This window comes from Carcharodon carcharias, chromosome 10 (genome assembly GCF_017639515.1).
Source record: "Carcharodon carcharias isolate sCarCar2 chromosome 10, sCarCar2.pri, whole genome shotgun sequence".
NCBI lineage: Eukaryota > Metazoa > Chordata > Chondrichthyes > Lamniformes > Lamnidae > Carcharodon > Carcharodon carcharias.
The window spans coordinates 169,438,045-169,582,223 of record NC_054476.1 but is presented as its reverse complement, the minus strand read 5'-3'; the positions used below and the strand labels follow the sequence as shown (position 1 = coordinate 169,582,223).

The window sequence follows — 144,179 nt, the reverse complement described above, 5'->3', positions numbered from 1 at the left end:
CACCAGCATCTGCAGCCTGTGGTAATGGGAGCAATGGTTATAGAGTCTGAAATTGGTGAACTCAATTTTGAGTTCAGAAGGTTGTAAAGTTACAGTTGTAAAATGATTATTCGTATTCTTTTGTTTTTCTGATATCTTCCAATACTCTCAGTGAGGTGACGTTTTACATCAGAACATTATTTATAATTGTTTATTGCCTCCCAAATAAAAACATTGCATGTCATTCAACTTCCTCTCATTAATGGAAATATCTTAGTTTCTTTCCTTCCGTATCTTTTTTCTTTGTAACTTTGCAAAGGGTCGTTCTTATCTCTCAGTTTTGAAGGAAAAATATTAGCCTGCTTTAAAGTTATTACCTGGATTCCTCAGTATTTCCAGTATTTATAGTTAGATTATTACCTCCACCACTGAGAGTGGGTGGAGGGGATGTTTTCATCCCTATTAGTCTGTTTGTAAACAATATATCTCAAAAACTAATGGACGGATTTGAACAAAACTTGGTACACATATACAGTATGGCCCAAGGAAGAGCTGATTAGTTTTTGGCTCTGGATCCTGGAATTTTTTAAAGGATTCATTAACATTGGAGTTAGGATAAATTGACTTTTTCTTAGAATGTTGTAGGATGTTATGTTTAGAACATTGTTATTTGTTTTAGGATATGGTGGATTATCGTTGCCATTGTGGTGGAATTTGTCACAGCTGTCAAAATGTCAGCAGAGTTTTCAGAGCAGTTTGTTGGATACGGATTGGCTTGCAGCCTCCTCAGTGAGATGGAAGCTCTTTTTAAGATGATTTCTTTTTTCAGCTTTGTAGTTACAGGCAGGAAAAAGCCTCAAGGAAGAACTGCACAATTGTAATAACATTGAGGTCAGAGAGGTGGTCAAACTGCAACTTAGGAGCTTAGGAGGCAGAAAGGGAATGGGTGACCACCAGGCAGTCCAAGAGAACTAGGTAAGAAGTGCAGGAGTTCCCTGGGGCCCCGCTCACCAATCGTTATCCGTTTTGGATACTGGTGAAGGTGTTGGGCCCTCGAAGGAATGCAGTCAGAGCCAGGTTTGTGGCACCACAAGTGACTCTGCTGTACAGGAGGGAAGAAGATGAGTGGAAGAGCAGTGGTGATAGGGGATTCCTTAGTTAGGGGAACAGTCAGGCATTTCTGTAGCTGTAGACGTGACTCCAAGATGGTGTGTTGCCTCCCTGGTGCCAGGGTCAAGGATGTCATAGAGCGGCTGCAGGACATTCTTCTGTGGGAGGGTGATCAGCAGAGATCGTGGTCATGTTGGTACCAATGACTTAGGTAGCAAAGGGAATGAGATCCTGAAAGCAGATTTCAAGGAGCTAGAAAGGAGATTGAAAAACAGGACTGCAAAAGCAGCAATCTTGAGATTACTCCCAGTCCCACATGCAAGTGAGTATAGAAGTAGGAGAATAGAGTGATTGAACACGTTATCTGCGAAGCTGGTATAGAAGGAAGGGCATCCGTTTTCTGAGACATTGGGACCGGTCCTGGGGAAGGTGGAACCTGTACAAGCTGGATGGTCTATACCCCAACAGGACTGAGACAAACATCCTCACAGGGAGATTTGCTAGTGCTGTTTGGGGTGGTGAGAGAGGTTTAAACTAGATTGGCAAGGTCTGAGCAGGGAAAGGGAAATGGAGAATTAGTGGGTGACTCTGAAGGGCAGAAGAAGCACAAGTTAAAAAGTGTACAACACAGGAATTTGGCAGTGTTAAAGGTGTATATGTAAATACAAGGAGTGTGGATGAAGATGAGGGCACAGATGGATACATGGCTGCATGATATCATCGCTATATCAGAAACTTGGTTTAAAGAGGGGCAAAAATGCCAGCTCAACATCCCTGGATATAGAGTTTTCAGGCAGGGAGGTGGATAAAAAAGATGGGGATGTAGCATTATTGGTTAAAGAATCTGTGAGGAGGGACGATATACTAAATGAAGCATCAAATGAGGCATCAGTTGAGCTCAAAAATAAAAAAGGGGCAGCCACATTGCTAGGAATGTGCTATAGTCCCCCAAACAGTGGAAGGAGTTTAGGAGAGCAAATATATAGGCAAATTTACTAGTGCAAGAACAATAGGGCAGTAATCTTTGGAGACTTAACTATCTAATATCAATCGGGAAATGAACAGTGTGTAGGGAACAGAGGGCACAACATTTTTGAACTGCATTCAAGAGAACTTTTTCAGCCAGCAAGTAACAAGCCCAAGGGAAGAGAGCACAATTCTAGATTTAGTCTTGGGAAATGAAGCTGGGCCAGTGGATGGAGTAGCAGTGGGGGACCATTTTGGAGACAGTGACCATAATACAGTTAGATTTAGCATCATTATAGAAAAGGACAAAGATAGAACAGGAGTAAAAGTTCTAAACTGGGGGAGACAAATTTTGCTAAGCTGAGAGGTGAACTGGCAAAAGTGGACTGGATACGGCTACTAGAATGGGAAATAGTGTCAAATCTATGGGAGGTATTCAAGAACGAGATTCTACGGCCACAGTGTAGACATGTGCCCATAAAGAGAAAGGATGGTACTGCCAAGCCTAGAGCCCCCTGGTTATCCAGAAGCATACAGGGTAAGATAAAGCAGAAAAAGAAAACTTACGACACTCACAAAAAGCCTAACACGGTGAAAAGCCTGGAGGAGCTTAGAAAGTACAGGGGCGAAGTAAAAAAGGAAATTAGGAAAGCAAAGAGTGGGATACAAAAAAAGTACTGGCAGGTAACATCAAAGGAAACCAAGGATGATTTACTAGTACATTAAGAGCAAGAGAATAACGAAGGAAAAGGTAGGGCCTATCAGAGATGTACACGATAACTTGTGTGTTGATGCTGAGGTTGGGGGCAGGGTTCTCAATGGGCAGAAATATCCCCCCCGCCCCCCATCGGGGGGGGTTGTGCAGGGGCGGACCCGATCGGTGCCCCCAACCAGGGCTGCGCCGCCATTTTTACGTGGATGGGCCAATTAAGGCCCGGCCAGTGTGACATGTGCCCGGAAGCACTGAGCGCTCCCTGTGTGGGTGAAGGGCGAGCTCCCCAAGTCAGGGCCGGCTGTCTTTGGTGCACGCGCGTGAACGAGCGCAGAAATCTGCCTGAGGCACTGAGCTGCCTCAGGGAGATTAGTTTAAGGTTTAACAATTTTAATGAAGAAAAGAAAATATTTTAAGGAATGTCCCTTCATGTGACAGTGTCACATGAGCTGGGACATGTCAATGAATTTTTTCAAAAGTTTTCATTTACTTAAGGTTGGACAGGCAACATTCTAAATAACTTTAATTACTTCCTTAATGGCCTTAATGGGCCTTTGACATTTTGGCAGTCGCACAGCTAACTCAGCTGTGCGTCCACCGAACTGACAATCTAACTGACGTTGAGTGATGTCGGAACGCCTGCCCGACATCACCGCGTGTCATTTCATGCACTGGCAAGCAGGCCCCACCCCCTCTCACTGGCCCGGAAATTCTTCCCAATGAATACTTTGTCTTCGCGAAGGAGAGGGATGATGCGGACATTCTAGTTCAGGAGGAGGAGTGTGAAATATTAGATACAATAAGCATCGTGAGAGAGGAATTACTGGAGGGACTGACATCCTTGAAGGTTCAGAAATCACCAGGGCTGGATAGGTTGTATTCCAGGCTATTAAAGAAACCATGGAGGAAATAGTGGATGCTCTGATGATCATTTTCCAATCCTCACTGGATACGGTGAGGTACCAGACGACTGGAAGTCTGTGAATGTTATACCAATATTTAAAAGGGGTACAAAGGATGGGCCAGAAAATTATTGGCCAGTCTGTCTGACTTCAGGATGGGAAAATTATTGGAATCAATTCTGAGAGACAGGATAAACTGTCACTGAGAAAGGCACAGACTGATCAGGAATAGTCAGCATGGCTTTGTTAGGGGAAGATCATGTCTTATTAATTTAACAGAACTTTTTCAGGAAGTAACGAGGAGGATTGATGAGGGTAATGCAGTGGATGTTGTCTACATGGACCTTAGTAAGGCATTTGACAAGGTCCCACATGTCAGACTGGTCAGAAAAGTGAGATCCCATGGGATACAGGGGAAGGTGGCAAGTTGGATCCAAAATTAGCTCAGCAATAGGAAACAAAGGTCAATGGATGTTTTTGAGGGTGGAAAGTGGTTTCCAGTGGCATTCCAAAGGGCTCAGTGTTGGGGCCCTTGCTGTTTGTTGTATATATTCATGATTTGGACTTAAATGCAGGAGGCATAATTGGGTAATTTGCAGATGACACAAAAATTGGCCATGTAGTTGCATGGAGGAGGAGTGTGAAATATTAGATACAATAAGCATCGTGAGAGAGGAATTACTGGAGGGACTGACATCCTTGAAGGTTCAGAAATCACCAGGGCTGGATAGGTTGTATTCCAGGCTATTAAAGAAACCATGGAGGAAATAGTGGATGCTCTGATGATCATTTTCCAATCCTCACTGGATACGGTGAGGTACCAGACGACTGGAAGTCTGTGAATGTTATACCAATATTTAAAAGGGGTACAAAGGATGGGCCAGAAAAGTGGTGGGCGTCTGGAATTCACTGTCTGAATTGGTGGTTCAGGCTGAAATGCTTAACTCATTTAAAAGGTACCTGGATTGGCACCTGAACCTCCATGGCTATGGGCCAGGTGCTGGAGAGTGGGATTAAATATAAGCTATTAGTTTATTTTTTTCTCTTTTTAAGTGCAGACACAATGGGCTGAATGGCCTCTTTCTGCACCGTAATTTCTCTGTGGTTTCTATGGTGTGAGTGAACATAGTGTGCCAGAGGTATACACTCCACCAAGTGCCCTCTTCAATGGCTTTTATTTATGAAAACATTTTTTCCTGATCTTAAACTGATTTACCCCAAATAATAACCTTTGTTGAACGTTAACACAGCAAGTTTTATACTGATACTAAAAAATCTTATGTAGACTGTCGTATAACAGAAATACTACATTATTATAAATGGTAAAATATTGCAATTATCAGCATAGTTTTGCTGTTTTGGATGTTATTCTGAGGACAATCCAGTCATATGGTCATTTATATAATTCATTGTACACGGTTGCCATAAATGTCTATTCTATATGAAATATGGTTAGCACAGAGTAAAATGCATTTGTAATTTTGCTTTGTCCTCTTGTGCCTGCATTCAACAAACTGAAAAGGGAAATGAAGTTCAAATCTTAATGCAGATCGGGCTTCTAAATACCGATTGTCACTATCAGGCTGATAGTTTCCACATTGTTACATTCATCAATGATTCATATATCTCCTAAGTAACAGAAGGTTTTGTTTAGCATAGAACCTGTTTTGATGTTTGAGAAAGATGAGGAGAAAGACTAAGGTAATTCAAATGATTGTCATAAAGAGGGATAGAACTTAATAGCCCTGTAGATCCAACAGGCTTGGTACAGTCATGACAGTTATGAAAAAAACTACAGTAACATTATAAGTCGCACTCAATGTAAAAGCTACACTTTCATGCACACACCCTGAACCTTTAATTGATAAACCTTTGAACGTAGCAAAGATATTGTTTCTACTTGCTAACAAGATGTCATCAAACCTGGCAAGTTGCATTTATAGGTATTTCCCATTTGATACTTGCCCTGAGAAGATGCTGATGGTCTTTCTTTTGAAGGCAATTGCTCCAAAGTTAACTACCATGTTTTCTTCAGTTATAGGCTGTACTCATTTGCATGCCTGCAAGGAATTTCTCTGCACCTGAGAGAGAGAAACAAAGACAAACTGAGTCTTCGGTTTGTGACTGAGTCACAACTTTGGGCTGCCAGGCTGTGAGTCAAATTACCTCATAGAATCACAAAATTGTACAGCACAGAAGAAGGCCATTTGGCCCATCACCCCTGTATTGGCTCCTAGAAGGAGCTGTTTGATTAATCTCACATCCCAGCATTTTCCCCATAACCCTAAAAATTAATCCTCTTCAAGTACCTGTCCAATTGTCTTGAATGAAACATCTTTCTTTTGACATGGGGTCTTGTATATGTTTGTTCGGCAAAGTGACCTGCCCAGCAAATTAAATAAAAACCATTCTAGCACCATGCCAGAAAGTTTAATAACCTGACCAGGGCAGGCAAAATAATACACCAGCTACTATCCCTTTTCTTCCTTGGCGCCGGCACACTCATCACATTAAAAGTAACAGCAATATCTTAACTCTTTGCAGTACACTCTGGTTAAGGAGGGCACTAATTTGAGATCTTACAGGATGCTACCCATCTGCTTGGACAGCGACTCCGACATTTAATTTCATTCAGGTGTTTACAGCCATCCCAATGCTGACAATGTGTTCCAGGCACAAGCTATGCAGCAATCCATTCTCTTTTAAGTCTAACACCACACTACCTCTTCGCTTGCAGGAAGTGAGGTAAGGCACAGTTTCATGATGACAAAGGACAGCGTGTGGACAGCGTAAGTTGTCCTATGGACATTGCCTGCCACATTCATTTCCTTCTTTACACTGGGAGGATGTGTTAGGTATGAAGGTGAATCATGCGTCTAGCAGTTTTTTCAGGCATAATTTAATTTAATCTTGGGCAGCACCGCCCAAGCGGGTTAGTACAAATTGCCTGAGCCACTTCCTTCCATAATGTGTGCATCTTACAGAGCATCCTGCTGGTGTTAAAAATGTGGTCTCTTTCTGCCCTTATCTCTGTCAACAGATTATCCACAGAAGTACCTGAGAATCTGTGGCAGACATTTAAAGAGATATTTCAGCATACACAGAATAGGTACATTCCAATGAGAAAGAAAGATTCCAAGGAGAGGACCCACCATCCGTGGTTAACTAAAAAAGTTAAAAACAGTACCAAATTTAAAGAAAAGGCGTATAATTGCCCAAAGGGGGTGGCAGGTCAGGAGATTGGACAGAATATAAAAAAAGCAGCAAAGAAAGGCAAAAAGATTAGTAAGGAGGGGAAAAAATTAAGGTATGAGAGAAAGCTAGCTAGAAATATAACAATGGATAATAAGAGTTTCAATAGATACTTAAATAAGAAAAGAGTTAACAAAGCGAGCATTGGTCCTATAGAAAGAGAGTCTGGGGAATTAATAATGGAAAATAAGGAGATGCCAGATGAGCTGAAAGGGATTTTGTGGTCTTCACTATAGAGGGTATAAGTAACATCCCAGAAATAGCTGTAAATCAGGAAATGGAAGGTAATCAGGCATATTAGCATTGTTTTGTGAAAGGTAAATCATGCTTAACCAATTTATTGGAGTTCTTTGAAAGAGTCACATGTGTTGTGGATGAAGGGGAACTGGTGGATGTCTTGTACTTGGATTTTCAGAGGGCATTTGATAAGGTGTCACGTCAAAGGTTATTAACGAAAATGAAAGCTAATGCTGTAAGGGGTAACGTATTGGCATGGATAGAAGATTGGCTAGCTAACAGGAAACAGTTGGCATAAATGGCTCTTTTTTTGGTTGGCAGGATGTCACGAGTTGTGTACCACAGGGATCCATGCAGGGGCCTCAACTCTCTACAATTTATACAAATTACTTAGATGAAGGGGCCGAAAGTATGGTTGCTAAATTTGCTAATGACACAAAGATAAATAAGTTGTGAAGGGGACATAAGGAGGCTGCAAAGGGTCATAGATAAAGTGAGTGGGCAAAGACCTGGCAAATAGAATATAATGTGGGAAAATGTGAAAATGTCCATTTTGACAAGAATAATAAAAAAGAAGCATATTAAGTAAATTGTGAGAGATTGCAGAGCTCTGGGATCTAGGAGAACCTGGGTGTCCTAGTGCATGAATGACAAAAGGTTAATATGCAGCTACAGCAAATAATTAGAAAAGCAAATAGAATGTTATTATTTATTGCAAAGGGAATTTAATACAGAAGCAGGGAGGTTATGCTTCAGTTCTACAGGGCACTGGTGAGACCACATCTGGAGCAGTGTGTACAGTACTGGTCTCTTTATTTAAAGAAAGATGTAAATGCATTAGAAGCAGTTCAGAGAAGGGTTACTAGACTAATATCAGGAATGGGCAGGTTGTCTTATGAGGAAAGGCTGGACAGGCTGGGCTGTCTAAACTGGAGTTTAGAAGAATAAGAGGTGATTTGATTGAAACCTTTAAGATCCTGAGGGATCTTAACAAGATGGATGTGGAAAGGATGTTTCCTCTTGTGGGAGAATCTAGGGCTTGGGATCACTGTTTAAAAATAAGGGGGGTAGTAGAGAATGTGGAGTTGGGATTACAATCATATCAGCCATAATCTTATTGAATGGCAGAGCAGGCTTGAGGGGCCGAGTTGCCTACTCCTGCTCCTAATCCGTATGTTTGTATGCTAATATGTTTGCATAGCAGGGGCCCTTTAAGTTGCTCTTGCTTAACCCAGTTCAGACCTCTCTTGGCACTCTGTCTGTCGTTTGAATTTCAAGATTCTTGTGTACCTATAAGCAGCTGAAACTTTTCAAATGCATTACTGAAACTACAATTGCCTTCCTCCCAATGGTGATACGCCACTCAGGAATGGGAATACCACTGTAAACCCATCCTGTGTATCATATGAGGCTATGTCCTGGAAAATGCCATTGCTTTCCAGTGTTGTCAAATGAGTAGGCTGAAGACCTATCCAGCCTTGGATCAATTCCATCAGGCAAAGGAAAGTAACTAGAGAAAGAATCTCTGCTCAGTTGTATTGACTGCAGCCTGTGAAGGGATAAACATGTGAAGGCTCTGAGAGGGGTTCAACATCACATATAAACATCAACACAGGTCTTCTGGTCTCCAGATTGTCGGACCCCAGAGGTAAGCGAGAAGATGCCCTGGGAACCCCTCGGTAGCCCCCACACTCTGACCGCATGGGTATTGTCCGGGAAGTTTCAACATCCAGTTCTGCATCTGGAACCCTCTGAAACTCTGAGTTAAAGTTGGAGAATTTGGATGATTCCGTTTCACTTGCCAGAATAGTTACCCAGAAAAAGGAGCAAAACCAGTTATAACTCTTGGGTAACTATGTTACTCATCCTCCATGACTCCCCACTGGACCCCCAATTACATCCCCCGACTATCCGACTATCCCCCCATCCCACCCTCAATTACCCCCACAGCCTCTGACTGCTTCTTGACCACCCGACTACCCCTGACCATCCAACAACCCCCTCACCCCCCAAACTACCATCCTAACCTCTGATTGCCCCCCACATCCCCAAACTACTCACCTGAATCCCCTGACCACCCAACTACCCCCACTACTATGCTCCCAACCCACCCTACCCCTCACCTACCCACCTGCCATCCTACCCCCTAACCCACTTATCTGCCACCCTACATCCTCACCCACTTATCTCCAACCATACCCTCTCAGGAATTGAGAGTTTTTAAGCTGTAGGTTAATAATTGTCACAACTTCTTTCTCCTGTTTAAGTTTCACCTTTCAATAAATCTAATTTTTAAACTATTGCCTAGATTACACAGTATAATGGAATACTTATTCTACCAACACTCACTACTGTATCATTTCGAGTGAGCAAGAAGCAATAACATGTGTGTTCTGTTCACCATGACTTTCCCAGATATTGAGCATATAAATTGCTATGTCAGCTTGTTGGGGAGTGAAAACTCATTTACAGGCCAATTAATGGCCAGTCAGCATGAACCGCGTGCTACAGTGCTCAGTGTTGCTGGGCAAGGGCCTGAGGACCGTGAGTGCTGAAGTCCGCAAATGCACGTGGGTGCGCGCAGTAAAAGCTGAAGAGTTTTATCAATAAAAATAAAGATTTTTAAAATAATGAAAACATGTCCCCTCATGTGACTCCGCCACATGACCAGGGGCATGTTAAATATGAGTGGAAAAAGTTTTTTTTTAAATCACTGGTCGAAACCTCATCCTGCCCGTGGATGAGGTTTTGCCAAAAATGCAAAGGCCGCTTGTCCTTTTCACCCACCCACCAACCGACCAGTTGGACGGGCAGCGAAAAGTTACAATCAATTAGTTGATTAAGGGCCTTAATAGGCCAGTTAATTGTCAATGGGCCCGCTGCTGACTCCCGCTTGCGCCCGCTGACTGAAATATCGTGCGAGTGTGTGATGACATCGGGACGCTCACCCAGCGTCATCGCAAGTCATTTTACACTCGAGCATGTTGAGCACATGCATGCACTAAAATTCTAGCCTATGTTTCCTATATCGATACCAAAGGAAATAAACCTACAAAGAAATACAACCTATGAAAGCTTTATAATTACAAACCAACAGATAGTTATCTACCAGATAAGAACATTTAAACCACCCATTAAGAGGTAAATGCTGCCTGTTTGAGTGCAGCTTGTTTTATCAAAGTTTGTCCTTAGAAAATAATACTATTGAATAGTTTGTGAGCTTATCAGAGAATGCTTTTTGTTTGCACACTTTAAACTTTGTAATTCATGTCTAATTCCCAATTACAATACGATGGAGCCCATTTCCCCTAACACCATGTGCAAACATGACCTCACTGCCAATTGTATCACAGATTTTAGTCCCTGTGAGTCTACTATTAGAGCTGCTAAACAGAATTTTATTGCAAAGTATCATCTGCTGTCCCGATGGGTGTCATTTTTATCTTCACCACCTGGATAATAACCTGGCAGAATGAATTGATACCCTGTGGGAGAAATCAACAGGTGGAAAATTGGACAGGTTCTATGATGAGCAGGCAATCCACTCCAGCATCTTACCATCCAGGTAGTGAAGATAAAAGTTACCCGTGTCCCTCTAGCAGCAGTCTTTTTGTCACTAAAGTTATCAAAGGTAACTTAATTATTCTGTTCATCCAGATAGTACAGTTGCTAATTATATGAAACATAAAAAAAACATCCATAATAAACATTACCTAAATAAAGCTTTGGAAACTTGTCTTTTAGCCTTACCTAAAATAGTATTGAAAAACAAAAAAAGCAAATATGACCCGATTAAATGCGTTCAATGCATTTTGGAAATGGTGCACTATAGATCAGCCCATATGAGCTACCTTCAGCTAATGGACCCACAGCTCTTCATCAAAATATCAGACCCAAATAACAGGTTAAAACAAGCTAAAAGACATGAAATGCTGAGCCCTGCAAGTAAGAACATCAATTAGGGTACACAAGACTATTTCATGCTGCAATTTATCATGGTATTGTGGAGTATGTCATTTTTAACTTTTTTATATGGCAAACTTTATTCTGGGCAATATAAATTTCAGTTACTGAGAAAAAATATGGCAGATAATTATTCTGAGGATTTGATTGGTTCAGTTCTTTTTGTTATTGGTGAGTCCTGACTACTCATTCAGGATTGCCTGTTTCCATAAATCTTTAGTAATTTCTCACTGGTAATATTCTAGTCATATTTTTCAATTTAAATGATGTATTCTCTACATCCTCAGTCTGATTTTCTGTTATTTTACTTTGAAAAAGTTAATGAATTGGGATGAAAAAGGTGTGATGGTGAAAATGTGATAGGAAAGTCTGACATTGTAGGAAGTAAATGTTACATAATAGTGCACACAGACCTTAGTCTTTTTATTTATAATGGAAAAATAAATGTGAACTGTAAATTTGGACTAATCGTGTGATATTAGCAGGATTCAAAATTGGATCGAGACACAGTGGGTATCTTATATATTCCCTGACAAGTAATCTACTGTGGTCAAGATTAATTGTTAGACTTTGACCATGTAAACTCAGCATATTTAAGAACAAAATACAGATATCAGTTCATAAAAGACTCTATCATTTTTCTGAGAAAAAGAAAAACACCAACTATGAGACTTATACCTAGTCAAACTGTAAGAATCTTCCTATTTATACGCCATTATAGGACCTCCTTAAAAAAATGCTAAAATGAACCAGACATAGAGATGTAGCTTCTTTGGATTTGAGCACTGTCTGTGTTCTAAAGAGATTGCCACCCCTGAAGTACTGAAGGGAAAATATGACTCCAAGTAGTGCTAATCATCTTAAAATAATCTGATTACCAAAGCTAGGTCAAAGGTAATTCAGACAAATCCAAATCCATTTCAAGACTATGTAAACTATGAGTCAAATGTTGACAATCCTGATACACTTGAAAGGTAAACAAAACAATGAACTTTCTACCCCACTGGAGCATAAAAGCATTATCTTCAATTAGGCTTTACACCTGCAATTGATAAAGTATTCCATTGCACAGAAGAAATGTGAGAAAGCAAATACAAGAAGCAAAGAGGAATTATGATAAAAGACTGGCAGCTAACCTAAAAGGAAATCCCTAAATATTCTATAAGCACATCAGTAGTAAAAGGGTGGTAAAAGTAGGGCCGATTAGGGACCAAAAAGGGGATTTACACATCGAGGCAAGAGGCATGGCTGAGGTGTTAGATGAACACTTTGCATCAGTCTTTACCCATGAGGCAGATGCTGTCCAGGCCGTGGTGACAGAGAAGGAAACTCAGGGCACAATTTTTGGGTTGGTGAGTGGGGGAGGGGCCCCCTCACCGACGTGTAAAATGACGCGTGGTGATGCTGGGTATGTGTCCCGATGTCACCGCGCGTCATTTAGATTGTCAGTTCAGCGGTGCGCGCAGCCGACTCGGCTGTGTACCTGCCAAACTGTCAAAGGCCTATCAAGGCCTTTAAGAAAGTAATTAAAGTTGTTTGGAAAGCTGCCTGTCCAACCTTAATGTCGTCGACAGCGGCCTTCGCATTTTCCATGAAACCTCATCCACGGGTGGGATGAGGTTTCATGAAGGGTTTATTAATTAAATAAAAACTTTTGAGGAAATTAATGGACACGTCCCAGCTCCTGTGACAGTTTCACATGAGGGGACATGTCCTTAAAATTATTTTTAAATTAAATTTTTCAGAACTTAAACTAATCTCCCTGAGGCACGGAGGAGATCTCTGGGCTCTTACACGTGTATACACTAAAGAGCGCAGGCCCTGACTCAGGGAATCCCCCCACCCGCGTAGGGAGCGCACAGCGTTTCCGGGTGTGCGTCACACTGGGTGGGCCTTAATTGGCCCGCCCACGTAAAATGGCGGCGCGCAGCCGATCGGGGGCACCGAATGGGTTATCACTCGCTCCCACCCACCCCCACACAACCCCCCTGACGGGGGGAAAATTCAGCCCTAAGTCATTACAAGAGTTTAAAATTCACAAGGAGGAGGTATTGGATAAGCTGTTGATACTTAAAGTTGATAAGGCACAGGGACCAGATGAGATGCATCCAAGAATATTGAAGGAAGTGAGAGCGGAAATTGCTGAGGTACTGGCAATAATCTTTCAATGTTCCCTGGATTCGGGGGAGTTTCTGGAGGATAGGAGAATTGCAAACATTACGCCCTTGTTCAAAACAGGTTGTAAAGATCTGCCCTGCTATTACAGACCAGTCAGTTTAACTTCTGTGGTGGAGAAGCTTCTAGAAACAAGTATTCGGGACAGAATTAATAGCCACATAGAAAAATGTATCTAACTAACTTGGTGGAGCTATTTAAAGAAGTAGTGGAGATTGTTGATAAGGTCAAGGCCGTTGTTGTGCTATATATGGACTTCCGAAAGGTGTTCAATGCAGTGCCACACAACAGACTTACAAGGAAAGTTATAGGTCATGGAATAAAAGGGACAGTAGCAGTGTGGATACAAAATTGGCTGAGGGATAGGAAACACAGAGTAATGATGAATGGATATTTTTCAGGCTAGAAGAAAGTTTGTAGTGGAGTTCCCCAGGGGTCAGTATTGGGGCCTTGCTATTCCTGATATATATAAATGATCTAGATCTTGATATGCAGGGGATAATTTCAAAGTTTGCAGATGACACAAAACTTGGGAGAATTGTAAACTGTGAGGGGGACAGTGTAGAACTTCAAAAGGACATTGACACATTGGTGGAGTGGACAGGTAGGTGGCAGATGAAGTTCAATGCGGAGAAGTGTGGGGTGATACACTTCAGTACAAAGAACATGGAGAGGCAGTATAAAATAAAGGATACTGTTCTAAAAGGTGTGCAGGAGCAGAGAGACCTGGGTGTATATGTACATAAGTCATTAAAGGCACCAGGACAGGTAGAGACAGCTGTTACTAAAGCATACAGTATTCTAGGCTTCATTAATAGGGGCATAGAGTAGGGAGGTTATGATGAATTTACATAAGACACTGGTTAGAACTCAGCTGGAGTATTGTGTACAGTTCTGGGTGAAGGGTTCTCAAATTTCCCACATTTTTCATATCATCAACAAGGATATGACTTTTGGACTTTTATGGCAGAGGACCCAACTGCTGAGTTAAGTGTAGAACCCTGCAGACAGGAGGCTAGGCCCAAAAAAGGCCTGGGACTGGACATGCCGGGGCTTGTTGAGTGCAGTGTGGATTGTTGCCTGATGCCAGACAACGAGAGGAGACAGAATACGCATTCTTCCCTTTAAAACAATCAACCCAGAGAAAGACTTCATCTTACACGAAACTAAAGCCCATCAAAATCTTGCATAAATAATCACTACTAACTACTAAGGCAGGAAGGCAGCAATCAATGTAATTATGCAAACCCATCAGTACTCCACATATACAATGGCTTTCAGTTCAAGACTAGTTACAGGGACAGGAAGACAATGCTAAACATTATTCGAGCCTATTAAAACCAACGAGACAACAATCACCTGCAGAAGCCCACCAAAATCAGACAAAGAGCTAACCTTGATTTGGATTCCGAGCAGAAATTCGAAAAACAGTATAACTGGGCCACCAGTTACGAAGGTGAAGCTGACACAGGAGGGTGAGCAGCTTTGGGTGGCTGAAGCGGAGTTTAAACAGGGAGAGGTAGCTGAGCCAAGTGGAGGGAGGAGATCTGGAGGTTTGCAGGCCCGCAGGCAACATCATGGCGAGGGACACGGGGTGGCAGGCTCAACCAAAGACAACAAGGCCACAACCGCAGCCCTCCACGAAGATCGACCACCCACAACCGCACCCTCCACCCAACTGAAGAACCTTCACACATTCCACAGACCAGGACCACGTGGGGACGGCAGGTCCCAGAGGACACAAAGAGCGTACCCCAAAACTGCAACTGGCTTTCTTGGCTGGATTTCAAACTGTCAGGGAACCCTAGTTTGTAATCATGATCTCTGACCTCTCCTAGTTCAAGTTAGTTAGGTTTTGGAGGTGGGACAAGGGTAAGGGGATTAGTCATGTGATTTTCCCTCATTATACCATGTGTTCCCCATTCTTAACTAAGTGTACTTTGTAGGTCTATATAATCTCGGTGTAATCCTAATGTTATAAGTTCATTTGTGACTTCAATAAACCCAGTTTTTTTTTCTTGCACCAAAACCAGTTGTCTGCTGCACTTTGTCACAACCCCCAAATAAGTCCAAGTCTAGAACCCAGGGAGTGGGAGCAATTCGGACCGCTCAGAAGTCAGAGATGAAGCTGACACACAGCACCCCCTACATGGGCACCACACTATAGGAAGGATGTGAACGCATTTAAGAAAGCGCAGAAGAGGTTTATGAGAATGGTTCCAGAGATGAGACATTTCAGTTATAAGGAAAGATTGGAGAAGTTGGGACTGTTTTCCTTGGAGAGGAGAAAGCTAAAAGGAGACTTGATAGAAGTTTTCAAAATCATGAGGGGTCTGGACAAAGTAGATAGGGAGAAACTGTTCCTGCTCAAGAACCAGAGGGCACAGTTTTGAAGTGTTTTGCAGAAGAAGCAAATAAGAGATGAGAAAACACTTTTTCACACAGTGAGTAGCTAGGGTTTGGAATGCACAGCCTGGAAGTGTGGTGGAGACAGGTTCAACCGAGGCATTCAAGAGGGCATTGGATGATTATTTAAATAGGAAAACATGCAGTGTTACGGGGAAAGGCAGGAGATTGGCACTAAGTTAAAATACTCAGAGAGACAGTGCAGTACGATGGGCCGAATGGCCTCCTTCTACACCATAACAATGCTGTGATTCGGTGAAATGTAAAACTTATGTAATACCATATGGAAATAACAAGTTACGTTTCCTAATGCAAATCTCTATTGACCAATTCTTTGGTAGGATACATCCCAGAAAGAAAGAAATACATTGAGAAACTACACAGCTACAGGAGAGAAACAAAGATGAAGCACATGTATTTATCACAGATGTATGGGTACAGTATATGTCGTCTCGTGTATGTCACTACAAATTAATGTAGGATGTAAAGTAGTGGTGAGAAATTGACAAACCTGCCTTGCTTTCATTGGGAAAAAGGAATGAAAGGAGACATAAAGAACACAGTTCTGTCGAAGGGTCATGAGGACTCGAAACGTCAACTCTTTTCTTCTCCGCCGATGCTGCCAGACCTGCTGAGTTTTTCCAGGTAATTCTGTATATATAATGTTGTTGTCCTGGGACAGAGTGTGACATGAAAGACAGGATGGTGCCGAGGAAGAGTCCAGTCTCATGGGGAACTGCTAATTTCCATCTCTTTAACCTAAACTCTACCCCTTCTTAAATCCCTATACACACACTTACAAGACACACAAAAACATGGATTTTAAGGGTGGGATAAAACAATTCAATAGCACCAATTCCGGAGTACAGTATTCAATGTGTTGATTTTGATTGATGTCTCCCAAATTTCTTTCAGTTTTTTGTTGATGACATGAGGTGGTCTTCCTGCATTTTCAGTCTTTAGTTCACTGGTTGAGCATTTTAATTGGCTCCTGACCTGGTGACTAGGGTTTGTGTGAGAGCAGTGCAGATGAATAGCTCCTAGCCTGAAAAGAGAAAAGACCTAAAAACCTCTTTCTCATGTGTGTGTAAGATACCATTAATTCTACAATAATATTTTGCTGTTTTTTTCCCCATTTCTCCATAACCTGCTCTCTCTCTGAAAACCCCTGTCAAGAGGAAAGGGAAAAATCACCATTCAAGGCATTGAAAAGCAAGTGCTCAACCAGTGAACTAAAGACTGAAAATGCTGGAAAACCACCTCATGTCATCAACAAAAAACTGAAAGGAATTTGGGAGACATCAATCAAAATCAACCCATTGAATCCTGTACTCCGGAATTGGTGCTATTGAACTGTTTTATCCACCCTTAAAATCATGTTTTTGTGTGTCTTCTAAGTGTGTGTATAAGGATTTAAGAAGGGGTAGAGTTTAGGTTATAGAGATGGAAATTAGCAGTTCATATTTCTTTCTTTTGCCACTGGTTAATGACAATTTGTTCAATAAACAGTTATTTACTAATTAATTCTACAAACCTGGTGCTTTTATCCTGTTAACCTAAATCAAACAATTAGGTGGGTTGATCAAACTTTTCACATTTGTGGCGGCTCAGGGAGCAGTGGGGATTGATATTGCAGCGCACTATCCCCAGTGAGTCGTGACAAAGTTTGGGGGTTTGACCGAGATATTTTGGAAGAAAAGGCAATGACAACTTGGGTGTAGATTTAGGAAGTAATAAAAGCTAAAAGGAAACATTAGGTTTGTACTGACAAAAATAAGATGGCACTGGAAACTGCTAAAGCTTTCCTGCAAGTGGAAGAGATGTCCTTGATGATTTTACAAGGGATCCCAAAAGCCAGGTTAGTTGAACTGGTAAGTAAATTAAGAGTAGGATTGCCTGCCAAAGCTAGGAAGGCAGAGATAATCAAAGAGATAGCACAGCATTTAAAACTGGAAGGAATACCTGAAAGATCAAGTTCTCCAAGGGACGATTCATTGGAATGGGCTCAAATTCAAATTCAAATAAAAAAATTGGAACTAGGGGCAGCAGAAGGGGAATGGGAAATGGGACTGCGAAAACTTGATCTCCAGAGGGAATTAGAAATGGCGAGTTTAGAAATGGAGAAACATAAACTTGAACAGGAAAGAACAGAAAGAGAAAAGGAGAGAGAGACAGAGAATTCCAACTTACAATGCTGGCAGTTAAACAAAAGAGACACCAGAAGGTGAGGCAGAACTTATTTCCAGATCAGAATCCAGTGGGGAGATGTTTAAATTTGTACAAGCTCTTTCAAAGTTTGAAGAAAGGGATGTTGAAGTGTTCTTTATTTCATTGAGAAAATAGTTAAACAGAAGAACGAGCCAAAGGAAAACTGGACATTGCCCATGCAGAATAAATTAACAGGTAGAGCACAGGAAATTTATGCTTCACTGTCAGAGGAGGTTTCTCGGGCTTATGATGTGGTGAAAAGGGCCATTTTGAGTACATATGAGTTGGTCCCTGAAGCATACAGACAAAAGTTTTGAAATTTAAGGAAACAGCCCGACAAACTTACGTTGAATATGAAAGGATTAAGCAAGGTAGTTTTGACAGGAGGATACAAGCATTAGGAGTTGAAACAACCTTTGAAGATCTCAGAGAGACCATTCTCTTGGAAGAATTTAAAAACTGCCCACGTTCTATAATAAAAACCTATGTAAAAGACCAAAGGGTTGCAACTGCTGGACAGGCAGCAGTAATGGCTGCTGATTATAAGCTGATCCATAAAACTAAACCGTTTTTCCATCACCCCCATAAATTAGAAAAAGATAGAAAGTGGGGGAGTGAAAGGAAGGCAAGTAGCCAGGGTAAAAAATGGATAGCTGGGAATACCTTGAGATCTCGTCCCCAGATTAGGAAGGAAGGTACCGAGGGTGGAAGTGAAACTCGAAGGACTAAATGTTTCCATTGTAATAAAATAGGACACATTTGTTCAGAATGCTGGAATTTGTGAGGGAAGCCCATAGGGCATACTGGAGTTCATAAGAGTGAGTCCGAAAAGGGAACTTAAAAAGAAAATGCTCCAGATCAAATTGTAGCTTTAACTACAAATAAGGGACTGGAGGTAACTCACTGCTGTGAATGCAGGTGAAACAAATAAGGTAGATGAGAGATATAAAGGGTTTTTGTCCAAAGGGAAGATAACCCCTTTTTCATCAAATGATGCAGCTAAACCCATAACTATATTAAGGGACACAGGAGCTACTCAAACTCTTTTGCTGGAGAAGGACCTAGTTTTCCCTCCAGCAATTTCCTGGAGCTGTTTTAAACACTGCGCCCCACCCAACCCCACAATTTAACCGTTATTGGGATACGTTTTTACCTCATTTGTGTACCTGAGTTAACTTACACTTGTTTCAGCAGCTGTGAGGATCAGGTACAGGAAATTAGAAGCTCTTGACATTAAATAACCTGCAGATCTTTTATTAAAGGTCTCTAAGGTAGGCATTTTTTAAGGAGAATGTTTGTATTCTGTATCTAGACATGTGCACATGCTTTTAACTGTATCTCAAGGTCAGCACACCAGCAGATCTTTGGAACCCCACGCTCAACATGCCCCCAAGCAAAATTGGGATACTCTGGAGCAAGTGTACCATTCCCAATAGGTGCTTATTCTGGTATTGAGCCTGGCTGCCTCTCTGGAGGATGCTCCCCTGGACAGCCTGATTTTGTGTCCGACATTCCATTGACATGGTGTTCAGAGGGTGCAACTGAACGCTTGTCAGAGACAACAGTACCTTGTGGATGAAACTCATTAGTAGCTTAGTCCTCATTCTCCTCGTTACCATTATCTTCCTCTTGCGTTAGTTTCTTCAACTTAAAGACACACAAGGGTTGGAATCTTTTGGCTCTGTGGCACTTTACAGGGATGTCAGGGTGACGGCACAAGCACTCAGCTAATAACCTAGTGCCAGCAAGATGCTGCTGACCTCAGCATCTTCTATGGCATGAGCTGACTGCTTCCCACAAGCTGCCTGGCCTTGACCTCAAAAGGATGAAGAGTTCAAAGTTGGGGAAGCCTCCTCAGTTCGCCTGTTTTTGGCAGGCATCATGCATCAATGTCTACCGCAAAGCAAAAAGTAAATGAGCGTAAGACTGACAGTTAAGGAGTTTATAAAAAGCAGATTGGGACAGATGAAGTAATATGTACGGAGTTGTGAATGTGTGGAGATAGGGGTTTGGGCATCATTATGGGAGCAAGGTAGCTACAGTACAGACTAGCGAGTTAGATGCTCCCAGAGAGTGTTGTGAAGGGTAAATTGCTTTAAGAGGGTGATGAGTGCTCAGGGTGCCTGCCATGCGGAGGATTCAACTTTTTGCAGGACTCCTTTACATCTAAGGGATGAGAGAGTGAGCAGTCAACTCTGATGCCACTTCTCTCCAAGTGCGGTAATTCTTGGTGACTTGGGGCATCCACACCCATGAATTTTTGGCAGGCATCGTGCATCAATGTCTACCGCAAAGCAAAAAGTAAATGAGCATAAGACTGACAGTTAAGGAGTTTATAAAAAGCAGATTGGGACAGATGAATCTGTGTGTCCTGGCTTCAATTCTCCCAAAAGGGCTTGGAGGTTTGAACGAATGAAGTTGTGCCATTCTTCATCTCTAGCTTGGCGCCATCCCCTGCTGCCTTCTGAACATGGATAGCGTTTGAATATTCATAAATACATCCATGTGTGATACAAATATTGTTAACACATGTGATAAAGTCATTTGTGAGAGAATTGAAAGAGTTAAGCAGTGTTCCAGTGTTACCTTTTTGTCTCTGTGCTCTGCTGAATATCACCGACTGAACAATGCAATTACAGGATTGCACAGAAGTTTCCTGCTGTATCAGCTGCTTGTGGTTTTACAGTACTGCTTGCACAATGGATATACCCAGAAAACCTCTACACATCTCCCTCTAGAGACCAGTGGCAGATGTGTTACTTCCTTAAAATTAATATGCAACTGCAACCTGATGTGCATCTAGGAAATTCTGCAGCCTGAGATTAGAAGGAACTTACTTCCTACTACTAGATTGTTAAATATGCAGAATAAATTTCCAGATAAGAGCAGTTAAGGCTTCACTGACTGGTATCATTGACTGGCACATAAGTGCAGCAAACAGTTAGGAAGACAGTAGTAGACTTCAAGAGGGCACATAGGCAGGTGAGTAGAATGGACAGACGCATGGCAGATAAAATTCAATGCAGAAAAGTGTGAGGCAATATATTTTAGTGGGAAGGATGAGGAGAATCAGTATATGCTGAATGGTACAATTTTCAAGGGGATGATAGAGAGACGTGGGATGTTTGGCATTAGTCTTTGAAGGTGATAGGTTAACAAAGCAGTTATTAAAGCATATGGGATCCTATATACAAGAGCAATGCAACAATCTTGCAGAATGGATATGTAAATAGCAAATGAGTTTCAATATAACAAAAAACATGTTGCATTTTGTAATTTGCTGGCATTCTGAAAGCTGTAATGATATGGCAGATGATGTGTGCCAGGTGGATTAAATCCATGAGAGAAACTTGATCACACAGTTATTTCAAGATGTGTGTCCTCAATTCAGAAGTAATAAGACTGCCATGACTTCAGAGGTTTTTAGAAAACTGAATTAAACATTTATTAACAAAAGAAAAGATTTCAAGCTCATAATTAGGTATATAAATTATTACTATAAGAACTACTAAAACCACTAATTTACCTGGCTTCCAGTTACACCCCTGTTAAGGCAACAGTAAAAAAACAAATGGATTTAAACAGACCCAGGCAAAACAACACAATACCCTGAACAGTGGAATTGAAAATGAGCACTCTCAGCTTTGGTTCCTGTAAACAGCAACTTGATGCCCGGAAGCTGGAGGCTTTTCACTCTTGTGTTAGATCTTAGAATTCCTTCCCCTCTTACACATAGCCTCAACTCCTTTATACATGCTTCTCCCTTTTTAACGCAAATTCCATTGTTCCGGTATGACTTAGGAACTTTATCTTTCTCATAATATAAATCTTTTCATAGTGCTAATTTTATCAGTAACCTTTGTGAAAAACAAACACACTGTTTGGCTTAGCTTCTTCTGGCTAGGTGTAACATCTTACCATCTCTTTGAAATTTAAAATAACCTAATTTATCTATTAATGTTAATTTTCCTTACACTTCACATTCTAAAACTTCAGCCATGTTTACATATTTAGCCTTTCAAACCTAGCTTCTTGTTGATGACTCCTAGGGCAGAATCTTCAGCTCGACAAGTGGGAGTGTGGCCTGCTCACTGAGGTGTAAAATGATGTGTAGTGATATCGGGTGTGCATCCCGATGTCACCGCGCGTCATTTAGATATTGCATTCAGCGGGCCCGCACCAGAGTTGGCTGCGCACCTGCCGAACTGTCAAAGGCCTATTAAAGCCATTAAAAAAACAATTAAACTTGTTAGCAATGGTGTCCGTCCAACCTTAAGGTTGTTGGGCAGGCGAAGAGCCCAGGTGGCCTTTGCATTTTTCATGGAACCTCACCCACAGGCGGGATGAGATTTCATGAACGTTTTTAAAGTGTTTTAAAAGTTTCTAATAAAATTAATGGACATGTCCCAGCTCATGTGACAGTTTCACGAGGAGACACGTCCTTAAATCTTTTTTTACCTTTAATCAATGATTTATAAGCGAAAGTAATCTCCCTAAGGCACCTCTGTGACTCAGGGAAATTTCTACGCTCTTTCATGTGCATGCGTTCAGCGCTTCCGGGTGCATAAAATGGCGGTGCCCAGCCAATTGGGGGCGCTGATCGGCTGCATGCCCACCCGTGCCCACCCCCACACAACCGCCCCCCCACCCCCCGCCCCCGACGAGGAGAAAATTCTCCCCATGGCCCGCAGACCAGCTATCTCCAATTCAATTAAATCCCACACACACAAAATTATCCAAACCCCACTATAAACCTACCTTTACAATAAAGCACAATAATATGACAATTATTATATTTTCAGAACAAAAGCTGTGATGAATTCCACCACAGTAGCTGAGACAATCCACAACATTCTAAATCAATCAACAAAAGCTTAAATAAAACAACGCAGAGCATCCTAAAAGAAAAGTAAATTCTTCCCAACTCCCAATTTTAACGGATCCTTTAAAAAATTCTAGGATCCCAATCTAGAACTAGATCTTTTCCAAAAGCTAATCAGTTCTTCCTTAGGCCACACCCTATCTGCGTACCAAGGCCTGTTGAAATCCATCCATTAGTTTTTGAGATATGTAGACAAACAGGCCAACAGAGGTAAAAAGGTGGGTGTAGGTAATAATGGTATCTCGTATGTAATCCTCCTCACATCCTACATCCCCTTCATCCCACAATCTCTTCTGATTTATAAATTGCAGATGGTGTAAAATGCACCTCTTGCGTTACACCACCCCTCACCGTAACCCCGCCTCTGTGGCTTTCTCCTTTCAGATACCGAAGAACTGCCACTTGACCAGGGAGTGGGGGAAGAGTAAGAGGTGGAAGAGCAGGAAGACAGGGATAAAGAAGGAACACCGTCACTCACTCTCACAGTCAAAGGCACCAGTTCAGATTAGAACATTTCAGTCCAGCTTCTCACCGTGATGCAGAGCCTCTACATTCTGGCAAAAATAGCAGAAGTGTCCAAAAATTGTAAGTTTCACCCCTCACATGGCAGTTCCCATTTTTATGAAGGGTGGAAATGGAGGTGTTTCACAGAGGCAGCCAGCCATTTAAATCATTAGCTGCCTTCACTCTAGTCTGATTTTGATGTCCAAGGAGCATGGATCCTGAAGAGTGCAGAGTAGACTTGGTAAGAGCAGGTCTGAACTTCACCTATTTCTTTGGATGTCCAGAGAGCCATTTGGAGAGTTAGGGTACCCTTGTGGAATTTGCCTTTATACTTTATTCACTGCCCAGGACTGGCACAAAACAAATCCCAACTGTCTTCCCTTAACCCAAGGGAGTAGGAGAGTGGGGCAATTATTTTTGCCCCTACTGACTCATGCACCCAAGTGCAATAAAGATCTTTGTTCTGGAGAAGGGCACGTAGCACTTTGCGTGAAGGAGCTTAGAAGATGGGCATGGAAACCTCACACAGAGAGGCCATAGAAGCCAGTCACCATGAGCAGCCAGAGGCCAGATGGAGAGCAGAAAGGCAGGAGGAAGAGGCTGCAGCATGTGCACCAGGAAGGACGTGCAGACCTAGAGCATCCTACCTCAACATGATGGAGAACCAGTGTCGAAGGCAACGGATGCTAAGCCATGAAGTGGTGACAGACCTATGTTACATGGTCCAGCAGCAACTCAAACCACTATCCATCAACCCCCTTGCCCTTCCAGTGAAGGTAACCATCGGTCTCAACTTCTATGCCTCAGGATCTTTCCAGGGATCATCAGTGACCCGTCTGGTATATTCCAATCAAACTGCATTAAGGCTGTAGCTCATGCCCTGTTTGCTCATGTGAGGTTCATATGAACTTGGCTATGGAGTTGGCATCTTGGATACAGATAGCCACAGCCTTTGCCCAATTAGCAGGCTTCCCTCAGGTGCCGGGTGTTATTGATTGCCCCCATGTTGCCATAAAGGCCTCAACTCAATATGTGGGCATCTTTGTCAACCACAAGTCTTTCCACTCAATCAATGTACAGGTGGTTTGTGATCACCACAAGGTCTTCCTTCATGTCTGTGCAAGGTTCCCAAGCAGCTGACAGCCTCATTCATACTAAGGAGTTCCTAACTTCCTCAGCTATTTCAATGCAGATCTGTGGTTGGCTCCTCGGAGACAAGGGCTACGCCTTAAGAACTTGGATATTGACATTCTTTAGGAGCCTACAAAGGTAGAGCGCAACTACAACAGCAGCCATGTTGTCATCAAGAGTACCATCAAGTAGGCAATTGCAGTTTAAAGATGCACTTCAGGTGCATCAATCGCTCAGGTGGAGCTCTGCAATATGCCCCAACAGAGGTATCAAGAACATTAGTGGGTGTGCTGCATGTTGCACAACAGTGCACAGTGGAGGGGCAAACAGATTGATGACGATGCCACCATGGGCAGAGCTCCAACCTCTGAGGAGGAGGAAGCTGAGGAGGAAGAGGAAGTCGCTATCCTTTCGGAAGATCTCAAGATGGATGAGGATGAGGAGGCCGTCAATGGCAGAGCAGCTGGGAGACATTGGCATGTAACCAGGGTTGACTGTGCTGGAGGGGATCATCACCAGAAACGTCCTTGTGCAAAACAGATTCTCATAATGTTCTCTGATATCACCATTGCAATCAACCAGTCCCTGGTGACATACTTTCACCTAAAGTACTTTGTACTTTGAGTCCACAATTACTCAAGCGGCTGCCCATCCCCCACAAGGGAGACAATAAACATCAATGAGTTGGACTCAGTCACATTCATGTGGCTGAAAACCTCGCCATCATAATCTAGTCTCTCATCATATCGCAAATACACATGGTAATAAGTCATTCACAATCTGGCCCCCTCACATGAACACCGATAACTATAAGTGAGGGGCGCATGCTGCCAAATTGTCCATAATTAAATTGTGCCCACAATGCTGAGAGTGACACAATATCCAAATTCGAACCCTATACATGCTGGTACATTATAGCATACATGCAGTTAAGGCATTTTGCACATGTTGTGCCAATACCTGTGTAACAACAGCTTTGTGAAAGAACATGCGCAGCGTCCATCTGTCCAATGGTCCAGTTTCAGACATGGGCACCACATGCAACATTGCTGACTTCCATATACCTCTGCTTAATACACAAGCAAATCCTGTGACATCTGGAATGTAAATACAGCCAAAGCAGTGAGCACAGCAGACATATTAGCTGCACGATACATGGCCTCTCAAGCTGCAATGCCTACGCCTAGGCCAATATGTAACACTGCCCTGCGAGTGAATGCCTTGCACCCAGCGCTCATGCTTGAGATACACCTGCTGCCCAGCATCTGCTCATGGAGTCTGATCATTGAGCCTCCCTTAAGATCAAACTTGGATGGACAATGAAATATACAAGGGGGGTATCTCAGTGCTTGAGCCTTTGAACATTGGAATCTTCTCAGCAGAGAAGGGAGAAGACCTCCAAAGCATCACAAATCAGCCAACAACCTTGATCCTCTTGACAGCACGTTGAGATGGATCTCAGTGTGCTGCCTTCATTATCACTGGTAAAAACCATTTTCATTATGTTACCATTCTCTAGTCTACAAACCCACATTGAGTCATGTACACGTGTAAGTAAATATCTGAAAGAAATGCTCAAATGTGCTATATACAACGTCAAAAGAGTAGCCACAGTGAACCCATTAGTGCTCTAGGTGAGATGGCACCCTTTCTCTCTCACACTCCTACAAAATGCCCCCAACTTTTGCCTCCGACAACGTGGATGCAGGCTGCTCACTTCTCTGTCTAATTGGTGGATGCAGGCTGCTCACTTCTCTGTCTAATTGGTGGATGCAGGCTGCTCACTTCTCTGTCTAATTGAAAGTGAAGAGGATGGAGGCCCTGCCTTGTCATAAGGCACACTTTGGGGTTCTTCTTCAGACTGCGACCTCTGCATCTCTGCATGGGCAGCTGTGGTCACTGGCATATGTGCAGCAGATGAGGAATCTGGAGGGAGGCGCTGGAGAGGTGATGAAAGATGAGAGTACTGAGAAGCTGTCAGTGCCTTTACCCTCCTCAGTGACCTGCACAGCCCAGTTGGCCTATAGGTGAGGTTGAAGGGTCTGTCTGCTGGTGAGCAGCAACCACTGTGCCAACCTGCTGTAATATGCTTTTAAGGGATAGCAGCATGCCATCAATTTAAGGGAAATGTGTCATGTGATCCAGCCTCAGTTCCACTTTGGCCTGGAGCAGAGCACACACATGGATATACACACACACACACACACCTCTACAGCTCTGATGCTTCAGTTTTCTATCCATGTGTATTTATTCACATGTGCCTGTTTTTAATAAATGAACCCACAACGTATTTGCACAATCCCTTATGAGCAATTGGTGCCTTTATATCATTATAACACATACAACATGGTGTGCAGCAGTGGTACCTTCTAAACGACATAGTGCTCAACCTGGCAGCAAGATTCAGTACAGGTATGACATGGTGAACTGTTTTAGATTGTGCTACATGGCATGAGACCACCCTCGATGTTCTGATCAGACCTCAAACGAATTGCAGCATCAGAGAGTGTTCCAATTGCAACGTGGTGACTGCGCAGAAAAGCTTTGAAGACACTGTGCTGGGATGGTATTCAAATGTAGAGCTGGTAGGCAGACGGATCCCTTATGGTAAGATTGCAGCACATAGCCTGTCAGTTCAGTGTGTGGGACAATGCACTGAGAGGAGCAGCACTGGGTCAGCTCAGTCAGGAATGCTGAGAGACCAGGATGTGGGCCAGATCGGTAACAAGCAAGAAAGAGTCAAACAAAAAAATGTCCTAAAAATTGGGCCAGAGCAGGTTGTGATTATAAATAAAAACAGAAAATGCTGGAAGACTCAGCAAGTTTGCCAGCATCTGTGGAGAGAGAAACGTTGTTAATGTTTCAAGTCCATTTGACTTCTTCAGAGTGGTTGCAATTATAATGGATGGAGTTTTGGAAAAGCGCATGAAAGCAGCTACAGTGACACTCATCCCAGGTACTATAGGAGAAGGAAGGTCAAAGGGGTATCATCAGAATATCTACAAAATTCCCCTGTCTAAATTCAGATGCAAATGACCTACTATCCAAATTCAGAATGTTCAAACAACATACAGAGCTATGGTTCCTTGATTCAGCTGTATCTGAATCAGAAAAGCAAGCCATAAAAACTTAGCTAGCAATTGGGAATGAAGGTCTACACAGGCTGAATACATTAGAATTAACAGCAGAAGAGTTCAAGGATCCCCAAAAGATAGGGGCTACATTGGAAAACCGGTTCAGTATCAGGTTAAACATCCGTATTCATCGATTGGAGTTCATGTCATTTCACAAGAGCACAACAAATAGAAACAGAAGTAGACCATATGGCCCGTCGAACCTGCTCTGTCATTCAATATGATCATGGTTGATCTTGGGTTTGAGCTCAATCCATTTTCCTGTTCACTCCCTACATCCGTTAATTCCCTGAGAGACCAAAAATCTGTCAATCCCAGCACTAAATTTATTCAACAATTGAGCGTCCGCAACCCTCTGGGGTAGAGAATTCCAATTATTCACAATCCTTGAAGTGAAATAATTTCTCCCTATCTCAGTCCTAATCCTGAAATAATACGAGACGAGAAATTCTAAGGGCTGGGCTATATGCTAGATGCTTAGAGTCCACTTCAACCCTGCTAATGTAACCTAAAAATATGACTTGCACTGCTATAGCACATTTCACAACCACAGGACGTTACAGCCAATGAAATACTTTTGAAGTGTAGTCACTGTAGCAATCATTGTGGTAATTCACACTGCCACAACATACATTTGTGCCTAATGAGTCAGTATGTTCTCTTTTGTGAAGCCAGGATTATTTTGTCTTTGTAGACACACTTTTTGGAACAAACAACATATTTCACATGAATTCCTGGGGACGTACAGTACATCAAGGAGCTGCTGCACTAACTGTTTGTACCAAGCCTATGCTACAGCCGACAGAATCCATAGACCACATTGTCAGCAGATGCAGGGAAAAGGGTATGCATTGTGATTTTTCAAACGCAGAACTAGCAGACAGAATTATTGAGTTGGTGATCGCATCACTTCATTCCAGCAAAATCTGCTAGACAAGCCCAAAATGTACAGCATTGAAGAGCTACTCAGGGATCAATGTAAATATGAAGCAATCCTCGCAGGTCGGTGAAGCTTGCAAGTCCTAAGCAGAACCCCAATTGTTGTCACGCTTACTAGAACACCTAAACCTAGCAAAACATGAGGAAGGTGTGGCCTTCTGCATGCACCAAGGAAATGCCCAGCTTTCCAGTAATTCTGCAAAAAATGTAGCAGAAAGGGCCACTGGCAGCAGCAGTGCACTAGAGCAAAGGCTGATGCAGCTACAATGAGCCGTGCACTGATCCAAACAGATCATACACAATGGGTGCCTTCAAACATTAAGAATGACCATCCAGTATCTCATCAGAAACATGTACATGTAATGATTGAAATACCAGGAAATGATGATGATGTGCACAATGAGACAAAGAGCAATGAACACAGGTTTCACACCATCATGGGAAATAAAGATGTCATCTTGCCATTCGAGATGGTTGCCAAGATTCAAATTATCTGTCACAACAAAGTTGGTAACTACTTGTTATTGGCCAAGACAGGGGCAAGTGCTAACATACTACCCCTGCGAATTGTAAAAGACATGGGGCAGAATTTTACATCCTGTGGGTGGGCACACACCCGACCTGATTGGACGTAAAATAGCGATGACATTGGGGGAACGTCCTGACATCATCGTGCACTCATGTGATATTTCGATCGGCAGGAATGTGCGAGAGTCGACAGTGCGGCCGCCGACAGTTAAGAGGCCTGTTATGGCCATTAAAGTTTCAGTTAGTGGTGATTTATCGCTGTCCGTCCAACGTTGTGGTTGGCGGGTGGGCAAATCGGCCAGGTCACCTTTGCATTTTTGAGGAAACCTCATCCAAGGGTGGGATGAGGTTTCCGATATTAATTTTAAAAAGACATGTTTGGACAGAACTTTTTTCACCAATATGTTTAGGTGAGTGGTTCTTATGGGTGGAAATTTTTGGGGGGATTTCATGCTGTTTATTTTTGTATTTAAAATTCTTCAGCTCCCTGAGGCAGCTCTCTGCCTTCAGGGTGCTTTCATTGCACGTTCCCCCTGCACCCATGCAGACGTCAGCCCTCGCCCTCTCCCCACTCCTGTCCTGGCAGCACTGAGCTTTCCAGTGCACCTTTCACGCACAGTCCAGGCAGCATGAAGTTGCGATCAGGTGCCGATCATGAGCGGGGCCCATTTCCCAGAAGCTCCTGGGCCCACCTACTGCACCTGCCCACTGTGCCTGCCCAATGACCCGAAAATCCTGCCCATGTATCCACAAGCATGAAAGAGCATGGTGAAACCTACTGCTGTGAAACTTTCAATGTACAACAAATCACTAATTCCACGTGCCGGAGCCATAGTCCTGGAATGCAAGTATAATCAAGCCTCTTGGATGTCACAGATGCTCTACATCATGGAGACTAAAGGCCCAATGATTGTAGGTCTACTAGAATGCCGTGACTTCACATTAGTGACAAACCAATGAATTAGTCAGACATCACAAGACAGATCAACCTCAGGATCTAGTCCTGTCACCTCAGTTCATGAAGTAACCTCGAAATATCCAGAATGTTCTAACAAAATTGTCAGTTCCAAGGGAGCTGCAATGTTACACTTGCAGGAGAATGCAAGTCCGTCGATTGATCAGGTGCATTTTGCGCAATGCAAATGCCAGCATCTACAAGAAGAAACAGGGAAAGATTCTACATTACAGAAACTGTAGAAAACCATCATTGAAGAATGGCCTGATTCAGTTTAACATGTCCATGAACACGTGAGACTATTTTGGCCTTACCAGGATGAGCTAAGCATCCCCTAGGGAGCCATTTTTAAAGGCAGGCAGGTCATCATACCGGAATCTTTGCAACCTGATATTCTTCAACAACTTTATCACTCACATATGGGCATAGATCAGATGAGAAGATTTGCAAAAGAGGCAGTCTATTGGCCGATATAAGCAATGGCATTAAAGTCATCATCAAGAAATGCAAGGCATGTCAAGAGCATATGCCAAGACAGCACAAAGAACCATTGATTCCACATGACATTTCTACCCATCCATGGACCCAAATTGCATCTGACCTCTTTCATGTCCATGGCACTGATTTCATTGTCATCATCGATTACCTTACCACATACCTCAATTGCCAATTGTACATTACATCAAGCTCAAATGGCACACACACTCTAAGTGCTACCTTCAGTTTACTTTGTGTGCCTAGAGAGATCATCATGGATAACGGTCCACAATTTATTGGTAAGCCATTTCAGGATATGTGTGAGAAGTGGAATATGAATCACACTACTTTTTCTCCTCATTACCCTGGATCTAACAGCCTAGCTGAATGAATGATTCGAATGGTGAATTATCTAATTTTCAAATTTAGACAGGCCAAGCAAGATCTATACATTGTAATGTTGCATCTGAAGACAACAGCTTTAAGTGCAACTATTCCATCACCAGCAAAGTTCATGTTTGGAAGACCAGTGCGTGTCAATTTATCTACTCTTACCCATTCTGCTCCTTCAGAACCTAGAAAGCAACTTGTAAAACCGCAAGGGAAGATGACCAACGTAGGCGATAAAAATGCAGAATTGCCAGGGTTACAGTTGGGATAACAATCCCACTTCCAGGATCCCGCAAAAGGTATGTGGCAACTAGCAGAGGTGACAAGGATTTGTTCAGAAAAAGGTCCTATGAAGTCATTACACACAAAGGCACAACAGTGAGGGGTAATTGAGGTCAAATCTGCTCCATTCCAGCTCTTCAACCACCATACAGTCCTATTGCAACTAGGACAAGATCCCAAATGCAACCAGGAACAACATCCAAGAATGACAATCCCACAGATCACTGTGAGCAATGAAAGAAACCTCTAGACCAGGTTACCATTACAAGATCTGGGTGCACCAACGAATTAACTCTACGTTTTAGACTCATAGGCTCACCATCCTATATACCAATGAAATAGTTAGTAAACATGAACATGTATTGTAAATAGTTATACTTTGTTGGCGGGGGTGGGGGTGGTGAAGTATCTTTAAAAAGAAAGGGGGCTATTGTAATGTGTCTTTAAGGGGTAGCAGCATGCCATCATTTTAAGGGAAGTGTGTCATGTGATCCAGCTTCAGTTTCACTTCGGTCCAGAGCAGAGCAGACACAGCTCTGCAGCTCTGATGTCCTCAAGTTTTCTATCCATGTACATATATTCACATGTGCCTACAACGTGTTTGCTCAGCGTCTTATGAGTGATTGGTGCCTTTATTTCATTATAACACACATGACATCACCATTCTGTTCAGAACGCACGGCTTCTCTGAGCAGACTGATCCAGGCACCCTTTCCTGGCCAAGATGCTGCTTTTGCATCCACTCTGAGTGCTGCTCCCTCTTTCTCTCCACGTGATTGGCCAATCTCTCATGGTCAGAACTCATGCGGTTGAGCCCCCAGGACAATGTGGAGCTCATGATGGCGATAGACTCCTCCATTCGTAATCCTAGAGCTCCCACTGCATCAGGGAACTCTGCTAGATGTCCAAACATTTGCTGCAGATTATCTAATATAGTGCCCCAAAAGGTGATTCCTGAGGCTCCATGTTCCTGTCCACTGGAGCATCATCTTGACTTTCCTCCCTCCTCTGAGGGAGACTGTGCATAGATGCCTCTGACACTTCCTCCTACACTCTGGTGTGGTGATTTTCATTGTGCACCGACTCTACGCGTGCTACATCCTTCCAATGTGCTTGTATCTGAGTTGGAGTGTGAGCTAGTCAGATATGATGCTGCCTCCTTGGGCATCTCTTCCTCCTCTTGATGGCTGAGGGATGATCAGGTCCGTGGAAGTTTGGGGGAGACGGGATGGTGGTGGTGGTGAGGGAGCAGAGTTGGGACCTGTGTGAGACACAAAAGGAGTTATTTAGAAACAGCCCTTCTCACTATGAAAGCATGCTCTGATGCATGCCATTGCCTTAACCTTGCTTGCACTGCCCTTATGATGCAGCCCCTTCCTTGCACTCCCTCTCACGCTAACATCCCATTGTGCTCAGTGAAGGACAGCATGACCTCCAACATTACCACCATGTGTCAAGGTGAGTTCAACTCTGTCTTTATCACCTGCTAACAATGATTCACCATCACCAACAGACAGCTGTACAAGCACCCTGGTAATCTCCATGGTCATCTGTTCCATGGGCTGGATGCATCTTAGCCAGGCTGACCCACCCCAGACCGGGCCATCTCCGTGGCATTCTGCACCCTTTTCAACGACAATAACAACACGAGTTTATGTTAGGCTGATATATAGTGCATGGAGGTTATTGCTCTTCACTGTGTCTGTACATCACAGTGCTCACTCACATGTGTTCTCTGCACACCTACATGAGCTGCTTACATATACAAGCCTCAATGCTGAAGCAGGGCTATGTACCAGGTCTTACACATTAGCTGCAGCATGCAGACATGGCGCTTCCCTTTGAGCCCTGGGTGGATGAGCCAAGCTGCTCATCTTGCTGAAATGCAGCAGATCATTGAACCTTTCCCTACACTGAATCCATGAACACTGATGGTCTCCTGCTGCGCTCACTGCAGCCGCTATTTGAATCCAGCCCTTCTTTGTTGCTATAGGGGCATTACAGTGGCCAGCAGGGTAGAGGACTAGTGCCCCCTTCTGGACCTCTTCCATCAAAGCACGAAGGTTCTAGTCAGAAAAGCATAGGGCAGTTGGACCCCTCTCTTCCCTCACATCTCCTCTGTCTGACATTCAATGAATAAAATGTAAGGCAAAAAGGGTCATGAGCCATTCAGATTATAATGCTTTCATTTACTTTTATGTGCTTATATGCACTAACCATTTTCAGTATGATTACAGGTAAGGTGAGGTGGAGAAATTGGCTCTACACAAATGCTTGGTGCATTTATGTTGCAGCTGTGACTCCAAGGTAGAATGCTGTGATCCACAACGTCTGACAACCCTACTGATTTCCTCCCTCTTAGTCATGTTTTTATGCCATGACAATGTGCAGTTGCGAGGGACCTGGTCAAGAGTCAACAGTGTGGGTGTATCCTGATTGATGGGGGGCACGAGGGCAAGTGGATGGGATAATGAACATGGTTCATCATTCATCCACCCACTGAGTTTTGGCAGATAACTACATAATGGCTGCATAATGACTGTACCAGGTCGTGGATGGCAGGACAATGCCATCTTCATGGCTGTGTCTTGAGAATCCATTGCATGCTTTCAGTGGTTTGGTAGAGTACACTTTCATTAGACAGCAACGATGACAATTCTCCCACAGAGAAAGCCCATCATGGGCCATCCGTTCCTGGATCAGCTAACAGTTGGACACTTGGAGCTTGGACACTCACCTGACAAGGCAATGGTATCTCCCCTGAGGCACAGGGACTTCATCATTGACAACCTATCTCTCAATAGGCCTTTCTGAAGGCCCACTTTTAATCTGCACCCAAGTCACCCAATCTGTGCCAGGCCCACCTCTGACTCTCCACTACTTCCAGGGTCACCAGCTCTGACTCCTATTATAGCCTACCAACCCCAGACCGAGAATTGGAAGTTCAGGCAGACATTCTTAGAGGTCAGATTCACGGAACCGGGAATTTTCCCATCTTTGCATAGCTGACCCAGGAGCAAAAATCTGGGCCTTTATGAATTTCAGAGAAAAGCTTAGAGTTGATATGTGCACATGGTGAGACATCTGGCAAGAGTGGGCTGCACTCAGGGCAGGGGACAAGAGTAGCGTAAGTGTCAGCTCACTCAAATTCTACTGTAGAAGACTCAGATGAGGACATCAATGCGATAACCTACAGAAGGCTGATGGCTATGCACAGTGAATTGCTTTATACGTTGACAAGAAACCTACGGGTAATGTCAAGGATCGTCGAGAAACTGTGGGAACATAGGAAATAAAAGCAGGAGGAGGCCATTTAGCCCCTTGAGACTGCTCCACCATTCAACTAAATCATGGCTGATCTTCAATCTCTACACCATTTTCCCACACTATCCCCATATCCCTTGCTGCTTTTAATACCTAGAAATCTATCAATCTCTGTCTTGATAATACTCAATGACCGGGCTACCACAGCCCTCTGGGGTAGAGAATTCCAAATATTCACCACCCTATAAGTGAATAAATTCCTCCTCATCTCAGTCCTAAATGGCCTACCCCTTATTCTGAGACTCAGACCCCTGGTTCTGGCCCCCCCCCAGCCAGAGGAAACATCCTTCCTGCATCTATTCTGTCAAGCCCTTTAAGAAATTCATATGTTTCAATGGGAACATCTCTCATTCTTCAAAATCCTAGGGAATACAGACGCAATCTCCTTAATCTCACCTCATAGGACAATCCTGTCACCCCAGGTATCAGTCTGGTGAACCTTTGTTGCACTCCCTTTGTGGAAAGTATATCCTTACTTAGGTAAGGAGACCAAAACTGTGCACAATACTCCAAGTGTGGTCTCACCAAGGTTCAATACATTGTAGCAAGACCTCTTTACTCCTGAACTCAAATCCTCTTGCAATGAAGGCCAATGTACCATTTGCCTTCCTAATTGTTTGCTGCACCTGCGTGTTAGCTTTCAATGACTCATGAACAAGGACACCCAGGTCCCTTTGAACATCAACACTTCCCAAAATCTCACCATTTAAAAAATACTCTGCATTTCTGTTTCTCCTACCAACATGGATAACTTTACATTTTTCCACATTCTATTCCATCTGCATGTTCTTGCCCACTCACTCAGCCCGTCCGAATCCCCTTGAAGCCTCTTTGCATCCTCCTCACAACTCACATTCCCACCTAGTTTCATATCATCAGCAAACTTGGAAATATTACATTTAGTCACCACATCCAAATCATTGATATAGATTATGAATAGCTGGGGCCCAAGCTATTGGGGTAATGCACCTTGTGGTACTCCACTAGTCACAGACTGCCATTCTGAGATTGTTCCTACTCTTTGTTTTCTGTCTGTTAACAAATTCTCAATTCACTCCAGTATATTATCCCCAATCCCATGTGCTCTAATTTTGTTTACTAACCTCTTGTGTGGGACCTTATTGAAAGTTTTCTCAAAATCCATATTCACCACTTTCATTGGTTGCCCCTTATCTATTCTGCTAATTACATCCTCATAAAACTCCAACAGGTTTGTCAAACATATTTCCCTTACATAAATCCATGTTGACTCTGCCTAATCCTACCAATCTTTTCTAAATGCCCAGTTATCACATCCTTTATAATAAATTCTAGCAATTTCCTTACAACTGATGCCAGGCTAACAGGTCTGTCATTCCCCATTTTCTCTCTCCCTCTGTTCTTAAATTATGGGATTACAGTAGCTATCGTCCGATCTGCAGGAACTAATTCAGAATCTGTAGAATTTTGGAAGATGGCCACCAATGCATCCACTATCTCCACAGCCATTTCTTTCAACACCCTGGAATGTAGATCATCAGATTTGGGGGATTTATCAACTCTCAATCCTCTTAATTTCTCCAGTAATATCTTTTTTTACTAATACTAATTTCTGTCTGACATCAGCTTGGTACAGGGTTTTGTGCAGAGTTTAGAGCTCACCTTTCCAGTATAGAAGCAGAGTCCAACAGCATTAGCACACTTGCAGGCCTAACTGTGTTGTAGGGTTTGATGGCCAATCTCAATTTCCATTACAGACAAGCAGAAGACATCTGACACCTGGGAGCTGCAGTGGGAGATCAGACTGGAGTCATGCAAAGTCACCTCGCTGCCATCATAGCTGCAGATACCAGTGTTCAAAGGGGTTTGCAGCGTATCACAGCAGTCCAGTAATCTGTCCTCCAACACTTTACTAGGATTGCTGAGGTGCCGCTCTGGGGGTGTGGCACTAGCTCTGTATAGCACAAACCTGCTGTCCTCTCTCAGGATGACAGCAATGGTGCCATTGCCCCTCTACTGGTGTTTTACATCTTCCTGTTTACTGTCAGCCAGACTTCTGCTGCCAATGCTGATGTTTCTAGTCTGAATCTGGGCCTTCTAGGGCCAGGGCTCCTCAATGTTATCCTGCAAGGCCATCTGCAGTCACCCCAGTGAAAGCCATCAGCCCTGCTGCAACCATCAGGTAGCACTGCAAAGGAGCAGTAGATAAGGCATTAAGGGAATGCGCAGGATTGATTTGTTGATTTGTTTGCAATATGGAATGTTTGATTCATAAATTTCATTTATTTTGTGGTGTCTTTTATTTTTGCTCTGTGACCAAGCAGACACTGTGTTAGAGAGAAGCTAAGGTGCAGGACTGTTGGTGAGTGGAGAATTGGGGGCTGTGTTAACTGGGATCACAATGGAATATGTCAATCACACAAAGCCCAGCCAGAATGGGGCTCTGTTGATTGCCTCCCTCCCTCTTCATCCTCAGCTGGTCACCTTGGACCTGGTGGCAAAGACTCTGCCCTCACAATGTCCAGGTTGTGCAGCATATGATTCGATCAAACTTCTAGGGATGCAAACCACTGGAGTTTGGTTTCCCAAAAATGACAATGCTTTAAATGGAAATGGATGCAGGAAGGTGTAAAGCGTAGCTACTGAATGAGCTGCAGCACGAACCTAGTTTCAGGGACGTACTGAAGGTGTGTGGAGCCTGTATGGTCTGTGAGGAACCGTACGCACCATTCATTCGATCCTTGGGAAGCCAGTCTAAGCCTAGCCTCTGCTTGGTGTGTTTTCACGGTGCCGCCGGGAATTCAGCGAGTTGCAGGATCGAGTCTTCTATTCCATAGTTCTGCATGTTTATTTCCCCAACCCACCTCCCACCCGTATCTTTCAAACTCTAAAAGATTGCGAAATAAAATTCGGAGCGACGAGCAGTTTGGGTCGGTGGAACCAAAGAATTGACTGACTGGCTGCTGTCAGCAGATGTCAGTGTAACACTCGAGGAAAGCAACAAGTTGGCTCATCCGGAAATGGGTTAAATTTATGGTTAACGGCGAATTCAGAGCCTTGGGACACCGGGAGACTATTATTTGGCTCACACACTTGAGGATCCTCTTCGCCAAGGACAGGATTTAGCTCTGAGTGCCGGAGGGTGCAAACATTGGGTTACAATGTTGGGGGTAGAAAATTTCTTAAAACTGCTTTAAAATGGGAGCGGTGCAGCCGGGTGTAAAACCCCCAGCAGCGCCCCTGGTGCGGATTGTAAGCCTCCCCCTGGTGCGGATTGTAAGCCTCCCCTCTCAAAGGAAGAGGTTTCCAGCTGCCTCACAGGATACACAGTGTCCAATGTGGCAAAAGTGATCCAAACCACTTTGGTTTCTGTTCAGTCCTTGTTGTGAGCAGGATTATTACGCACAGCCCATGGGTGGGGGGAACAGATAATGATCTTCTCGCAAGCGCTCCTGCAAGGAGCGGGACTCCCGCCCACTCTGCGCATCCGCACCAGTCTGCGCGGGCGGAGCGAGCGACGCTTTTCTGCTGGATCTTCCCCCTGAGGGCTGGGTTTACGGTGAGATAGAGCCTTCACAAAAGCCCCCTTTTCAAGCCCGGGGAAAGGACCCGCAAACACTTTGACGCCGCCACATTCGCTGCAACTTCAAGCCGAGCGGGAGAAACACGTTGTTGGCTGAGTTTTGTGGTTAGAGGCAGCTGTGTCTTCACTTGGTGTTGCTCTTGAGTTTGAGGTGCCCATGGAGTGGAATCCTGGACTTTTAATTGTAGGGGTCTCGTTCGGGGGTTTCAAACTGATCAGTCGAGGTCTGGACTATCTTCCAACCCCAGAATCTGCCCAGAGGAACACCTGGAAATGGAGAAACATCTGTACCTCCATGGTGCACAGTGTGGTGACAGGCATCTGGGCTGTCTTGTGGTGAGTGTCAAACTAAATGTGCTTCGGATAAAAACACACCGGGCAGGCGTTTCCTTGATTTGACGGTGATTTGACTTTGTTTTGGAAGTCGGTATCTATAGGCGATCACACTGAAATCGTCTTTGGTAAAAGTCATCGCACTGCAATTTTCAGGCGGTTGTTGTGTAACTTTTTCGCAAAGTGCAAAGCCCAAGTCTGCCAGTAGATACGGCGACTTTCATCTCGTTTTCCTGTTTTCCAGTTTTTATTTGCACCCGCGGATGGCTGAGGATTTGATCGATACCCATTCTCCCTCCTCACACGCTCTGGTTGCAGTTTCCGTAGGTAAGTCTGTATACACGTGGGGTCTGAAGGAGCAGAAACTATGGCTAGGTTTCCTCTTGTTTGTTTATTGATGTAATCCAAGTGTTTATTCTTAAACAACGCCGAGATTGTCATCAGATCACACCATTATCCATCTACTTACGTCGCTGGGATATTAACCGGGAGGCAGCAAGTGGTTTTTGCTGTGTGGTTTCATGTACGTGCACTGATAAAATGTTGATTTTTGTTTGAATAAAGCTCTCGGTTCTCGGCTGGGATTTTCAAAATCGTTGTCCTAGTGCTGAATCCTATCACAACGTTCTGTTCATTTTTTTTTTAAATTGAGTAATTCCCAGAATGTAGCTAGGATTGGCCACCCATTGCCACTCAACAAGTCATGAGTGTTGGTGTCTGATCCCCTTATTGCATGCTGATTTCCCACTTGTGGACATGGAATTTCCTGTGCATTTTGCACCCAGAGACACACTTGCGACCTGGGCTCAAATCAAACTCGCAACTAAAAGATCAGGGCCCAGACCTTTCAATCTCCGGATAGTTGGAGATTGGACATATTCCCCAAGATGCATTACACTTGGAAGTCCCAATGTGCTGACTCTGTGGGAATTGCCTGGGAAGTTTGACCTTCCAATGAACAATTTCCCTGAACCCTCTGGAAAAAGTCTTCAACTTTGAGTTAGCTTCAGAGGCTTTCAACAGTTCCGACTTACCAGAATAGTTACCTAGGAAATGTTAGACAGAGGAACTCCTGGGTGACCATACAACTGACACTCCCAACTCCCCATCCGATGCCCCAACCTGACTCCCCCCGACTTCCCCAACCCCACCTCATCACCCTATCCCCTAACCAACCCTGTCCCCTTACCCATGTACCTACTCTGCCCCCTTACCTCACACACCATTACCCTGTTACCTCTCTCCGTAGCTTTGGGACATTCAAACTCTTTACTTATTAGAGCAAGGCAGCTGGTGTCATAAAAAGATTGCATGCATTGTCTTGTCGCAACAATCCAATGCTGTGAAAAAGCAGTTCCATTTCAGGTAGGCTCCGCATTTCTGGAGTGATGTGACAGTCCGATGGTGATTGTCACTTTTGAGAAGATTCAGGCCCAAATATTTGGCATAAGTGCAATGCACCCATGTCTCCACAATCTTTTATGACTGTCTTTTGATCCTTTCACTTGAATACATCTCTGCCCATATTAACTCCAACCCTAAGTTAGCAGCTTTAGACCCAGTACACTGATGATTTACATATGTAAATGAGGTATCTGAAGCCTGTTTTATGTGCCTTCCAGAAAATTGGCCTGTGTCGAAGAGGGCAAAAGCTGCGCCTGCCCCAGTCAGGCTGTAAGCTGATGGCACCCTGCTCTACCTCACCACCACTACCCCTCTCAACAGAAGCCCCCCTTCGCACTGCCTCTGATTTGTCATGTCATGCTGCTTGTCCAACATGCAGTATTGGATGAGCCAAAATTTCCTCCAGTTAAATGTTGGAAAGATCAAACCCATTATCTTCAGTCCCCACCACAAACTGCTTTCTGCAGTAACTCTCCATCCCTTCCCTGACCACTGTATGAGGCTGAACCAAACTGTTTGCAACCTTGATGTCATTATTGACCACAAAATGAGATACAATCGCATATTCTCACCCTTATCAAGAACTCCTACTTCTACCTCTGTAACATCTCCAGACTCTACCCCACCTGAGGTCATCTGTTGCAGAAACCCTCCATTTATATCTATCTTACCTCTAGGCTTGACTATCCATTGCTCTCTTGGCTGTCCTCCCACCTTGTACCCCCTGTGAACTTGAATGAATATAAACTTTTGCTGCCCATGTCCTAAATTGCACCAAGTCCTGTTCACACATCATTACTGTGCTCACTGACCTACACAGGCTTCAGCACTGGTAATACTTCAATTTTAAAATTCTCATCCTTGTTTTCAAATTTCTCTGTGCCCTCCACCCTCCTGTGTAACCTCATCTGCCCCTACAATCCCCAGATCCCTGGACTCCACCAATTTTGGCCTTTGATGCATACCTGGTTTTCTTTGCTCCACTATTGTTGCGTCTAGCTATCTAGACACTAAGCTTGGGAATTCCATCCCTGTGCCTCTCCACCTTTCCAATTCTTTCTCCTTTAAGATGCTGCTTAAAACCTATCACTTTGACCAAGCTTTTTGATGTCAAATTATGTTCATAATGCACTTTAGTTGTTTTACTGCATTAAAGTAATTGTATAAATGTAAGTTGTTGTAATGTAGGGAACAGTAGGCAATTGTACACAGCGAGGCCCCTCAAACAAAATGAGATTATGACCAAATAATTTGTCTTAGTGATATTGGTTAAAGGACAATTATTGGCCAGGATACTGGGCAGAACTCCCTTGCTATTACTCCATCTGAGTAGGCAGACAGGTGTGTCTATTTAGCATCTTACCCAAAAAGTAGGGCATTCACAGATATTCAGAGGAGATAGCTTCAAATTCCAAACCCATGTGGTCTGTTGTTTAGTTACACCCATCATCTTCTATCCATGGTAGCGTTGCTTGTACTCAGAAGTAATTGCTCTTCCTGGCAGAAATCAGTGAAGGATAGAGTACATGACTCCTAATGGATAAATTTAGCCACAACATTTGTGGTACCCTAACCTACAGGGCTACAAAACATGAGCTGGAAGGTGAGATTAGACTGGATAGCTCTTTTTTGACTGGCACAGACACGATGGGCTGAATGGCCTCCTGCTATAAATCTTTATGTTTCCAACATTAAGTCTGACACTGTTTAGGGAATATGTTCTAACCAATGTTTTTTTTATTCACTAATGTGATGTGGACGTCACTGGCTAGACCAGCATTTATTGCCCATCCCCAATTGTCCTTGAGAAGGTGGTGGTGAGCTGCCTTCTTGAACCGCTGCAGTCCATGTGGTGTAGGTACACCCACAGTGCTGTTACGAAGGGAGTTCCAGGAATTTGACCCAGTGACATTGAAGGAACGGTGATATATTTCTAAGTCAGGATGGTGAGTGGCTTGGAGGGGAATTTCCAGGGGGTGGTGTTCCCATGTATCTGCTGCCCTTGTCCTTCTAGATGGTAGTGGTTGTGGGTTTGGAAGATGCTGTCTAAGGAGCCTTGGTGAGTTCCTGCAGTGCCTCTTCTAGATATGGTAGATATTGGTCTTGGGTAATAACCTGAAACAGGCAGTATCAAATTGGCACCAGTCCATGTCAATCAAATAATTGAATGGAAGTTAAATTATTACAGAAACACATTGGCACAAATTCATCTTTCGCGGAAGCCATTGTGTTTTCAAGTAACAGTTACAGTGCTTCTCCCTGCCCCATTTTTCTTTCATGATTCCCCATCCATTAAAATAAATGGCCTCTTGCTATAAATTTTTATGTTTCTAGCATTAAGTCTGACCCTGTTTAGGGAATATGTTCTAATCAATGTTTTTTTTTATTCACTAATGTGATGTGGATTGGAAAAACTGGAAAGTCAGCCCGCAATCATCCAAATCTGCTCTCCAGTGGGTGTTGCTCCGCACTGGGAGTGTGCATTCAGAAAGTCAATGCTGCAGTGTTGACAATGTCACAGCTTGAGGGTCTAGTCGATGGAACTCAAAATATTGGTACACTATTATCCCAATGATAGAGGCTAGGTAAAGGAGTCAACAGCAGCATCATCTTGCATTTATATAGTTACATAGCAACACACGTCAAGGTGCTTCACTGAAGTTTAATTGGACAAATATTAGATGCAAGGAAGAGGGGTGACCAGAATCTTGGTAAGCAAGCTGGGTACTAAGGAGGAGAGGGAGGCGGAGAAGAGAGGCTTTTAGAGACTGTATTTCTGTGCATAAGATGGTGTAGCTGTAAATCATGGTACGAAGGAAGCTGGGATTACATAAGACGTTGGAGGAGCAGAGAATTTATTCACCCTTTTGAATGAATAAAGGGTGGGTGTAGGGGACAGGAAAGAACCATAATTAGAGAACATTAATTTTCCAACCAAAATGTTTCCATGAAGTGGAAACTTAACAACAGATGATTGCCAGATAAAAATCTTGTGACTACTTATGAAATTTCCAAGTAATGAGTGAGTAAATGTCAGCTCTTCATGGCCACTTTAAAGTTGTGTTAATCCTTACTTATATAACTCTGTGGCAGTAAGAGAAAAGGGGTAAGAAACAGTTCAAATCTTTCCTTATGATAAACGTTTCAGGAGATGAGGAATTTCACTGGAAAACTATTCTTTACAAAATTCATTTACATGGAATTGGCAACTAGAGCTTGGCCACACACTGTAATAAATGCCTGCAGCTTGTTTTGCCTATCTGGTTAAATTATACTTCTAAAGTAGAGTACCCCTGACATTAATCATTGATGTGAAACAGACAGCGGGATTTTCCACATCTGCCCGCTGCCGTGATCTTACCGTCCCACCACATGTCAGTGGACTCGTCCAAGGCAAGTCCCTCCCGCGACAGAGCTGGAAAATTCCAGCCATAGTCTATCCTTGATTCCCCTCCCTCCATTATTTGGACTGCCATTAGACATGTTTTCACTATTTGAAGTAGTAAGCTGTCTGTTGTTATAGACAGACAGGGGAGAGATGACAGGGATGGTTCCCCCTTTTCCCACCTCTCAACTGACGAAGGACAGACGTATTTTGAAAGGAAAAAGTGTTTTAACCCGCGGAGCGCTGTAACTGTCAAGAACAGACAAATGACAGGTTTTCTGGTAAATTTTAAAAAAGAAAGATAAATGTTTATTATTCGACATCTGAATGCATTCGCAACTACACACGCTTACACACTCACACGCACACTCTGTCACACACACACACACACACACACATTCAAGAAAAGATTGTGATTAAAAAAGGTAGCATGTACTAAGGCCTTGAAAGTTCTCTGTCACACTAGCTTTTCCCTGAGATGAAGCCTCGAAACGTTAAAGATCTGTAGTTCCTTTATTAATTCACTGACAAATAGAGTCTAAAGGTTTAGGAAGCCAAATTCATTGTGATTTATTGATTGCAAGAGCAGATTCCTCTTGTTCCACTCCAGTCGAGGTGCAATCAAAGCCCTGGAGCAAAATCCTGGTTTGGTTCCTCAGATGGAATAGTCAACACCAACCCAAAAATGTGCCTTATTAAATGTCCTTATTTAAAAACCTAGGGCAGAATTTTCTGCCTGTTAGGCAGGCGGGCCCAACCCAATCTCCGGCGGGTGGGGAGCCAATCCCCACTGGAGAAGCGGGCCCCGCCGCCATTTTGAGTGGGCGGGTCAATTAAGGCCCTCCCAGCGTGAAGTCCACCGGGAAGCGCTATGTGCTCCCTGTGCAGGCGGGGGAGGAGTCCCCAAAAGCGAGAGCGCACATCTCACTGAGGCTAAGTGCTGCCTCAGGGAGATCGCTGACAGTTTGAAAAACGTTAAAAATAGAGAAGGAAAATCCTTAACATGTCCCCCTCATGTTACATGTTCATAATTTACACTAAAACTTTATTAAACTTTTTACACGCCTACGTGAAACCTCATCCCGCCGGTGGATGTGGTTTCATGTTTTCTCTATTTGCCGCCAGAGCTCCTGGCCGACCTACCAACCTTAAAGTTGTTTAATTTAATTGTTTCAATGATCCTGTCAATGGTCTCAATTGGCCATTGACAGGTCGGCGGGCCCACAGCTGCTTTTGCTGTGTCCCCACCTTCCTGAAAATTTAAATGGGGCGCGGTGACATCAGGGGTTCCGCCTGACATCATCCTGCGTCATTTTACGCATCAGCAATTCGGCCCCGCCCCCCGCTCGCCGACAGCAAAATTCAGTCCCTAGTTTCTGTTATGTGATGTGCCCGGAGTGTTTCTGTCCATTTTCCTCACAAATGACTTCTGACGGCTAGACCATTGTCAAACGATCAGGCCTGGGTTCTACTACCCATTCATAAACTATGGTGATAGAACGGGGTTTTTCAAACCCACTCTCTGAATTTCAACTTTGAAGCCTAAAAGTTTACGTGCAGCATTGTGAAAAATTAATTATTTGGAGAAATTTAATTTAAAATGTAAGTGTTCGGAGAAGGGCAGCCATTAACCATAGGAAAGGTGTGTTGCATTTAAATGACTTCTCAAATATATGTTCCAAAAGTTGGTTTGCATTTTAACAACTCGTCCAGATCTGAAGGTTAGCTCAAGGGTCTTGTGTAGTTACATGTGTATTGACAGGAAAGAAAAGGTCACCTTACCTCTCAAATCCATTCTGCTTTAAAGTGTCCATTCTCCATCTTGTTTTGAGTAAAGTGTCCATTTGGAATTTATACTCCATAAGCCCATATTGCGTAAGCATGACATTGTGCAAGTGATTATTTAAATGAGTAAGGCTATTTTTTATTTATTTTGTTGCTGAATGCTCAGCATTGGTAATAATGTGGTCATTCTGTCTCTGATGTGTCAATTCTCTGGGAGCAAGGGTTTCTTATTGAACTGTTAAAATCGTTGAATGGGTGTCCAAGTAGTGAAGTAGAAAAGAACCTTCAGTACTTATGTGTAGAATACAATTTTAATCTCCACATTTAATTTGCCATGACCTCTGATTTTAAATGGCTTTATTGTTTGTAGACCATTCTTGTAAATCACCTTTTATTTTCCTCTTCTCTTTTTCCTGTGTAGTTACCTCTCTCTGAGTAGGCATATAATTTGCGCACAGATTTCTACTAGAGTCACTGTTCACCCAGATATTGGGATGGTGCTGCAAGACTCTTTTATTGGTTTGCCTGTTGTTTGAACATGCCCCACTGTCTTTGCCATATTAAATTAGATGCAGTAAATTGTGCGTGTTGCAACATCTACTTTAGCTGTTCTTGCCCTAACTAGTATGTCTTCTATCAATGTAGAAGAGATTGCATTTTTTGAACTAATGTTAACTTTAAATAGATTTGCGAGTTCACAAAGGATATTGCCAGAAATGAGAATACAGCCACATAGCCAGTTATCAGTCTCAATATTACTTCATAGTTTACAAAAAGCCAATGATTAATTGTTAGTCAACGAATGAACTGTATGGATAATTTGGTTACACACCAAGTTAAATCAATATTGTGATATAAGTGATTTGTATTCACTTTTTTCATCCAAACTAATAGAATAACTGCTTCTCCATCTGTAGTATTTTTTTCGTATTTTAAAATGCATTTGTCAGATGACAAAGATTTGTTTTTTACAAGCCTTGAGGCAGAAGAACCTGAAACATAATCCAGCATCAAATCCTGTGCATCCAGCAAACCTGTGCTTGTTCAGCTACATTTGTTTTCTGTCCTTAACACCTCATATTTTAAAATCAAGGAAAATTCAAAGATGTTTTATTAATACTTAAAGAGCAACAGAAAAACTAAGAAAAGAGTAGGCTGATTAGAGACCAATAACGTAACTTGTGTGTGGAGGCAGAAGGCATTAGCACAGTTCTGCGTGATTATTTTCTGTCACAAAAGAGAGGGACAAAGCAAATATTGTAGCTGAGGAGGATGTAAAATGTTGGAGTGTATAAACACAGCAAAAAAGTAAGTATTAAGTGCGTCGGCATCTTTGAAAGTGGATAAATCACCAGACCTGGATTAAATGTATTGTTAAGGAAAGCCAGGCAGGAAATAGTGGAGGCGTTGATTATCATTTTTCAATTTTCTCTGGCCACAGGCTTGGTGCCTAAGGAGTGGTGGACTGTTAACATTGTCTCATTGTTTATGAAGGAAGAAGAGACCAAGTAATTACAGTTCAGGCAGCCTAACTTCATTGGGCAAATCATTGGAAAAAAGTTCCAAGGGACAGTATTAATTGTAATTTAGAAAGGCAAGGATTAATCAAGGACAATCAGCATAGATCTGTTAAGGGAAGGTACCGTTTGACTAACTTGATTGAATCATTTCAGTAGGTAATAAGGAGGATCGATGAAGGTAGCATGTTTGATGTAGACTATGTGAATTTTAGCAAAGCTTTTGAGAAGATCCCACATGGCAGATTGATCAGAAAAATGAAAGCCCATACAATCCAGGGACAAGTGGTAAATGGGCCCAAAAATAATTCAGTGGGAAGAAGCAAAGGGTATTTGTTGACAGATATTTTTGTGACTGAAAGTTTGTTTCTATTGGGATTCCACAGGACTCGATGCTAGTTATCTTGCTTTTTGTGGTATACATCAATGATTTAGACTTGAATGAAGGAAAGGGGGACCGAGGGATGAGAGGGTGGTGCAATATTGATTGAGGTGTATATTACAATGCTGGAGAGAGAGGATGCCCTAGATGGGCCAAGGCCAGAATCAGTTTGGTTTGTGTTAAGAAGCAATTGAGGTACCATTACACTACTGGGTGTATTATATAGGCCACAAACAGTAGAAAATCTACAGAGGAGCCAAATTTCAGGGAAGTTATAGCAAGGTACAACAACTGTTGAAGACTAATAATGGGGAACTTCAATTATCCTAATACAGGCTGACGTATTAATTGTGTAAAGGACCGAGAGGGGGAATAGTTTTTGAAGTGTGTTCTGGAGAATTTTATTGGTCAGTTTGTTTCTTGCCGAATGAGGAAGGAGACATTACTGGTTCTGATTCTGGCAAATGAGATGGAGCAAGAGGCAGCAGAATCCCTCTCTTCAGTAGGGGAACATTTAAGGAACAATGATCATAGTATCATAAGCTTTAGACTAGCTGTAGACAAGGAACGATCTAGCGTGAAATATTTGATTAAAGGAGGGCCCATTTCAATGGGATGAGAATAGATCTGGCCTGGGTAAGTTGGAATCAAAGATTTACAGTCAAAACTGTAACAGAACAATGGGTTGCCTTTATAGAGGAGATAGCTGAGGTACAGTGGAGGTACATTCCATTGAGAGGAAAAGATAGGAGAAGCAAGTCAGAGCTCCCTCAATGATGAGTAAGATAGTAAGGTGAAGCAGAAAAAGTGTGTGTATGACAGATGTCAGGCTGATAACACCAGTGGGAACCAAGCTGAATTTAGAACGTTCAGAGGGAAGTGAAAAAGCAGATAAGGGAAGCAAAGAGAGAATATGAGAACAGATTGGCACCTAACATAAAAGGGGATACAAAGGCCTTCTATTGGCATTTAAATAGTAAAAGTGATATGAGGAGTGGGGCCAATTTGGAACCAAAAAGGAGCATTTGCTTGGAGGCAAAGAGCATGGCTAAAACACTGAGTACCTTGCATCTGCCCTGTACCAAGGAAGAAGATGCTGCCAAAGTCATAGTTAAAAGGAGGTTGAGCTAAAATTTGATGAAGAGGAGATACTAAAAAGGCTGGATGTACTTAAAAGCTGATAAGTCACCAGGACAGTTGGCAGACGGGTCAAAAACAGAGGATGCTGATTGAAGCTGTTTGGCAAACGAAGCAACAGCAACATGAACTTTATTATGCAGCGAGTAGCAAGGATCTGGAATGCAATGCCTGAAAACGTGATGGTGGAAGGTTCAATTGTGATTTTCAAAAGGGAGCTGGATAAGTACCCGAAGAGAAAAGGGTTCCAGGGCTGCAGGGTAAACGTGAAGTAGGTGAGTTGCTCTTCCAGAAAACTGGCCTGGACATGATGAGCCAATTGGCCTCCTGTGCTGTAACAATTCAATGACTGGATAGTTTGGATACAAGGATAATGAAGGAAGTAAGGGAGGAAATGATAGAAGCACTGTGCATAATCTTCCAATCCTCCTTAGATACATTGAGAATTGTTCTAAAAAGGGTGTAAGGATAAACCCAGAAACTACAGCCAGTCTGCTCAACCTCTGTGGTAGAAAAGCTTTTAGAAATGATAAATCAGAGGCAAAATTAACAGACACTTGTATAAGTGTAGATTAGCTAAGGAAACCCAATGTGGATTTGTTAAAGGCAAATCGTGTCTCACTAACCTGACTGAGTTTTTTGATGAGGTAACGGAGAAGGTTGATGAGGGTAATGTGGTTCATGTGCTATACATGGACTTCCAAAAGGTGTTTTATAAATTGCCACATAATAGGCCTGCCAGCAAAGCTGAAGCCCATGAAATAAAAGGGACAGTGGCAGCATGGATACAAAGTTGGCTCAGTGTAAGGAAACAGAGAGTAGTGGTGGACGGGTTGTTTCTCGGGCTGGAGGAAGATATATTGTGGCGTTGCACAGTATTCGGTATTAGGACGACTGCTTTTCTTCATATAAATTAAGGACCTAGACCTTGGTGTACAGGGCACAATTTCAAAATATGCAAATGGCATAAAACCTGGAAGTATTTGGAACCATGAGGAGGAACGAGGTAGGCCTCAAATAAACATAGACAGGCTAGTAAAGTGGGCAAACCACGGCAGATTAAATTTAATGCAGAGAAGTGTGAAGTGATACGTTTTGGTAGGAAGAACAGTGAAAATCAGTGAAGGTGGCTGAGGAGGTTGAGAAAGTGGTTAGAAAGGCATTTGGGATTCAAGATCTAATAAATAGAGACATAGAGGGCAAAAAGCAAGGGTGTTGTGATGAACCTTTCATAAAACACTGCTTCGGCCTCAAGTGGAGTATTGTCCAATTCTGGGCACTACACTTCAGGAAGGATATGAAGGCTTTAGAGAGGGCGCCAAAGAGATGTGGAGTCAGGCGAATTGGTAGGCTTTTAAAGATGGCTGGCAAAACCCAATTCTGGGATTCCCAGCCACATTCCCATATCCAGCAGTTTTGGCCAATGCAGGATAAGGGTGCAGGTAGCCAGTGCACATACATCACCTAACCTTGCCGGCTCCATGTTGGGGCTGGGTGTTTCAGACCCTCCCCCCGACTCTCCACAATTTTATTGGAGTCAGGCTCATTCTGTTAGTAGATGTGGTTCACAGCGCCTCAGAGGAGCCGTGAACCATGGGGGAACCCCAGTATCAAGTTAGCAACCAAAACAAAACAGCCATTCAGCATTTCCTTTGAAAATACATTGCCCCATTTTCCTTCTCATTCATAATGTGGCCATCTGGCAATGTATCACCAGAAGCAAACATTTGTTTCTCCAGATGACCTCATTTTGAATTCTTGACTGAACTCCAATAATGTCTAATCCATTTAACTCAGTAGGCAGGGTTGATGCAGAGGAGCTGCAGAGGGGAGGGCAACTTTGTATAATTTGTCTTTATTACCTTGTAATAAGTTATTCTTACTTTGTGCTTTTTCAACTCCTGTGTGTGTTTATTTACTCTGAAATGGATAAAAGCTTCTGACATTGATTCTATGAATGGCTGTGATTGATTTGGGGGGAAAAAACTGTTCAGTTAACAACCTCTTAAAAGTGTCAAAGTATCTTTCCAAAGCTTCTGCTCATGTTGTCAGTTTCATGAGCAATTTAAAACTTGCAAAACTTGCCAATGGCTCGGTACATAGTGCCTGCTGGGATAATGCGAATGGAAGTAATGGAAGGGGCATGGTGAGGGAATGAGAGATATGGGGAGCATGAGAGGTGGGTGAGGAGTGAAAGCTTGAGGGCCTGACAGTCATGATTACAGCTGGGCCAAGGACCCAGTAAATGGAGGTGGATCTTCTAGCCTGCTGGCCTTGCCATCTGCCTACCCCTGCTGCCAGCTTAGGCCTGCCTCTGGAGGTGGGCAAATGCCACTCCATCCTGCCCCTGACTCCCCAGAACAAAAATGTGATCAGTGGGACCTTCTTAATGGGGACAGGTTTGCAGGATTGGGAACTTTCCTGACTCGTGTTCCCTGCCCCCTCCACAAAAGTCTGACCTGAGGACTTCAGTTATGTGGATAGATTGGAAAGGCTGGGACTATTCTCTTTGAAGAAAGTTAAGAGGAGATTTGTTGGAGCTACTCAAAATCATGATGGGTCTGGAGAAAGTAGATAGAGAGAAACTGTTGGAAGGGTTGAGAACCAGGGGACACCAATATAAGGTGAAAGGCAAAAGAACCAACAGCATAATGAGGAAAGTCTTTTCGAGGCAGCGAGTGGTTAGGATCTGGAGAGTGTAGTGATGGCAAATTCAATCATGGCTTTCAAGAGGGAATTAATAAGGACCTGAAGAGAAAAAAAATTTCAGGGCTACTAGAAAAGAGCAAGAGAATGGGACCAGCTGAGTTCCTCTTGCAGAGAGTCAGCACGGACATGATAAGCCAAATGGCATCCTGTGCTGCAACTGTTCTATGATTCTATAAAAGTAGTGAGTATGATTCAGAACTTTTCAGATGAAACATAAACTGGCTGTGTAGTTGATAGTGAGGAAGAAAATTGTAGACTACAGGAAGATACCAATAGATTGGCTAGGTGGACAGAAAAATGACAAATGGAATCTAATCTGGAGAAATGTGTCATAGTGCACTTGGGGAAGATAAACAAGGCAAAGATATGCATAATAAATAGGATTCTTGGAACTGTAGAGGAATTGAAGGACGTTGGTGCATGTTCACAGACCCCTGAAGGTAGTAGGACAAGTAAATGAAGAGATTAAGATATAGGGGATACTTTCCCTTATTAGCCGAGGCAAGGAATAAAAGAACAGGGAGGCTGTGCTAGATCTAGATAAAACACTAACTAGGCCACACCTAGAGTACTGTACACACTTCTGATCGTGGCTTTACAGGATGGATGTGATCACACTAGAGAGGCAGAGGTGATTTACAAGGCTGTTGCCAGGATTGGAGATTTTAGCAATGAGGAAAGATTGGGTAGATTGGGGTTGCTTTCTTTTGAACAGTGGGGGCTGAGGGGAGATTTAATTGGGGTGCTTGAAATGATGAGGGGTCTCGACATGGTTGGGAAGATCCTATTTCCCCTAGCAGAGAGGTCACTAAAGTAACTGTTCGAAAGATTAGGAATGAGCTGAGGCTAAACTGTTTCCCCCAGAGGATAGTGGGTTCTGGAACTGCCTGAAAGGGTGGTAGAGGCAGAAAACGTCATCACATTTGAGAAGTACTTAGATATGCCCTTGAAGTGCCACAATGCTGTTGGGAAGGGAGTTCCAGGATTTGATAACTTACAAGGCTGCAGAAAGGCTGGAAAGTGGGATTTGACTAGATAGATATTTTTTGGCCAGCATTGACACAATAGGCTGAATGTCTTCCTCCTGTGCCACCAATTTCTACGTTACACTTCTGCCCTGCCATTGGTGGCCGTACCTTCAACTGTTTAGATCCCTTGCTCTGAAACTCCCTCCCTAAACCATACCACCTCTCTGTCTCTATAATTTCAGATATTACATAAAACCTACCTCGCTGACCAAGTTTTTAGTCGCTCCTCCTCATACCTCCACCTTTGACTTGGTGTCAGCTTTTGAATGACTATATTTCTACGAAGCACTGTGGGACATTGTTTTTAACCTCCTTCAGGCTCTGAAAGATGTAGATTGTTGGCAGGACAATGACTTCTATTCACTCAATGCCTTCTCTGAATAGCTAGCATGTGCCATTTTGAAATTTGTGTCAAATCACATTAAATCCAGAAGTGTGAGCCAATGATTTGTACTTGCTTTTCCATCTATGTGAATGGAAAAGCTGCTACTTTGTCTATTGTGCTGTTGTTTCATTGATATCTGAATCATCAGAGCTAAAAGCACGACCACCTACCTGACTCCCTTCCCCCTCCATATTTTGCTGTTTATGGTTTTGTGAGCAGCAAGACATCAGCATGGCTACACAAATATCAAATGTTTGTTTTGTTCCAAAATTCTTTTATTCATCTGTTGTATAAGAATTCATTGCATTTCAATTTTTTTATTCTTTCCTGGGCTTGAGCGACACTGGCAAAGCCAGAATTCGTTGCCTAACCTGTAACTGCCTTTGAAACGATGGTGGTGAACCACCCTGTTGAACTGCTCCAGTCCATCTCGCGCAAGTACAGCTACAATGCTGCTGGGAAGGGACTTCCAGGATTTGATCCAGCAACAGTGATATAGTCCAAGTCAGGATGGTGAGTGGCTTGGAGGGGGATCTTGCAGATGGTGGTAATTCCCATGTATCTGCTGTTGTTGTCCTTCCAGGTGGTAGAGATTGCAGATTTGGAAGATGCTTTTGAAGGCTTGTTGAGTAACTGCAGTGCATCTTGTATATAGTCACACTGTTGCCATAGCATTTTGGTGTCGGAGGGAGTGAATATTTAAGTTGGTGGATGCGGTGGCAATCAAATGTGCTGCCTTCTCCTGGATGGTGTCCAGCTTCTTGAGTGTTGGTGGAGCCGCACACATCCAGACAAGTCACATTCCTGACTGGCGCCTTGTGGACAGACTTTGGGGAGTTAGGAGATGAGTTACTTGCCACAGGACTCCCAGTCTCTGACTTACTCTTGTAGCCACAGTATTTATATGACTGGTCCAGTTCAGTTTCTGGTCAATGGTAACCCCCCCCCCACCCCCCCCAGGATACTGATAGTGGGAGATTCAGTGATGGTAATGCCATTGAATGTCAAGGGGTGATAGTTAGATTCTCTCTTGTTGGAGATGGTCATTGCCTGGCACTTGTGTGGCACGAAAATTACTTACCACTAATCAACCCAAACCTGAATGTTTTCCAGGTCTTGCTGCATATTGACATGGACTGCTTCAATGTCTGAGGAATTGTGAATGATACTGAACATTATGCAATCAGTGAACTCCACACTTCTTCCCTTATGATGGAGGCAAGGTCATTGATATGCAGCTGGAGATGGTTGGGCCTAGGACACTACCCTGAGGAACTCCTGCAGTGCTGTCCTGGGACTGAGATGTTTGACTCCAGCAACCAAAATTACCTTCTTTTGGGCTAGGTATGACTTGAACTAATGGGGAGTTTTCCCTCTGATTTCCATTGACTTAAATTTTACCAGGGCTTCTTGATGCCACAGTTGGTTAAATGCTGCCTTGAAGTCAAGGGCACCCTCACCTCACCTCTTGAATCCACCACTTTTGTCAATATTTGGATCAAGACTGTAATGAGGTCAGGAATTTTGTGGCCCTAGCAGAACCCAAACTGAGCATCAGTAAGCAGGCTATTGCTATCTAAGTGCCGCTTGATAGCACTGTTGACGATGCTTTCCAACACTCTGCTGTTGATCGAGAGGAGGCTGAGGGGATAGTAATTGGCCAGATTGAAATTGTCCTGCTTTTTGTGGACGGGACATACCTGGACAATTTTCCACGTTGGTGGGTAGATGCCAGTGTTGTAGCTGCACTGGAACAGCTTGTCTAGAGGTGTGGCTAGTTCTGGAGCACAAGTCTTCAGTACAATTGCCGGAATGTTGCCAGGGCCCATAGCCTTTGCAGTGTCCAATCCCTTCAGCCATTTCTTGATACCACATGGGGTGAATCAAATTGGCTGAAGGTTGGCATCTGTGTTGCTGGGCACCTCAGGAGGAGGCCGAGATGGATCACCCATTCGGCACTTCTGGCTGAAGATGGTTGCTTAAAAATTTCAGTTAAAAAATAAAATGTTTCATTGCCCAGTCCAAAGGTGTTTGAACTCATCAGTTTAAGAAGTTAGCAAAGTTGGCTCTCATCTGATATGCAAAAATGATTCAATTGCTGGCTGAGACTTCCAACAGCAGAAAGTGGGCTGGAATCTTGGATGCCACTGAAACTTGTAATATTTAAAACTTCTGTATGTGCCACTGAATTGTTCCCAGATGTTTCAGTTGAAATTGGCTCAATCATTTAACTCTTTCAGGACTATTAATTTTTTTTAAATCACTCATTTTATACTGCATACTTATCCAAAGTAATAACTTGTAAAAGTTCTAATGCCACATGTTACTGAGTTGGCTGTTGTACAGTATGAAGAAAGTGGAAGTGGGACCAAACTGGATTTGCTGTTTCACTCTGCGGAACCGGAGCTTCTGAATGCGGTGATACTGGTTCTGGCCTTGATGAAGCCTGTGGCAGAGACAGTTGACACCACCCTCTGTTGTGCAAAAGGAAGTGGGGATGATTTCATCCTAGTTTTGAATAAAAATGGTTTGTGGCTCATTGACAATGTTCTGATTCAGCAGCACCAACAGGAACTGATGTGGTTGTACTTTAAGAACCTTTTCTCAAACAGTCCTTGCATACTCCAGGACTCAGGATAGTCAAACCTGTCAATACTGTGAATACTGTTCTGCCCTTGGGCCTCGGTTCCCTTTTTACCAAACTGAGATGTGACTGGTAAACTTGCAGTCTTTCCATTTCTGTCTGACTCTTTTCAGGGATCCCCATCTATCTCTGGCTATTTTCCTAGAACTGCCCCAAAGGTGCTGATCCTACCCATTGAGGCAGGCCTTTCTGTCAGTCATTAGGATACACATGCATACCTTTAGGGAATCTGAAATTATAGTTTCTGTTTAACAGCAAGCACTGTTCCTAATTACATGGAAACAGTTTTCAACTTTGGAGGGCATGGGGGTTTGGGGAAACAGGTGGCATCACATCAACAGCCTCTAATGCACCCCATGAGGGGCAGTGACGTAGTGGTATTGTCACTGGACTGGTAATTCAGAGACCCAGGGTAATGCTCTGGGGACCCAGGTTCACATCCCACCAAGGCAGATTGTGGAATTTGAATTCAATAGAAATCTGCAGTTAAAAATCTAATGATAACCATGAAACCATCGCCAATTGTTGTAAAAACCCATCTGGTTCATTAATGTCCTTTAGGGAAGGAAATCTGCTCTCCTCACCTGGTCTGGCCTACATGTGACTCCAGACCCACAACAATGTGGTTGACTCTTAAAAGTGCCCTCTGAACAAGGGCAATTAGGGACGGGCAATAAATGCCAGTCACTCCCACATCACACAAAAGAATAATTAAGGCCCGCCCAGCATGACAGGCACCCAGAAGCACTCAGTGCTCCCTGTGTGGGCGGGGGGAGTAGGCTGAGTTGGGGCCTACACCAAATCTCCGAGGCACAGAGCTGCCTCAGGGAGATTGATTTGATTATCAAAAATTTTAGTAAAGAAAAAGAAAAATTTTTAAGACATGTCCCCTCATGTGATAGTGTCACATAAGCTGGGACATGTCAATGAACTTTAGTAAAAAAATTTATTTGAATTATAAATCCCTCATGAAATTTCATCCTGCCCGTGGATAAATGTGAAGGCCGCCTGGGCTCTTCACCTGTCCTCCAACCTTAAGGTTGGACGGGCAGCTCAGTTAATAACTTTAATTAGTTTTTAAATGGCCTTAATAGGCCTTTGATAGTTTGGCGGGAGCACAGCCGACTCCGGTGCGGACCCGCCGAACTGAATATCTAAATGACGTGTGATGACGTCGGGACGCGTGCATGATGTCACCGCGCGTGCATGCTGTCACCGCGTGTGCATGATGTCACTGCGCAATCATTTTACTCGTCAGTGAATGGGGCCCAACCCAATCACCAGCCCGAAGATTCTGGCCCATAGGTCGGTTGAGTGAATGTAAGAGATCTTATGGCTCTATTTCAAAGAGCAGAGGAGTTTTTCCTGGTGTCCTAGATAATATAAAAACAAAAAAACTGCAGATGCTGGAAATCCAAAACAAAATCAGAATTACCTGGAAAAACTCAGCAGGTCTGGCAGCATCGGCGGAGAAGAAAAGAGTTGACGTTTCGAGTCCTCATGACCCTTCAACAGTTCTGCTGAAGGGTCATGAGGACTCGAAACGTCAACTCTTTTCTTCTCCGCCGATGCTGCCAGACCTGCTGAGTTTTTCCAGGTAATTCTGTTTTTGTCCTAGATAATATATATGCTTCAAGCAACATAAATTAAAATGATCTATTCATAATCCCATTGCTGTTCCTAGTACCTGGTTGTGCAAACTGCCTACTGCATTTTCTATATTATAACAGCAATTTTTCAAAAGTACTTTGTTGGTTGTAAATGACATCCTGAGATTGTGATAAGTGCAATTTAACTACAAGCTCTTTCTTTTCTTTTTCTCGCTTTCCTCCCCCTCATCCTCCTTCATGAATCTTTTTGCCACTGTTATCTCAGAACAGGTTGTTATTTCCCATAATCCAATGACTGAGTGGCCCCCACAGCGGCTGGGATCAATGGCAAAGCACCTCAGAAACCTTCCCCCTTTCAGCCCACCAAAACCAAAATTACCCCCTCACCCCAGAACACAAGCAATTACATCAAATTATAATTAATTAAAATGTTTTAGAGTATAATCAATAAACCAAGAATTATGTACGTACCTAGTTTCTACCATGCCTCTGACAACAAACTAAATCTGGTGGCAGAACCTTTGTAAATAGCATATAACTGTCCTATCATTATTGATACATTGTTATGACCACAACTAATGTTATTCGCTGAGTAATTAAATCCCAAAGGGAAACTTGTCTGACTGATCATAATGTTTTATTGTATTTTGAAAACTAGGGGAAAACTACTGACCCCAAAAGCATTGAGTCCCAGTAACACTTTTAGCATTTTAAAATTAAAATATTTATTAACAAAAAGAAAAATAACTTAAATACAAGATTAAAATTACACAGTTGAAACAGTCTTACGAAACATTCCCCCAAAAAAACCCACGTGGTCAGAACACACAAGTTAACTACTTGACAAAAACTCCCTTATAGATTTTAACTAAAAAACCAGTAAAATTACCCAAGGCAAAAACTACTGCTACTTTAATAAAGTATATCACACAACTTCTCACTCTCTTTCACTCTGCTGCGGAACCAAAGGAAGTTCAGAAACAGACTGTTTACTGAAAACAAAGACTTCTCTGGCTTGAAACTGGATGGATGCTTCAAATTCACAACCTTTCTCAGCACAGAGCAAGTATCAGGATATCCCCCCACTCCACACAGCCACACAACTCAATTAAACATCTCTGTTATACATCTTTATTTCTCCTTTCAGCCTAGACTCCATTGTCCTAAGCATCTCTTTGAACTCAACTTTTCCAAAATATAAAAATCTTTCATGTCTCCCTATCGCCTCCACTTATAGGTCAAATAAAATTTAATAACCTCCCTTGTTTCCTTACGAAACCTTTGTAAGTTGTAAAAGTCCCTTGTATTTCTAACCTACCCTTTGAAATTTAACAGCTGAAAAGTCAAGTCCCTACTTGCTTATCATGCAAATTTAAAACCCAACCTATTTACTTGAAATCCAACTTTACCACAGTCTCTTATTACAAATGCATGCATCTTGCACCTTTACCTTTCATCTCTCTGTTCCTACAGACAAGTTGTTTTTACTAACCTTCCCCCAATTTAGTTACCCCAGGAGACACACAAACACACACACACACACACACACACACACACACACACACACACACACACACACACACACACATACACTTTACAGAATGCTACCATATTCCCAAAAATATTCAGAAAGATAACTTGCATCTTCACAACATGTATACTTTGAATTGGATTTGGAGATCTCCTTTAGCCATTCAATAATGTTTCTGTCCCATTCATCAATTTCAGCATTTTGCTCATTTTGGTTGTGTCAAATCTGAAAATTATGTCACAGAATCACAGAATGTAACAGCACAGAAGGAGGCCATTTGGCCCATCATGTTGATGTTTCCAATAGATTTGTTATATATATATATATATAAATGTACTTCCAAAATTTCCATTCCTTGAATTTTTAGTTTTGCAATTATTTTGCAGAAAACCTCAGGCATGTTGTTGGGGAGAATTGAGGAAATTGCAGTGCAGGGCAGCACCTATTCAGGGATTGTTTGGTGAGATCAGGAGCCTGAAATTTTCAATTCATCAAGCACAAACATTCCTTATTTCAATGAGAAAATTCACTTTGTGCCAAGGGGAGCAACAGGCTAAAGAGTTAAACCTTTCAAAAACAAAAAAAAGCCTTTTCATCCTTGTCTTGCAGGTTATTTCATCCATGATTTTACAGACATGCTGTGGAACCAGAAGTTTCAGAATTCCTGGGAACTGCTTTTCCACCATGCTGTGGTAAGTAGTTTCTCAACATCTGTAAAGTTCCTTTCGACAAGTTCAATCCTCCTTTGCCTCAGATCTTGTACACAACCCAATCTGCCTCATGCAGCAGCCCCTTTCATCACTGCGACATGAGTGATATTATCCCTAAGTAAATCACGATCCACATCAGCAGGCACCTTTTCATCCATTTTGTATTTACTAATAGTCAGTTGTTTGCTTATGATGTGTTCTTCTTAAGTAGCTCTGTATAATAGAGCTAATTATTCCAAATTTGCTGCAAATAGCTGTCTGGGTAGTTGTTCTTCGAGTATGGGATGGCTGTTCAACATGTGTTGCATGCATGACTGTTAAGGAAGGCAAGAAAGAGAAACCAGGAAATTACTGTGTTAGTCTAACATCTGTGATGGAGAAGTTATTGAATCTATAATTAAGGATAGAATGACTGAGCACTTGAAGAAATGTGAGCTGATTATAGAGAGACATCGTGGATTTTTGAAGGGAAGGGCATGTCTGATGAATCTAGTTGAATGTATTGAGGAAGCAACCAAGTAGTAGGCAGGGAAATATCTAGGAGTATAATGGCCAGGATTTCCCAGTCGGCGAGTGGGGGGGCGTGTAAAATGACGCGGGATGACATCAGGTGGAACTCCCGGCATCGCTCCGCCATTGACAAAATAATTAATGTAATTAATGGAACTGCTTGTCCAACCAGGTCAGTGAGCAGGCCTGGCAGGAATTGGAGAAAACATGAAACCTCATCCACGGGCGGGATGAGTTTTCATGTAGGTTTTTAAAAATTTAATAAAAGTGTAACTAAAAGTGATGGATATGTCCCAACTCATGTGACAGTGTTACATGAGGGGACATTTCAGGGAATTTTTTTTCTATTTTTAATATTGTTGACAGTAGAGCCGATTTCCCTGAGACAGTGCTTAGTCTCGGGGAGATGAGTGTGCTCCTTCGTGCGCGTGCGTTAAGAGCACACTCTCGGCTCAGGGAACCCCCCCACCGGCTCGCACAGGGAGCGCATAGCGCTTCCTTGCAGACGTCACACTGGGCGGGCCTTAATTGGCCCGCCCATGGAAAATGGCGGCGCGGCCCGATCGGAGGCACCGATCGGAGGCGCACCTCCATGTGCCCGCTCCTGAACTTCCCCATCCCCCCTGATAGGGGGAAAATTCTGCCCAATATATAAGGATTTCCAGAAGGTATTCAATCTGGCTCCATATTAGACTGTTTGCTAAAATTAAAGATCATGAAATTGAAGGTAAATTATTGACCTGGTTAGGAGATTGGTTAGGGAATAGTAGAAAGTCAGAATAATAAGTATGTACTCTTAATTGGTTTGAAGTGACTGCTGGTGTCTCAGAAAGATCTGTGACAGGGTGTCAACAATTCACTATCATTATTAATGCCTCAGATAACATTGTGGAGTGCCATATATCCAAGTTTGCTGGTGACATAAAGATTGGTAGTGTATTAAGTAGCATGAACAGGAGCATAAAGTTTCAAGATGAGATAGATTAAATGGAGGTGAACATATGGCTCATGGATTTCGGCACAGCGTGAGGTCAATCATTTGGATAAAAAAAAGATTGAATATTGTCTAAATGGCAAACAATGAAGGTCCAAAGAAACTTAGGGCCCTTGTACACAAATCACTAAAATATAATCATCAGGTACAAAAAAAGTCAAAAACATCAATGGAATGTTAGGCATTCTAGAGGACTAGAATGTAAATGATTGAAGTTTTCCTGCAATTATAAACTTAGCTCTTGTCAGATCACAAATAGAGTATTGTGTACAGTCCTAGGAGCTGCACCTTAGAAAAGATATATTGGCCTTGGAAGAAGCTTAGCACAGGATCATGAGATTGTTATCATAATTCCACAAATTCAAATATGATGAGCCATTACACAAATCAAGCTTGCATTCTTTTGAATATAAAAATTTAAGGGGTGATTTGATTGAGGTTTTTTAATAATTTTGAAAGGAATTTACATGGTATTTAGAAAGAAGCTTCTTCTGCCGGTTGGGGGAGTCTTGGACAAGGGGTCATAACCTTAAAATCAGAATCAGGTCACTGAGGAGAGTAGTTGGGAAACATTTCTTCACACGAAGTGTGGTAAAAGTGTTTATTCTACCTCCTACAAAAAGCAGTCGATGCTAGCTCAATTAATAATTTTAAATGGTGAGATCAGTAGATTCTTACTAGACAAAGATTTAAAAGGAAGTGGAACCAGGGCAGGTGGATGGAGTTAAGATATAGATCAACCATGAACTCATTGAATGGCAGAACAGACTCAAGGGGTTGGAGGGCCTAGTCCTTTATGTATGTGTATGTATGTTTCCGACGTTGTAACGTAGCTTGCATATGTCCATACCCCAGTTCCGAAGAGTCATTTTGGATTCAAAACATTAGCCCTGTTTCTTTCTCCACAGGTGTTGCCAGACTTGCTGAGGTTTTTGCAGCACTTTGTTTTTATTTCCCATTTCTAGCATCCACAGTATTTTGCTTTTCCATGTCCCTTTCAGTTTTCATTGTCTAAAATTTCATATTCATGGCTTACACACGATGCAAAGCTAGAAAAAATCCTTCTGCCCGATTTCATTTTTGTTTTTTGTTCTCCTGTTCTGTTTCTATTGTGTTCGCTTCCTTGCCTTCTGCTTTACGATCAACCAAAGTGCAAGACTTCAAACAAGCATGTGAACAAGATCTTGGGAACTATTATTTTTGAGCTACAAAATCAATAAAGTATAAAAAAATAACTAAAGTTGGCCCGCAGAAGCTACCATTGAATGAGAGGAGAAGCTGAACTAATAACATTATTCCATTTAAACGTTTCAAGTTGATCTGAACCGCTGTGTTGGACTTATTGGCAATGCCACATTGAAAAAGAAATTCATTTAAACAAAACAAGTGTGCATAAAATATTAATTCTTTGGATTTGCTTCTAAGCTGCTGTATATCCCTGGTAAAGGCTTTCAAAGAGAGGGATGAAACTTAATTGAAGCACTTGATTGGAATTTCAAATATTGGAATTATTTTTCCAACTTGGTTCTTCCTGATTGAGTGTCTTACAGGGGCCATAATGACAAACCCCTCCTCACTTCACCTTGGCTGTTGAAAATGTAGTTTTAAATTCTCCTCAGCTAGAGAAGCCTAGAAGCCTCTTAGGTAATTGAAATCTGCCTTGATCCAAATTTAAAATCTCAAAACAATGTTAACCATGAGTATGTAGATTTTGTGATAAATATATTTGAGACATAGACTGCAGAATTTTCTATTATGGCAACAATTAACATTCAAAGAAAATATCCGAACTTTCTATTTGCAAACCTCATTGACCCCCCCCACCCCGATCTGACTTTACATGTGATAGAAAAGTACAAGTGACACTGAATATAATAGGATTTCATTCTTGGGTTTCAATGTAGTTGGTTGTACTTAGAACATCAAAGCCACATAAATTCCTTTGAATTTGAGATTTTTCTCAGGAATAAGAGTGTGACCTGATGAAACATACATTCCAAAAACGACAGAACCTACCTTTTATTTTTACACTTGCTCTCAGCTTTATTGCTTACCCTTGCCTCACTCCCATCCTCTCGAATACCTCTGCCTCACTCGCCTACTGATTTAGTAAGGCTTTATTGTCATCAAATGATATGAAATCAATGTGATTGCTTTTTATGTTATGGTTTGCCTTGCTATGTATTTTCAGCATTTTTTTTGCATTCTGTCAGAGTTCCAAATGTTTTGTTTTATTTGCTGAGGTGGAGGTTGGAAGAGACTACCTGAGATGTGCTCCAGTGTGAGTGAGAAAGAAGTTGGGTCTCAGCAAGTGCAGGTTTTGTGTAACTAAGGAGAAAGTGAAGGTTGTGAGTAGGCATATTAGATGGTAGGGTGTAGTCTGGGGGGGGCTGAATCTAGAAGGGATGTGGAAATACTTGGATTTTGGAACTCTTAATAACATTGAGGTGCTGAAAACACACACTTGGCTATCCATCCTCTCTCCCAACTGCTCATGTTTTGTTACTAGTTGAAGAAGGTCAGGGAGTTGGGAAAATATGGCAGCACTTGTTCAAGATGCAGGCTGTAGATTGGAGGTTTAGAAATGTACCTGTGACCATAGGAAGAGGAGTCATCCATTCAGTCCCTGGAACCCGTTCTGCTGCTATTAAATCATGGCTGATCTGTGCCACTGATCTATTTACCAGGCCTTTCTCGATATCCCTTGATATCCTTGCCAAAAAGAAAACTTTGAAAGTTTCAATTGACCCAGCATTCTCAGCATTTTCAAGGTGAGTTCCAGATTTCCATCATTCTTTTTGTGAAAAAATGCTTCCAGATTTCAGTTTTAAAGACCATAGGGAGACCATGAGTACAGAGCACTGGACGGGAGCTGGGTTCAGGGAGCGCTGAGGAGGAGATGGGAACCAGAAGCTAAGTGAGATGCCCAAGTGTATTTAATGGGGAAACCTAGCATGGAGTGGAAACATTGGGAGTTTGTTTTATCCTTTCACAGGATGAGGGCATCACTGGCTAGGCCAGATTTATTGCCCATCCCTAATTGCCCTTGAGGTGGTGGTGGTGAGCTGCCTCCTTGAACCGCTGCAGTCCATGTGGTGCAGGTACTCTTACAGTGTGGTTAGGAAGTGAGTTCTAGGATTTTGATCCAGCGACTGTGAAGCAATGGAGATATAGTTCCAAGTCAGGATGATGTGTGGTTTGGAGGGGAATTTACAGGTGGCGATGTTCCAGATTATAATCATGGTGCCAGACCTTGAGGATAGTGCAGCTGGCCATTGAGAGTGGCTGTTTAGGTCAATACCTAAGGAACGTTTCAATCAGGTTAACTTTTGAGTCAACATCACAAATAAAGTGTTCCATTCAACAGGTCAACCTGTCTCCTTTTTCATATGTTGACTAATTTTCATTGCTACTGATTTAACACATGTAGCTTTACAAAATATTAAAAATTTTACTTCAGTGTGCATGAAATTTTAAAAAGATCTCATATCTTCTACCAGGAACATATACACACAATATTGTATCAAACCTTATGGTTGTTTGTAGATGTCATTTGCAGGAGAGCTCAGATACAGAAGGAGCACAGTTGATTTAAACAAGGTCCGCTGGGATTCCATCTAAACAAAGCCTGATCATGTGTTTTGATAATTAATATGCACATGAGTGCAGTGCTTATCATAAGCACAAAGTAGAGCAGGTAATTGGAATGGTGTCATTGGTAATTTGTAGAAGTTATTGCAGCTGAGACCTGTGGTGCTAGGAATATGTTATCTAGACAACATCCTGGTCTTATAGCACAAATGTAAATAGATACTTTTTTTAAATGAGCGCAATTTCTCTGTAAGGTTATAAAGTCTATTTTAAAAAGAATTATATTGATATTATTTAATGTTATAGAATGATACAATACAGGAGGTGGCCGTTTGGCCTATTGTATCTGTGCCAGGTCTTTGGTAGAGCTATCCAATTAATCCTATTCGCTTGTTTTTTCTATCAAAACATTTTCCCTTAAGGTTTTTGTCCAATATATTTTTGAATCTACATCCACCACCCGATCAGACCATGCATTCCTGAACACAGCGTGCTGGTTTTTTTCCAAAAAGGAAAATTTCCTCAAGCTGCCTCTGTTTGTTTTGCTAATCGCCTTAAACCTGTGTTTTCTGGTTACCAACCATTCTCCCACAGGACAATATCACTTTATTTACTCTAACCAAACCTTCACACCTTTGAACACCTCTATCCAATCTCCCCTGAACTTTATCTGCTCTAACGAGAATGATCCTCTCTATCCAATGTATGTAACTGCAATCCCACATCCCTGGAATCGTTCTAGTGAATCTTTTCTATACCCTCACCTAAGGGCTTGACATGTTTCATAAAATGTGGTACACAAAATCGAATACTTTTTGCTGCTAAAATTGGCAAAGGACGAAACTTCAGCCCATTGTTGAGACAAAGAATGAACTTCTGACCTATATCTGACTTGAAACTCAGTGCTGACACTGTGTAACAAAAATGGGGAAAGGATTTTATGCATTCATTTAATGAGTAAAAAAATATAATTTAGAAAAGGGGAGAGGAGAAATAATGAAATAATATTGCTGGAAATGGAGAAGCATATGCCAGTACAATGATGGGGTTCTGAGCGGAAATATGGCAACACGGGCTGGGTAGGGGAAGGATTGGCACAGATGCTGGTACACAAAAGTTAAGCAATTGTTCGGTCCTGTCTGTTGTGCTTAGCTCCACAGGGGTCAGTGGATCCAGGATTTGGGAAGTGATGGGAACATGTGATTTTCTATTGCTGAAGTCATATGGGATTGAATCACAGGCCTGAGGCAAGCAGATTGATGGGTCCATAATGGAGAGGAAGTGGTCAATATGTCTGTTGTAAGTCCTGGAAAAATAAATCCATAGCTACAATATGGCAAAGAAACTACAGCAATGCATTGGGCAGTGAGTGCAAACAGATTGGCAAAGCTAAGATAAAAGACAATAATAGGGTGTGCCCTGCACAAATTCTGGGATTGACCAGGAAAGCTAGAATTGGGTCAAATTAGTACAGAAGTCAGGATCTGGGCAACAATAGAAGTAAGTGGACATGGCCAAATAAATAGCAGGAGACCCCAGAGTGCCCAAGGCAAGAAGGAATGAGGCTGGTTAGAAAAAAGGGTAGGGCCACAATGGTGTTTGAGAAGCAAGGTCATTGTGGCTCAGGGTGAATTCAGATTCTGGATCAGCCAGAGAGAGTAGATATGGGTGTAGCGAAACTGGACAGAAGCCAGATGCTGGCTTGTTAAATACTAAGCCATGATTGTATTAACAGCCTCGGGTCTTTGATAGTACTTTTGCTTCTGAGTCACAAGATGGTGTGTTCAAGCCCCACTCCAGAAACTAGGTTGATATTCTGGTGCAGTATTGAGGATGTGGTGTTGCAATGTTTGTGTTGTCCTTCTGATGAAACTTTAAACTGAGGCCCCATCTGGCCTCTCAGGTATATTTAAAAGTCCCATGATCCTATTCAAGGAAGAATTGGAGAACTCTTGCCAGTGTTCTGACCAAAATCCATCCATCAATCAACATCACTAAAAAAGATTTTTGTATCATATTAAGCACATTTCTATTTGTGGGTCCTTGCTGTGTACAATTTGGCTGCTCTGTTTCTTACCTTACAACAGTGACCACATTCCAAAAGTATCTCATTAGCTGTAAAGTGCTTTGGGATGTCCTGAGGTTGTGAAAGGTGCTTGTTAAGAACCCTGTAGAGCCCAATAACTTTTAAAAATAGTGATGAATGCAAAGGAATTGCACAATAAGATTTTACGTTTTAAGACTGTTATTGTAACAAACAAACTAAAATCAACTTCAACTAAACATTATTCAGTAGGAACATAAAACACTAAACTACAGAAAAGTTATTCCAAATTAACTTCTTAACATGACAGAAAACCCCACACCATGTTTATATGTTACACTGCACTTTCAGCAAAATTGTAGTCTTGTGTTAAAAGTCCCAAGCTTCACCTGGCTTAACAGGATTTAATCTCCCTGCCCGACTAGGGTGAATCTTCCAGTGTCCTTTTAAAAAAGTCTCCTTCCCTCAGTCTTCTGAGCATAATCGAATGGACTTCCAGTGGCGTGCATTTTAGACAGGTTTTGCGGATGGGACAAAAAGGCAACAGAGAAATACTTTAGTTCAGCAGTTCAGGAGAATTTATTAAGTATTAACATTCAACAAAACTTAGAAAACCAGTTAGTAGTTTACAGGTTGCTACAGGCTTTGCTTCCCATTTTGACCTTGAAGAGCAGAGCATGTTAGGACTCATCATGAGGTCTTCTTGTGATGCTGTGAAGCTGCCCTTTGTGATGGTCTCCATCTCTGCTGTGACAAGAGCTTTTGGCTCGCATCTTTCATACAGTTTCCAGTGCCTGGGTCTCCTTCGTGTGGCCTGATTTGCACTTGGTATGATTAAGTTGACCCTGGCCCCTTCCAGGGGTGATGTGATTCATATCAGTTATGGATCAGTTCAAACCAGTTCAATCTGTCCTTGCAGTTACATGAGTCATTCCTTTAAGCCAGCATGAGCAATTTCAGGTAAATATACAGTTTGCAGTCAGGAGGTTAAAATCTAACATTTAGGGCAGAATTCTGCCTTTGGTGGGGGTGCTGGGTGGGGGTGGTAGGGAAGCTGAACACCGCCCGCGATCGGGACTGGGCCGTGATTTCATGCTGGTGGGCTCTGCCTGTTTGGGGGTGGTAGGAGGGGGAACAGGGCGAGCAGGCTAAGCATGAACTTCACTCATGCTCACTTCATAACCTCCCTGAGGTACAGAGCTGTGTCCGAGAGATGGAACGTTTTTAAAAAAGAAAATGAAGGAAATACAAATGTCATAAAAGATCCCTCCATGTGACTCTGTCACATGAGCAGGGACATGTTATTAATTACATTTTAAGACTTCTATTTTTATTTGCTTTTGAAAACCTTATCCTGTCCGTAGATGAGGTTTTCCAAAAAAATGCAAAGGCTGCTTGGCCTTTGCACCTGCCCACCAACTTTTAGGTTGGAGAGGCAGTGAAAACTTTACGTTAATTGATTATTTAATGGGCTTAACAGGCCTTTTAATTGTCAGCGGGCACACTCCCAACTCTGGCACACACCTGCCAATGTTGGCACGCTCAGTCATTTCACACTCGATTGGCTCAGGATCGCGCCCACCCGCTGAGCGATAATTTCTGCCCTTGAAATTGAACGTTGACATGATTTTCCCCCAGAGTTAAGGTACCCTGGGCTTTAAGCTATTTAATTTAAGCCCTTCTCCAGTGACAGCGGTCCTGGGTATCCAAAGATCATGTTTCAAGCAAAGTCCACACAGCTTCTTGATAATATAATGTGAGGGGCTGAACCTTCGGCTGGGTGAGCAGAGGTGGGGCCCGCTCGCTGAGGTGTAAAATGATGCAGGGTGACATCAGGCCTGGGTCCCAACATCACCGCGTGTCATTTAGATTTTCAGACTCAGCTGCTCGCCCCCCGAGCTGTCAAAGGCGTTAAGGCCAGTAATAACTAACTAAGCCGATTGAGAAAGCTGCCCATCCGACATTAAGATTGGCAGCGGGTAGGTGACCAGCCCAGGCAGCCTTCGCATTTTTCCAGGATGAGGTTTCATGAAGGGTTTATAAATTTAATAAATTTTTTCATTAAAGCTCACTGACATGTTCCAGCTCATGTGACACTGTCACATGAGGGGACATCTTTAACTTTATTTTTTTTTGATTAAAAATTTTAAAACTTATTGATTGAATTGATTTCTGTGCTTTTTCACACACATGCACAAAAGGGTGACTCAGGAAACCCCTCCCCTTCCCCCTCCCCCCGCCAGCACAGGGAACGCTCAGCGCTTCCAGGTTCACGTCACGCTGGGCGGGCCTTAATTGGCCCAGCCACATAAAATGACATGGACCCAATCGGGAGCAGCAATCAGGTCCGCCCCCACCCCCACACAACCCCCCCAAACGGGGGGAAAATTCTACCCCGGGTTTTAATTATGTTTCCCATCATTGTTTATTCTGTCGAAGGGTCATGAGGACTCGAAACGTCAACTCTTTTCTTCTCCGCCGATGCTGCCAGACCTGCTGAGTTTTCCCAGGTAATTCTGTTTTTGTTTTGGATTTCCAGCATCCGCAGTTTTTTTGTTTTTATCTCTGTGTTTAATTGACTGCCACTGCTCTTCAAGAAATGCCTACCTCCTTGAAGAAGTTCTGTTCCTCTCTGCGACAAGATTTCCGGATTTCTCTGTTGCCTTGTTCACCTTCATTGCTTTCCATTTCTCTCCTAGTGTTTGACAAGGTGTTTACTAAAACCCGCTTTCACAGCCATATCTCCTTTCTCAGTGACTGTCTCCGTCTCCGACTTACCCCACATGGATTTCAACTGAAATTCCACCCCTCATGTTTCGAACCCACCCAGGATTACAGGTATCTCCGGGACATAAAACGTTTCTCGGACTGCTGTTCCCGTCACATTCTGAAATCCACCCTCAGTGCCATGCGCCGCCATATGAACACACTCGACCTCTCCCTCCAGCAGCACCGCCGTACCCTTTTTCAAAGCTGCGCGTGCCCCCAGTTTCATTTTATCCTTCGGCTCATCCGACGCCTCAACAAGAAACTTTTTCTCTTTCTCTCAAGTGCTAAGGAACGCAAGCTCCAACAACTCATCGACACCAACACCCATCTAGGACCCTCCACCCCTGCCTGTCCCTCCGTCCCCACCCCATCTTCCAATCCCAACCCCAGCCGTGTATTCACTATACCCCCTGACCTTCCCCTCTCCGATGCTGAACGTTCAGTGCTCAGCAAAGGACTTAGTTTCATACCCTTACGCCCTCACCTCAATGAATTTCGGGCTCGGCATGATACTGAACTCTTCTTCCGCCGTCTTCGTCTCCGGGCTCACTTCTTTGGGCAGGAGTCCTCTCCCAGTTCAACGGATCCTTTTACCCATCTTCAATATTCTCCCTCCACCTGGACCCCTCCCTCTGGATTCTTACCTTCTCTCGATCTTTTCATTGAGAACTGTCGGCGCGACATTAGTCGTCTCAATTTCTCTGCTCCTCTCACCCATTCTAACCTGTCTCTCTCTGAACTTACTGCACTCCATTCTCTCAGGTCCAACCCTGACATTGTCATCAAACCCGCTGACAAGGGTGGTGCTGTTGTTGTCTGGCGCACTGACCTCTACCACGCGGAGGCTGAGCGTCAACTCGCAGACACTTCCTCCTACCTCTCCCTGGACCATGACCCCACCACTGAACATCAAGCCATTGTTTCCAGGACTGTCACTGACCTCATCTCCTCTGGGGATCTCCCTCCCACAGCTTCCAACCTGATAGTTGCCCAACCTCGGACGGCCCGCTTCTATCTCCTACCCAAAATCCACAAACAGAACTGCCCCGGTAGACCGATCGTCTCAGCTTGCTCCTGCCCCACAGAACTCATTTCTCGTTATCTTGACTCCCTTCTCTCTCCCCTTGTCCAGTCCCTTCCCACCTACATCCGTGATTCCTCTGACACCTTACGTCACATCAACAATTTCCAGTTCCCTGGCCCCTACCGCTTCCTCTTCACCATGGACGTCCAATCCCTCTACACCTCCATCCCCCACCAGGATGGTCTGAGGGCCCTTAGCTTCTTCCTCGAACAGAGGCCCGAACAATCCCCATCCACCACTACTCTCCTCCGTCTGGCTGAACTTGTTCTCACGCTGAACAATTTCTCCTTCAACTCCTCTCACTTCCTCCAAATAAAAGGTGTGGCTATGGGTACCCGCATGGGCCCCAGCTATGCCTGTCTCTTTATGGGGTATGTGGAACATTCCTTGTTGCAGTCCTACTCCGGCCCCCTTCCACAACTCTTTCTCCGGTACATCGATGATTATTTCGGTGCTGCTTCATGCTCTCGTCAGGACTTGGAAAAATTTATTAATTTTGCTTCCAATCTCCACCCCTCCATCATTTTCACGTGGTCCATCTCTGACACTTCCCTTCCCTTCCTTGACCTCTCTGTCTCAATCTCTGGTGATAGACTGTCCACCAATATCCATTACAAACCCACCGACACCCACAGCTATCTCGACTACAGCTCCTCACACCCCACTTCCTGTAAGGACTCCATCCCATTCTCTCAGTTCCTTCGCCTCCGTCGCATCTGTTCCGATGATGCTACATTCAAAAACAGTTCCTCTGACATGTCCTCCTTCTTCCTTAACCGAGGTTTTCCACCCACGGTCGTTGACAGGGCCCTCAACCGTGTCCGGCCCATCTCCCGCGCATCCGCCCTCACTCCTTCTCCTCCCTCCCAGAAACATGATAGGGTCCCCCTTGTCCTCACTTATCACCCCACCAGCCTCCGCATTCAAAGGATCATCCTCCGCCATTTCCGCCAACTCCAGCATGATGCCACTACCAAACACATCTTCCCTTCACCCCCCTTATCGGCATTCCGTAGGGATCGCTCCCTCCGGGACACCCTGGTCCACTCCTCCATCACCCCCTACTCCTCAACCCCCTCCTATGGCACAACCCCTTGCCCACGCAAAAGATGCAACACCTGCCCCTTCACTTCCTCTCTCCTCACCGTCCAAGGACCCAAACACTCCTTTCAAGTGAAGCAGCATTTCACTTGCATTTCCCCCAACTTAGTCTACTGCATTCGTTGCTCCCAATGTGGTCTCCTCTACATTGGAGAGACCAAACGTAAACTGGGCGACCGCTTTGCAGAACACCTGCGGTCTGTCCGCAAGAATGACCCAAACCTCCCTGTCGCTTGCCATTTTAACACTCCACCCTGCTCTCTTGCCCACATGTCTGTCCTTGGCTTGCTGCATTGTTCCAGTGAAGCCCAACGCAAACTGGAGGAACAACACCTCATCTTCCGACTAGGGACTTTACAGCCTTCCGGACTGAATATTGAATTCAACAACTTTAGGTCGTGAGTCCCCTCCCCCATCCCCACCCCCTTTCTGTTTCCCCCTTCTCTTTTTTTTTTTCCCAATAAATTATAAAGATTTTCCTTTTCCCACCTATTTCCATTATATAAAATAAAAAAAAAAAACCCACTAGAGCTATACCTTGAGTGCCCTACCATCCATTCTTAATTAGCACATTCGTTTAGATAATATCACCAACTTTATCTTTAACACCTATGTGTTCTATTGTACTATTGTTGTTGACATCTTTTGATATTCTGCTTCTATCACTGCTTGTTTGTCGCTACAACCACACCAACCCCCTCCACCTCTCTGTCTCTCTATCTCTCCGCCCCCCACACACACACCTTAAACCAGCTTATATTTCAGCTCTTTCCTGGACTCGAACTCAAGTTCTGTCGAAGGGTCATGAGGACTCGAAACGTCAACTCTTTTCTTCTCCGCCGATGCTGCCAGACCTGCTGAGTTTTCCCAGGTAATTCTGTTTTTGTATTGTTTAGCAATTGTCTGTTACCTAAGTTCATTGTACAAACATCAGCAGTTTAAATGCATAAAATTAAACAGTTTAAAACACATAAAACTAATTATCATGAGGGCAATTAGTGGTGTCACTTAACAAAATGGCGTATTAATATGATTAAAGGTTGACTGTAATTGAACACAATTTCTTTGAATGTTAACATAATTAGCACAATTGATTACCAAGCATTATTGCCTAACAATTTTGCAATAAATAAATGTAAGTCTTTTCCATGTGCTGCACTTTGAGAAATATGTTGCAGTTGATTTTAGTTTCATTGTAGTTTCTGCAATTTAATCTTTCTGGGTTATGAAACTAACATCTAGCCAATTAACATAATTGTCACCGAGGTTATGAAAGCAGCTAACTTTGATTTGCCAGATGTATCTCATCTTAACCAATCTTTGAAAACATCAACCTGTGATGTTCTAGAATGTTAAGTCAGTAAGCAGATCTGATATCCTGTTTGAAATCCCAAGCTCCTCCTTAGTTTAATGGGATTTCTTCTCCCTGCCCCATCAGGGTGAATCTTCCAGTGTCTTTTTAGATAAAGTCCCCTTCATTCAATCTTCTGAGCATCTGAGCATAACTGAATGAACTTCCAGTAGCAACATTCCCCCTGATGACTCCTTGGTCTTTAACTCTCAACTCTCTTCGTTTCTTTGAACCAAGAATCCTCTTTCACCAGCACTCTGCTTAGTGGTTAATCCAGAAAGGGTCCTTTTCCCCTGCCTATTATAGCAGCATCTGATGTGGGTGGTCTTCCCCAAATCTCTCATTCTGACTGACTCTGAGAGCCTAGGCAGTAGCAAGGCCAGTGCCTCCTCCTTTGTGTCACCCTGCTCTCATGCCCACTTGTCCGTCCTTGGCCTGCTGCATTGTTCCAGTGAAGCTCAACACAAACTGGAGGAACAGCACCTCATCTTCCGACTAGGCACTTGACAGCCTTCCAGACTAAATATTGAGTTCAACAGTTTTAGATCATGAACTCTCTCCTCCATCCCCACCCCCTATCCGATATCCCCCCCTTTTTTTCCCAATAATTTATATAAATTTTTCTTTTCCCATCTACTTCCATTATTTTTAAATGTATTTCCATCCATTGTTTTATCTCCTACCTTTTAACCTATTTCGATCCCTTCCCCCCACCCACCCCCCACTAGGGCTATCTGTACCTTGCTCATCCTGCTTTCTACCCTTAATTAGCACATTCCTCAGATAATATCACCACCTTCAACACCTCTTTGTCCTTTTGTCTGTGACATATTTTGGTTATCTCCACCTATCACTGGCCCTCTATCCAGCTCTAACTGTCCCACCCGCACCCCTCCCCCCCTCCAAACCAGCTATTATTTCACCTCTTTTCTATTTTTACTTAGTTCTGGTGAAGAGTCATACGGACTCGAAACGTTAACTGTGTTCCTCTCCGCAGATGCTGCCAGACCTGCTGAGTTTTTCCAGGTATTTTTATTTTTGTTTTGGATTTCCAGCATCCACAGTTTTTTGCTTTTATGTTAAAACTTGCACCTGACTTTGAGTAAGTATCAAATTGAGTTTAATGTCTCCATAACAAGCAGGTCACTTCATTTGTCTCCGTGTAGATTTTGTAAGAAGTCACTTAGGCTTGTCTCCAGGCGTATTTTGTAGGAAATCACATCCCCCTTGCCAAACTGTTTCATTAAAGGCGACAGTTTAAATAGTCATGTGTTATGAATGCTGGACTTTATAAATATGCTACATAAATGAAAGCCTTTTCTTTGTACCACATTTTGAGAAATATGTTGCAGTTGATTTTGATCTCATTGTAGTTTCTGAAATTTAATCTTTCTGGGTTATGAAACTAACACCAAACCAATTAACATAATTGTTATCGAGGTTATGAAGCCAGCTAACTTTGACTTGCCAGATGCATCTCATCTTAACTAATCTTTGAAAACATCAACCTGTGATGTTAAACCAGTAAGCAGATCAGGCATCCTGTTTACTATATTCCCATATTTTGATGACGTGATGCTGGTGAAGGATTGAGAAAGCAGGAGAAGAAAAGCATGTGTTAAGTTTCTTGGAAAGAGCTTTCACAATACCAGCAGGAAAGAGAACTTGGCCCATGTGACCAAGGAGAAGGTGCCTGAATCTTAGTTACTAAACATCAGGAAATTGGATGAATAATTCAACAAAAACAGGCGAGGTGTGTCAATTAATTCCTTTCAGACAGAGTGCATAAAATTATGAAATGTGGCAGAGTGCCAACACTAGGGTGCTGTTTCTATTAATGGCATTGGATTAATAAGCAGCTGCAAACTATCTGCTGCTGTCTCCATTCTGTGTCTTGGATGAATAGATCATGAATGAGCTCAAAAATTGACAGCTAGAATCTGCGTGTGGATTCTCTGACTGGTAATCAGCATAAATGTCTTTTTTCAAAAAGACAAAAGCTCTCATCATTTCTCCAGGGTTTCCACAAACATTGGAGCAGCAAAATCCCATAGAAATTGACTTCTGTTTATATTTATCAGTTTGTGCCAGTAACAATGCAGCCAACACTACTTCTTGTATTTGTTCACGGGAGATGGGTATCACTGGCTAGGCCAGCATTTATTGCCCATCCCTAATTGCCCTTTAAAAGGTGGTATTGAACCACCTTCTTGAACTGCTGCACTCCATGTGGTGTAGATACATCCACAGTGCTGTTAAGAAGGGAATTCTAGGATTTTGACCTAGCGACAGTATGATATAGTTCCAGTTCAGGATGGTGTGTAACTTGCAGGGGAAATTGCAGGTGATGGTGTTGCTATGCATTTGCTATCCTTGTCCTTGGAGGTGGCAGAGGTTGTGGTATTGAAGGTGCTGTAGAAGCCGCCTTGGTGAGTTGCTGCAGTGCATCTTGTAAATGGTATACACACTGCTGCTACTGTGCATCAGTGGTGGAGGGAATGAATGGTTCAGGTGGTGGATGGGGGGCCAATCAAGCAGGTTGCTTTGTCGTGAGCTGCTTGAGTGTTACTGGAGCTGCACTCATCCAGGCAAGTGGAGCGTATTCCATCACACTCCTGACTTCTGCCTTGTAGATGGTGGACAGGCTTTGGGGAGTAAGGTGAGTTACTCACTGAAATATTCCCAGCCTTGACCTACTCTTGTGGCCACAGTATTTATATGGCTGGTCCAGTTCAGTTTCTGGTCAATAGTAACCCCAGGATGTTGATGGTGGGGGATTCAGTGATGGCAATGCCATTGAATGTCAAAGGGCGATGGTTAGATTCTTTCTTATTGGAGATGGTCATTACCTGGCACTTGTGTGGTGCGAATGTTACTTGCCACTTCTCAAGCCCGAATGTTGTCCAGGTCATGCTGCATATGGACATGGACTGCTTCAGCATCTAAGAAATTGTGAGTAGTGCTGAACATTGCACGATAATCAGTGAACATCCCCATTTCAGACCTTATGATGGAGGGAAGTAGCTGAAGATGATTGGGCATAAGATACTGCCCTGAGAAACTCCTGCAGTGATGTCCTGGGACTGAGGTGATTGACCTCCAACAACCACAACCATCTTCCTTAGTGCCAGGTATGTCTTGAACCATTGGAGAGTAATGTGCAGCTGATCCATGTTACAGCCACATACCACAATTAGAGAAACCTATCTTGAATGGATTGATGAGCCTGAATCGGATGATGTCCTTGTATAAAGCTCCTGTCAGTGGAAACTGTTGAAACAAAAATGTCAGCGTATTTAAAATAGATGGGAGATTTACCATATTTATAAGTCGATCTCATATAAAAGTCAACCCCATGACTTTTGACCTAAAAAAAAAGTAATTTTTCACGTACCTCATAAAATTTGACCCTAATTTTTCAGGGATCAAACCAAAGAAAAAGTTTGCTTATCTGGGACAAGGTCAAATCCCACCTTGTCGATGATGTAATCTGTGATGTGAGATCAACCAACACTGATGTGGTAGTTATTCCTGGTGATCTTGTGAGTGTTGTTCAACCCATGGATGTGGGTATAAATAAACTTGACAAGGACAATTGGTTGTCAAAAAGTGAAAAAAGATTCACTAAAGGTGGAAGAATGCAAGCACCCTCACTAGCAACATTGTGCCAATGGGTCATAGATGCACGGAATGAACATGATCCCAATCTTATTTCAACTCTTTCTTGGACTCGAACGCAAGTTCTGTCGAAGGGTCATGAGGACTCGAAACGTCAACTCTTTTCTTCTCCGCCGATGCTGCCAGACCTGCTGAGTTTTTCCAGGTAATTCTGTTTTTGTTTTGGATTTCCAGCATCCGCAGTTTTTTTGTTTTTATCCCAATATTGTCAAAAAATCATTTCTAATCTGTGGAATATAAAAAGTTCGATGGTACTGGGGATGACTACATGTAGAATTATGATACTGAAGTTACCAGTACTGCTGATGATGGTGAAAGTGATGATGATGGAAACTTTGAAGATCCATGTGATGTTATTCAACCAGGGCCATTGGGACAAATTGTTCAGTGATTTAGATCATGATCAGAGTGATTTTGAAGTGTTGTAGTTAATTCATTATGGTTTACATTTACATAGGGCAGAGTTTAGCCCTTGTCGGGTGGGGGTAATTGGGAAGCAGTCAGGGCTGGACCGCGATTTCACACTGGCGGGCCAATTCAAGGCCCCGCCCAGTATGAAACACGAGCGGCAGTGCTCAACGCTGCCTGTGTGGGTGGGGGGGGAGTGCGAGAGCGAACTTCACGCATGCGCGTAAGTGTGCGCTTACAAATCTCCCTCCCTGAGGCACAGAGCTGCCTCAGGGAGAGGAAAACTTTTCAGAAAAATAAATAAAAGCACATAAAATGTTATAAAACACGTCCCCTCATGTGACTGTCACATGAGCAGGGACATCTTATTAAGTAAAATTTTTATATTATTTTTATTTGCTTTTGGAAACCTCATCCCGCCTGTGGATGAGGTTTCCTAAAAAGTGCAAAAGCTACTTGCCTTTTCACCTGCCTGCCAACCATAACTGAAATATCGCGTAACTGCACATTGACATCAGGATGTTCGCCCAATGTCAGCATGCATCGTTTTACACTTGAGCAGGTCAGGCACGTGCCTGCATATAGTTTATAACGTTATAAATAAATGTTAAAGCATTAATATGAATTTTTTTTAGTGTTGTTGCTTTTTCCTTTATTCCATTGTGACAACCTTTTTTGGGCCCAAATTAAATAGGAATGTCAATCCCTCAAAAACATTACACATGTAAAATTCAACCCCATGTTATAGGACCTGGAAATGATTCCCAGTCGCCAAATTAATGGACTCTATACACCCTCTCCTCCTACAAGAGACACCTTCCAAGTTAAAAGCCCCCTGTGTAAATTAGGTGCAGAGCTAAGAATTTCATGGTTATTCTGCTTGAAAATATCTTTGTATTCCTGTTTTAACTCATTAGTTACTGACCTATAAATGTAGACAAATGTATTGGGTCTGTTTTATACAAAAAAAAAATCAGAAAAGGATTGAAATATGAAGTAGAGGGGAAAAAATTATAATTGATGCTGTTCTCACTTGGATGCCGAGCCCAAACCAAATTCTAATGTTGACTTTGATGGAGGAATTACATCATACACCTAATCAGTTATTACACTAAAATAACAGGAAAATTTGAAAGAACATCGTGTTTGTAGAACACCAGACATAATGTCTACCTTGCAATGTTACCTCCTGTAGTTACAATGCAAGTGTTTTCATTTGGGAACAAGTAGATCACAGCAATAACCTCCCTTCCCCAGGGTATCTATTTGGTAATTAATAAGGATTCATGATCGAATAAACTTACACATCCTCAGCACTTCAACTGTTTTGAATTGCTTTTCAATTGTAGTCATTTATTAGGTGGGCAAGTGGAGCAGCCAAACTTTAAACAGATAAATCCCACAAACAGCAATTTTCGTAGCTGTATTGTATAATTGTGAAGAAATACATATTTGAGTACCTCAAGAGCCCTCCTTTTAGCTTTATTGACAGCTGATTATGTTTTTAATTATCCTTCCTCGCCCACTCATTCGGAAATGATTGCAGGCTTGGGATATGCAAACAGCAATGTTTAAAGGTCCCAGATCTGGTCTCCCAGCCAGCCCAAATTACAGATTGACAACGGTGAGAGCATTAGATTAGGCTTCAGCATCCCTGGATTAGGAAAGGAAAGAAAACAAATTAGGAGAGTTTAGGGTGAGAGGAGGGGACCGGGGTGTGTGTGCATCAGTCATAGGCTTAAACAAAAACAGAATTACCTGGAAAAACTCAGCAGGTCTGGCAGCATCGGTGGAGAAGAAAAGAGTTGACGTTTCGAGTCCTCATGACCCTTCGACAGAACTTGAGTTCGAGTCCAAGAAAGAGTTGAAATATAAGCTGGTTTAAGGTGTGTGTGTGGGGGGCGGAGAGATAGAGAGACAGAGAGGTGGAGGGGGGGGGCGGTGTGGTTGTAGGGACAAACAAGCAGTGATTGAAGCAGATCATCAAAAGATGTCACCTTAAACCAGCTTATATTTCAGCTCTTTCTTGGACTCGAACTCAAGTTCTGTCGAAGGGTCATGAGGACTCGAAACGTCAACTCTTTTCTTCTCCACCGATGCTGCCAGACCTGCTGAGTTTTTCCAGGTAATTCTGTTTTTGTTTTGGATTTCCAGCATCCGCAGTTTTTTTGTTTTTAGTCATAGGCTTAGTTGTGATGCCCATGTCTGGCCTTCCATGAGATGCTGCATGGAATGTGTGATTTTACACCAACTCAAAAAGAGAGCATGGTCCAAGCATCAGGCACTATCCAAAAGGAAGGGAAGCAATCCCTTTTAACTTCCCTAAAAATGCATTTTATTCTAGTGCTGTAGAACACCAGAGGTATGACCATCAGAATGATACTGGATTAAATTGAGAGTAGGCTGCATAAACATGGTTTATATTACCTTGAGTTTAAGAGATTGAGGAGTGATCTGATTCAAAAGTTTAATGTGTTAACATCTGATGAGGTACACAAGGAAGAATTGTTTCCTTGATGGGGGTGGGGGGGATCAAAAATCAGGGAATGTAGAATAATAGAGAACAGAATAGGAGGCTATTTGCAGCATTGTGCTTATGCTGGCTCATTTAAAGAGTGTTCATTCCCACTTTTTGTCTGTAAGCTATTATGTTCCTCAGCTATCAGTCCAACACACTTTTTAAAATTATTTATGAAGCCAGCTCCCACTAATTTTTCAAGTAGACCATTCCAGATCATGATAACTTGGTGTTTTTTTAAAAAGTTCCTCATCTCACCTCTAGATCTTTTGCCCATGATTTTAAATCTTTGTCTGTAGGTTATTGACTCTCTTACCAGAGGGAGTAGTTTTTCTCTATCTATGTAGTAAAACCTCTCATCATCTTGAAAACCTCTATTAAGTGATCCCTTAACTTTCTAGAATCATAGAATGGTTACAGCGCAGAACAAGCCATTTGGCCCATCATCTCTGTATTGGCCCTCTGAAGGACAATTCACCAAGTGCCACCCTCCTGCCTTTTCCCTTTGGTCCTGCAAATTTTTCCTTTTCAAATAATGATCCAATTTCCATTTGAAAGCCTCAGTGGACTCTGCTTCCACCTCATTCTCAGGCAGTGCATTCCAGATCCCAACTGCTCGCCGTGTGGAAAAGTTTTTCCTGATACTTCCATTGCTTCTTTTGCCAATCGCCTCAAATCTGTGCCCTCGTGCCCTCGATCCTTCTGCCAATGGGAACAGTTTCTCCCTATCCACCCTGTCCAGACCGCTCGTGATTTTGAATTCCTCTATCAAATCTCCTCTCAGCCTTCTTCAAGGAGAGCAGCCCCAATTTCTCTAATCTTTCTTTCCTCATCCCCGGAATCATTCTCATGAATCTTTCGTGCACCCTAGCTACTGCCTTCACATCCCTCCTAAAGTCTGATGCTCAGAATGGGATGCAATACTCCTGTTGAGGCCAAAACTGTTTTACAGATTTAACATAAATTCCTTGTTTTTTGTTCTCTATACCTCTGTTGATAAAGCCCAGGATGCCATATATTTTATTAACCATGCTCTCAACCTGTCCTGCCACTGTCAATGATATATGCCCATATTCATCCAGGCCCCTCTGCTTCTGCACCCCCTATAGAACTGTACCCATTTTATTACATTGTCTCTCTGCTGCTTCCTACTAAAATGAATGACTTTACACTTCTCTGCATTAAATTCTTTTGCCACTTGTCCACCCATTCCACCAACCTACTCTATCCTCTTCATAGCTCACAATACTTCCAAGTTTCGTTGTCATCCACAAATTTTTAAATTCTGACCTGTACACCAAGGTTTAGGTCATGAATATATATCAGGAAGAGCAGAGGTCCCTGGGGAACTTCACCATAAACCTTCCTTTTGTATGAAAAGCAAGTGTTCGCCACTACTCTTTGTTTCTGATCATTCAACCAATTTTGTGTCCATGTTGCTACTGTCCCTTTGTTTCATGAGATGTAACTTTGCTCACAAGTCTGTTGTGCAGCACTTTATCAAATGCCTTTTGGAAATCAATGTACACCACATTAACAGCATTACTATCATCAGCTTTTTCTGTTACCTGATTAGAAAACTTAAGCAAGTTAGTTCTACACTATTTTCGCTTAACAAATCCATGCTGGTTTTACTTAATTAACTTGCATTTGCTCAAGTGATTATTTTGTCCTGAATTATTGTTTCTAACAGCTTCCCCATGACCGAGGTTAACATGACTGGCCTGTAGTTGTTCTTCTTTGAACAGGGGTGTAACATGTGCAATTCTCCAGCCCTCTGGCACTGCCCCCGTGTATAAAAAAGATCAGAAAATTATGGCCAGTGCCTCCACAATTTCCATGCTCGCTTCCTTCAGTATTCTTGGATGCATCTCATCCAGTCCTGGTATCTTATCAACTTTAAGTACAGACAGCCTATCCAATACGTTCTCCTTATCAATTTTAAACTCAGGAACTGTCTGAACTACTTCCTCTTTCACCAGGAACCTGGTAGCATCTTCCTCCTTGGTGAAGATAGATACAAAGTATTCATTTTATACTCCATTTAGTACACTATCCTTTTTGGCTCCACTCCTCCCTTTACCACCCTTTTACTATTTATATGCCTACAGAAAACTTTTGAATTCCCTTTTTTATGTTAGCTGCCAGTCTCTTCTCACACTTTCTCGTTACTTCACTTATTTTTTCAATTCTCCTCTGAACCTTCTATACTCAGCCTGGTTCTCGTTTGTATTGTCTTTTTCTTCTTACTCTTAGTCCCTATCTTTTGCCATCCAGTGAGCTCTGGATTTTGTTGGCACTACCTTTCCCATTCGGAAGAATATATCTTGACTGTGACTGAACTATTTCTTTAAAAGCAGCCAGTTGTTCAGTTACTGTTTTTCCTGTTAATATTCAATTTCAATTTATTGGAGCCAGAGTCCATTCTTACCCCACTGAAGTTGGCTTTCCCTCAATTAATTATTCTTACTCTGGATTGTTCCTTGTCCTTTTCCATAGCCAGCTAAACCTTCTGATACTATGATCACTGTCCCCTAGATGTTCCCTTATGACACTTGATTCACTTGGCCTACCTCATTCTCAAGAACCAGGTCTAGCAATGCCTCCTGTTGGACTGGAAACTTACTGCTGTAGAAGATTCTCCTGAACACACGCTAGGAACTCTTGCCCCTCTCTGACCTTTACACTACAATTATTCCAATCTATATTCGGATAATTAAAGCCTTCCATTATAACTACTCCATAATTTTGCACTTCTCTGTAATTTCCTTTCAAATGTGTTTGTTCCTCCACACCTTTCCCACTAGTTGGTGTCCTGTAGACTACACTGAGCAATGTAATTGCAACTTTTTTTTCCCTTAGCTTTAGCCAAATAGAATCTGTCCTTGATCCCTCTGGGACATCCTCTCTCTCCAGCACTGCAATATTCTCCTTAATCAATACTGCCACCCCTCCTTTCCTTCCTTTCCTATCTTTCCTTAACACTCTGTATCAAGGAATATTTAATACCCAGTCCTGCTCTCTTTTGAACCAGGCCTCTGTTATTGCCAAATATATTGCCATGTGGCTATCTGCTTCTGCAACTCACCAGTCTTATTTGCCATACTCCACACATTCACATACATTCACTGCAACTCTAATTTTGATTTTATTACTTTCTCTTTTATGCTGGACCCACCTAATAGCTTACTATTTCCCACTATAATACTATCTGTCTCTCTCAATATCCTGTACACCTTGGTGTTCCTCCCTGGTATTATCTCCTGGTTTGCACACCACTATCAGGTTAGTTTAAACCCTCCCCATTAGCACAAGCAAATCGCCCTTCAAGGAACTTGGCCCCTGCTCTGTTTAGCTACAACCTGTCCAGCCTATACAGATCCCATCTTCCCCCAGAAATGATTCCAGTGTCCTAAGAATCTAAAGCCCTCCCTCCTTCACCAAATCTCCAGCCCTTAATTCATCCCCACTATCCTCCTATTTCTGCATTCACTCGCTCCTGGTACTGGAAGTATTCCAGCGATTACTACTTTTTGAGGTTCTGCTTGCTAATTTCCTACCTAGCTCCCTAAATTCTGATTGCAGAACCATATCCCTCTTTCTACAAATGTTGTTGGTACTAATGTGGATCGTGACCTGCTGACTGTTCACGCCCCCCTCTCAGAATGTTCTGCAGCCACTCAGTGACATCCTTGACTCTGGCACCAGGGAGGCAGCATGCCATTCTGGATGCATGTCTGTGGCCTCAGAAATGCCTGTCTGTTCCCCTAAACTATCGAATCTCAGGTCATTATTGCTCTTTCCGTCTTATTTGTGCCACCCACCCCCGTACAGCTGAGCCAGTCTTGGTGTCACTGACTACACTCCCCAGATGAGCTATAACTTTCATCAGTATTCAGAACTGAATACTGATTGGAGACTGAGATGTACTCAGGGGCCTTCTGCACTACCTGCCTATTTCTCCTTGACTGGGTGGTCATCTAGTTACTCTCTCCCTGCATAGTCTTAAGTTGCAGGGCGACCACATCCTTATGAGCATGCTATCCGTGAAGTTCTCAACCTCATATGGATGTTCTCTAGTGATGCCAACAGCTACTCAAGCTCCATAGCCCAGAGCTTGAGCTGCTGCAGACAACAACATTTCTTATATATATATGATTATCCGGGACATAGGAAATGTCCTAGAGTTCCCACGTGGAACAGGATGTGCATCCCAGGGGGGGTCAGAGCTGCCCTGCCACCTCCCTAACTATTGGATAGTAAACTTACTAGTTGAAAAGAGGACTCACCAGCTGCTCACTTCTCTTCTTCTTGTCACTTAAATATAAGGAGGTTAATTGAAATGCTTTATTTTACCCTTCTGTCCTCATAAAGTAAATCACTTCACACTCCTCTGCATTGAATTCCATCTAACATGCCCCTGCATATTTCACCATCTTGTCTGACAACCTGAAGCGAATAACTATCCCCATCACTATCTACTCCTTTGTGGAATTTTGTATCATCTTTTTAATGCTGCTCCTTACATCCAAGTCATTTATTAAAGAATTGCAAAGATTAATGAATCCAAAGGAGGCTTTGAGGGACGACCATTGCAAACCACCCTTCGGTCTGAAAAATAATCATCCACCACCATGCTTTACTTCTTGTCACTGAACCAAGTTTGTATTCTTAACACTATTTTCCACTCAATTCCATGCACTCTGTCTTATTAATAAGCCTCCTGTATGGCACTTCATCGAATGTCTTCTGAAAGTTCATTATGCATTTACTGTACTAACTTGATCAATCTTATTTACCTCATCAAAGAAGTCAACCAAGTTGGTCAGACAGATTTGCCTTTAACAAGTCCTTGCTGTCACTTCTTGATTAACCTTAGCCTTTCCAAGTGAAAGATTTATTTTGTCCCTGATAATGGTTTCCAATAACTTACCCACTGCCAATGGTGGGCGAAAAGATATGTAGTTTCCTGGTTTTTAAGAAAAGGAAAACCTACCTTTATATTACACTTTTCACAACTACCAGACATCTCAAAGTGCTTTACAGCCAATAAAGTACTTTTGAAGTGTAGTCATTGTTATAATGTAGGAAATGCAGCAGCCAGTTTACACACAGTGAGCTTCCACAAACAGCAACGTGATAATGTCCAGATAATCTGTTTTGGGCATGTTGATTGAGAAGGAAATACTGGCCAGGACACGGGGGATAACTCCCCTGCTTTCCTTTAAAATAGTGCCAGGGATCTTTCATACCCACCTCTTTCTCTTGAATAATGGTACGATATTATCTAAACTTAAGAGCTAAACTACTCAGGATTGAAATTGGGAACCACTTTTTCGCACAAAGGGCAATGGAAATTTGAACTGTTTCTCTAAAAGGATACGGGTGCTGGGGGACAATTGAGACTTCCAAGACTGAGAGAGATGGATTTTGTTAAGTGTGGTTATCTAGGGGTATATAGAAAATTGAACTATGGTGCAGATCATTCAGTGGTCTAACTGATTGAGAGAGCTGGGCTGAATGGCTTATTCATGTTTCCAATGTTACTTTGTTATTACAAGTCCAGCTAATGCACATAGCAGCACTTTGACAATAAATAGAACACTATTCCCTGATGCAGGATCTCTATTGGCTGTAGAGTGATGACACAGTTTGGAGTGCTGAATTACAGGAACTTGCTGTATCATTACACACAACATGCTTTTTTCCATTGATAACATTGTTTTTACAAGAATCAGTTTTGTGCAGGAACAACAACTTCGTATGAAGACAGGCAGAATTCAATTACAAAAAACTCAGCAAAATCAGGGCTGCATGAGCCTAAAAGAGCCTTTGCCCCAAGACCTGGCTGAAATGCTGAACAAGTTCACAAGTTCAGCAATCACCCGACGGGCCATGGATAAAGTTGCTCAGCGCTGTATGCTGGTGGACAGTGACTGGGCAGTGATTCCATGAAAGACACTAAGCAAGCTCAGGATCATGTTAAGAACTTACCACCTTGTAAATTATTGTTACTTCTGTCAATGTTGAATGGATCTCGGTGCTAAATGAAACGATAAAGCTCAAAATAATACCAGCAGAGAGAAAAGAAATTAAGCCATTTTATTTAAGTGTAGGATATTAATGCAGTGGGTAAACATTCTATGGACCTGTTTCTTTGTGCATTTTATTATACATTAATGTTTTAATTGGTCGGGGATTGTGGTGGTGGAAAATGTTCCTGGGGCTCAGGATCCCAAGAATTCATAATGCGCCCCAAAGTAAAATTCCATTAGAGTGTTACACTGATAACTTGAATAAGTTCCTCCCATTTAGTTACACATTTGTTACTGTTAATTTTGGCCCTGAAGTTTGGGCCATGTGCTCATGGAAACAAACCATCAGATCTTGGACTGAGTTCCACACAGCTTTTCCAGCCACTATTTTCCTACTTCCCACAGGGGTCACTGGCATATTTTTAACAGTTGTGAATGTTTTCATAACTCATTACTGGCAAGATTCCTCTTAAATCCACCAATTTTCTTTTAAATTAAATTTATTCTTAAACAAATGCCATTGTACTGTTTCCTGAATTTAATGTTTCGCATGTATCTCTGATAGGAAAGGCAGGATTGCCCCAGTGTTTGCTTTTGGTTTACAGCAGGATTTGGTGATGTAGAGGGAAATTCTAATTCACTCCCTCCTTCACAGCTGCCCCTCCCCCACCCACCAAGTCCACTGGTGGGTAGTTAAAATGCCCCATGCTACTTGCTGCCTTTGATCCAACTGCTTTCCCATGGATCCAGGTATTAACCTGCTCTTTTGAACAGATGTACAGAACCTGTGTCAGAAGGTAATGACATCTTTGGGACCTGGGGCAGGATCTTTAGGCCCCGCTTGCTGACTTGTAAAATGACGCAGGATAATATTGGGCGGAACTCCCAGCGTCACCCCGCGTCATTTCAATTTTCAGGTTGGCGGGGGTGCAGCCGAATCAGCTGTGCGCCTGGCAACCTGTCAACAGCCAATTGAGGCCATTGACAAAGTCATTAACCTCATTAATGGACCTGCTCGTCCAACATTAAGGTTGTCGGGTAGGCTGGGAGCCCTGGGGGGAATAGGAATAAACATCAAACCCCATCCACGGGCAGGATGAGTTTTCATGAGGGTTTTTATATATTTAATAAATGTTTGATTTAAAGTGATGGACAAGACCCAACTCGTGTGACACTGTCACATGAGGAGACATGTCAGGGAAATTTTGTTTTTGTACCTTTACCATTTTTAAATTTGGAGCTGATCACCCTGAGGCAGCGCTTAGCCTCAGGGAGATGAGTGTGATTCGCGGGAAAGAGCGCACTCCTGGGGCTGAGGGAATCCCCCCCGCCCGCACACGGCAGGCCTTAATTGGCCCTCCCACGTAAAATGGCGGCACGCCCCCAATTGGGGACGCCGATCGGAGACACACCTGCCCGTGCCCGGTCCTGAATTCCCCCCTCCCCCCTAATGGAGGGAGAATTCCCCCCCTGGCCAAAGTTTGGTCATTTGGGCTGTGGAGGCTGTAGGGGGAGCAGTACTGTCTATGTAAGCTTGATGAGTTATATAACACAAATCCCAGTATATACACCAGAACTATTTTAAATAGCTTATTGGGAAAAAGAAGCCAGATATTCTATTGAGTCAGTGGGCAGTGGAAAGGTGCACTGATTTACGCACACACTGATTCTACCCAAATGCAATTTAAGTTGTTAGCTGTTTCATAATGCAGGCAACAAATATGTGCTGGCTGAGTAAACTCAGTCTGAATGAACCTGGTAGTTCATTTTTATTACACAATGCACTGAAACTACATTCTAACAGATTGTGCCCATAAAGGAATGACCATTTTAACTGTGCCCCTAGACCTGTGTGCAGTAAATGGAAATCTAATGGACAGCACAAACTTTCACTGGTCGTAAATGTGCTTTGCATCTAACTATTTACCAGCTTTCTTTTTGAAAATGCAAAGGAAAGTTTCTGGAGTTTTGGCTCTGGATCCTGGTTCACTTTCCGTTCAATTTAGACTGATATGGTCTACTATTAATTCATAGTCGCTAATTTGAATGATCTGAAACCTAGTTTCATTTAAGCTTTCCTGTTTCTGCTTTCTTGCCATTGACATTGTTTATTTAAAATTATTGTATATTTCAAACATGCTAACACAAAATGCACTTTGAATTATCAGAGTAAACTCTAAATATGGGTCTGCACAATGGACCATCCTCTTGTTTGGCAATACTTGTGTGACAAGTATAAGACTGGCTACTTTTAGAAAATTGAGCATGGATTTGCCTAGGCAGGGCAAGATTAGTGCGACACTAGCACATGCAGAAGCATATATGGGCTGACACTCCCTCCCCATCAAAGATTTACATTAATTATAATACGGTCAGTAGACTCCCAGTGTGAATAACACCTGTCTTTGGTACCCTGTAATGTTGTGAACATTACACAGATCTGCCTAGTGAATACTGGCATATTAGCAATCATTTACCAAAGGTTGCCTGGCATAATCTTTTAATAAATAACACACGTGCTATTCCACAGACTTCCACGGGTGTGAATCCCCATTCATGTTGTCTGAGACCTGCTCCCGATCACTAAATTTTAAATATTTTGAGAGTGCAGGCAGGAACTCTCAACTGCAGCAGTTTTTTGTTCTGTTAATGTTTAAATGTTCAGCAAGTCAGAGGAACCACCGAAAACCTCTTCAACCTGGCTACATTCTACAATGAAGTTATACTTTTCTGTTGTTGTGTCCAATTGGTGCTGTTGGCAACAAATCACTGCTGAGCCAGATTGAGACCCTTGAGTAAATTTTGTGTTATTCTATAGAGAACTATTTTGCAGCAATGCAAATGTGATAATGCTACTTCACCCTTAAATAGTTTATTTGCTTATAATTGACAAAAATGTTCACACATCTGTACCTGCTGCTTACATGGAGTACATAGACCATTAACTTGCCACGCCACCAACTTTCTTAGAGTTTTATGATTAAATTAATATGATTTCATGGAAGCTTGCTGTCTAATGCTCAGATCATTAAGAGCATTATGAAGATTTCCACTGCTACATGTTGCAATATCATAACCCTGTTTTTATGTGTCCTTTGTGATTAAAGTTCCTTTATGAGCTCCACTTTAAAACACACCTCACCAAACACATTTCTAATTACTCCTAATTTCTCTTCCTATGGTTTGTTATTCATTTTCCCCCTCAATTCCTCTGAAATACTATATGCTTTTTGACAGCAACAATAGCTTGCATTTATATGGAACCTTTAAAGTAGTAAAATGTCCTTGAGATGTTTGGTGCACAATCAGGTAGAAATTGGCACCAAGCCACAGAAGGAGACTTTAGGGCAGGTAACCAAAAGTTTGGCGAAATAGTTTGGCTTTAAGGACATCTTAAAATAATGGAGGTGAAGAGTTTTAAGAATGGCATTCAAGAGCTTGAGGCCTGAACAGTTGTAGACATGGCTGCCAAAGATGGGCAAAGGAAGTAAAGCTGCAGGTAGGCAACCTTGGTATTGGAGAGGTATGGGATCAGATGCCCTGGCCGTGGTCAAATAGGATGTTAACATTGCAAACAATCTGGTTCAGCCCATGACAGTGGGCAGGGAGACCTTTGGAATCAGTGGTTAGGGAACAGATTTGATGGTGTGTGCTGAAGATAATGGCTTTGGGTCTTTTCAGTGCTTGATTGGAGGAAATTCCTGCTCCTTCGGCACAGGATGTTGGACAAGCAGCATGATAACACAGGCAGTGAGGGGCCATGGGAGGTGATGGTGAGATAGAGCTAGGTGTCATCAGTATATATGTCAAGCAGGGTATGTTATATAAAGGAGGTTGGTGATTGTGGTTTTTTAGCAGTAGCAGTAGGGTCACTTATAGCGTGTTTAACTAAAGTAAGAAGCAGTGCCATGAGGTTATATATTATGAATTGATAACACACTATTTATCTCAACATAAACCTTGGTAGTTTCCCAGCCTGGCTGGCAACCCGTCTCCAGTGAACAGGCATAATTATAGTACAGAAAGCTGATGAACTTTGCAGAGAAAAGTGACCTAATCATTGAAGTATTTACTACTGAATTATGCTACTAGTGTTGCCTGCTTTGTGTAGCTGACTGACTATTGCTTTTTATAGCTACAGTTGATCCTGGCACAGAAAGCAGTTGTAACACTTGAGGTAATAAGTATGTCAATTGTTTCCCTTCAAACCCCTTCATTCTCATTGAGCATTAAAAAAATCATGGGAACGCTGCAAGCTGGAATTTAATCCAAGTAATTTAAGTGGTGGAACATGTGGGTGGAGGCTAACAGTTGTGCTACCGTTGTAAGTCAAAACCATAAATGAAAAGTAGTAAGAATGACGATGAACACGTGTCCTTGTTTCATGGCCTTGGTTGGTATGAATGGGGTGTGTTAAACAACTGTCTTGCCGTGGAAGTCAAGTCATGATTAGTGCTCCTACATTGACAGTACTGAGATTATCATTGATGGTACTGAGACTTATCATTGATAGTATTGAGACTTATCATTGATAGTACTGAGACCTATAATTGATAGTACTGAGACCTATAATTGATAGTACTGAGACTTATCATTGATAGTACTGAGATTTATCATTGACAGTACTGAGACTTATCATTGATAGTACTGAGACCTATAATTGATAGTACTGAGACCTATAATTGATAGTACTGAGACTTATCATTGATAGTACTGAGATTTATCATTGACAGTACTGAGACTTATCATTGATAGTACTGAGATTTATCATTGACAGTACTGAGACTTATCATTGATAGTACTGAGATTTATCATTGACAGTACTGAGATTTATCATTGACAGTACTGAGACTTATCATTGATAGTACTGAGATTTATCATTGATAGTACTGAGATTTATCATTGATAGTACTGAGATTTATCATCACAAAGGATTCGACAGTTTGTAAATTCATTTTAACACAAGCTATGTTTATTCAGGAGTGAAAAATATCAAAATGGGTAAATTTTAAACCAAAATAAACATCACTTCAAGTGAGATTTGTTGTGTCCTGTTTGACTAGTGTGTATATATATATATATATATATATATATATATATATAGAATCACTAAAGTAGGCCATTCGGCCCATTGTATCAGCGCTAGCTCTCTGCAAGAACAGCTCAGCTCGTGCCAAACTTCACTCATATGGGTTTAAAAAAACAAGCAATAGACAATAACAAGTTGCATTTTTATGGCACCTTTAACGTCCCAAGTTGCTTGCGAGGAGTTTTATGATGCAAAATTTGATACTGAGCCACTTAAAAACATATTCAAACAAGACCAGTTTTACAGAGGTATCTTCAAGGAGGAGAAAGAGGTAGAAAGGAATTGAAATGTTTCAGGAGAAAATTCCAGAGCTCAGGCTGTTTCTTCTGGGTGAGGCCTTAAATTGTAGTCCCACCTAATCTCTCAGCTGGATGGGCACTATTTCAAAGAACCTGGGAGTTCTGAAATAAAACGGAAAATGCTGGAAAAACTCAGCAGGTCTGGCAGCATCTGTGGAGACAGAAACAGAGTTAACGCTTAGAGTCCATCTGATTCTTCTTCAGAGCTTGGGAGTTCTCCCCAGTGTCCAGGCCAATGTTTGTCACCTGAGCAACATCACTGAGAAAAGAGAGATTCTCTGATTGTGACTGGGGAGCTGTGCTTGGGATCGAGCTGTGAGCAATTTGACTGCCACCTTTTCTCTGTAGCCCTGCAAACCTTTCCACTCCAGAAAATCATCTAATTACCTTTTGAAAACCAGAACTGAATCTGCCTTCATCATCCTCTCAGTCAGTGTATTCTGGATCCTAACTACTCACTGCGTAAAGAAAGTGTTTCCTCATGTCACCCATGGTTCTATTGCCAATCACCTTAAATCTGTCTCCTGTGGTTTTCAATTCTTCCATCAATGGGAATAGTTTCTCCCTATCTACCCTGTCCAGATGCCTCATGATTTTGAACACCTGTATCAAACCTTTCTCAACCTTTAAGAAGAACGTTCCCAACTTTGCCAATCTAACCATGTAACTGAAGCCTCTCATTCCTGGCATCATTCTCATAAATCCTTTCAGCACCCTCTCCAGTGCCTTTTCAGACTTCCTAAAGTGTGTCCTAAATTGGACACAAACTCCAGTTGAGATCAAACCAATTTTTTATGAAGGTTCACCATAGCGTCCTTGCTTTTGTATTCTGTGCCCAGGATCCCATAAGCCTTACTAGCTGCTTTTGTAACTTGCCCTGCCACCTTCAATGATTTATGTACATATACCCCAGGTCACTTTTGTACCCAGCCCACCAGCTGGTAAACTCACATCGATTCTGAGGGGTGGCCCAACAAAATGAAGTGCCTACCAGGCACCTAACTGACCAGAGTCAGAACTTCCCAGAGACTGAGGATACCGGGGCCAATCAGAGGCCAGCAGCTCTCCATTACCGGCAACACCATCGGGAGGTGGCTGCTGCCAATAATGCTCCAGGGTCTTCACCAGGCATTGCCATTGGACCCCTGGACTCGGGTGATGAGGGTGGGATGGGAGTGACAGAGAGGGCTTTACAGGAGTGGGTTTGTGGGGGATTGGCGGCAAGGGCGGGTGAAGCTTTCAGCAGCCAATCCCTTTCCCAATGCCAGGTCCCTTGATCGAGCACTGTGCCTATGAAAGAGAGATACCAACCTCATGCCCCCCCCCCCACCGCCCGAAGGCTGCAGGCAAACCCAACAGGGTGTGTTGGGCAGTCTTTGAGAGGCACAGAAAAGCTGTGCCATTTGCAATTAACCCCTGAGCCACCACTAACCTCCAGTTGGCACAGGGATAACTGATGTCAATTAGCTCAATAATAAGCCTAATTGACAACCTGTCGAGTGAGTTTCCCCCATGGGAACTTTCCCGCCTCCGACTTAATCAAGGGTGGTTTTTCTGCCACCAGGAGATAAAGGTACAGCCTCTCCCACAATGATGTGTGTACCCAGCGCCATGTTTCCCAGCATGATGGGATGCATTAAACCCAGCCCGTAATTACCAGACAAAATATAGCTTAGTGCAATCTTTATTGCTTTATCAGGCCCCAAATCATAAACTCTTTTTAATGTCAGTTATATCAATTGGATTCTATGATCATTTAGTTGTAGTTGTGTTTCCTGAAAAATGCACCGTTAAGTGAAAGAACTTTAAGCAAATCAGATTTTCCCTGTAACCAATGTGAAAGCTGTTGTTACATTCTGTACGACTTTTACCATCAGAAAACGAAACATTAAAACATTATGCTCAAAATTGAAATACTGTATGTTCCTAAATTCCTATTTTTGTAAATGAAATAACTTAAAATATAAACTGACCATCCCGCAGGCTTTCTCTCACCAACTCTCCCACTCGCCTCTTCCTCTCCCAAAGCCTCATTGTGAGTGAAAGCAATGATCTTCAGCCAGAAGTGCTGAGTGGATGATCCATTTTGGCCTCTTCCTCTGGTCCCCATCATCACAGATGCCAGTCTTCAGCCAATTCGATTCACTCCAAGTGATATCAAGAAATGGCTGCAGGCACTGGATACTGCAAAGGCTATGGGCCCTGACAATATTCCGGCAATAGTACTGAAGACTTGTGCTCCAGAACTTGTTGCGCCCCTAGCCAAGCTGTTCCAGTACAACTACAACACTGACATCTACCTCACAATGGGGAAAATTGCCCAGGTGTGTCCTGTACACAAAAAGCAGGACAAATCCAACCTACCCGTTCAGTCTACTATCTATCATCAATAAAGTGATGGAAGGGGTCATCAACAGTGCCATCAATAAGCACTTACTTAGCAATAATCTGCTCACTGACACTCAGTTTGGATTCCACCAGGGTCACTCAGCCTTGTTTCAAACATGGACAAAAGGGCTGAACTCTAGAGGTGAGGTGAGAGTGACTACCCTTGATATCAAGGTAGCATTTGACCAAGTGGGGCATCAAGGAGCCCTAAGTTGGAGTCATACCAAGCACAAAGGAAGATGGTTGTGGTTGTTGGAGGTCAATCATCTAGCTCCAGGCCATCACTGCAGGAGTTCCTCAGGTTAGTGTCCTGGGCCCAACCATCTTCAGCTGCTTCATCAATGACCTTCCTTCCATCATAAGGTCAGAAGTGGGGATGTTCGCTGATGATTGCACAATGTTCAGCACCATTCGTGACTCCTCATCCTGAAACAGTCCATGTCCAAATATAGCAAGACCTGGACAATATCCAGGCTTGGGCTGACAAGTGGCAAGTAACATTCACGCCACACAAGTACCAGGCAATGAACATCTCTGATAAGAGAGAATCTAATCATTGCCCCTTGACATTCAATGGAATTACCATCACTGAATCCCCCACTATCAACATCCTGGGGGTTACTGTTGACCAGAAACTGAACTGGACTAGCCATATAAATACTGTGGCTACAAGAGCAGGTCAGAGGCTAGGAATTCTGCAACGAGTAACTCACCTCCTGACTCCCCAAAGCCTGTCCACCATCTACAAGGCACAAGTCAGGAGTGTGATGGAATACCCTCCACTTGCCTGGATGAGTGCAGCTCCAGCAACGCTGAAGAAGTTTGACACTATCCAGGACAAAGCAGCCCCGCTTGATAGGCACCACATCCACAAACATTCACTCCCTCCACCACGGACACAATGGCAGCAGTGTGTACCATCTATAAGATGCACTACAGGAACTCACCAAGGCTCCTTAGACAGCACCTTCCAAACCCATGACCGCTACCGTCTAGAAGGTCAAGGGCAGCAGTTGCATAGGAACATCACCACCTGGAAGTTCCTCTCCAAGCCACTCACCATCCTGACTTGGAAATATATCACCGTTCCTTCACTGTCGCTGGGTCAAAATCCTGGAACTCCCTCCCTAACAGCACTGTGGGTGTACCTACACCACATGGACTGCAGCGGCTCAAGGGGGCAGCTCACCAGCACCTTCTCAAGGGCAACTAGGGATGAGCAATAACTTCTGGCCCAGCCAGCGACACCCGCATCCCATGAGTGAATAAATAAAAGAGCTCAGGACTGGGACAGTGAGAGGGATAAAGCAAGAGAGAGGAGCTGCCAGCAAGAGGGTTGGGGACAGACGCAGTGAGCAGGAGAACCGGGCAGGGAAGCAGCATGTGGGAAAGTATTGGGAACCGGGGGGGAGGCCACTTCAAAATGGCGCCAACTGCTTCATTCATGCCCCCTTAACCCCAGTGTAAAACAAAGCCAAAATGAAAGTCCCGACATTAAGTGTGCATACTGGCCCTAATATGTCTGCGATGCTAAAGCGAAACGATGCTGAATGAGGCAACTTGAAACGGGGCCTCTTTGTATCTTCTTTAAGTTGGCAAATAAATTAATGTCTTAGCTCTAACTTACGGTGTTTCTAGGCAAATGTCATTTTCCATTTAATTTGTGTGAAGAAAAGGTTAGGATTCATGCAGGAAGGTAAGCAAATGTTTGCAAAATTCTGTGGGCACAGAAAAGGAATTTGTTTTGAGCAGTTATCAACCAATTATTAACCAGTTCATGAGGCACTCCTCTCAATATGATGAATGACAACTAAATCCATCCTTTGCCACAATAAGTGCTACACTAATGACTTAGCTTCCTGCTGTTGGTTGTCGGGCTGCCAGTGTTAGAAAATGTTAAATAAGCTTCAGTGAGGCTTGTTTTCAAATAGCAATCATTTCCCTTTTTGTGGTTGTGGATTTTTTAGACAAATTTAGTTGCATAATGTGGGAAACTATGACAGGAATGAGGATATAAATGTGGGATAGAGTAAATTGGCAGAGAAAAGGGATTTTTTTCGGAGACAGAATAGAGCTATCCTTAGCACAGGAGAAATGGCCATTTTGAAATGGTCTTTTGGCTAAGATCAGGTGTAATATCTGTTCTTATCAGTTTCTTCTGCATGTGCAGGCTTCAGTGCCTAACATCAGGAACTTGAAGAGGTGATGGCTGCACCTAGTCACACCCCAAACCCGGGGGTATGTAGCACTGTCTGGGTGGCAGTGAAGGACAGCGAAGGAGGTATACCCATGGACCATGCCTTCTTCATTAAGTGAATCCTTTTGGAGTCATGCGGATATGAAGCTGTGGAGATCTACTGTCTGCAGGACTTCCCCAGTGCTGGATACTTCAATGTGACTTTCAAGAATGTTGCTGCCTGTGTCAAGTTTCTGAAGGTGTTCGAGGAGAAGAGAGACCAGCCACAGATGAAGATCCTGATGGTGGAGTCGCTCTTTGCTCTGCCGTTGCCACGAGACTGGGTGGTAACTGTGCATCTCTACAACCCCCACATCCCTGTCACCGACATGTTCACCTTCCTCACCAGGTACGGCGACAAGTTTGGGAGCTGTACAGAGGTTCAAGACACGTTTGGGATTTGGGCCAGCAAACACCAGGTCAAGGTCACGCTCAGGACCGATGGTCAGGGAGCAATCTTCCACCCCCCTTCCAGATTCGCTATCGGGGGAAGCCGTGGCTTCCTTGTCTACGCTGGGCAGCCCAAACTTTGTAGCTCATGCAGCAAGTCTGGTCATATGGCGGCCAACTGCAGCTCCGTCCTCTGCAAGACCTGCAAACAGGAAGGGCACCAGACAAAGGACTGCAAACAGACTAAGGGCTGCAACCTGTGTGGCGAGGCAACTCACCTTTACAGGACCTGCCCCAAACGCTGCCTCACAGGCAGCCAAAACCAACAAGGGGGAAGCAGATGAAATGGTCAGTGTCAATACTAAGGACACTGGCAACCCTCCAACCACCAAGGCCTCTGGCGAGCCCAATGGGATAAAGAAGGACACAGGGGCAGACAAGGTGGCGGAAAAGATTGAGGCAGCAGACAGCCAATCAACAGCACTGCCCCCTGAACCTCCCACTCCTCAGCAGAGCGAATCAATGGAGGAGGAAGCAATGGAAAATCAGCAGGGGGAGTGGCAGCTGGTGAAGAGAGCCAAAAGGAAGGGGCTAAGAAGGGACCAAGCCACTTCCCAGACAAGTGACAAGAGGCGTCTCCCATCCAACACAGATGACAAGGGCAGCTGCTCTTCGGACGAAGAAGGACAAGGGTGGCACCTACAGAAGAAGCGGCAAAGCTCTAGGGAGGTGGAGGAGGAGACACCTGAGACTTTGAAGAGGCCAGCGCACCCCAGCTCCGGGAATCTGGGAGCAGTGAAGCGCTCAGTGCGCCCCAGCTCCGGGAAGCCGGGAGCAGCAACGCCCCAGAGGGGGAGAGGATCGGAGAGACATCTCAACAGAGAACAATTCAAACCTCGCTCCTTGCACAAACCCCTCGATGCCACCTGGAACATCTCCAATGGGGAGGTTCAGGACAGTTTCCTCAGCCCATCCAAAGTGAGGCAGTTTGTGAACACTGTGGGGATGCAGGAGCAGACCAAAGGTCTGGAACTCTCAAAGACAACGGGTTTGGTAAGAGACTAAATGCTTTACAAAAGGGGATAAAGATTGGATCCATTAATGTGCGTAGCATTAAATCTACTACACAATGTGTTGCGACCTTGGACTATTGCCTGGGTATTTCTGCTGCGGGGAGGCAGCTTCACCATCTCCCAGGTTAAGGAGCTGGTGGGCGGGCGCCTCCTCATAGCAGATGTAATGTACAAGAACGCTCCACTCCGGTTAATTAACGTCTACGCCCCGGCACAAAAGGCTGAGTGGCTGGAGGTTTTTCCCTCTGCTGCTGGCGATCTCCAGGCCGGTCATTCTGGGCGGTGACCTCAACTGCATCATCGATGTGGCTGGAGGATCCGGCAAGGCTGACAGCAGACTGGACATCATGTAGATACACCTTGTCACGGCCAAACGGGTCCATCCGTCCCAGGATAGACTTCCTGTTTGTGTCCCGTGTGTTCGCAGTCAGATCCACCGACGTCAAGCCGGTGTTTTTCTCTGACCACTGTCTCCTACTGGCTGACTGTTACTTACAGGAAGACCAGAGGGTTGGCAGGGGGACATGGAAGCTAAACGTGCAACTGCTGACCCTAAATAACATTGAGGAGCTCAAGAGGGATTACAAAGGTTGGAGAACCGTGAAACCCCTCTTGGAGTCCCTGACACACGGGTGGGAAGTGATCAAGGGAAACATCAAGAGGTTTTTCATCCTCAGAGGCACCCAGAAAGCTAGAAAGGAACAGAGGGAAATGTCCCAACTCCAGAAAAACATGCAGAACCTGCTCCGGCTGCAGTCGATGGGGGTCGATGTCAAGGAGGAACTCCAAGAGGTGAAGAGCCAGCATGCCTCGCTCTTTGCCTCGGAGGCCTCCAAGATCATCTTCCGTTCCAGAGTCCACTCCGTGGAGCAGGATGAGACGTGCTCATGTTTCTTCTTCCAAAAGGTACACAGAGAGAGCTCTGTGATCATCAGCCTGAAGGAAGAAGACAGCTCAGTAAAGTCATCACAGTCCCACATTGAGGATCAGCAAATCCTTTTATGCCGGATTGTATGACGTGAAGCCCACAGACAACACGGCCTCCCAGTCCTTCCTGTCCTCTATCACGGAGGTCTTAGACGACAGTACATGGGAGAGCCTGGACAAACTACTAACTCCTGACGACCTGACTGAGGCCCTTGAGTCCTTCGAGAAGAGTAAGACTCCCGGAAGCGATGGCTTGCTGGCGAAGTTGTCTTCAGTTCTGTGGGACTGGATCAGCCCAGATCTGCTAGAAGTGTACGAGAGTATGCTCCTGGCCAGCAGCATGTCAGAATCCATGAGGAAAGGCATTATCACCCACATCTACAAGCGGAAGGGGGAAAGGGAGGGAATTAGAAATTGGCGAGCCATTTCACTGTTGAATGTGGACTATAAAATTCTGTCCAAGGTCATCGCCAATCGGGTCAAATCCGCTCTGGAATTGGTGATCCACCCTGACCAGACCTGCACTGTGCCGGGCAGGAAGATCTCTGACAGCCTCGTGCTGCTCAGGGATACGATTGCCTATGTACAGGACAGGGGTGTGGATACCTGCCTCATCAGCCTGGATCAGGAGAAGGCCTTTGACAGAATATTGCACACCTACATGGTGGATGTGCTCTCCAAAATGGGGTTTGGGGAGGGAATTCGCAACTGGATCCAACTGCCCTACACTAACATCTGTAGCACAGTTTCCATCTATGGGTAGGAATCGGATAGCTTTCCAATTAAATCTGGAGTCAGGCAGGGCTGCCCTCTCTCCCCCTTGTCCTGTTTGTGTGTTGCATAGAACCCTTTGCTGAGTCCATCAGGAAGGATCCAGGCATAAGAGGAGTGGCGATCCCAGGCAGTGGAGGCACTCAGGTCAAAGTCTCCCTGTACATGGACGATGTCTCCGTCTTCTGCTCGGATCCGCTGTCGGTGCGCAGACTGATCCACATCTGCGACCAGTTCAAACTGGCCTCGGGAGCCAAGGTAAATCATGGGAAGAGTGAGGCCATGTTCTTTGGGAACTGGGCTGACCAATCCTTTGTCCCCTTCACCATCAGGGCTGACGACCTGAAGGTGCTGGGGATATGGTTCGGAGGGACCAGGGCACGCGTTAGAAACTGGAAGGAGCGAGTGTCTATGGTGAAAAGGAAATTGGGCATGTGGGAGCGACGCTCCCTCTCCATTGCGGGTAAGAACCTGGTCATCAGGTGTGAGGCACTCTCGCTGTTGCTGTACGTGGCGCAGGTCTGGCCCCTTCCAGACTGCTGTGCGATGGCGATCACCCGAGCCATCTTCTGCTTTATCTGGAGGTCGAAATGGATTGTGTCCGCAGGGTCGTGCTGTACAAGCCTCTAGATAAAGGGGGAAAAAACGTGCCCAACATCGCCCTCATACTGATGGCCACCTTTGTGTGTGGCTGCATCAAGCGGTGCGTAGACTCTCGGTATGCAAACACCAAGTGTCACTACGTGCTGAGGTTCTACCTGCCCCAGTGTTACGAAGGATGGGTCTGGCCATGCTGCTGTGGAACGCTCCAAGTAGTTGGACTGTGCCGTACCACCTGTCCTTCGTGGGAAAATGGACCACAAGTCCATCAGGCAGTGGTTGGCACGTAACATCCTAGAGGCCCTGAGGGAAAAGGAGAGGGTGGATCCTGTGGGATGGTTCCCTGAGCAGACTGTCAAAGTAATTTGGCAGAATGCCTCATCGCCAGAACTTTCCAACAAGCACCAAGACGTAGTTTGGCTGGTGGTGAGAAAGGACTTCCCCGTCAGATCCTTCCTACACACCAGGAGTCTCACCCCCTCTGCACGTTGCCCTCGAGGTGGCTGTGGTGGGGAAGAAACCGTTGTTCACCTCCTTGTAGATTGTGCCTTTGCAAAGATGGTCTGGAGAGAGATGCAGTGGTTTCTGTCGAGGTTCATCCCGAGCAGTTCTGTGACACAGGACTCTGTGCTGTACGGGCTGTTCCCAGGGACACACGCCGAGACAAACATCAACTGCAGCTGGAGGACAATCAACTCGGTGAAAGACACTCTTTAGTCTGCCCGAAACTTGTTGGTCTTCCAACGCAAAGAGTTGTCCCCGACCAAGTGTTGCAGACTGGCACATTCCAAGGTCCAGGACTACGTGCTGAGGGACGCACTAAAACTTGAGGCAGCTACCACAAAGGCGCAGTGGGGAAGGGTCGCTTTCTAAGACCTTTCTGCCACAGTGCACCGAGGGGCTGGGAAAGGTATAGACCCCTCGGGCTATATGACTCACACTGAATGTATGCAGTGAAAACTACACGTGTCACAATTGTATTGAAGCACTTCAGAGTGCAACATGATCTATGTAGATAACTTTAACACCATTGCACTGTCTGACTGATTGTTATAACCATGTTGAAATGTCTGTAATGTTCGTAGATCGTGAGGTGCTTCAATACAATCAATGTGGAAAACCTGAATCTGAATGCACTTTTTGCGATGGCCATTTTGAAATATTTTGTAATGTTCTTTCAGATATTTTATGAATAAAGTATATTTTTCCCCAGAAAATATTAGGAGCAATTGGCATTACATAAATCAACTGAGCAATTTAAATATCAATTATTTACCTCCTACTCCGGATCTTCTGCTCCCTTTACAGGCATGAAGCAGGAGAACCATGGCCACAACTCGGACTAGTTTTTAAGTAAACAAAGCTCAAATTGTGCATTTTTAATACAGCCCAGAAAAATCTATTGCACAGTAGGTGTAATGTGGTCTTCCAATTGTTGACTTCTGAGATGGCTGCATTGATAATTCCTTGGATATTGATAGGAATTCTAAACAGAAAACTGTTATATAATCTCTGTCTGCAGCAGATGCCCATCATGTCCCTTGGTAAGGTGTGAGACAAACTCACAATCCTTCAGTTCACAATTTGTGCCTACAACAATCACTTGCATTTATATATCATGCTTTAACATAATAAATCATTCTAAGGGTGATTCACAGGAGTGTAATCAGGCAAAAAATTGAATCAAAGAAGAATCAAGATCAAAGTTAGGTTTTAAGGAGCATCCTACAGACAAAGAGAGAGGCAAATGGGTTAACAGAGGGAATCTAATGTTCGTAGCCTAGATGGCTGAAGGCAAGACAGCAGTGGAGTGAAGGCAGTGTAATGAACAAGAAACCAGAGTTGGAGGAAGGCAGCAGTCTTAGACAGCTGTAGGGCTAGAGGAGGCTACAGAGGTAGGGAGGATGGGCCCTCGAGGGTTGTGAACGCCAGATAAGAATTTTAATGTGGAGATGATCTGGGAAACAATGCAAGTCAGCGAGCATCGGGATGATTAGTTAACATGACTTGGTATTAATGTATTGAAGGGCTGATGGTTGATTTTAATTTTTGGTGTTTTAAATATTTTAATTTTTTTTAATGTCTCAGTCAGACTCATTTGGCTGTGTGCTGCAGTGTACCCCAGTCAACTGGCTGATAAAGCAGTCAAATGTCAGCATAGACTTGCTACACTTAGATAAAAGCAAAAAACTGCAGATGCTGGAAATCCAAAACAAAAATAAAAATACCTGGAAAAACTCAGCAGGTCTGGCAGCATCTGCAGAGAGGAACACAGTTAACGTTTCGAGTCCGTATGACTCTTCAACAGAACTAAGTAAAAATAGAAGAGAGGTGAAATATAAGCTGACTTAAGGAGGGGTGGTGGGTGGGACAGGTAGAGCTGGATAGAAGGCCAGTGATAGGTGGAGATAACCAAAAGATGTCACAGACAAAAGGACAAAGAGATGTTGAAGGTGGTGATATTATCTAAGGAATGTGCTAATTAAGGATAGAAAGGACAAGCAAGGTACAGATAGCTCTAGTGGGGGTGGGGTGGGGTGAAGGAATCAAAAAAGGCTAAAAGATAGAGATAAAACAATGGATAGAAATACATTTAAAAATAATGGAAATAGGTGGGAAAAGAAAAATCTATATAAATTATTGCAAAAAGTGGGGGGGGGGGGGATCGGAAAGGGGGTGGGGATGGAGGAGGGAGTTCATGATCTAAAATTGTTGAACTCAATATTCAGTCCGGAAGGCTGTAAAGTGCCTAATCGGAAGATGGGGTGCTCTTCCTCCAGTTTGTGTTGAGTTTCACTGGAACAATGCAGCAGGCCAAGGACGGACATGTGGGCATGAGAGCAGGGTGGAGTGTTGAAATGGCAAGTGACAGGGAGGTCTGGGTCATGCTTGCGGACAGACCGCAGGTGTTCTGCAAAGCGGTCACCCAGTCTGCGTTTGGTCTCTCCAACGTAGAGGAGACTGCATTGGGAGCTGTGAATGCAGTAGACTAAATTGAGGGAAGTGCAAGTGAAATGCTGCTTCACTTGAAAGGAGTGTTTGGGTCCTTGGACAGTGAGGAGGGGGGAAGTAAAGGGGCAGGTGTTGCACCTTCTGCGGTTGCATGGGAAGGTGCCGTGGGAGGGGGTTGAGGTGTAGGGGGGATGGAGGAGTGGACCAGGTGTTCCAGAGGGAACGATCCCTATGGAATGCCGCCAGGGTGGGGGGGGGCGGGGGGGGTGGGGGTGGGGAGATGTGTTTGGTGGTGGCATCATGCTGGAGTTGGCGGAAATGGCGGAGGATGAACCCTTGAATGCGGAGGCTGGTGGGGTGATAAGTGAGGACAAGGGGGACCCTATTATGGTTCTGGGAGGGAGGAGAAGGCGTGAGGGCGGATGCGCGGGAGATGGGCCGGACACGGTTGAGGGCCCTGTCAACGACCGTGGGTGGAAAACCTCGGTTAAGGAAGAAGGAGGACATGTCAGAGGAACTGTTTTTGAAGGTAGCATCATCGGAACAGATGCGACGGAGGTGAAGGAACTGAGAGAATGGGATGGAGTCCTTACAGGAAGCGGGGTGTGAGGAGCTGTAGTCGAGGTAGCTGTGGGAGTCGGTAGCCTTGTAATGGATATTGATGGACAGTCTATCACCAGAGATTGAGACAGAGAGGTCAAGGAAGGGAAGGGAAGTGTCAGAGATGGACCGTGTGAAAATGATAGAGGGGTGGAAATTGGAAGCAAAATTAATAAATTTTTCCAGGTCCCGATGAGAGCATGAAGCAGCACCGAAGCAATCATTGATGTACCGGAGAAAGAATTGTGGGAGGGGGCCGGAGTAGGAATGGAACAAGGAATGTTCCACGTACCCCATTAAGAGACAGGCATAGCTGGGGCCCATGCGGGTACCCATAGCCACACCTTTTATTTGGAGAAAGTGAGAGGAGTTGAAGGTGAAATTGTTCAGTGTGAAAACAAGTTCAGCCAGACGGAGGAGAGTAGTGGTGGATGGGGATTGTTCGGGCCTCTGTTCGAGGAAGAAGCTAAGGGCCCTCAGACCATCCTGGTGGGGATGGAGCTGTAGAGGGATTGGATGTCCATGGTGAAGAGGAAGCGGTTGGGGCCAGGGAACTGGAAATTGTTGATATGATGTCAGGTGTCAGAGGAATCACGGATGTAGGTGGGAAGGGACTGGACAAGGGGAGAGAGATTGTAGTCAAGATAGCAAGATACACCTCAACCCCCTCCCACGGCACCTTCCCATGCAACCGCAGAAGGTGCAACACCTGCCCCTTTACTTCCCCCCTCCTCACCGTCCAAGGGCCAAAATACTTCTTTCAAGTGAAGCAGCATTTCACTTGCACTTCCCTCAATTTAGTCTACTGCATTCGCTGCTCCCAATGTGGTTTCCTCTACATTGGAGAGACCAAACGCAGACTGGGTGACCACTTTGCAGAACACCTGCGGTCTGTCCACAAGCATGACCCAGACCTCCCTGTCACTTGTCATTTCAACACTCCACCCTGCTCTCATGTCCACATGTCTGTCCTTGGCCTGCTGCATTGTTCCAGTGAAACTCAACGCAAACTGGAGGAACAGCACCTCATCTTCCGACTAGGCACTTTACAGCCTTCCGGACTGAATATTGAGTTCAACAACTTTAGATCATGAACTCTCTCCTCCATCCCCACCCCCTTTCTGATTTCACCCCCACCCCCCTTTTCTTTTTCTTCCAATAATTTATATAGATTTTTCTTTTCCCACCTATTTCCATTATTTTTAAATGTATTTCTATCCATTGTTTTATCTCTACCTTTTAGCCTATTTTGATCCCTTCCCTTCCCCCCACCCCACCCCCAGTAGGGCTATCTGTACCTTGCTTGTCCTGCTTTCTACCCTTAATTAGAACATTCCTTAGATAATATCACCAGCTTCAACACCTCTTTATCCTTTTGGTTATCTCCACCTATCACTGGCCCTCTATCCAGTTCTACCTGTCCCAACCCCCTTAAACCAGCTTATATTTCACCTTTTTTCTATTTTTACTTAGTTGTGTTGAAGAGTCATACGGACTCGAAACATCAGCTGTGTTCCTCTCTGCAGATGCTGCCAGACCTGCTGAGTTTTTATTTTTGTTTTAGACTTGCTACACCTTGTTTTGAGCCACAGACGATGGGCTGGAGGCAAGACTGTGGCCGGAATCTCCCGGACATCAAAACCGTTTTCAGCTGCCTGGACTTTTCCAGTCTTGACCCTGTTCATTTCAGCAGTTTGTGCTTCACCAGCCTCCCTCTCAATAGGGATGGCCATCAGGTGCTGCAGCCAGGAGGTTGACAATGTGGCCTCTGGTCATTGGAGGCCTTCAGTGTCTCACCAGCGAGAATGCTGCTGAGGGCCAAGCAGCAGGAACTCAATCGAGGCACCATCTTTATCAGTGGAGTGGCTGGCTCTGTATCAGTCCCAGACTATCAGAGACATCAGTCTCCAGTGGATTCTGACATATTGGCAAGCCTCTGACCTGGGAAGACATGAGCCTTGCCATTTTTGTTTTCAGGAACACATCTAAAAACCTTCAAAGCTCCCACCTTGCACTGTGCAGTGGCCTCCTCTAGGTTTTAGGAATACTGGCACAGCAGGGGGCGTGCGGAATGCTGGCAAAATTCCCTTGTGCTGGGAAAATGTCCGAGAGTCAATTCCTCAATCACATTAATTGGGTTCCTACCACAGACACAGGGCTCGCTGGCATCAGACCCCAGCCCAGCCCTGGAAAAACTGTGAGCAGTCGGCCTGAAACTTTAAAAGAAATTCCCTAGCCCTTCCATCTCCAAGGAGCTGAGAGAAAACTCTCTCAGCCACCCAACCCCCTCCCCCTCCACCCCAAACCTCCTGTGTGCCCCAGTGTTCTCTCCTCTGCTTTGCTTTTAGCTTTATTCTATCATGTTCAAATGAGCTTGGAGCCTCACCCCCTACAGACATCCTCTAGTTCACGTCGTACAAAGCCAAAGAATAATGGGAACTTCACTGACCAAGATGGCTGCTGACAAATTGGTATTTAACTTGAAAGAAAATGAAAAGGGCCTTTGCTACCAGGCTTGGCCTGATCCTAAATTAATCTGTATGATTTTACGATCTGCTTATTTGTCTCTGTTAAATGTGCTTTTATTGACTGTAAAACAAAACCTTTCAGTTAAAGTTTCAGTCAATGTTTGACATGATTGTCAACAGTGTGAATGAAGTGTTTTGCTCCGATGTTGTGCTTCTGTCATTTGTTCCCTACCCTACAAGAGTGGCTACACTTCCAAAGGATTTCATTGGCTGTAAAGCTGATAGTGCATCAATAGTATTGGGCCAGTTGACAGTTTTATTGTTAAAATGTAATGAAATATTATTTTATTGTTAGCAAATTGAGCTCTGGAACAAAATGTCACGTTCAGAAAAAGTACACACTACCCAAACCAGGCAGTACGCAGTGGGAATTCTTTAAAACAATGCTTCCAATACTGTAGAAAGTACAAATATTCTTTCTCTCTTTTTATTTGTTGTCATGCTGGCCATGCAGTGTTTCTTGCCAAAGACATACGGCTTTAATTATAGAGTTATATATTTCCTGATTGATTGATCTGATGGGGTTTTTGTTGATTACTTATTTTGTATTTGTGGTAGTTTCAGATTTCCATGGTGGCTGAATTTTTTTTGTCTGATGCACTTACAGTGACTCTTCCCTCTTGGACGGCTCTTATGGCCAGGCAAGTTTCCAGAGAAACAAATTAGGCTGAGGCACTCGAAGGCAAACCAGCTTTAAGCAGGGTCACATCCTATTATATTCAATGCTAATCCAACATGTAATCTGATTGCCACAGCTCCAAGAAGCTTCTGGGGTCTATTTATGGAGCTCACTTTTTTTTAAAGTATTTCTGAAATTGAGCCTCCCTTTCCTTCCTTACGTTATAACAGCGACACTACTTAAAAGTTACTTCCTTGGTTGTAAAGCACTTTGGGACACTCAGGTCATGATATGTTGCATATAAATGCACATTCTTTCTTTCTTTGCTTTGATATTTGGCTCTTACCCTGGAGATTCGAATCACTTGGGCAGAGCACACAGTTAAGCAGAGGTGTAACATCTGTGCTCGGAAACTCTTCTCAGTCAGTATTCACAGTATGTCAGTTGTCACAAATAAAAGACTTTAACTGTCAGTGGGCGCATTTCCAATTTCTGCGAACGCTCACTGACTGAAACATTGCGAGGCAGTGTGACACTAGTGGGTCACCCTCCTGCTGTCATCGTGCCCCATCTCGCAAAGGGACAGGCCAGCCCATGTGCTTCCAAGGCGAAGGTAAAATTCTGGCCACTGCGTTTCCGCCTGTGCCTTTATACAGTGAGCATCATTAGCCTCGTCATTATTGTGACAGGAAAATGTTTGATATTTTTTGCTGTGATGTCAGTAGCCTTTTATTGATTGACACTTTAAATAGCTGGGGTAAATAAACACGAGAGTAGTTTTCTGCTTGGAGCTAGATCTTTGATTTTGAGAATTAATTTTTCATCAGTTCATTTTGATATTTTGATACTTAAATAATCTGTTGCTGTTCAAGGCATTGGAGGACCCTTACTCTGGCTGGTAGTATTCTCTGCTGACTACTCTGCAACTTCGTAGCAACTGTTTATTTTGTAATGTTTTAAGTGCAATGAGTATGCTTATCGGGCCAAATTTTCCTGTCACAATAATGACGAGGCTAATGACGCTCACTGTATAAAGGCACAGGTGGAAACGCAGTGGCCAGAATTTTACCTTCGCGTTGGAAACACATGGCTGGCCTGACCCTTTGTGAGATGGGGCACGATGACATCAGGAGGACATCCCAATGACATAAGAAAAACATAAGAACATAAGAACTAGGAGCAGGAGTGGGCAATTCAGCCCCTCGAGCCTGTCCTGCCACTCAATATGATCATGGCTGATCTCATTTCGGCCTCAACTCCAATTTCCCGCCCTCTCCCCATAACCTTTCAACCCGTTACTAATTAAAAACCTGTCTATCTCCTCCTTAAATTTATTCAGCGTCCCAGCATCTACTGCACTCTGAGGTAGTGAATTCCACAGATTCATGAACCTTTGAGAAAAGTAATTCCTACTCATCTCTGATTTAAATCTACCACCCCTTAGCCTAAAACTGTGGCGTCTCATTCTAGAATGCCCCACAAGGGGAAACATCAGCTCCACGTATACGTTAGCATCTTATATACTTCAATTAGATCTCCTCTCATCCTCCTAAACTCTAGTGAGTAAAGGCCTAAACTGCTCAATCTCTCCTTATAGGACAAGCGCCGCATCTCTGGAATCAATCTAGCGAACCTCCTCTGAACGCCTCCAATGCAACTACATCCTTCCTCAAGTAAGGGAACCAAAACTGTGCACAGTACTCCAGGTGTGGCCTCACCAATGCCTTGTACAGTTACAACAACACTTCCCTATTTTTATATTCATATCCTTTAGCAATAAATGCCAAAATTCCATTTGCCTTCCTTATTACCTGCTGTACCTGCATACTAGCTTTCAGCGATTCATGCACGAGGACACCCAGATCCCTCTGCAATGAAGCATTCTGAAGTTTCTCTCCATTTAAATAATAAATCGCCTTTTTATTCTTCCGACCAATGGTCTGTTTCTGTTCTGTGGGCTCCATGCAATCACCTGATTGAAATGTCGAAATTCCCACTGCAATCCCACACGTGCACACCACCCTGCAACTTAGCTTAGCCAAAAACACTACAGAAACGGGCTATTTCTTTCCTCTGAAATGGTTGTTAAGGGGGAGATGGTGGCAAAGTGGTAACACCCCTGGACAAGTCATCCAGAGGCCCCGGGCTGATGCTCTGTGGGGGGGACACGGGTTCAAATCCCACCCCGGGCAGCTGGTGAGCTTTACATTCAAATAAAAATTCTGGAACGCGAAGCAAGTCTCAGTCATGATGACCGTGAAACCAACGTTGTAACAACCCACCTGGTTCACTAATGCTCTTTAGGGAAGGAAATCTGCTGTCCTTACCCGGTCTGACCTACATGTGACTCCAGACCCACAGCAATGCGGTTGACTCTTAACTGCCCCTCTGACAATGGCTAGTTCAGTTGGGGCAGGCAACAAAATTCTGGCCTTGTCAGCGACGCCCACATCCCATGAAAGAATAACGATAAAGATAAGCTCTGATGAATTGAGAGTATTAGTCTGGTAGTAGCTCGACCTATCTCTGCCTTGACAGAGGAGCTCACTGTACAAACCCCGTGGCTGCTGAATCATTCCAGGTTGTCGGACAACCTCCAGCAGTGACTCCATTCCTAACGGTCAATCCAGGTCCCTGGCAGCCAGTCTCAGTTATGCTGCAACCCTGAAAACACTTCGAACGGTCTGTAACCTATTCCAGCCCCTACACCCTTCCCTATCTCTGTAACCTCCTCCAGCCCCTACACCTCTCCCTATCTCTGTAACCTCCTCCAGCCCCTACACCTCTCCCTATCTTTGTAACCTCCACCGGCCCCTACGCCCCCTCCCTATCTCTGTAACCTCCACCAGCCCCAACATCCCTCCCTATCTCTGTAACCTCCTCCAGCCCCTACACCTCTCCCTATCTCTGTAACCTCCTCCAGCCCCTACACCTCTCCCTATCTCTGTAACCTCCTCCAGCCCCTACAACCCTCCCTATCTCTGTAACCTCCTGCAGCCCTTACAACCCTCCCTATCTCTGTAACCTCCTCCAGCCCCTACACCCTTCCCTATCTCTGTAACCTCCTCCAGCCCCTACACCCCTCCCTATCTCTGTAACCTGCTCCAGCACCTACACCTCTCCCTATCTCTGTAACCTCCACCAGCCCCAACATCCCTCCCTATCTCTGTAACCTCCTCCAGCCCCTACACCTCTCCCTATCTCTGTAACCTCCACCGGCCCCTACGTCCCTCCCTATCTCTGTAACCTCCTCCAGCCCCTACACTCCTCCCTATCTCTGTAACCTCCTCCAGCCCCTACACCTCTCCCTATCTCTGGAACCTCTTCCAGCCCCTACACCCTTCCCTATCTCTGTAACCTCCTCCAGCCCCTACACCCCTCCCTATCTCTGTAACCTCCACCAGTCCCTATACCTCTCCCTATCTCTGTAACCTCCTCCAGCCCCTACACCCCTCCCTATCTCTGTAACCTCCCCCAGCACCTACACCCCTCCCTATCTCTGTACCCTCCTCCAGCCCCTACAACCCTCCCTATCTCTGTAACCTCCTCTAGCCCCTATACCCCTCCCTTTCTCTGTAACCTCCCCCAGCCCCTACACCCCTCCCTATCTCTGTAACCTCCTCCAGCCCCTGCACCCCTCATTATCTCTGTAACCTCCACCAGCCCCTACACCGCCCCCTATCTCTGTAAACTCCACCAGCCCCTACACCCCTCCCTAACTCTGTAACCTCCTCCAGCAGCTACACCCTCGCTATCTCCGTAACCTCCTCCAGCACCTACACCCCTCCCTATCTCTGTAAATTCCTCCAGCCCCTACACCCCTCCCTATCTCTGTAACCTCCTCCAGCCCCTACACCCCTCCCTATGTCTGTAATCTCTTCCAGCCCCTACACCCCTCCCTATCTCTGGAACCTCCTCCAGCCCCTACACCCCTCCCTATCTCTGGAACCTCCTCCAGCCCCTACACCCCTCCCTATCTCTGTAACCTCCTCCAGCCCCTACACGCCTCCCTATCTCTGGAACCTCCTCCAGCCCTTACACCCCTCCCTGTCTCTGGAACCTCCTCCCACTGACAGTTAAAGGGTCAATTAAACGCATCAAATCCCCAATTGAGTGATTTGGAGTGGCCCGTGTGCTTTTACACTCAGCGCACGAGTCAATCGGCCAGGCAGCCTTCACTGTTTTCATTTATTCTACTTGCAGAATGGGATAAGAGGCCCAGGAGGTGTTGGTAAGGTGAGGAGCTAGAGGAGTTTTGCTAAGAGTTGTTTGTTGTTAGATTAGAGATCAGTTCTGGCATTTGTTGGTAGATCTGGATGATTCTTGGATTGCTAAACATTTGCAGAGGCTTTCAGCAGAAAGAGCCCTGAAGTGCAACCATCTGGACATCCAGGGGGATTGTGTACTCAGCTTGGGGGAGCTCCTCAGAAGAAGAGGAGAGGGCCTGAAGAGGGAGGAGGTATGTTGCCCACAGGCACCGACCCAGGGTCGGCCCCCTGGACTGAGAGGGGTGATGGGCCTGCAGGATTCGAAGGGTCCAGAGAAGACGCCAATACCCAGCAGGCAGAGTGTACAGCCAGCGATCATGCTACTTGGACATGACAGAAGGTCAGTGCCGAAGAAGGCTCTGCCTCTTCAGGGACACTATCACTTCTCCCTGTGACATGAACCCCCCAAAATAGCCTCAATGTTTGTAGGTGGCCATGTTATGCCAGTGGATCTGAAGGTGATAGGGGCCCTGAACTTTTATACCTCAGGGTCGTTCCAAGAGTCAGTTGGAGATCTCTGCGGAGTTTTGAAATCTGCACACAGTTGCCTCAAGTTGGTTCCGGGTGCCCTGTTGTGAAGTATCAACACCTTCATTCACTTCAGGACAAACTAGGCCCACCAGGCAGAGCGAGCCAGAGGATTTGTTGCAATAGCAGGATTTCCCAGAATCCAGGGAGCCATTGACTGCACACATGTGCCCATAAAGGTGCCAGTTGTGGAGCCGGGCTCCTTTGTCATGCAGATTATGTGTGACCACAAGAGTGAGCTATTGCAGGTTTGTGTCAGGTATCGAGAAAGCTGCCACAATGCCTACATTCTGTGTTACTCCCAGGTGTCAAGGCTGCTCATTGCACCAGCATAGTTGGATGATTGGCTACTGGGGGACAAAGGCTACCCACTGAAAAGGTGGCTGGTGATGCAGCTGAGATACCCCAGGACTCCAGCTGAGGAGAGCTGCAACCAGTCATTCCACCACAAGGACAATAATTGAGAGGAAAATAGGCCTGCTCAAGTTGAGGTTTCGCTGCCTGGCCTGGTCGGGGGGATCACACCAATATCCTCTGGAACACGTTTCCCATATTGTAATAGTCTGCTGCACCCTACACAGCCTGGCTCTCAAGGGGGGGACCCTGTGGAGGATGAAGACATTGATGCTGTTCCAGAGGCCTCAGAGGACGATTTAAGTGGTGAGTCCGAGGTGGAGCCTGATCAGCCCCAGGGTGAGGAGCAAGATCCCGAATTGAGGATGCATATGGGAGGCAGGGAGGATTGATTCAGAGGAATTTCAGTTCAGACTGCATACCAAGGAGTCCAGGTGATGGCAAGGGGAATGCCACCTTACTGACTGGTGCTGATGAGGCACTCCTGTCACCCTCCACCCATGTCCCTACCTCTGAACTAAACTGTGCAGCCCAGCCTATGTATAACACACGACTCCAAGGCCTCATCCCTAACAATTGCATGAAACACACTAAAGCCATTGCCTCACATTTGAATAGTGAAGTGTGAGATATACATACACCATTACACACTGGTCAATGAAAATGATTCATCCATGAGACCCCTTACGTGATCATAACGACTTAAATTTCCACTTACGAGTGCTACGCTTTGGTGCTTCCCCCTCACCGGCAGCTGCATTGGAGGTGAGCTGCTGACTCTGGTGCCCCATTGGCCTTGATGACTTTGATGGGCATCCCCTGATCACCAGGGCCTGTGTGGGCCCCGACTGGGCAGGAGAGCCCAGTGCCATGTCTGGTCACTCCTCTGTCGTCATGATACCCTCAGATGCAACAGTCACTAGCAGAGGGGTGGAGGAGCTGCTGCCATTATCAGGAATACCCTGAGAGGAGCCCCCTGACGCATGGAGCTGCAGGTCGTCCACCAACATGAGGTTTGCTTTAACCCCCCTGTGCACCAGAGATGGATGGGATACAAGCAGAGTCACTAGGTGCTTCACCCATCTGGTCACTCCCAGTGTGTGGGCTTGCAGGTCTGATCACAACCCTGGAAACCCCTAAGTTCCTGAAGCTGCCTCTGCCTGAGAGTTACCACTCTCTCTATGGAGGAGGCTGTGCATTCAGAGCTCTGGGCCAACACAATGCTCAAGCTCCATATGGACAGAGACCCTCGGGGATCTCTGCCAGATCTTCACTTGACATCCAGCATTTGCCACCCTAATAGACGACTCCAGAGGCTCGTCACCTGCCTTGGACTCAGCATTGTCCAGGCCTCCAACAATCCTCCGACTGCTGGTGCCCTGGGGACACTCAGCCTCCGCCAACCCCGCAAGTGAGTGTGACATACCTTCCCCAGTGGGCACTGCCATCTGCTCCAAAACACGTCTGCCCACTGATGTGCCTGTATCTGCACTGGTGCCTGGTGCAGAGAATGTGATGCAGATGCATCTGACTGTAGGTCATCCTCTGGTGTTAAGGGAGAGTCCTCAGTGTCCTCTTGGGTCTAGAGGATGTTCCATCTGAGGGAGGGAAAAAAAATGTAAGTCTCAACCAACATTACAAACTCAAAGTGCACGCGGTCTGGTTGCTTCTCTGATGGACATCTGGTTGAGCAAAGACTTCTGAATGGATGAGCAATGGGGATTAGTGGATTTCACATGTCAGTCTTACAGCTGCTGCCTTTCATCTCTCATACCGTCCCCCAATCTCCTCCCTGTCCACTGGACTCTTACCCTCCTCCAAGACCTCTGCCTCTCTGTGACCAGTGGACCTAGCTCCATGTTCACATGGCATCTCAAGTATCTGCTCTGCCTCCTGACTTAAGATCAGAGACTCAAGACAGCACCACCCGTGTGTCCTCACTCCTGGACATTGTGACTCCCCTTCTTCTGCAAGGACAAAAGTCCATTCATAAGAACCCCTCTACATGCCAGAATGTACCAGCCTCCCACACCAAAGATGCAGTTTCAGGTGCCCATCACATTGCCAGAGCTCACCCTTCTATATATCCAGCCATCTGGTATAATTGTAGGTAGCTTTTCAAGGCACAGGAATATGTGCTAATTTATGCTCAGGATTTCACACCCATGATCATCAACAAGTGATGCCAGCCACAATCATATCTGTCCACAGTTACAACTGGAACCAGTACTCAGCCTGGCAGAGCGCAGAGAGCCATTGAACCTCTTCTTACACTGGATCCAGTTCCCTCGCACTGCATCGTGTTTGCTAACCTGACCTGTCACCTCTTTCCATCACGTGGCAGCAAGATGTCCCGTTGGGCACTGACTGCCTCCAGAACTTGCAGGTACTCATCAGAAAAGCGGGCTGGCTGGTTCCAGCCCTTTCCATCCTGCCTGGCATGGTTTCCAGGTGTGGAGGACATTTTGCAGACACAACGGACAGCACAAGATCTGAGAAAAGCAGCCTTACCCCTGGAAAATCACAGCAGCTCCCTGAGGCAATTGCACAACAATTGTCAGCCTTCAGGGAGCTCCATTTAAACCCCCCACCTGTACCCTCATTTGTCCCGGCGCCTGCCCCCTCCCCGTGCCCATCCTCCCACCCCTCCACTCCTCTGCACTCCCCTCGCTGCGTTGAACGTTTCACATTGTCCAGCCAGTGTGAAATCACTGTTAGGAGAGTGCTGATCACACTTGGCCAACAAGCCAAAAATTCAGACCGGTAACTTCAGGTGAGCTCCAGTGTAAAAAACCATGGCAAGCATGGATGTAACTGGTTTTGAGGGTAACTCACTCATGTTTAACATCCCCCACTCTGAGATGCTGTTTCAGCCAATTCTGCTGATCTTATGGCAGTCTGCCCTATATATTTACATTTTTATCAGGTATATAATTTTACAGTATAAGATCCACACTGTTTCTTCTCAGTTTCTTTTCAGAGCAATATCACTAATGGCAATTTTATTTCTACATTACAATCTCATTAAAAATACTTAGTGAACTCGCAGTGTAAATTATGAATGACCCCATTAGGCAGTCAGGTTTAGCTGCTGCTGTTTTTACTTTAAAATTCAGCTGTTAAATCATATCTGCCAAAGGTTCTGCTTGGAATTTAAAATGGAAATCCACAGCATAGACCATTTATGAATCATGCTATTAGCTGTGGTTATTTGAAGGATGGGTGGGGAGTCTGGTTTTAAGCACTTGATTTGTGAATGTGAGGATGTCACTTGAGATACAAATTATACATAGCAACTCACACAATGCCTTTTGCAATAGGTGATTCAGTGTTGCCTGCTATTTAGTGCAATAGCACACACCCAATTTCTTGGGCACAGTAGTAGTTGCCAACGCATATTTAAAATGCTTGTTTGCGTAATGCTAGCTGGCTGCCAGACCATTACAAATAAAGCCAGATCACAAGATTTAGTATGGTATAATTTCTTCAAATACTGGAGGGAAGGTAAAGCTAATGAGTGTTAAATACAATCTCTAGGTTTTACCTTTTCATTTTAAAGTGCCAAAATCATTAAGAAAGCATAATTTTCTGCGATAGGGTAACCTTTGATTCCAAAGTGAGATATTGCTGAGGCTCATAACTAAAAGCTATTTGAGGTAACCAGAAAATAGAACTCTTATTGTTATTAATCATTGCAGGTAGTCTTGTAAATATCTTTCAACACTGCAAACTGTCAGAAGGTGTGGCTTAACAGCTCAGATTCCAAAAATAAATACTCTTTCAAAACTCTGAACAAGACTACTACACTCAAAAGTTCTCAGCTATTATTAGTTATAATGAATCTTCAAACTTCTAAGATGTTCCTTTTACCTGCTGGCAGCCAGCATGGTCTGTGTAGAGCCAGTAACGCCTGTCCTGCCAAATCAACTTACAAACACATATCAGCATTTCCACTGAGATGGAGGACCACAGCTATCAGTCACCCTGGGACAAATAGCAATAGGCCCAGAGTATAAACAGAAGCCAAAGTTCACAAAGTTGTTTCTTTCCCTGTTTGCTTTTGCCAAAGCATAATACATACTGTACCAAATGCTGTGCATGTGTGTGTTTGTGTGTGTGTGTGTGTGTGTGTGTGTGTGTGTGAATTGGTGTGTATAATATGTCACTGCTGCCAACAACATTGCTTTTGTTGAACTTTTTAATGTTGCTATTTAATTTAGTATGCCAATCCCTCTTTAAGGTTCAGCGCTGATAGCTGATCTCAGCCAGTTTCATTCTGTAATCCATACGCAAGATTAACACAATGAGGAGGGTCAAAGGGAAAATTGGCAAAATTGTAAGAATGTTTAATTGAGTCTCATTTTCTTGATCGCAGATGCATCTGTCCATGACAGTATCAGTAGGATTGACCACCGCACAGCCCTTGTGGAGATGAAGTCCTATCTTCACATTGAGGGTACCCTCCATCATGTTGTGTGGTATTACCACCATGCTAAATGGGATAGATGTTGGACTGATCTAACAACTCAAAACTAGGCATCCATGAGGTGCTGTGGGCCATCAGCAGCAGCAGAATTGTGCTCTACCACAATCTGTAACCTCATGGCCTGGCATATCCCCCACTCTACCATTACCATCAAACCAGGGGATCAGCCCTGGTTCAATGAAGAGTGCCGGAGAACATGCCAGGAGCAGCACCAGGCATACCTAAAAATGAGGTGTCAACCTGGTGAAGCTATAACACAGGACTATCTGCATGCCAAACAGCATATGCAGCAAGTGATGGACAGAGCTGAACTTTTCCACAATCAACAGACCAGATCTAAGCTCTGCAGTCCTGCCACATCCAGTCGTGAATGGTGGTGGACAATTAAACAACTCATTGGGGGAGGAGGCTCTGCAAATATCCCCATCCTCAATAATGAGCGGGCCTAGCACATCAGTGCAAAAGATAAGGCTGAAGCATTTGCAACAATCTTCATCCAGAAGTGCCGAGTTGATGATCCATCTTGGCCTCCTCTGGAGGTCCCCAGCATCACAGATGCCAGTCTTCAGCCAATTTGATTCACTCCACATAATATCAAGAAATGGCTGAAGGCACTGGCCACTGCAAAGGCTGTGGGTCCTGACAATATTCCGGCAATAGTATTGAAGACTTTTGTTCCAGAACTTGCCACGCCCCTAGCCAAGCTGTTCCAGTACAGCTACAACACTGGCATCTACCCAGCTATGTGGAAAATTGTCCAGGTATGTCCTGTACACAAAAAGTAGGACAAATCCAACCCGGCCAATTACTCTCAATCATCAGTAAAGTGACGGAAGGGGTCATCAACAATGCTATCAAACGGCACTTGCTTAACAATAACCTGTTCACTGACATTCAGTTTGGGTTCTGCCCGGATCACTCAACTCTTGACCTCATTACAGCCTTAGTTCAAAACATGGACAAAAGAGTTAAACTCCAGAGATGAGGTGAGAGTGACTGCCCTTGACATCAAGGCAGCATTTGACCGTGTGTGGCATCAAGAAGCCCTAGCAAAACTGGAGTCAATGGGGAACACTCCATTGGTTGGAGTCATATCTAATACAAAGGAAGAGGGTTGTGGTTGTTGGAGGTCAAGCATCTCAGTTCCAGGACATCGCTGCAGGAGTTCCTCAGGATAGTGTCCTAGGCCCAACCATCTTCAGCTGCTTCATCAATCACCTTCGTTCCATCATAAGGTCAGAAGTGGGGATGTTCACTGACGATTGCACAATGTTCAGCACCATTTGTAACTCCTCAGATACTGAAGCAGTTCATGTCCAAATGCAGCAAAACCTGGACAATATCTAGGCTTGGGTTAACAAGTGGCAAGTAACATTCACGCTACGTAAGTGCCAGACAATGATCGTCCCCAATGAGAGAGAAGCTAACCATCACCCCTTGATATTCAATGACATTACCATCGCTGAATCTCCCCACTAGCAACGCCCTGGGATATTGACCAGAAACTGAACTGGATTAGCCATGTAAATACTATGGTTACTGGAGCAGGTCAAAGACTGGGAATCCTACGGCAAGTAACTCACCTCCTGACTCCCCAAAGCCTGTCCACCATCTACAAGGCACAAGTCAGGAGTGTGATGGAATACTCTCCACTTGCCTGGATGAGTGCAGCTCCAACAAGGCTCAAGAAGCTCGACACCATCCAGGACAAAGCAGCCCCACTTGATTGTGTTATGACCCACTCCCAGATGAGGTTCCCTAAAGTTGTTGATCTAGGTGATACCCCTCAATTTGTCACCGTCTGGCTGGGACACCCCAAAATTGTTATGCCCTGGGTGAGGAGGGATGAACTGGCTCCCTGTCTTTATTCAGCAACTCCTCACCCCCACCACCACTGCCGCCGCTGCCCCCCCCCCCCCCCCCCACCCCCCCACCGTGCCCCACGCACCCTCTGTTGGTCGCAACAAGATTTAATCTGAAAAGGGTCCTTTTCGCAGATACCTCTTTCCCAGACCCAATTGTTCTGGTTTTGAAGGAGCCAATTCAGTCAAGACTTACATGAGTTAACAGTAAGAGTAAGTTTATTGACTGCAAAAGGCAAAAAAGGATAAAACACATGCATATACAGTCATACAGGTTAAAAGTTTGAATTTAGCTTGAAGTAGGTGAAAAGAAGGTATACGGAGCAGTTCTTGACTCGTGGGGAGTAGGTGATTGAGAGTTGAGACCGTTGCGATTTAAGATTCCATTAAAATTGACTCCGGTAGATGAATTGTTAGTTTCGAGATTCCAGAAGAATTGAATTCGGTAGAGAGGGAGAGAGATCGGGATACCTGCAAAAATGCGATTTGCAGGGTGCTGTGTGTGGCTGTCACTTGAGTCAAACTTCCAGCACTTGCTCTCTCTCTCAGAACACCCACCAACAGACAGACCCCGGAGCAGCTTTTCACCTCACTTTTATCCCCTCCTTTGCAAATTCCAAGTGGGAAGTGAATTCACAAATCGGTCCTGTCATTGCCCACAGGATTTCTTGATGAGACGATGATCATTTCCCATTGTCTCTAGCAGAGGGAGCAATCAGATTCTAGATGACTTTAGGAGTAAAAACAAAAACAGAATTACCTGGAAAAACTCAGCAGGTCTGGCAGCATCGGCGGAGAAGAAAAGAGTTGACGTTTCGAGTCCTCATGACCCTTCAACAGAACTTGAGTTCGAGTCCAAGAAAGAGTTGAAATATAAGCTGGTTTAAGGTGTGTGTGTCGGGTGGGGGGGTGGTTGGAGAGAGAGAGAAGTGGAGGGGGTTGGTGTGGTTGCAGGGACAAAAACGACTTCAGGAGTACCTTGTCTGGCAACAGGGTGGGGTTCCATTACCTTTTAGGGAGTCACTCTGCAGCATTCCAGCAGTGGCTTGTGTGCATTTTTTAAAAACTCAGGCCTTATTTTTAAAGTCCAATATTTCCAGACACAATTTGGTGTTTTTCTTCCATTATCATGACAACTGGCAGCCCATCCACAAACATTCACTCCCTCCACCACCGACGCACAGTGGCAGCAATGTGTACCACCTATAAGATGCACTGCAGCACAAACTCACCAAGACTCCTTAGACACCTTCTAAACCCACGACCTCTAAAAGGACAAGGTCAGTAGATACTTGGAAACACCACAACCTGGAATTTCCCCTCCGCGCCATTCACCATCCTTACTTGGAACTATATCACTGTTCCTTCAGTGTTGCTGGGTCAAAATCCTGGAACTCCCTCCCTAACAACATTGTGGGTGTACCTACACCACATGGGCTGCAGCGGTTAAAGAAGACCACTGACCACCATCTTCTCAAGGGCAATTAGAGATGGGCAATAAATGCTGGCCCAGCCAGTGACACCCACACCCCAGGAATTTTTTTTTAATGAAAATTTTAAGTAATGTAAGGAAGATGTTTACATTATGCAAGGGATTATTCTAGATAATTGAGAATTTGTATTTGTATCCAGTTACTGTCATTATGAAAACTATGTACTAAAGTTTACAACAGACATTTATTGTTCTGTCCTTGATTGTATAATAACAGCACTACATTGTACACAGTGAAATGAATAACCTTGTCATGAGTCTTGCAAAACATGTGGTAACATTCACATGATCAATTAAGATGTCTCCTGCCCATTAAAGATCATGAGTAGAGCCATACTATAATCACATTGGCTTTGCCTTCAGATGCAGTGACGCTAGTGCAACTAGTAAATTTCCATGCACAAGTCTTTACCGTGTTGAAATCAAGACACATTGATTGTGTCCTTGTGCAGTCCATCCTTCTTTCTGGTACCTCCAAACTGTGCAAATCCGGCTTTCAGTCTTTCCTTTCTCTTACAGTCTCCAATGTTTGACTTTGCCGTCTCTTGATTTACTGTATCTAAGCTCCTGTCCTACGCTTTTCAATCTCAATGATGTTTTTCACTATAGGACTTAGCCTGAAACTTGGCTTCTCTATAATAGTTTTTTTAACAAGTACCTACAATGTTGGATGAGCCAAAAAGATTGGCACTTCCTGTTGTTTCTATGAGCTAGGATAGCAATACCAAAGACACCACAACATTACTTGGTGCCTCCTACTTGACTGTAATATTTTTCCAAGAACTTCTGTAAGATTTCGATTTTCACTATTTACTTTATATAAACCCTTATTTCTTACTGTCCTATATTGAGAATACTCAAACCTTCCAAATAGCTATGAACAATGCGTGCACAAAATGTGTGAAATGTACAGACTTTTCCCCCAAAGGTTTTAAAACATTTTCCAAGGAAAATTCTTGCCCAACCATGTTGTATGAAGCAAGTCTTTCACTGCTAACCTCACACAATGCCTGATTATGTTGTTAAAGAGACGCTGGTGATGGGCACTGTTTGATTTACGACTGAGATCACATATAAGGAGAGTCTACTGGGACATTGGATTAGTAAGTAGGAGACAGAGATCTGTAATGCTGCATCCTCTCAATAAACCTACAAGCAAAGAAAATATCTGTGTCCTGTTGCGTTCTTCACTATCTGGCTTGGATCTATTTAGCACAATAGTCTGAATCTTGGGAAGAAAGGTTTGCATTTATGTAGCACCTTTCACAACATCAGAATGTCCCAAAGTGCTTTACAGCCAGAATTGTCATTCTTTGTAACCATTTTTTATTGCTGTTGCTGCTCTTTTTTAGTCTAGAAGTTAATTGTCTCCACAGGGGTTTTTTTTGGACCTGGAAAAATTTATTAATTTTGCTTCCAATCTCCACCCCTCCATCATTTTCACATGGTCCATCACTGACACTTCCCTTCCTTGGCCTATCAGTCTCAATTTCTGGTGATAAGCTGTCCACCAATATCCATTACAAGCCTACCAACTCCCACAGCTACCTCAACTACAGCTCCTCACACCCTGCTTCCTGTAAGGACTCCATCCCATTCTCTCAGTTCCTTCGCCTCCGTCGCATCTGTTCCGATGATGCCACTTTCAAAAACAGTTCCTCTGACATGTCCTCCTTCTGCCTTAACCGAGGTTTTCCACCCACGGTGGTTGACAGGGCCCTCAACCGTGTCCGGCCAATCTCCCGCACATCCACCCTCACACCTTCCTCTCCCCTCTCCCTCCCAGAACCATGATAGGGCCCCACTTGTCCTCACTTATCAACCCACCAGCCTCCGCATTCAAAGGATCATCCTCTGCCATTTCCGCCAACTCCAGCAAGATGCCACCACCAAACATATTATCCCTTCACCCCCCCTGGCGTTCCCTCCGGGACACCCTGGTCCACTCCTCCATCACCCCCTACAGCTCAACCCCCTCCCACGGCACCTTCCCATGCAACCACAGAAGGTGCAACACCTGCCCCTTTACTTCCCAAAAGGGCCCAAACACTCCTTTCAAGTGAAGCATCATTTCACTTGCACTTCCCTCAATTTATTCTACTGCATTTGTTGCTCCCAATGCAGTTTCCTCTACATTGGAGAGACCAAACGCAGACTGGGTGACCGCTTTGCGGAACACCTTCAGTCTGTCTGCAAGCATAACCCAGACCTCCCTGTCGCTTGCCATTTCAACACTCCACCCTGCACTCATGCACACATGTCTGTCCTTGGCCTGCTGCATTGTTCCAGTAAAGCTCAACGCAAACTGGAGGATCAGCACCTCATCTTCCGACTAGGCACTTTGCAGCCTTCCAGACTGAATATTGAGTTCAACAATTTTAGATCAAGAACTCTCTCCTCCATCCCCACCCCCTTTCCTATCCCCCCCCTTTTTTTGCAATAATTTATATAGATTTTTCTTTTCCCACCTATTTCCATTATTTTTAAATGTATTTCCATCCATTGTTTTATCTCTACCTTTTAGCCTATTTTGATCCCTTCCCCCCACCCCACCCCCACTAGGGCTATCTGTACCTTGCTTGTCCTGCTTTTACCCTTAATTAGCACATTCCTTAGATAATATCACCACCTTCAACACCTCTTTGTCCTTTTGTCTGTGACATATTTTGGTTATCTCCACCTATCACTGGGCCTCTATCCAGCTCTACTTGTCCCACCACCACCCCACCCACCCCCACCCCCCCACCCCCCCGAACCAGCTTATATTTCACCTCTTTTCTATTTTTACTTAGTTCTGTTGAACAGTCTTGCGGACTCGAAACGTTAACTGTGCTCCTCTCTGCAGATGCTGCCAGACCTGCTGAGTTTTTCCAGGTATTTTTGATTCTGTTTTGGGTTTTTTTTTAACATGTTAATTGTGTTACTCTTGAATTTTTTGGTCTTCACTTTACTGCTACCTAAAAAGGAAAGTTATTTTTTGGATGTAATGGACTGGCAGAACATCCAGGAAAACCACAGCCTTTTTTTTATGTGTCAGAAAAAGATGTTTGAGATGTTTTTATTTAACTGAGTCCTGTTCCCTGCAGGGCACTGTACATGAAGCTGCATGGTGGGAGGTGGGGCCACAGATTTGTGCTCCAAGCTGTGGCCCTCGCTTCCTTAAAGCAGAATATCCATGCTGGAGGTGCAGGATTTTTAAGTTCCACAAACAAATGTTCTTGCAGGATCTGGCAGAGAAAGCTGCTCCTTAATTCATTGTAATTCACCTTTACTCCACGCTGTTTAGTTTTGGGAGGAGAGTGACGCTGTGACTGATATACTGTTACTAAATCTCCAAATCTTAATGAAATAGCATTGCACACGCAGCCCTAATAGCACAGTGGCCTGAAATACAATTGTAGTCTTTTGCAGTAATACTTTACAATTTATGCACTGTTCTAATTCTGGCCTCTTGCACATCCCTGATTTTAATCGCTGCACCACTGGCAGCCATGCTTTCAGCTGCTTGGCCTTAAGCTCTGGAGTTCCTTTCCTCAACCCCGCCCCCTCTTTTTGTTTCCCTGTTGAGATGCTCCTTACAACCTACCTCTTTGACCAGGCTTTGTGTGCTCTGTCCTGAGATCTCCTCCTGTGGCTCAGTGTCAAATTAGTATTGATAACATTCCTTTTGAGCAGCTTGAGACATTTTGTTATCTTAAAGGTGCTATTTAAATGCAACTTGTTAAAGTTTTAATAACTAATACATTTTAGGCATCAACATTGATTTTCATTATGTAGTTATAGCAATGAAAATCTTAGTTAGCCATCTCCCAATATAAATATCCATTCTTCAGAATACAGGACTTGGCAAATTTGAAAACACTCGAATCGGGTAGGACAATTTTTTTAATGTAATTCTTTCAGAAATGGATAGAGAGGTTGTGGAAAAATAAGAAAATTAAATTCTCATGCAGAACATGTATTCGTCATTGTTAAACAAGTAAAATAAAACACTGTTAATAGTGAGTATAATAGTGAGAATAGTGAACAGCACTCACTATCGTTCTGTTTGCAGCATAGTGTTCACAGACTGTACACAGGTGTCTGTACACAGGGGTTCACAGACTGTACACAGGTGTCTGTACACAGGGGTTCACAGACTGTACACAGGTGTCTGTACACAGGGGTTCACAGACTGTACACAGGTGTCTGACGGACAAGTTTGTATTCAGAGATGATTTTCAGTGCAGAACCTTCTGCAGGGGATCTGGGACATGCATGAGCTGGTTGAGAAACAGTGAGAGTTTAAGTCAAGAAGTAAAAATTTGAATATATACTTCATTGTAAAATCATGTACAGAGAAGTTTCAGTTGGAATTGGGAGAGGTAAGAAGCAGAAAGAAAAAGTAAAACATTTTTTTTTAAATGTAAAACAATAATTGCATTCTGATGGAATGAGAGTCTATAAATGAGAGCCAGAAAGGTTAATTGGTAGTGATTAAGACTTGTCATGCCATTAAACATTCAGTTGCACCTGAATACATCAGCCCTAACCTTTTCTGGCGTGATTATTGGGTAAGTACAGCAACTTGATGCTTGTGAATCAATTTCAATGTGAATCTCTTGCTGAGAAACCAGTGTAGCGTAGCTTGTGAGGAGCAGGGCCAATTGGATGGTAACCTCCGCAATTCCATGTTTAACTGCACATATGCGGACTTCAGAAGTTGCTGCCTGATTTGCTGCCTGATAACAATGAGTACTGATATCCTCTCTGTTATTGTTAATGCAAAATCCGGGCCATTGTTGTTTTCACTTTTCAGACCTTCGACTATAAGAACAGTTTGTGCAGTTACAGAGCTGTGGTTTTTTTAAAAAATAATTACCGTAGAGGTCAAGGTAGAAGTCGACCTTTGAAGCCTCAAACCCTCTCTAAAAATGGGGGTCAACTCATACGCTGAGTATAAAAGGGAACCACCAGTGTGGGTGTGGCCGGTCGCCATTTTGAAATATCATCAGCATCCGACAGAGTGGGCGTGTCTTAAGCTCCTGCGCAATGTCACAACACTGCCTGTATCACTTGCTTGATCCCTTGTGCCCAGTTACAAGGTACCAGTAAGTAAAATGAGCATTTATGCGATGAAAAATTGAAGCCAACTACTAATGTGAATATAGCACGTCATGGCTGAAAAGAGGGCATAGGTACTATTAGTGCTTAAGCACTTTTTGTAGGAAAAGCTATCAACCAAAAATATTGGAAGGCTCACTTGAGAGTGGGGAAGTAAAAAATGGAAATATTTGGATTTTAAGCCTTTGAATTATTCATGTTACACGTTTGCAGCTTCTATATTCAGACTGTTATGTTTGATGCACAGTCATTGTCTGCTGTCCCCTGGTGTTCAGTTTAGTTAACAATCGTGAGTGTGACATTTTATAATCAATAATCTTGGACATGGTGTGACTACTGTCCCCCAACAGAAACTTGTACTGGGACTGATGTAAGACTTGTTTCAGAGTGTTTGGTTTAAAGAGCTATTTTCAGTTGTTACCCTGTGCTCTTAATGTATAATGGAATATTTAAGATATGATTGTTGAGGTCACTGAATAGCTACCTTCTAGATTCTGAAAAGGGTAGTCCCAGTAAAAACAAAACCACAAAGGAAAAGATGGGTGTTGAGATATAGGATATGATTATTCCTGGGTTCATCTTTCCAATTCAGTAATTTTGAGGGTAACATCTTCATTACTGAACAATCACTGGCAATTTCCAAAGACCTAGGCTTATCTTAATATTTGCTGGTATAATTTATATATGGCCCAAAGCTTCTGGGGCATAAATCAGCCTCTTAGTCCCCCTTCAATGATGCCTAACACATACAGCCCTTGGCTAAATCTTCTTCAGATCAGAAAGCCTGCTGGTGTGAAACACTGGCCTGGATTTTTGCTGAGTCAGCATGACTCAGGAGCTCTTTAAAAATGGTGGGCAGGTCCTGATTCTGGAATTCCCGACCCCATTCCCAGGCTGTCTGATTTTCAGAGTGCCTTTTAAGGGTGTGAGCTGTCAAAAGCCTGCACCCAGCACTCCTGACTTGACCTGCTCGAATGTGGGTACGGTGTATCCTGCTCCACAAGTTTGATGGGGTCAGGCTAGGTTTTTAGAGGCTCATGGTTCATGGCCACTCAGGAGTTGTGAGCCCTAGTCTGCATGAGGTACCTTTTAAAAAGTAAGTTCAAAAGGTCCTCCACATACTCCTCATGTCAAGCTATGCCCTTCCACCCACCCCATATTCCCCTATGCCAAGCTCTGCCCTTCCAATGACTTCCGTGGGCCCTCATGCCCCCTATGTCAAGCTCTGCCCAAGCACCCACCCCCAAACATAAAATGGCTTGGCTGAGAGTCCAAACAACTATTACTCTTGTTGAAACACCTGCACCCCAGGGAAATCATTGATTGACAGCTCAGAGTCTGCTGAAAATTTCACAATATTTATTTACACAAGGTTAAGCAGTTTCAAGGGCCTGTAGCTTTTGTTATTGATACTTTAAAGTGTCTGGGTGATTGACACTTTATTGCTTTCTAAGTGAAATGACATTTTTAGCGTAGGAGAAAGCTATGAATAACTTACTTTTTTGAAGTTTTTTTTACACATCCGTAGTGTCACTATAGGGTTCATTGGCTCTATATTGTGTTTCATGGGTCAACGGGCATGGAGGGTATGGGGTTATGAGGGACCAAAGAGGGTGGATGGAATGGCAGAGCTTGGCATAGGGGGCATGAGGGACCATAGGGATGAGTGGCCTGGATGGGGCACGGGGAATATTTGGAGGGTGAGGGCTGGAGGGTCTTTGCATTTTTATCTTACCAGGGATGAAGTCCCACTTCACCGAGGAGGGAGGGCCTTTTAAACAGGCCGCCTCCTCACTCAGCAGCCCCTGTGTCTGCCTCCAAATCTTTTCCCAGGTTGTCTGGCCCAACTCCAGCACAAAGCTGCCCTCCCCCCCCCGGCAATGAAGATCCCACCTTTTCAGGCACTTTCTCCCAAGGCGGGAAAGCCCAGCCAGGAATTTTCCCAACTCCCATTCCCTGCCTCAGGCGACTGTCTCTCTTCACTGCTTGAAGTTGAACATCAGCAGCAAAATAAAAACTGCACAAAACAAGGTCATTTGTTCTGAGGTCAATGTCTTTGTCCATTATAACCTCAGAAACTAGTTCCAAAGGGTCTGTGCATTCATTCTTTCCAAAACATAGGGAAGAATTTTCCCCCCGTCAGGGGGGTGGGAGGAGTGCAGGAGTGGGTACGGGCAGGTGCGTCTCCAATCGGTACCCCGATTGGGGGCATGCCGCCATTTTACGTGGGAGGGCCAATTAAGGCCCGCCCTGTGTAACGTCCGCCAGGAAGCGCTATGCGTTCCCTGTGTGGGTGGGGCGGTAATCCCTCAGCCGGGAGCACGCTCTTATGCACATGCGCATGAAAGAGCGTCCTTATCTCCCTGAGGCTAAGTGCTGCCTCAGGGAGATCGGCGCCAAATTCAAAAATGGCCAATGCACAAAATTAAAAATTCCCTGACCTGTCCCCTCATGTAGCACTGTCCACATGAGTTACGACATGTCCATCAATTTCATTCAAACTTTTACTAAATTTTTTAAAACCGACATGAAACCTCCTCCTGGCCTACCCGACAACCTTAATGTTGGACGGGCAGGTCCATTGACTAGTTCAATTAGTTTTTAAATGGCCTCAATTGGCTGTTGACAGGTCAGCGGGCACACAGCTGATTCAGCAGCACCCCAGCCGACCTGCAAATTGAAATGACGTGGGGTGGCATCAGGCGTTCCACTCAACATCATCCCGCGTCATTTTACGCATCAGCAAGCATACCCTGACCCCTGCTCGCCAACCTCAATATCCTGCCCATAAGGAAGGAAATGACTGGAAACATTGGACAGGTTTCTTTATAGACACCTGTTCTGACCTATCCAGTTTTCTGATATTTACCTTGCCCAGGTGATCCACTGCACATGGGCGCGAAGCCAGACTAATCTTCCCTCATTTCTTCCCTTCTTCAGTACCCTTTCCTCCTCTGAGTTAGTGGTACCTGCGTCTGGATGTGTGCAGTAAAATGACAGCCTCATTGTTGAGAATGCTCCCAGTGTGTAATGCTAACTCCTGTTATTAATGGATGAATAAAATAATTCCTTCAACTCATTCACATTCTACAAAGTTTATTAAGCAATTAAATTATGATGGGCGTGTGTTTTAAAACTTAATTGAAATGCTTTTAAAAAGTGAATGAGTTTTAGTTTCTCGTCTACAATAATGTAGACTAGCTGCTTAATCCCATGATTCAGCCATTACTTTCTTATTAATAACATGGGAGTTGTTAACCCATTGGTGTTATGCCACAGTGCTGTGCAACCATTTAAAATTACCAATTTTATTTATCATGCATAACACACTGTTGGTGCAAACTAACAATTAATGGTATTGTACAGCTGCTGCAAGGTATTGTACAGCTGTTGCATGGTATTGTACAGCTGCTGCAAGGTATTGTACAGCTGCTGCATGGTATTGTACAGCTGCTGCAAGGTATTGTACAGCTGCTGCAAGGTATTGTATAGCTGCTGCAAGGTATTGTACAGCTGCTGCAAGGTATTGTACAGCTGCTGCATGGTATTGTACAGCTGCTGCAAGGTATTGTACAGCTGCTGCAAGGTATTGTACAGCTGCTGCAAGGTATTGTACAGCTGCTGCATGGTATTGTACAGCTGCTGCAAGGTATTGTACAGCTGCTGCAAGGTATTGTACAGCTGCTGCAAGGAGGAGCTGTGGACTGTTCAGAGGATAATGGTTAATCCACAGTAAATACCCTGAGATCCAATGTAAAATTGTAATTAATTGAGTGCAGCAGCATTATTAGACCATAAGACCATAAGACATAGGAGCAGAAATTAGGCCATTCGGCCCATTGAGTCTGCTCCGCCATTCAATCATGGCTGATAAGTTTCTCAACCCCATTCTCCCACCTTCTCCCCGTAACCTTTGATCCCCTTCCCAATGAAGAACCTATCTATCTCAGTCTTAAATATACTCAATGACCTGGCCTCCACAGCCTTCTGTGGCAATGAATTCCATTGATTCACCACTCTCTGGCTAAAGAAGTTTCTCCTCATCTCTGTTCTAAAAGGTCTTCCCTTTACTCTGAGGCTGTGCCCTCGGGTTCTAGTTTTTTTTTACCATTTTTTAATCTTTTTATTTTTTACAATTCAGCAGCTGAGTCTGTTAGACAAGCAAGAATGTTTTAAATATCTGCGTGACTAGGTTGCACATGAGGGAATAAGTATGATGCAAATTACATTAAAACAATAAAGAGTTGGAATTTTTTTTAAAATGGAAATCTGAAAGAGAAAAGTTGTTTAAATTTTAGGCTGAAGATTTCCAAGCGATTGTTAGTCTGCCGCCTTTGGGGCCTGACTGAACTATGTCTTTCTGGCATTTACTGTTTGATTTCTAGCATTGTTGGTCCTTTTATTAATCTTCACTTGTTATATTGCTAATTAACTAACATCAGAAAAGTTAAAAACCTATTCGGCCCATCATAGTAAGAACCGAAGAAATAGGAGCAGGAACAGGAGCAGGACGTTCGACCCCTCAAACCTGCTCCACGTAAGATCATGGCTGATCTGATTGTGGCTTAAACTTCACTTTCCTGTCTGCTCCCCATTACCCTTGATTCCCTTGTACGTCAAAAATCTATCAACCTTAAATAGCTTCAGCAAACCAGCCTCCACTGCTTTCTGAGGTCATGAATTCCAAAGATCAACACCCCTGTTATGGGGGTTGGCTAGCTAGATGGCTAGACTGAGGTGTAGAGTAACACACAATCTCCCTACCAGCTGTGTTAGTCCACTGAGGCCTGTCTCTTTGCCTTGCTTAATGTGGAGTGGTGTCCCTGAAACTATATATTCACTGGTCTCTCTATAACAGAGTAAGACAAATTACCTTACCTAATGACTCTCGGAGAAGAAATTCCTCGTCATTGCCGTCATAAATGGGAGACCCCTTATTCTGAAACTGTGCCCCCAGTTCTAGATTTCTCCACAAGGGGAAACATCTTCCCAGCATCTACCCTGTCAAGCCTCCTCAGAATCTTACATGCTTCACTAAGTTCACCTCTCATTCTTCTAAACTCCAATGAGTATAGGCCCAACCTGCTTAACCTTTCCTCATAAGAAAACCCCTTCATTCCATGAATTAACCTAGTGAACCTTCTCTAACTTGCCTCCAGTGCAAGTATATCCCTCTTTAAATAAGGAGACCGACACTATGCAGTATTCCAGTTATGGTCACAGCAATGCCCTGTGCGGTTGTAACAAGACTTCCCTATTTTTATATTCCATTCCACTTGCAATAAAGACCAACATTCCATTTGCCTTCCTAATTACTTGCTGTAACTGTACGCTAACTTTTTGTGGTTCATGTACGAGAACACCAGAACCCTCTATACCACAGCATTCTGCAGTCTCTCTTTTTCAATAATATTCTGCCTTTCTATTCTTCCCATCAAAGTGGACAACTTCTTGTTTTGTCACCTTGTGCTTCATCTGCCCATCTACCACTTGTTTTGCCCATTCGCTTATCTATTTCCTTTGTATCCTCCTCACAACTTGATTACCTGCCTATCTGTGCATTATCAGTAAGTGCAATACATTCATCCGTGTCATTAATATGGGTTGTAAATGGTTGAGCCTCCAGTAATAATCCCTGTGGCACCACCCTGGTAAGAGTTTGCCAAGCAACAAATGAAGCATTTATACTGACTCTATTTCCGATAAATTAGCTAATTATTTAGCCAGGCTACTATAGTACCCCTGACGTCATGAGCTCTGATTGTGTGCAGTAACCTTTCATGTGGCACATTATTGAATGCTTTCTGGCAATTCAAAATGTATTACATCAACTGGTTCCCCTTTAACCACTCTACTTGTTATATCCTCAAAGAACTCAAATACATATGTCAAACACAATTTCCCTTTCCTGGCTCCCATATAGCTTGTGTCTGTGGTACTCTCCCACTGTAACATTTGGCCTTTTGCACAACATCAATGAGTTTGATTACTAACCTGCCCAATCAATTATTTCAAGAATTTTTTTTCCTCATTTCTGCTTTAAATCTCTGTTTTAAATCTCTATTTCTCATTAACCCAGTTTAGTCCAGTGATCCTGCATTCACAGCTTAATTCAAAGTCCCTCATGTATAAAAACAAAGAAACTGAGGATGCTGGAAATCCAAAACAAAAACAGAATTACCTGGAAAAACTCAGCAGGTCTGGCAGCATCGGCGGTGAAGAAAAGAGTTGACGTTTCGAGTCCTCATGACCCTTCGACAGAACTTGAGTTCGACTCGAACTCAAGTTCTGTCGAAGGGTCATGAGGACTCGAAACGTCAACTCTTTTCTTCTCCGCCGATGCTGCCAGACCTGCTGAGTTTTTCCAGGTAATTCTGTTTTTGTTTCCCTCATGTATAAGATGTTTTTAAATAATTTATGCATCTCACTGCTTTCCCTTTCAGCACCTTCCTAGACTGTAAAACTGATGCTTATCTAATCTTTCTGATGTATTAAAAATGAGGAAGAAATGCATAAATGACTAAGTGAGTGGTGAGGAAACCCATTGATTTGAATGGCAGTACTCTTGGATTTTCTGAAGTCTTCTAGAATTCTGATCTCTGTGTTTCCTGAAACACTAAAATGTTGTTTATTTCCCTAGGTAATTACTTGTTTTGGAATTTCTGTCAGCCTCTGCAGCTACATTGGATTTGCGGTTGTAGCCTTACTGGTGGAAATCAACTCGATCTTCCTCCACCTGAGGCAGATTCTTCTGATGGCCAATATGGGCAAAACTACTTGCTTCCGCATCAACAGCATCATCAACCTAGGAACCTACGTCATCTTCCGCATCAGCACGCTGGCCTGGATGACACGCTGGTTGGTCCTAAATCGTGACAACATCCCTCTGGTGACCTACAGCATCGGCAGCGTGGGAATGGCCATCATGACTCTGATGAATATTGTGCTCTTTTACCGACTACTAAGAAGTGATTTTTTGAAATCTAGCAGAGAAGGGAAGAAAGAAAAGTAGCAGTAAAATTGCACATTTCATCCACAATCCTGGTGCTTGGATTTCTGAATGAAGAGCAAAAGAGGGACCTTTAGCTCCTTTGAATTTATCTGGTCCCATTCAATTAATGTGGAATTCTGGATAGCTTGATGGGCTTACATATTTTTGAAATCTATACCTAATATTTTACATGGTGACTTTTTTTATCTTACGATGTTGTGAATGATGTGAAAAAATGAAAATGAAAAAAAAATTGCAAAATGTTTTTTTTTCTAAACGTTGTTTAGTGCTACAGAAGATTTCATAACCTTGTACTACCTCGCTTTAAATTATATTGGGCAAGTGTTATGCTATCAGGCAATGTTGCAGTGATTGTTACTAAACACATCCCAAGAGGGTTCATTCTAAATAGTTTCATGTTGCCTTTATTTGATGCTGAAAAATCAATTTAATAAATTATAAATTCAGATGCCTCCAAATGTCAGTGACTCAGCTTCCCAACAAAATGTGTTGAATCAAACACAATCATGTTAAATAATAAAGAAATAGGGAGTGAGACTGCAGCCCATCAGAGGTATCCTGGAAATAATGAAACATTTGAATACTCTCGCAAAGTGCAGTGCTCGTTTACTAAATGTGTTCATTTTATATAAATATTTAATAGGGAGTTACTTCACTTTATATAAAGTGATGGCAGATTTTAAATAGCCAAAAGGACATTCTGTGTTAATGGTGTTTCAATGTGGACACAGCCTAAGCAGATATATATAACAAATAATTTCATCTTGAATATACATGGCTTCAAAAGCTGTAATATATTTATAATATATCTATATATGCAACTAAATTGTTTGAAGTAATGCTAATAACCACATACTCTAGTTTTTTTGGACTGGTTTTATTATATAATTTGTTTTATACAGTATTCAGGCTCAGACAAAACAGAGCTTTCAGTTGATAGAGAATAATTACTTTCTACTGTTACAGAAATTGTCAGTTTTTCTTTTATTGGAAAATATTTTTGTTGTGCTAAATGTTGATATATTTTATTCAATACTAAAATTCTGAGACCACTTTTTGAACTTATAAATTTTTTTTGGCATTTTGACTATTTACAATGTATAGAACGTAATCAAAAATATTAAATGTGGAACATTTATTTTAGGGAATTTGTCTGTTCATTTGAAAGTATTTGTTATGATATTGGCTGGACAGTCACTCCAGGTCAGTCTAGACAAGTATCTCCTTACGATAGCTGTATGTTATTGTTAACATAGAATTTGATAATTTGAGGGTAATGTCATTGAATTTTCAGAGATTGGGTCTGGTTCTGATTCTTTTCTCAATATACCAACTCTGAAAATCTTGTCAGATCTACTTCTTTTCTACTTCAGGATCCCTCTTTATCAATTAAAAAATGTTACAACAAAAAAATTCTGTCAGAGTCATGAAAGACTAATTCCTGTACTTTGGCAATCTAAACTTTGGGTCTAAATCCTGTCAACAGGATTGAAATCTATTCTGTTTCAGCTGGGAGTGTTTGCAGCAATATAAAACCAATGCACATTTCAGGCTGAAATTAAAGTGGGAGAAGAAAAAAGATATAGTTTGTAAGGTATAAGGGATCCTCAATATGGACAAAAGAGCTGAACTCCCAAGGTGAGGTGAGAGTGACTGCCCTTGGCATCAAGGCAGCATTTGACAGAGTGTAGCATCAAGGAGCCCCAGCAAAACAGGAGTCAATGGGAATCAGGGGGAAAACTCCACTGGCTGGACCCATACCAAGCACAAAGGAAGATGGTTGTGGTTGTTGGAGGTCAGTCATCTCAGCTCCAGGACATCACTGCAGGAGTTCTTCAGGGTAGTGTCCTCGGCCCAACCACCTTCAGCTGCTTCATCAATGACCTTCCTTCCATCATAAGGTCAGAAGTGGGGATGTTCGCTGATGATTGCACAATGTTCAGCACCATTTGCAACTTCTCAGATACTGAAGCAGTCCATGTCCAAATGCAGCAAGATCTGGATAATATTCAGGCTTGGGCTGACAAGTGTCAAATAACATTCATGCCACACAAGTGTCAGGCAATGACCACCTCCAACAAGAGAGAATCCAACCATCACCCCTTGATGTTCAATGGCATTAACATCACTGAAGACACAGCTCTGTTCAAATCTGCTAAAAAGATGACAAATACAAACCAAAGGTAAAGCTGCAAATAAAACACTGGGCAAGTGAACATGGCAATAAACTCCCCCCTCCTGGCTCCTGTCAAAATGAAAGACGTTGTAGCAGAACTGGCAGTTTCTCCACTTGCAATGTCAAAAGTACAAACTGGCAACAGATTTAATTAACAAGCTGGAACCGATAAGAGTAGCCACACTTTTAACACTGCTGTGGAGGGACTGCTACAAATTGTATACCACCCTAAATCTAACTGATGAACAAAGAAAACAGCAGAGATTTTGAAAGCCTTGAATGAACGCTTTCAGCCTCGAGTGAATGTAATTTATGACTGCTATATATTCAACACTAAAGCTCAAGGGGGTAAAGAACCCATTGAACAGTATGTGAGTGTAGTAACATAGCTCGCAGAATCGTGTGAATTCGAACAACTAAAAGATTATCTGATTAAAGATAGAATATTCTTAGGCCTACGAGACCCCTCAGTGAGAGAATGTCTACTGAAATAGGGGAAATTTATGCTCAGGAAAGCGATAAACGTGTAGAAATGTGCAGCTTGTAAAATATCAGGTAGAGCATATGCATGGCAGAGCAGACCAGGAGATACATTATCCTGAGAAACATTCCAGGCAAAAAGAGCAGAGCAATCACAGATAAAGGGCAGAATACGAATACAGCAGAGGACATCACACCAAGGGAAAGAAGGATTGTCCATCATGGGGAAAGAAGCAGTTTAACTGCAAGAAGTGGGATCATTTCACACACAAGAAATAAACAACAAGTCTATACAGATGGCCACAGAAAAGTCTGATGAAGAACTATACACAATACAACAGGTCGGTTCCGTCAAGTCTGTAGGTGACAACTATTTTGTGACTGTTATAATGATGACTGCAGAAGGAAATTAGCAAGTGAACAAGAAGTGTCAGATAGACACTGGTGCATCAAGCAACATCGTAATCTTCCTGGACCTGTGCAAAGTGGCTCAACGTGGCGATCCAAAACTGACGGACTCGAAAGTGAGGTTGAGGCTAATCAGGTTGGACAAATTAGTCTGCAAGCCCAATGCAATGGCATGAAGGAAGATCTAGAGTTCCAGATCATAGATGGGATACAACAGCCACTCATCCCAGCTGAAGCAAGTCTAAAGCTGACAGACATTTGCCTTACTCAAATCAAGAGAACCACCCAACAAGATGCAGCTCTCCAAGTGCTATAGGAAATAGTGATGAACTGAGAACATAAAGGACACACTTGTGGTGACAACAGCATACTGGGAATACTGAGATGAATTGACAACTCACGTGGCATCTTCTACAGGGAAATAGAATCATCATCCCTAAGGAAAGAGGCTGAAGCACATCCGTGCAAACCATCAAATAATTGAATTCAATCTGAGAAAAGCAAGAGAAGTACATTACTGGCCAAACAGGAGAAATTAAATTAAACACCACATTGACCAGTGTGGTGCATGTAGCGAATACCAGGTTAAACAAGCTAGCGATTGCTGAAGGTGCATAACAACCCAGACAGACCATGGATAAAGCCGGGGGTAGACTTCTTCACTATAGCAAGAACTGATTATCTTGTCACTGGAGACTGCTATTCTGACTACTGGGAGTTAGACCAGCTGACTTCAATGATGACAGGAGAAATAGTAGACTACCTGAAAGCACACTTCAGTCGTTATGGTATTCCAGACATTGTGACAAGTGACAATGGCCCTCAGTTCATGAGTGAAGAAGTCAGCCGCTTCACAAAGAATTTAAATCCAACACTACACATCATCTCCACACTAATGGAAATTGGAGGAATGAAAAGGAAAAAATGGAATGGAATGAAAATAATGAAAAATTGATTGAATAGAAAGGCTGAGATGGCAGTGAAAATCCCCAAAGGAATCATCAAGAAATCAAGCAAACCTAGCACAGATGTACACAAGGTAATTCCCAAATGGAGAAACACACTGACTGAAGGCATGGAAAGTAATCCAGTCCAAAGACTGATGTCATGCTGCACCCAAGCTACTCTTCCAATAGCAAAAGGTTATTGAAACCAGAAGTAGTAACAGGCCGGAGTGAAAAAATCCAGGTGAAACAGCAGAAAAACAAATTTCATTTTGACAAGACTGCCAAACTATCACCAGAGCTGAACATTGGAGAGCCAGTCAGGGTACAAACCTTTAACGTTCTCAACAGGAGTCCGCCCACGTGAAAACTTGGGACATGTGCAGAGAAATTGTCACTTAGACCGTACACGGCGGAAGTGACAACCAAATATACCAGTGCAACTGCAGGCAACTATACGGACAACTAACAAAACTGTTCTCTCATTGCAGGTGGCCAGTCAGGGAGGTGGGATCTCACCAGCTGCACCAAGTACAGAATGACTATCACTCCCAATTGTCCCCAACAACAGAAGTGGAACAACAACAATCACCAAGGCAACAAGTGCCACGGGAACGATACTCTCCAGACAAGGAACACACCCAAACAGCTGATGACAACGCGCATGCATACCATTAAAAGATTGGCACAATTTAAAGACTATGTATGCAATGCAATGCAGAGACTGACTAGTACAACAAATAGTTGTTAATGCATGAGAACAGTGGGTGTATAGTGGGTAATTGGGTAATTGCTAGTTACACATGATGAAGCATGCAAATGTGTCTTCTGTTCATCAGGAAAAATGGATGTTTGAACACGAAACAAGGTGAGTCCGGGGTCTTGGGCATGAAGGGTTTGGCCAGGGGAAGTGGGGGTGGTGTGAGACAAGTTAAGGAGAAATTGTTCAATGAGAGAACAGGTCAGCCAGGCAGAGGAGGATGAAAGTGGATGGAGAACAGTCCACTGTCTCACTTCCTCCAAATAAAAGGTGTGGCTATGGGTACCCGCATGGGCCCCAGTTTGCCTGTCTTTTTGTGGGGCATGTGGGACATTCCTGGTTCCAGTCCTACTCAGCAGGCCCCCTCCCACAACTCTTTCTCCAGTACATCGATGACTATTAGTGCTGTTTTGTGCTCTCATCTGGATCTGGAAAAATTTCCAGCCCTCTCACCTTCCATCTCCAATACTTCTCTGGTTGGGATTACCCACCCTCCAGCAGGACCTTTCAGTCCTGCCGAAATCAATGGCCTTTTTGCTGGTTCAGCACCAGGGCCAGAAAATCCCGGCCACTGTCTCCATTTCTGGTGATAGGCTCTCCACTAATATTCATTACAAGGCCAGCAACCACCTCCTCACACCCTGCTTCCTGGGAGGCCTCCATCCCTTTCTCTCAAGTTCTTCATCTCCGCCCCATCAATTCAGAGGATGCAACCTTCCACAACAGTACTTCTGACATGTCTTCCTTTTTCTGAGCTGACATTCCCCCACCCCCCCACTGTGGGTCGACAGGACCCTCAACTGTGTTTGACCCATTCCTACACTTCTGCCCTCACCCCTTCCCTTCCCTCCAGAAACATGATAGGACTCCCCTTGTCCTCACTTTACACCCCACCAGCCTCCATATTCAAAGGATCATCCCCCACCATTTCCATCAACTCCAGCACGATGTCACCACCAAACACATCTTCCCCTCAACCCCCCCGTCAGCATTCCGTAGGGACCCTGGTTGACTCCTCCATCACCTCATCCCCTCCCCATAACACCTGCCCTTTTACTTCCCCCCTTCTCACCGTCCAAGGTCCCACACACTCCTTTCAGGTGAAACAGCATTTCACTTGCACTTCCCTCAACTTAGTCTACTACATTCGTTGCTCCCAATGCGGTTTCCTCTATATTGGGGAGACTAAACGCAGACTGGGCGACCGCTTTGCAGAACACCTTCGCTCAGTCCATAAGTAGGACCTGGACCTTCCTGTCGCTGGCCATTTCAATTCACCATCTTGCTCTCTTGCCCATATTTCTGTCCTCAGCCTGTCACAATGTTCCAGTGATGCCCAACGTAAGCTGGAGGAACAGCAGCTCATCTTCCAGTTAGGTACTCTACAGCCTTCTGGACTTAACATTGAGTTCAACAACTTCAGACCATGAACTCTGTTCTCCATTTTGTTTTTTTTTCCATCCCCCTCCCCCACTGTCCCTAGCGCACCCCCACCCCACCCCCCCACACACACACCCAAGGGCCAGTCTGTAACTTGTTCTCCTGTTTTGCTTTCAGGAAGTGCTGACCCTTGTTCTGCTATTAACACTTTCTGCTATCTGACCTTTATGCCACGATTAACACCTGTCTTGCTCTTTAACACTCCCTTGGTCTTGTGTCCATGATACTTATATGATTTAAACTCTCCCGAGCTCCCACCTTCCTTGACCTTCCACTCCCTCTTTTCAACAGTATAAAACCCATCACATTTTTATCTCTCTTCACCTCTGAAGTCATACAGATCTGAACCATTAACTCTATTTTTCTCTCTCCACAGATGCTGTCAGACCTGCTGAGTTTTTCCAGCATTTCCTGGTTTTATTTCAGATTTCCAGCACCCACAGTATTTTGTTTCTACTCTTCCCTTTGATCTTGTATTTATGTCCCCTCAATACTGGAAACAGTCTATCTACTATGTCCCATCCCTTCCTAATTTAAACACCTTTATTAAATTAGTCTTGAAAGGTCGAAGGAATACTCTGGTACAAAATTTCAACACTCAGAGTCCAGATGCAATATTCAAGTGGTTCCTTTATTACACATGCGGGGAGCAAACACTGGGCAGTCCATGCGCTTCTCCACCGAGGTTGAAATGAGCAGAGTTTACATATCTTTTATTATCAGTTACAACTTAATGGTATTCTTGAGACAAAGGCCACAGCACAATGACCCCCCAGTGGGCTAATAATTGTGTTCTTGTACAGTAATTGCAGTGCAGAGACTGGGCATTGTTTGTGAAATGGCCTTCCCCATTTCTTGAACGAGTCATCCCGTGTCCCCACCCGTGTGTGTCTCCCATTTCCTAATTGCAAATTTACAGCTGAGCCCTTTGTACAAGTTTTTAGCTTGCATGTAAGGCTGTGATTGTCTGTATATGCTTTGGTGCCTTAGCTGCTGGTCCTGGCGAGCACTTTAAAATAAATCCAAATATTCTGTTTCTTCAGTCTCAACTCCTCTGTTCTGATGAAAAATGTTTCTTGTATTTAATTTTCTTGTACCTCTACTAAATCTGTGCAGTTCCCTGTATCGCCTCAACATCTCTCCTGCAGTGTTCACCTACAATCTGCAACATCTTTGTCAAATTCCCAGAGACAGCCTAATGGAGACAATATGGGCTGTGAGGAATTGCTTCTCAGCTTTAGGCATCCATTGTGAAAATTCACTTCTAGAGACTGATGAACACAAACTCCCAAACCCCTCAAGCAATTTTCCTTAGCAAAGATATTTTTTGGGAAAAGAAAATGCATTCAGAATCAGAGTATGTAAAGCACATGTTTTATCATCTGTTTGTGAGGTCAAGTAATAAAATGGAGTCATTTAATGAAAGCTCAGCCAAGATGATACAAGTACCAAGAATACAATTAGACGAAGACACGGATATCTGAATCATGTAAAAGTAATTCCATCTTTATTGACATGACTGTAAAAATGCTTTTTGCAATTCGGTTAACTGTTTAAATGCTACTTTAAACACAAAGACAACATCACAAGGGTTTGGTATTTTGTGATTTTGAGTTCAGATAAATCATGATAAACTGATAAAAAGGAATTGACCCCAGCTCTACCTTTCTTAACCCACTTCTGAAGCTTTGAAAAGTTGAGCATTTTGTATACTTTTGCCTTAATGTTTCAATGGAACATGAATTATCTTCTCTTGGGATTAACTTCTTAGACAGTGAAACATTATAGTTTAAACAGTAAATAATGCAAAAGCAATAACTAGTATACTTCCTATAGCATTACAAACAGGACTTAGAGCTGGGAAATACTACCTCCAACGGCATAATATTTTATCACTGTTAGTAAATTTGGGATCTATGGTGACATTCTGTAACCCGAGTAGTTAAAACTATTTAACCTCCTCTAGCCATGTAAATTTAGATTTGTAGACCAACACCAAATGAGACAGTTTAGGCTGAGGCCTCAGAGACAGTGTCCAATTCCAGGACTGAGCTAAAGACTTGTTGCAAAACACTGATAGCAAGAAGGAGGCAGAGACCAGGAGTCCAAGCTGGGAGATGAAGAGCAAGCGCTGTAAGTGAGAAATTGAAAGCACTCAAACTTGGGTGAACTATGAGGCAGGGAGTTGTTTGAAGATGGTCAGGCATTCAAATCAAGGTCTAGGTAGAGTGGAATTTTTAGAGGGCCATAGACTTTGAAGACATTTCTTTGGTAGATAATTGACTATTTGGTAGATACTTGCAGCTGTTCAAATTGTCTGAGACATTGCTGACCAGAAAGCACCTATACATTGTGGAAGTCTGAGGAGGGAAGGATTCTGACACTGAGATGCCAACAACTAACACTACTAGGAAAGCAGGGAACCCATGGGTACAGATCAGTTGATGTCAGAGAAGGGTGAAGGGAAGATAACTGGGGATGGAATCTACAGGCTGACAATGTGGAAGCCACATTGCATCTCAGGAATGAACCCAGGTGAATATGTGGGGCCAGGAGATTCATAGAGAGTTGGGAGATTGGCTACAAAGTGGTACATTAGGTTTGATCCAAAATATTAAATTTTCTAATTGATCAATCATATGAGAATAATGCGTCACATAATTCTCACGGGTCAATCTAGATGGCAAAATGGACTGATGAGCTAATTAGACAACTAGTAGAGGCCTAAACTAAAAACAGCTTTTAATATTAAATACAGGTTAATAATTTCTATTTCCAAATAGGACACAAGAACTTAAACTCAAAAATTGCTACTTGCTGTGGCAAGTGATATCATAGGCAATATTGGGAATTTTCCAGACCAAGATTATAAATGTAATAATGTGACCTCTCCACAGATTAAAATAGCTAGTCTTAGATTCTGATCAGGATCATAATGTAAAAATAATGTTTGTTATTTTTCTTAATAAAACACAGGTCCTCACCAAAGCACTAAATAGGAAAATAAATGAGTGTGTAATTAAGGACAGTGTTGATATATAGGCAGCTTATATGCAGCTTATATGTAACAACCACATTGAGTTCTTGGGAAGAAAGGCTCAATGAGATTGTTGAAAACTAAATGCAAAATTTAAAGCTCCTGTTAATGACTTATCTCATCCTGTTGCTTGCACCTCCTGTATACAACTGTACTTGACACATGCATAAAATTGTTCAATCCCTCTATGTACTTGTACCATATACACACATCAGACTGAACCCCTGTTGTTGGCTGTATCACCCATCAGCAGAATCTTCCCTTCCTCTTCCTGTTAGTGCTGTGCTGGAAAAGCTTCACAGATGCTATTGAAGCTCAATCTATTCCTTCTGTTACAAGATTGAATCCCTGATGAAACTGAATTGGAGTGTCAGTGAATATGCGTAGCATAAATGCTCCATCAGTGTCTGGTGCAAAGGTACTTGGAATGATTACATAGTGTCCTTGGGTAAGTTTGCTACGGAGGTTTACACTTCTCTGGGCCACATAGGCTCCTGAATCCAAAACCCTTTTATGACGTGTAAAATGCTCTGCAGTTAGAACCATCTGTGGATCATAAGACTGTTAGAAAGAAAGAGGAAATAACAATTCCAGTTCAGCTAAAGTTTTTTTCTTTGTATTGGACACTCTTGTGAACAGAACAAAACACAACACAGCTAACAAATGTTACCAGAGAAAGTAGAATGAGAAAATCAATACATTCTTTAGATGGTGTGAAAGTCAGATTGGGATTTGCCAGGTTTGATCTGCAGTCTCTATTGACAACTAGTAAATTGTGCTGCCCCTCCGGGGGTGAATCTGATGGCACTTATTGTGCAGGCTCAATCATGGTTGAGTAATTAAAGAGTGGTTGGCATTGCTAGAACATTACACAGCAGGAGTGAGGGCCACAGTCACCTTCATAGTAATAGCAATTCACTGCAAGTGGTTCATTGGGTGTGAAGGAGTTTTTGATGTCTTGAGTGACATGGTAAGGTGCTATATAGATTGAAATTCTCTTGTGTGAGGAATTAGAAGGAAAAATATTTTCAAACATCATTTTTTTTCTCAATCAAGAAAGGCACCTGAAAAAGGAATCATTACTGAATAGATTTGCTCGGAAAAGTAATGTGGCTTCTATGTCAGCAAATAACAAATGCTCAGCTTACCTTGTAGATTTGGATCCCAATAGGATTCATTGAGATGCCAAGCTTCCTGTCCATCCTTCGATAATTCTGAATTAAAGATATCAGAACAGAGCATGCCTCATCTGCATGGTCTTCATCGCTGCTTGAAAGATCATCTATGCAGTGGCAGACAGCACATGCCAAGAAACAGTCTGTTAGCATTTCTGTTCATTTAACAGAGCAGAGGTCATGGGAGTAACTGAAGAAACTATGCACATTTCAGAGTAACAAGAAAGCAATTGGGACAAAACGATAAACTAACATTTTTCAGCATGAAGAAAAATAAAATCATTATTGGTAAAGAACCCTCTCAAAGGCACTGTCATCCTGTTACAGTGGGGTTTATACAACCTCTATGAGGATTGCAAACAGATGTAACCACTGTCATCATATTCAAGATTGTTCCCACCACCACAAAATTTTATAGGAAGTATTTAAAATGTTTTGATTTACACATCATAGTAGTTCTCAGTGCAGCACGTAATACAAGACAGTGTAAACAATGCTGGAACAGAGTGTTCCAGAGCAGGTAGTTCCTGGATCTGCAACTGATGGAGAGGCCAATACACAACAGGATGAAGCAGTCGGATTGATTAGTCAGTGGTTGCTAGTTACCAGTAGAATCCCCAGCTCTAAGAATGTTTTTATATTCCCAGTAGATGCTGTATTCCAGTTTCATTTGATGCACTTTTATTGTATCTATTGCCCCTCCAGTTTTGCATTTAAATTCTGTACCTGCTGGTTCAACTCTGAAGTGACTTACTGGACAATTCCCATGTTGCTTAACTTTGATGTTTAACTATTAATCATTCAAAATAAGTTCTGCAGTTATTTCAGTCTGTAAACATTGTGCTTTGGTTTTCAGGCATATTAAGGAAACTGAAAACATTGGGAGGAATTTTCTGTCCCCATTGGTGTCGGGCGTCATGGTGGGTGTGAGCGGACAATATGGTGGGCAGGCCAACAATCAGTTTCATGCTGTTGTGAAACCAGTTTGCGATCGTCCACTCTGCCCAGCAATTACAGGTCACGCTTCCATGTAGGGAATGCCATTTCAATACATCTGCACATCACAAGGAGCCCTGCTCACCGGAATCACCCCCCACCCCCCCCAACGCTGGATCAGCTGGGCACGTTGCTGTGATTACACACCGACATGTTTCACGACTGTACGTAAGTGACCTGCGCCTGGTGAGCTGCACGTTGCTCAGGACTTCGAGGTTTGTTTGTCTCCCTTAATTCAGACAACACCCATGGTCATCAGCACCAGGCATTACAGGCAGCACTACAGCACTTTTAGGGGGGCTCACGGGCAGGTCTCTACCCACCAGACCAGCCACAAGGCGGGGATGGCTTTTCAGCTGCTGCTGGGCGAGGGCTTGTTTGGGGAAGGGGGGAGAAGTGGCCTCAGGCAAGGGAAGAGGCTGCAGGGTGAGGGCTGTACTGGGAATGGGGGTTATCCCAGGGTGTGTGTGTGGGGGGCACATGTTGATCTGTGCAAGTGGCCTCAAGATGGTGAGGGCTGAGGAGGCATCTCCAGAGGAGATGAGGCCAGATGGAGATGTGAGGGTGTGTGTGTGAGAGAGTGAGTGGTGATGTCCCTTGAGCTGCCAGTGAGTGAGATGCCAGTGAATGTGTGATGGCCTTGTGAGTGTGTGAGTTTAGAGTGATGAGATGGTTGCCTTACCCTGGCTGCACGGAGGAGATTATTCATCCATTTTCTGCACTGGATGGCCAACCTCTTGTGAGCAGCATTGACACTGACCATCACTGCCACCACCTCCCAAGATGGAGTGGTGAGGCTGATGGGCCTCCTGTGGCCAGAGCGGGGGTAGAGGACATCACAGTGGGCCTCCATGGTGTCCAGAAGGTGTCCCAGGAATGTGTTACTGAATCAGGGGGGCTGCACTCTTCTTGGCTTTTGGGGGCCATGTCTTCATCGGAGCAGTCCTGGGCTGCGGGCATTGAGAAATATGGCGCCCTGCGTGAAGAAGTGGGGAGGTAACGTCGTGGCAGACAAATTGGAGGCTGCCCACCTGCAGGACAGTGTGTTTCCTGTGGCTGTATAGTTGATGAGGTGGGAATGGAACGATACGGCACAACGGGTAGAACATCCTTATTCCCGCCCTCTGCCGCACTTAGTGCAAATCTGTGACGATTCCATCCAGTGTGTAAGTCTGTAATTTCTAGTATACAGATTACTGCAGCTGGGGTAACTCAATCCTTGGACACACAGCATCTACAAGATAAACAGGTATACGTCCTGCTTATGAGACAAAGTCAGAAAGAACTGAATGAAAAACTGCACTTAAAACACCTTGGCCTTGAAATGTGTTTGCAGCTCAAACTGAAGCCAGCAGCACACACTTTGCTCTCTGGACCATCACAAACAAGAGAGAGAGTCATGGCAGTGATGAATGGCAATGCTGGAGGAGAAATTATGCAGGGCTTTCTCTCACTTCTTTTTCCTTCTTACTTATATTTCACCCACCAATTAGGCCCTTATCATGACAGATTGCTTTCAGCTGCCACTCATATCGCTCTGTTGTTTCTTCATACAAAAAGCTAACACTCTTCCATTCCAGTTGCTGAAAATGTCATTGTTCCTTTGCCACTTAAAAAATGCCTTCCAGAAGATGCAGTGTCACTCAATATGACCCTAGCAAGTACCAGCTCTGACAGCTCCAAAGCACTGCTGTGTATAGCACTTTCCAGATATGCTGATGATTTGATAAGGCGTTGTATAAAAGTATATATTTAAGAAATAGGATCAGCCATTGAATTGTATTCTGGTATTTTACAAGTCCTATAGCAGCCTTTGCCTCAGAAAATGGCAAAGAGTGGTACGCTTTCCAAAGTTCTCGAGTTCAATTCTGACAATCATTAACCTGTTTTGCAGCCTCTGGTGTGTTTTGCAGCAGGAATATATTTTCGTTCTGTGCAGCCTCAAGGAGGTCAACACTAATCAAGTCCTTTCCTCACGCTCCATTTCTTTATCTTTTTATCATTCTTAAATCTCCTATTTTTTTCTTTGAAATCTTCAATATCCTTTCTGCACCCATCCCATCATCTGGCCCTTGTCAAAAATTCTGTACTGTCCAGCCTAGGATCATTTCCCTAATTCTGTTTTAGAAGTTTCTTTATTTCAGGAATGTTTTCATTTAGCTTTACATACAATTTACATACAATTTACAGGCTACCTGGTTCAACCGATCTATGCGGTATTTATGCTCTACTCAATCCTCTTTCCAACCCACTTCACCTTACCGCATCAGCATAATCTTCATGTATTTATGTAGTTTCCTTTTATAGTTTTTAGGGCACCCACCCCTAGCTTGTTCATAAGATCTTCTGCCCCAATTGCCTGCTATATATTATTGTATCCAAGCAAGGCAAAGCTCCAGCATAGCTTATTTTCACACACACACTCCCAATCTGATTCCCTTTTCCGTTTCTTTCTATTGTAATTTAACTTATTTTATGCATAGCAATTCTTGTCTGTACGTTAACTTTTTGAAGGCTGTTTTCAC

General features: G+C 43.6%; 2 protein-coding genes across 3 annotated transcripts in view; one reads left to right on the top strand and one right to left on the bottom strand.

The window, feature by feature from the left end:
• Positions 1-37,423: 37,423 nt before the first annotated feature.
• On the top strand, positions 37,424-131,376 carry tlcd2 (TLC domain containing 2). Its single transcript, XM_041198394.1, has 4 exons — positions 37,424-38,354; positions 38,596-38,678; positions 58,478-58,560; positions 129,867-131,376. The coding sequence occupies exons 1-4, from the start codon at positions 38,176-38,178 to the stop codon at positions 130,236-130,238; spliced, it is 717 nt and encodes a 238-aa protein (XP_041054328.1). The 5' UTR covers positions 37,424-38,175; the 3' UTR covers positions 130,239-131,376.
• A 7,864-nt stretch (positions 131,377-139,240) lies between these two features.
• Positions 139,241-144,179, bottom strand: part of LOC121283596 (calpain clp-1-like) — a 9,359-nt gene continuing 4,420 nt past the window's right edge. The window contains exons 5-6 of one of the 2 annotated variants that reach the window (XM_041198353.1): positions 140,632-140,765; positions 139,241-140,044 (exon numbers count right to left, since the gene is read on the bottom strand). In XM_041198353.1, coding sequence (XP_041054287.1) covers positions 139,799-140,044; positions 140,632-140,765 — 380 coding nt within the window. In that variant the 3' untranslated portion in view covers positions 139,241-139,798. The remainder of the gene's footprint in view (positions 140,045-140,631; positions 140,766-144,179) is intronic. The other variant, XM_041198354.1, reaches the window with a different exon arrangement.

Excerpts from the sequence above, each read along its gene's own strand:
- tlcd2 (XM_041198394.1), top strand. The coding sequence starts at position 38,176 with ATGGAGTGGAATCCTGGACTTTTAATTGTAGGGGTCTCGTTCGGGGGT. Across the intron at positions 38,355-38,595 it reads GGCATCTGGGCTGTCTTGTG|TTTTTATTTGCACCCGCGGA; the intron begins GTGAGTGTCAAA and ends CCTGTTTTCCAG. Across the intron at positions 58,561-129,866 it reads TGCTTTTCCACCATGCTGTG|GTAATTACTTGTTTTGGAAT; the intron begins GTAAGTAGTTTC and ends TTATTTCCCTAG.